The sequence below is a fragment of the Cheilinus undulatus genome, linkage group 5 (genome assembly GCF_018320785.1).
Source record: "Cheilinus undulatus linkage group 5, ASM1832078v1, whole genome shotgun sequence".
NCBI lineage: Eukaryota > Metazoa > Chordata > Actinopteri > Labriformes > Labridae > Cheilinus > Cheilinus undulatus.
This window is the reverse complement of record NC_054869.1, coordinates 49,219,077-49,363,255: the sequence shown is the minus strand read 5'-3', so window position 1 is coordinate 49,363,255 and position 144,179 is coordinate 49,219,077. Positions and strand designations below refer to the sequence as shown.

Genomic DNA, 144,179 nt, shown 5'->3' with positions numbered 1-144,179 from the left:
TGCACAAGTTTGCATACACTGTATAAAAAGATACATCACCTTTTTTTCTCACTGTCTGATATTGTCTTCCAGAGTAATGAGAGAGAGAAGTTTTTATTGTCATCAAAGTCAGAAGTTTCCTTACTAAGATTACCATGAAAGCCCAGACGATGATGTCATGGCTTTGAAAGCTTCTGATAGGTTAATTGACAACATTTGAGTTAATTGGAGGCACACCTCAAACACACTGCTTTCTCGTGTGACATCATGGGGAAATCCAAAGAAATCAGCCGAGATATCTGGAAGAGAACTGTGGACCTCCACAAGACTGGTTCATCCTCAGGTACAAATTCCTGATGGAGGGAGGTTCATCTGTTCAAATACTTATACTCAGGTAAAAACACCATGGGAATGTCCATGAAATCATACCGCTCAGGAAGGAGATGGGTTCAGTGTCCCAAATGAAAATGTCAACCCTAGAACAAAGCTAAAAAGCTTGTGAAGATGTTGGCTGAAGCTGGTCAGAGAGAGTCATTATCCACAGAGAAACCAGTCCTGTATGGACATGGGCAGAGAGGCCACTTAGGAAGGAAGAAGCCATTAATGTAAAAGCAACATTAAAAAGGCAGATTACAGTTTACAAATGCACAGAGAGACAAAGAGCTGAATTCCTGGAGGCATGTCCAGTGGTTTGATGAAACTAAAACTGAACAGTTTGGCTATAATGACCATCATCACATTTGGATGAAAAAGAGAGAAGCTTGGGACCCTGAGAACACCATCCCAACTGTGAAGTATGAGGGCGGCAGCATCATGTTGAGGGGGTGTTTTGCTGCAGGAGGGACTGGTGCACTTCACAAAATAAAAAGCATTATGAGCAAAAAGCATTATGTAGAAATATTGAAGCAGCATCTTAAAACATCAGCCAGGAAGTGAAAGCTTGGGCAAAAAATGGGTCTTCCAAATGGACAATGACGCTAAGCATACCGCCATAAGTTACAAAGAGGCTTAAGGATTAAAAGTCAGTGCTTTGGAGTGGCCATCATAAAATCCTGATCTCAATCCAAGAGGGGTGTCAAACTCAGTCACAGCAGGGGCTGGGTTCTGGATTCAGGACTTTCCAGCTTTTTTCAGGATGTATGTTGTTCTCTCCATTGACATACAATTTACCATACTTTTAATCCAAGCACCTAAAGTAGGTGCAACAGTTTTCTTCCAATTGATAGCAATCATTCATTTTGCCTGAAGTATAGAAAAGTCTCCAAACCTACATTCTTTTTCCTTTAACTTGAGATCTGATGGATATAGAGTATCATTTTAGGTTCTCAGGCTCACCTTTTTAACCAGAAACCATCAACCTCATTTCACCAGAACTAAAATATGAAAAAAAAAAAAAAGAAAAGAAAAAAAATTGCATGGATCATAAATGGTTTTGAGGTTTAAAGAGTAAAAAAGATGAGTTTAAAGGCTCGTAATCTGAGAAAAGTAAATTTATTAATTCAAAAAAAATGAAATTGAAATTAAGAAATTGTGTTTTTTAAAGACAATTATATTAGAAAGAAAATCAAAATTATGAGCTTAAGAGGTCAAACATGAAATAAAATTTGTAATCATGAAATTAAAAGTCAAAATATGATTCAAAATTTTGAATTGCGAGTCTCAAAGGTCAAACTATTGGATTATGAAGTCAAAGTTTGGAGTTGAATATATGAGATAAAATAGGGGCACAGGTGGTGGTTAAGGCGCGCCCTGGCCGGCCCGATTTTAAATCTGGCCTGAGGCTATCACGTGTCTCCCCCGCTCTTGTCCCTGTTTCTGAGTCTATCCACTGTCCTCCTCTATCTAATAAAGGCACAAAATTCCCCAAAAATAAACCTTAAAGAATACAAAATAATTGGTTAAGAAGGTCAAAGCATGACTTAAAATTTTAAATTATGAATTTAAAAGCTCAAAATATTATATTAGAAGTCAAAATTATGAGTTGAAATGCTCAAAGTATGACATAAAAAGTCAAAATCCCAATTTTGAGTCCTTATTGTTAGATGCTAAATTGAAAATGTGAAATTAAAACACATTAATTTTCCCACATTCCTGCCATCTTATCTAACTTTTTTTTACTCCTTAATTTTTCAGATTTTATGACTTAACAAGGATTTCTTAAATCATCAAGGATAAGTTCACATTTTTTTACTTGAGGAAATCTGCAGAACTCAAACTGATGGGCCGGTTACAGAAATAAGAGATCATCTCACTGTTCCACGGGCTGGATTTGGCCCCCAGCCCTTAAGTTGGACACCCCTGCTATAGGACATTTGTGGGTAGAGCTGAAGACGCATGTGTGAGCTAGGCGGCCTACAAACCTGACTGAGTTACACCAGTTCTGTCAGGAGGAATGGGCCAGATTTGTGGAAGGATACCCTAAAAGTTTGACCCAACTCAGACAGTTTAAACTTCTGACTCTGAAGTCAGTAATAAAAAATATCTCTCTCAATGTTCTGGCACTTTGCAAATACAAATAATTTTTGGTCATCCTAAGTGGCCTGAAACAGGGAAAGATGAGTCAGATTTAATGTCAGACAGGGAGAAAAAATAAAGGGTTATGTGTCTTTTTACACAGCGTTTTAAACCTTCAGTTTCAGCTGCTGTAAACATTTGGAAAAGTACAAGAATTCCCTCACTCTTATCCAGTTCCAAGCATTTTTCCAGATATAGTTTGGAAGTTTATGTGCAATTTAGACAATGCCGTCTCTCATTGTAAAAAATATGAGGAAGAGCATTACATTCCTATAGTCTTTAATGCAACTGATTGTTAAAATAATGTAGATTTGATTCTTTCAAAACAATTTTTTTAGAAGTTAAAAAGTATGTGGACAACTTTAATATATGGAAATGCTTTTGAACAATTTAGACTATATTTCCTGTGATTTCTGTCAACTGAAAATGAAAAAATGTCCAATATTGGGTGTCCAGGACTTAAAATGATTTGAATAAAATGAGTTTATAAGTCTGGAACAGGAACACCTGGTGTTCTCTGGTTTGTTAACTTGAAAAGAGATGCTACCAGATGTTTTGTTTACTCTCTGTGGTTACTTTTAACTAAATGGGGTCCACGTTGTGCTCATTAGAAACTAATTTAGCTTTATTTTAGTCCTCCCTTTTACCAATCTGTCCATATTTAACACACCTGTTAGAGCCTTTGTCCACTTTATCATGTGACAGTAAAAGGTCAGTAGGTCATGCTGATGGACTTTGGCCCTTCATCACCAGCCTCTGCCCTATCAGTGTTTTATCATAGTTCCGTTTATAAAGTAGGGCTGGTAGACACAGAGCAGCGTTGTAAAGTAATGCAAACATGCAGAGTGTTGGAGTGACACAGTGACATAGATATGGTGATTCTCTGTCTGTATGATGTGTTTCTGTCCAGGTATGAAAAGCTGAGAGATATGACCTACAGGGGAAACTTATAACTGAAAAGTCTGCCTTACCTCTGTTTATCTGTGTTCAGCTGGCACAGAGCGCCCTCTTGTGGCAGTGAGAGATACAGCTCCATGCAGACATGAAGGCAGCCTGAACTATGTCTTCCTGAAGGCCTTTCTTCATAAAACTCAGCTTTTTATGCAGAGTAAAGAGTTAAAGACAGTGAAAGCAGCAGAGGAAACATTACTAGCAGTTTTAAATTTGTTTTGGCAGGTTTTTAAGAGTTTGAATTCACTGATGGAAAGATCATTGAGTTTCATTGGGACTGTCTGTTAATTTACCAGGTCTGGTCTTGATTTTGGTCTTTTTCTCTGGTGTTTATAAGAGGAATCACTGATCTGACAGAGACTCAGACAACTCCTCAGTGTTCCCTGCAGTCTAACATCTCTGTTATTGTGCATGGTGTTAGCAAAAAGAGAAAAGGTTATTCAAAACTTGAAGCCACAGACTTCACTATGCTTCAGCTGCACTGAAGTGTCAGCATAAGTGGGAAGAAACTTACGGCACCTTTTTGCAAAATTTAATGTCGAAAGTATTTATTTGTGACATTTTTTCAACCATTTTCCCACCGAATTTCGCCACTGTTATTTGCCACTTTTCATTAATTTTGCACAATTTGGACTAATTGTGCCTCTTTGTGCCCATTTTGCCATTTTACACCAAATTCGCCAAACCTTTTCCTACTGTTTTTGCCACTTGAAACCCACTTTTATCAATTTTTTATAGAAAGTCTGTATATATTGTTGATTTTTTTCATGGCTCCAGTTTTTAACTAGTACACCCTAAAAGTCCTCTGAGAGGTTTCAAGGATAATTGGAGTAATGGTGAGGCGTGCAAATCAACACAGACAGACACACCACCAATTATAGTAGTAAGATTAACACGCATGATATCATGTGTATGTTTTGTGTCCCTAACACGAGGTTTCCTTTTCTCTCTCATCTGTACCCCTCCTCACCAGTCATGTGTGTGTGTGTGGGAGTGTGTGACTGCTGTTGTGTGTACCTGGGTTTGTTTATGGGAGATGGTTGGTTATCATGAAGTATGTCAATGATCATAGAATTAAAAAAAAAAACATGAAGTACATAAAGGTCACAATTTCACTACAGCACACTGAAAAGACTGGAGCCTGGGGAGAACTTGTCTAGCCTGTAATGGTTGCTATGAGAGGGGAGAAAAAAGGGTCATTAGTCAAATAAAGTTGGCCATAATACCAGGATTTAATTCATTATATTTTGTCAAATTGAAGTATAACTACAGCAGTGATTTGTATCTAAAAGGAAACCAGTTTTTTGATTTTCCCTCCTGACAGAAACAGAGAGATTTGAGCGGGAAGGTCAAAGTTCAAGGTGTGATGGTATGACTCAGTATAGCTGTGCATACCGCATGTAAAGAAGCTGCTTTGTAAAAGCAGCCGTGCCTGCCTCTAATCACCAAGAATGTGAGGAATCCGACTTGTTATTCCAGCTTCAACGCGCACAAGCAAACGCATACGCTAAAAAAAAAAAAAAAAAAAAAAAAAAGCTTTGACAGTGATGCAAATAATAAGTACACATATCTGAGCCCAATAGTTACAGTTGTTTGTAAAATATTCAAATATTTGTTTAATCTAAAGTATAATTACTGCATGTCTTCTAGACAATTATCTTTGTCTGTACATCTGTCATTAATGCTCATCATTAAATTTTTCCCTTGTGTTTTTCATTGACAGAAACGTTTTAATACCCTGACATGTTTGCACCGCTCACTTCCTGTGTTCTTCTTCAGAGGAGTCACATGATGTTGCTGTGACATGCCTGATCTCATACGTTTGTCCATCCTGTCTGGTTTGACAGGTTGTTATTCCGCAGCTTCCTAAGGATACCATCCCGTGTGTGGGGCGACATGTAAGGCCGGTTTATCCTGGTTCACAGTCCTGTGATCCTGTTTCTGGATCCTGATGGCCTCCCTGTTACACTGGTGGTACTTTTGTTCTCTGTTCTCTCAGTCCATGACGTAGATGTCCCGGTCTGCAGCAGTTGTTCTGTAAGGTAGTGGTTCTCAACCTTTTCAGCCTGCGACCCCCTAAATAAAGGTGCCAGAGAGCGGGGACCCCCACTGTACCTGAAGGTGGTTGAACACAGCCATGCACATTCAGGAATAGTCATGTGCAGACAAGGCCGCTCATAAAGGGGGGCAAATGGGAGAGCTTTCTGACGCCATGCCAAACTGGGGGCCAATGGAGGTCAGCAAACCATGGTCCATTGTAAATTTAAGCTGTGATACCCATATTTCAAAATTAACCTGAAAAATAACCACTCTTATCAAAGAAACAAATATCTTTTTCAAATAATTCATGTAATGCATAGCCTTCTTAAAAATCTTAATCTCTTGTTACAAAAAAAAAATGGTTTAAAAATTGGTACAATTTATCTATTTATTAAGTTTATTCGATAGGGACAATGCAAATTACATAGTGCAACTTCAACCTGCTACAAACGAGCTAAAAGTAACTGATGTTTCACGTATAGAGATTGTAGCTTTTGCTAGTTTCCATCTCCGGTCCCTAGTTAGGCTTTTAGAAAATGAAAGACGGTAAAAGTAGAGAGATCAAGTTTGCATAGAAATTGCATAAAGACAGTTACAATTGATTGAAAAAGCAAAATTAAAAGACAAAATAGTAAAATTTTACATCATAGTTACATAAAATTACAGCAAAACATGGAGTAGTTAAAAGTGCTCACATCTCTGATTTTGTTTGAGCCACATTTTTGTTAAAAGTCTTTGTGTCTTGTGGTAATTTCATATCAGTTGGTAGTGCATTCCACATTTGAGAGCTTCATATAGAAAAAGCTGACTGCCCCAGGGAGGTCTTACAGTGGGTAGTTTTACAATTACAGTGGGTTAATAATGGCAAAAAATGGTGGGAAAGATGGTGACAATGGATTTTAAAAGTAGCAGAAATGGGTTAGAAGTGGTGGAAGTTAGATAAAAATGGCAAAAAGGAAAAAATGGGTTAAAATGGCAAAAATGGACATAAATATAGGTCAAAAGGAGTTAAGATGTGGCTGAAATTGCTTTAAATTGGCAAAAATGGGTAGAAATGGGATGAAAAATTGATATAAACTGGCAAAAACAGTTAACTGAGAAAGAAAAAATAGGCAGATATTGGCAGAAATTGGTTAAACTGGCAATATCTGCCTATTAAATGGTGAAATGTGGTTAAAAAGGGAAAAACTGGATGTAAAAAGTGGTAAAAAGGGGTTAATAGTAGCAATAATAGGTCAACAGAGGCAACATTAAGCTCAAGTGATGAGAATTGGGTCAGAAGTGGCAAAAACAGGGAGGAAAAAAGTGGTGAAGAATTTAAAACTGATAAAAATAGGTGTTAAATGGTAAAAATGTGTTAAAATTGGTAAGAAAAATGATGACAAGGGAAAAAAATGACAAAATTGGTGTAAAGTGGCAACGGTATAATTTAAAAAATATTCTTAGTGTGCCTCTCAGTGCCTCGCGACCCCTGAGGAGGTCCCGACCCCAACGTTGAGAACCAATGCTGTAAGGGATCATGTGATGTCATGTTTTATGTAGCCCAGTTTTTATATTCATGTAAAACAATGTGCGTTTTTTATTCAGAGTAAACATGAATTACATGAATGATATAGGGTGACTAAAGGAAGGAAAGTATGCAGGAATAAAACCATGTTTCTGGCTCTGTAGGAGGGAGGAGATGGAGAGAAACTTTAGGTTTGCTGATGAAAATCTGCTCCTGACTGGGTTAGATTCATAGACTCAGTTAACATCATAGCAAACTCAGAGCTTCAGTAACTCTAAAAACTTAGAGTTTCAGGATTAACAGACTCAAGGTTGCACTAACCCTGCTCTCTGAAATGAGAAAGGCCTCTGGCCTAGAAAGATGTTCAGTGCTATGACATGCTGAGTTTGAGTTATGAAGCTCTTATGAGCAGATGAAGTCATATTTATCTGTCAGATTTGGGTTTGTCCTGTCATTCTCTGGCTTTGTCACCAGTAAAAAAGGGTAACTGGCAGCTGGCCATAATTTGAGTGCACTTAAATTGTGTTTTTACAACAGTGCAGTAACACTCAGAGACCTGTGACAGGCGCCAGAGCACACCAGAGCCAAGTCTAGTTTCTTTAAGGTTGATGAGGCTGATGTGCGATCTGTTTTAAGAACTGGAAATGAAACCTTTTTAATGTTTTTATTGAGGTAAATCTGTCCTGATGGGGCTTTAGAGTAAAGTTCAAAGTCACAGCCCTCTCTGACTAACTTCTCTGCAGGGACAGTGACTCAGGCTACATTTCCCAGAAACCCTGCTGCTTCCTGGCCCCGCCCCTTTTGGCATCCTAACATGATGGAAGGGATTTTATTACCCTCCAGCTGCCTGCAGTGCAGCAATAAAGCCATTAGATTCCTGTTGATATTTTGATCCTGGATGTAAGGTTTATGAACTTAATCATGCAGTAAACGTGGTCATCACTCCTCTCTATGCTAAAGTGCACAGATCCTTTAAAGAGAGCCAGTAAAGAGAGACCTTCCCCTTAACCCATCTGCAGCACCCCGACTATGACAGTTGTGTTTGCGTAAGCAGATATCCTGAGCAGGGTGGGCGGGTTCATCGTGGACATCCCCTGAACCACAGAGACCATGGTGCTGAGTACTCTGTGGGGCTGTGGCTCTGCATAGCCTGCTGTTGACTGTCTGGCTCTATTAGCATCAAATGGACTTCCTGACTCAACCCTCTGGAGAGCTGCCACAGAGCTCTTAAAGACACAGTAAAGGATGGGGAGAAATCAATGAAGGCAGACTTTTAAAAGGCCTCAGATATCTCACTGATGACTCCAGGAAAAGAAATGATTAAATATATCTGCTCCACCCTACATTAGGGGAGAGGAAAATACTGAATCAGCAAATAAAAAGTATTCTTTAACTGTCATGCTTGATCAGTAAGGGCCTACTCTGAAGAAATCTGACATTAAAGTCCTCTAACGTTAGATCCAAAAATTTGTCTTAACACCCTAGATATGTTGGAATAAGGCTGCTACAAAGACATGAGCATACTGAGATCTACATGTGACTGAATTTGACCATTAAAATGTTGTTCACCTCTTTCCTGGCTGGGTTTAAAGGTCACATATTATACAAAATACACTTTTTCAGGCTTTTCTACCAAAATATGTACCTCTGGCCTCTCAATATTTCCCCCAAGTACCAGAAAAATCAATTTCCCCTCCCCCTCCCTTTCTCCACCTTTCATAAAATGTGTGCTAAAACAAGCCATTCTCAGATTTTCCCCTCATGATGTCATGTGTGGAGTTAGCCCCGCCCCCAGGTTTGGCTGCCAGTAAGAAAGCTCCAACCCTCCTCTCCTGATCCTCCTCTCAGCTGCCAGCAGAGTGGAGGATCAGGAGAGCCACATCCATTGAGCCACATCGCTTTCCTGAGAGGGGCGGAGTCACACAGCTCATTAACATTTAAAGCCACAGACACAGAAAGAGCTCGTTCTGAGAGGGGCTGAAACAGAGGGATTTTAGACATGCAACAATCCAAGACTAGAGCGTTTTTTCTGCAACAAACTTCACAGGCATGTTTTTGGGACCTCTGAGACCAATATAAACTTTTCTTAAAGGGGTAAAACATGTGACCTTTAATTTGGGCAGGGGTCCACAACATCACCGATCCGTGTGGGGAAGGAAGCCTGATAACTTTACTAACAGATGTAACAACAAACTAGCATTCAATGTCAAACAAAGGTTGAGATATTGCACGTATCTGTGTTGCAGCTTCCTTTTATAATCAGTACAAACAATAGGCATTCTTCATGGTTTCAGTACTGCAGTGACTGTTTCTGTAGCTCTAATGCAGTGATACTCATGTGGCTCTTTTGTGATGATTTGTGGCTCTTTTATACCTTAATTTGAATAATTATTCCTTTAAACTTTGACCTCAGAAATTTTATCATTGCAAGTTACATTAACCAGTTTGTTTCCCACACTTTTACAGCAGGTTTTAATGGTCAAATTTAATTGTCAACCTTTATCTTTTCCCTTCTTTTTTTTAAACATTTTTTGCCACTTTTAATCCATTTTTGCCACTTTTATCCCATTTTTTGCTCTCTTTCATCAGTTTCAGCCACTTTTATCTTGCTTCTTCACAATTTTACCCCCATTTCAGCGGCTTTTTGCCATTGAATATCACTTTCCCCCATTTTCCCACCTTTTTACAGCTTTTTTGCCCTTTTTTGTCACTTTTCACCATTTGGATTGTGGCTCTTGCGTTGGCATTTTTCAACAATTTGGCTCTTTGGTTGAGCAGGGTGAGTAACACTGCTCCAATGTGTTCAGATTCAAGGTTTCACTATGAAAATCAGATTTTTATATGAAATATGAAGCTACAGCTTTGACACCTGACTGTTAGCCACAGTAGGATAGCACTGAAAGCACTCGTATAAAATACACAGTACACTATTGGCACAGAGCAATGTCTCTGTATAGTAGTCGCTACATTAATACGTGGTTTCAGACCAAGCCCATGTCTTTAGTTTCTGGACAGTTGTTTGACAGAAATGTTCGTATTTCATGTAAACTGTTCAGAGGTTCATGTATCAGTGCCCTAAATCATCCTCATCATCGAGCTTCTTTGAAACAGCTCCATGAAAGTATTGTGTTTCTTTCCCAGCTCTCTCATTGTACTCCTCGTGGTCTTTAACAAAGCCAGCTCAGGATGTGACCCGAGGTCACACAAACATGTCTGACACACTTTGATCACGTCTGATGTGGGTCTGTGTTGGTGTAGTGGTTTACAGCAGAATGCGAGACGGGCTGAATGCTGCTGCAGTGGGGACTCAGTAACCCGATACAGAAGTGAATCAGTGTTTCTCTCTGCAGACATACTGTACATGAGCCCAGCTGTTCCTGTCTAACACCTGCCCAACCCAGTTAACCCACAATATCTACATTACAGGGCCAGTCAGACCATTCCTCCAGCTAGCATGCTACTGTCCTCATTGTATAAGAATTTTATTTTAGCCAGGCTTGTGTAATACTGTCACTAAATCTAGTCTGTGGTGTCTGTAGTCTTCACCTTCAAGGTTCAGAGAAATCAAACAAGCCTGATCAGTTGTTTTTTTAATCTATTAATGGAAACAGTGGAGTTAGATAATAAGAGCAGCTGTAAGAGCTAAAGATGCTCCTGCTGCTTCACTGTGGGTTTCACTTCTTGTAAAATTCCCCTTGACATGGATTTACATGTGGTGATGGCCAGGAGCACTGCAGTGATAACATTTCATAGTTCATACAAGAAGCCTTTCAGAGCACAAAGAGCACCTTTATCTTCTGTTCCCACAGCATGAAAGCACTGGAACATTCCCTGGTTAAGCCAGTTATGAGCCATCAATGTGAGCAGCTAGAATTAACGAATAAACCTCTCTGGATGCACACAGATGTAAGCAAGGCCGCCAATAAAGGGGAGAGCTTTCTGGGGCCCAGCCAAACTGAGGGGCCATGGAGGTCAGCAAAATCATGGACCATAAAGTAAAGCTGTTATGACCATATTTTTATTTAACCTGAATTAGAACCATTCTGATCAAAGCACCAAAAAAATATGTTTTTAAATGTATGCTGTAGTACTAAATAATCACAATTTTTAGTGGTGATGATGACAGTGTGGATCGGCATATTGAACTAAACCATTTAGATAGTAACGTCCAACTTTATAGCTAAGCCATGATGTGCACAAATGTCAGGATCCTGGGAGATAAAGCAGAAAAACAACGACTTTCAGCAACTTTAATAGAGAATAATTACTTAACTGTGAAAAGAGGCTATCATAGGAGTAAAAGGCAATAATGGGTTAAAACTGGCAAAAAGAAAAAAAAGTGGCAAAAATGGGGCGCAGCAATGGGTTAAAACTAGCTAAAAATGGAAAAATAAGCAGCAAAAACAGATTTAAATTGGCGAAACAGAGGCAAGAATGGCCAAAAAGTGGCAAAATTTTAAAAAATGGCAGAAAGAAATTAAATAAATAAGCTTAAGAGGGCAAACCAGTGTTTATTTTGACAGCAATATTTTTGATATTAGTCCCAGTCTGAAGGTCCTTGCACACCAGACCCATTTTTTCGTGCAAATTATTCTCATGAAATATTTATCTTTCAAACCTTTAGGAAGTCAATGCAGGCTTCCCCATCAGCAATGTCATTTGGCCAAGCCGTTTATTGGCATCGCCCTTAATGTGTAAAGGCCTTTAGTTCTTGGATTAAATGTCTTTTAGTTTTAGTCACATTTTAGTCATTTCTGATCTTTAAGGTTTTAGTCTAGTTTTAGTCGACGAAAACTCAAAATAAAAGTCCTCACATCTGAGTCTCAACTTTTATTCCAAACATTTATGCTCTTGCCTAAATCTGGAACCAAGACATGATAGTGTGTTTTATGCACTGTTGCAAAACCTGGAGTCCCTGCTTTCTACAACAGAGAGGTAGAAGAGATACAGATGCATGGTATTTTATTAGATTTGATGGATTTTGAATGTGCAACGAAAACTAAATCTACCTTTGGTCAGTTTTAGTCATCAAAGATCTATTTTTGGTTAGTCTTAGGCCGGCCACACTAGACGATTTTTTTAATCTGAAACAATTTTAAAACCATGGGAGACCACAGACTTCAGGACAGTTTCCAAAGATTTTTCATCTTTAATCCTCTGAACGCACACAATAGACGACTCAGCTGGACTGTCAGATCACTGGAGACCACACACCTGCCGATCTGCCTACCACCTCATGTGGTCAAGTGACTTCAGAAAAAAAAAAAAACACAGATGTCTGTCGATACCGTCATATCAAACATGTTTGACATTCACGATTCAGGGTCTGGGAGGCTACGATCTGATTTGGAGCAGTAAATGAATCATGTTGACACCACGCACATGCAGACTACTCAGACAAATAATCGTTTGCGACGAGGCTTCAGTCGATGTATGCCCCTACCATCGTCGGGGGAGTCAAATCCTGGCTAAAATCGGGCTTAAAATCCTGTAGTGTGTGGCCGGCCTTAGTCTCGTCTTTCTCATGGAAAAAAATGCTGTCAATGAACAGTTTAAGTGGCAAAAAAAGGACAAAAAACAGCAATAAAAGGTTTAATGAATCCAGCACACACGCATTGTATCATCAATGAATCATACAGGAGGAGAGGCCCTTTCCCTGGGTTCTTCAGGGGCCCAGCCATTTCTGTGGGCAGCCCTGGATCTAAGTACTGGTTTAAAAAATGATTATAAAATAGAAAGTAAAATTATTACAGAAAGTCGGATTTATGAGAAAGGTCAGAATTTTGTTGACTTGAAGAAGGATTACCATCATGTACCTTTGGGGGGTCCTGAGGCCTCAGTGGTGGGCCATCAGGTCCCTGAATAACCAAGGTGAGAGTTGTGTCGGATCTGTTCCCAGTGCGTGTTGGCCTCTGCCAGGGCTGCCCCTTATCTCCGATTCTGTTTTCATTTTCTGCAGTCACTTTCACTGAAATTTTCAGAAACCAGTTTAGTCACATATGGGGTGAATTTTCAGTCCCATCAGGTCTTGTGTGGTGTGCTGCAGTGGCAGCTGCATGTGTGGTCATAACAGCTCGTGTCTCGGTATTTTGTACTGGTATAATTGATGCATCCTTATATAGGATGCAGACATTTTTAAGACGTAATAAATAGGCAGTATAATTGTGTCTTGGTTAGCCCAGTTAGCCCATATGCTAATGCTGCAGGTCTCAGCACACTGATCACAGGATCAATTCCCGATCCTGGTGCCGTTTGGTGCATGTCCCCCCCACTCTCCCTACCATTTCTCTTTCTCCTGTCCTATCAAAAGAAAGAGTAAAAGCCCTCTCTAAAATATATTTATAAAATGCCACTATTTTGCTTTCAAGCATACATTTGTGACCTACTAAAAACAGCTTGTTTTGGATCCTGAAACACCATTTGACAACTGAGCCAGTGCACATATGATCATAAAACTCTACAGTGAGTCCACACAAACAAATTAATGATTGTTCTCAAAGTAAAGTCTATTCTAAAGATGTCCCATTCCCTCCCTGGTATCTTGCTGTTAGAAACAGAGCACGTTACAGTCTGTCTATGTGGTTATTCTTCATGATGTAATCTTATTAAAGCATTTCAGCCTGGGAGCAGGATGGAGGCGGGCGTGGCTCCTCCAGCAGCATCTGTTTCCTCTCCGTTATTGATTTGGCTGCTGGAGACTGAGTGCTGAATGCTGCATCGTCCTGAGAGATGCTGAGTCATGGGAAGCAGCATTGCTTTATCATCGACACAGCTGTGTGCTACCGTAAACACAGAGGGAAATGCTTCATAGTGAGGCGTACTGTAAGCATAAAAAACATTAAACAGCCACGTCTCCTCCCAATGTCCTGAAAAGTTTTTTTTAATGACTGGTTCTCCAGCTGAGCTGTTCAGGCTGTCACCACAAACCACTCTAAGCATCCTCCCAAAGACAGAGGGCAATAAATAATTAATCAGTCACGGCACAAAAGACACAAGAGACTCAAGAGGAGCAAAACTGGGATCCAGTAACCAACATAATGGTTGTTAGTGGAAAAAGCTGCTTGTTTCACTCTGTGTATTTGAGTTGTTAGTGGAGCTTTAGAAACTCTGAGTTTTTAGGCCATACTCCCATGGCAGCCATGTCTCTGTATACTCAGGGTGGGATTCTGTGATAGTTGTGCTGCTCTGTTCCAGGAGGGTGTACCATGAAGTGAGCTCACAGCCTGTAGAGGTTAGACTCTTTCCCTGCCCTCCCCCTCCCCTCAGATCCTGGCAGACAAAGCCTATTTTACTTATAATACCTTCAAAACAACTTTCCCTGCTGCAGACCCACTGCACAAATTACAAAACTTGTTTATTGACTTAAGAAACACTTAAAAAATACATTAGAAACAGTTAACTTGCTATCCATTATGTCATTGTTTTCTTTAAATGTATTTTTTGACATGAGGGGGAAAAGCTGTTAAATAGCAGTGCTGCAATCCTTCTCCACTCCTCTAGTAAATTGTGAAATAGTGAAAAGAGGAAAATCAAGGGAGAGATAGTGGAGTTAACAATAGAGCTTAACAGTAAGGTCCTGAAAGTAGAAATCCTTTTAATTAGTAATAATGTCAGGAATAACTAAAGTTGGCTTACCAGGAGCTACCTGAGGGGGAAATTATTGTATATGCTCCAGTAGTAGATAAACGTTTGAAAGATTTCATGTTCTTTAAAAAACTGAAAAAAAAAGGTTATTCTCTGTAGGAACTACTACATTACCCACAATCCTAAAGTGCACCTTTGCAGAGTCTCTCCCACCTCAGCTAACTCCTTCAGAGTAGTCATGGGTGCCTTGGTGGGCTCTGTAACTTCTCTTTCACGGTCACTCTGTTTTGGTGGACATCCTGATCCAGGCAGATTTTCTCTGAGTTGCTTGGAGTGTTCTTATGTCTTCATGGTGTAATGGTAGCCAGGAATACTGATTAACCAGTGAATGGACCTTCCAGATACAGGTGCCTTTATACTACAATCACTTCAGACGCATTCACTGCACTCCAGTAACTCTCATTTCACTAATTGTGAGTCTGCTAGCACAACTGGCTGGATCTTTGCTGAATCGTAGGTCAGTCACTCTGAGGGGGATGAATATTTGCAATCACTTATTTGACCTAAACATTTTTGCCATTACTTTGTAGAAATCTGTTTTCACTTAAATATTAATAAGGTTTTTGTACTTTTTTTTCCACAAAAGCCAAATTATACTGACAAATATTGATTAATAAAATCAATAAAAAGGGTGAAACACCCGAGGGACTAAATGCCTTTTATAGGCATGTGTTTAGCACTAGCATCCACTTAGTAACATATTCCCTTAACTGTCTGGAACAAAAGGTCAGTAAGAACATTTATTTTCCTATTGCAGGATATTTTAGTGAAACAGAAGAGAAAACTGCAGAGTAACAGCTGCAGCCTGGGCAACTTTGCCTCATATTTCATTTTTCATGTGAATTTGCAAAGTTCCTCCTTCAACTTTAGCATCCAAAAACAAAAAGTGCCACTGTTTATAAAGGTGATTATATCCTGACTCATTCTCTGTGTGACATGGAGTGAAAAAAGAGAAGAGGCCTGTGTGTGTGTCAGATTACAATACAGGCACACAAGAGACTGAGACTGTGACCTACATCCTACTTTACAATGTGATAAGCATGGCTATAACGTGCCTGTAAAAACACTCAGGCCTCAGCTAAGTGAATAGAAATTTATTCAGATTTAATGAGACAATGTTTTGGTATTATGCGCCTCCAGAAAGCTCTGCTGCATGTGCTAAAGGACTGATCTACATAAAAATGTACGGTATGCTAAGACACTGTTCTCAAGGCTCCTACAGATATGTAAAGAAATGTTAAGCCCAGTACGAGTAAACATGTCTAATCGTCATGGCGACAGCCACCTGGGGGGGATGCCCCTGCCCCCCTCCAAGAGGCCGTGGACATGGTGGTGGCAACTGTACCATGCAGGAGTGCTGTCGTCACAGCCAAACACTCGCCTGGAATTTAGATTAACTATTAATAAGCTCATCTGCCCTCATTCCACAACACTGCTGTACAGCTCACAACACAGCAGAGCAATTACCACAGCTAACGAGCGTCTTTGCTAACTGTAACTGTAAGTTTCAGTTGGATTTAATCATTGTGTTCAACTACAGCCTACATTTCTCTGTTCCTAAAGGCTGAGTACAACAGGGAATGTCTGATTTTAGATAGCAGGAAAGCACTTTGATCAAGGCTTTGATGGCTGGTGAACATCCTGTGTTGTTTATATTGTGTTGCTGATAACAGCTGGCCTACAGGTGTTAGCATGCCGTTCAGCAGGGTGCAAAGTAACTAAATTTATTTACTCAAATTACTGCAGTCCAGTAGCTTTTTTGTTATCATGTCATTTCCCATTGCATCCAGAGCAATACGGATTTAAGGAACACCATTCCACTCTTAATGCACAAATTAAATCTAGTCTTCATAATGGGGATATTGTTGCTGCTGTTCTCTTTGGTTTCAAAAAAGCCTTTGGTAAATGAGTAGTTCTCAAATGGTGTGGCAAGTCTAAGTGTGCCTTTCTGTAGCATATGTTATTACTACAACTACATGGCCATTTATGACCACATTTAACCCATTTTGCTACCTTTTTGCCACTTTTTGCTAACTTTTGCTATTGTTTGGCCGTTTTTTGTCATTTTTACCTTACATTTAACCCGTTTTATACCACCTGTTTAACACTTAGAACCCATTTTTGCCACCTTTTTGCGAATTTTTGCCCACTTTTGCCTTCGTTTGACCTTCAATTTGCCCCTTTTTTAAATCACTTTTAACCCATTTTACCACCATTTTTGTCACAATTTTACACCTTCAACAAGTTCTTGCCAATTTCAACCCCCAATTTTTCGCCCATTTCAGACTTTGTTTTGTCACTTTTTGCCCAGTTTTGCCATCTTCATGATCCCTTCAGTTGGCAAGGCCCCAGAAAGCTCTCCCCTTTATCCCCCTTATAGGCCACCTTGACTGATTTAGAGAAGGTGTGCATTGAGATTTTGGCTTAACCTGTGGTGTGTCTTGGGGCGAAAAAAGTTTGAAAATCACTGCCGTAAATCATAACGTCAAGGTTTGACTTCACTGGAACGCACTGACATGGATGAAGTCATATACCTCAAGAAAACCAGTGCACAAGAATTCACAACACTTGCTCATCTTTGGTTGATAGTAACGTTGGAATGCTGCAAGCAATCCTGGGACAGATCTTCATTTTATACATTGATTTTCTGCCCCTGATCTGCACAGAAGTACAGATTGAGCCATACGCAGATGACACGGTTATCTACATTCATGCTAAAACAAGAGAACAAGCTGTGTCCAAACTCTGCAGAATTAAATAAAGTCAGATTGCCTTACTCTAAAACCTCTGAAAGGAGAGGTAATACAAATTGTTGAGCACTTTAATATTAATATTAAGTTTAATTGACTCTAACCTATATGTTAAAAAATGCTAGAAAGAGCTAGCTGCGAACTTCAAACATATTCGGCATTAGTTGCCTTTGTCAAACATGCACTCAGTGATTTTTTTCTCAGTTATCTTTCTGGGCCATGAGCTGGTCCCAGGCTGGAGCCACCACTCTAAACCCTGTACCATTATACATCCTCTACAACAGTGATCATCACCTGACGGCCCAGGGGCTGTATCAGGCCCCCCAAAGCTCCCTCTCCAGTCCCCAAAAGTGGATTAAATTCAGAAAATGTGAGGAAGAAAATAGATGTTGTGGTTTTGGAGTGTCCTTCGTCTTTAAGTCCTTACAGATATCAAATCAACCCCAGAATTTCACCTTTTTTATCAGAAATGACTAAATGTTTGATCAATTTTTACAGAAATCCACCTCTCAGCTGTTATAAGTACATGATGCATGATAAACATGTACTTATCAGTCCAGTCCTGATTAAATCCACAGTTTTCTGTCAACTTTTCATGAGAATCAAAACAAAAGACCTGTTTCCTCCATTTTTTTTATCCATTAGGTTGCAGCATATTAGTGTCAAACCTGGTGATAGACAACATGGCAGTCCTAGAAATAAGTAGCTAAAATATTATGATGGCCTATAAGCAACAGGGACTAATCTTGCGGGTTAAAAATGATTAATACTTTAAAAAATGCAAATACTAAAACAACAACATGTTATTTGGACCAAAATATCAATTTCATTTTAGTTCATTTGAAAATCTGGCGCCTGTTAAGATAAAATCTGGCCCTTGTCTAGTAGCCTAGTAGTTGATGACCCCTGGCCTAGTGGTTAGGTCGCACCCCATACGCAGGCGGTCCAGGTTCAAGTCTGACCTGTGGCTCCTTCACTCATTCCCCACTCTCTCGTCCCCGTTTTTGGCTATGCCCACTGCTATCACTACAATAAAGGCAAAAAGACCCAAAATAAATCTTTTCAAAACTGCATGTGAGTACAATAGTCTTCTACTCTTTTTACCTTTACAGGTTCACGTTGCATATGATCCCAGCATGCTTTGCAAATAGCACTGTAAATCTGGAAGGGCACCAATAGTCCTGTACCTTTTTCCCCTCTGCTGTTATGTGTTCACCCCTGAAATAATGTTCCTGAAAATGGATTATGCTTCTTACCTCTGGGTTTTATTTGCCAAAACTCTTTGTAGTATGATGTGACTTAATTTAGCCTGTGTTGTCTTCAGCCTTCATGATTCAACAAAACTAAGCATGCCAAATATTATGACACTTTTCGTCTTCATTGATGCATGAGACATTTAGTAAAGAGGTCAGCTGTGAGTAGGGAGGCCAGTTTTGGATGTATGCCGATATCTGATGTGCTGATATTTACAAAGTAATTTTTAGCAATATTGATACCAATATTTAAATGTTGTTCAGTCCTAAACCTTCTGTGCTAAAATGCACAATTTAAAATTTAAGGAAGGAACAAATGAACACGTTGCAGTCCAAAATCACAATCTGAAGTGTAATGAATGATGATGAATAAAGAAAAAGACTTCAGCTGATGTACGTCTGTTTGTCCACCCTAAAACATTACCAACTCATTTGTTCATACGGCTAATATTTACAGCTGATATGGGCAGATTTCAATACACAAAATATCAGTTGTAGATATCTGCAGATACTGTAAATTCATGCTTTAAGCTGAAATCTCCTGACACTATATCATACTGGTAATACTGTGCATCCCTAGCTGTGAGTGCAAAAAAATCCATCAAAACACAATGTAGGCTATCTGTAGCTGTTGTGCTTTTCATTTGCAGAAACCAGAGATCTCAGATTTTACAGGGTGCACAGAATGCACAAGTATGATTTGACACCAGATACCAGAATAAATTTTTGACAGAAGGTTTTGAAAAATTATGTTTTTATGGACTAAAATTTCACTAAAATGTTTTATAGATAACATAAAAATATGAAGGGTAAAAATGACGATAATGTGACTGAAACTAATGAGTATTTTATCCTACAGAATTAGACCAAAATTCAAAAATAGCTGTCATAATTAACACAGTGTTGTCTTAGTAAAACCCCTTTTTGGTCTTTTTATGATGATATAAATACAGATAATAAACCCACAACAACATTGGGCTGTAGCATCATGTCAAGCTATTTCATAAGAATATTTCACATAATTCATCATGGCTCATTTTGTTATTGACTGAGAGACAAATCTTCAACACTGTGTCTGTGCTGGAAAATCCTGTTGTATTGATTGCCTTTAAAACAGTACAGACCTAAGCTTATTGTTCAATGAGTTCAAATCTGCCATGTTAATGTTCCTGAATGTGGCTTCTGGACTTTGAGGCCTTATGCACTGAGAACCTCTATAGTATGGTATAAAATTTAGCAGTTATTGACTCCTAAGGTAAATAATGTAACTTTTCATTCAAAATATGGCAGATAACTACAAACTTAAGAGGAAAAGGGGGAACCTTCGTGTTAAAATTGCTGTTGTTGCAGCTGGGCTGTAAAAAAAAAAAAAACTGCTTATCCGAGGAGGAACTGAAAATCTCTGTAGCCACATCACAATCATGCCCATGGCTGTTGCGACAGCTTCCCCTGTTCAAGTTTCTGCTAAACTGGTCCATTGTATGTAGTTAGTGAGCCACGTGGACTATTGCTAGCATTTATTTTAAATAGTCAGTCTTTCTTATACTTCGTCAAATCCACATATATTCCTCATAACGGCGTGTTAATAAGTTTCACTTTCTTTATCGTGCGCTTTCGTGCAACTTCGAATGAATTAGATTTGTTGTCAGTGGCGCATTTTTTCTCCGCCATGATGAGAGAAGTAGGCCAACGTCCACAGATTAGACCTTAGTCACACGTTTGACATGAATGTGATTGACAGGCACTACGGACCAATAGAGGAGAAGCTACGCAGCATGTCATTGGTCAGAGTTTATGCCTGCATATCAGGTTTACAGAAAAGAGCCAACGGGCGTTCGAGCTGACGGCTGAAGGGCGGGACTTCAGTGTTCTATAAAGTAGATGGCTGCGCTGCCGAATCATTCACAGAGACACGCAAAGTCACTCTTCTAAGATCTAAGCCTACCTCCACAAATACAAAATGAGGGAAATTGTACATCTCCAGGCCGGCCAGTGCGGAAACCAAATCGGTGCCAAGGTTAGTTCATTTCTGTTTGCCTTCTGTTTATTGGATTAATCGTTTTTTGTCAAGAAACATCGTGTTCCGTGATCCGGTGCTTTGTGTCCGTTAGATGCCACACCCTGGGAATATTAATGCGCCCTACTTATGAGAATTTCCGTTAAACGCGTTATCAAAACCTCAAAAAGAGTTAAAAACTCACCCCACCTTTTCTAATACGTCGAAGTTTTAAAAATATTAATAGTAATGAAGTTTTAGTAACTTAAAAAAATACCTTGAAATGCATTGTGCGGGTATAGGTCCGTCGGGTTTTAGGAGTTAAAACCGTTAGAATTTCATTAACGTGCGGATTGGATTTTCCGTTACATTGGCGAACCGGTTTAAACCAATTTAGTAATCTAATTGAGCATACGTTAGCGTTTCTGCACCATGGAAAGGGGAAGTTGATTTTTTTTTTTTTTTTTTTGGTCACTGTGCCTACCATGTAATGTGAAGTAGGGTAGACTAATTCCTACGTTTGTATGCGAGTATTTTTTTCTATGCATTGGGGTGAAAATTCGGTGGTTTTGTAACCGTCTCCGGCCCAGTGAGGCCCACTGTGCAGTTTTCTGATAGACGCCGGCTCGTGGCTGAAAGGAGGCGGTGTTGGCGGTTAGTGACGTAGCAAGGAATTTTTAAATTCATAGCCCACCACTCACAGCCAATGGATTGAGAGGCCGCGCGCGCGGTCTGTGTAACGGCGGGAAGTTTTAGGTTGACCCGTTATCTAACTATCATTTTTAAAGCAGATTTTAAAGCTAATTCAAACGATACATTATAAAATTCAACATGCATCCACTTCACTGCATTATTAACAATACTACATGTACTTTCCTCTGTCATCTCATTGTATGCCATGAGTTAATGTTTTTTAATATTATGACTAAAATTAATTTAAAATACTAGATATTTATATTCACATATAAATAAACATTTGATTTCCAGTAAATGCAAGGTTCAACAGGCTTAAATTATGACAACTAAAATTTGAATCTGAAGTCATTACTAAGTAATGTTTTTAATTTTCAGTTAAGATGGTTGAGGACAAAATTGGGTGAAAAATAAAACTTTTTTTATTGCATTACACATAGGATGTCTGATTAACTCAAACAAAAGAACCCTTTCTAACTTTAGCTTAGCTATCTTCACTATGTATCTTGTGAATCCAAATAAATCTTGTGTATTTGGTAACTTACCAACCTGAATAACAGCTTGAGTTTCAGATTGTTGTAAAAAACTGTCTTTAATTATCTTACAGTTTTGGGAGGTGATCAGTGATGAGCATGGAATTGACCCAACTGGAACATACCATGGTGACAGTGACCTGCAGCTGGACAGGATCAATGTCTACTACAATGAAGCCACTGGTAAGTTTAAGTTTATTAAGGAAACTAGCGTGTCTGCTGACATTAGTTTTGTGAACCCTTCTCTCACTACTTTTGGCTTTTGTAGGTGGCAAATATGTTCCCCGTGCTGTGCTGGTGGATCTGGAGCCAGGCACCATGGACTCCGTGAGGTCCGGACCCTTCGGCCAGGTCTTCAGACCAGACAACTTTGTTTTTGGTAATTATTTGGCCATATATTCCTAGCTACTGCTAATCTTAAGAGGCACAATTTTAATTTTGCTTTCTGTCTTCTAGGCCAGAGTGGTGCTGGCAACAACTGGGCCAAAGGTCACTACACAGAGGGTGCAGAGCTGGTGGACTCTGTCCTGGATGTAGTGAGGAAGGAGGCGGAGAGCTGTGACTGCCTGCAGGGCTTCCAGCTCACACACTCTCTTGGCGGTGGCACGGGCTCCGGTATGGGCACACTGCTCATCAGCAAAATCCGTGAAGAATACCCCGACCGCATCATGAACACCTTCAGCGTGGTGCCCTCCCCCAAAGTATCAGACACAGTAGTCGAGCCCTACAATGCCACACTATCAGTCCATCAGCTAGTAGAAAACACAGACGAGACCTACTGCATTGACAACGAGGCTCTGTATGACATCTGTTTCCGCACCCTCAAACTCACAACCCCGTCATATGGTGACCTCAACCACCTTGTCTCTGCCACCATGAGCGGCGTCACCACCTGCCTCAGGTTCCCTGGACAGCTCAATGCTGATCTGAGGAAGCTGGCTGTAAACATGGTGCCATTCCCCCGTCTGCACTTCTTCATGCCAGGCTTCGCTCCCCTCACAAGCAGAGGTAGCCAGCAGTACAGATCCCTCACCGTTCCAGAGCTCACCCAGCAGATGTTCGACGCCAAGAACATGATGGCTGCCTGCGACCCACGTCACGGCCGCTACCTGACAGTGGCTGCCATCTTCCGTGGCCGCATGTCCATGAAGGAGGTGGACGAGCAGATGCTGAATGTGCAGAACAAAAACAGCAGCTACTTCGTCGAATGGATCCCCAATAACGTCAAGACCGCCGTCTGCGACATTCCTCCCCGTGGCCTCAAGATGGCCGCCACCTTCATCGGTAACAGCACAGCCATCCAGGAGCTGTTCAAGCGCATCTCTGAGCAGTTCACAGCTATGTTCAGGCGCAAGGCTTTCCTCCACTGGTACACCGGCGAGGGCATGGATGAGATGGAGTTCACCGAGGCAGAGAGCAACATGAACGACCTGGTGTCCGAGTACCAGCAGTACCAGGACGCCACCGCCGAGGAGGAGGGAGAGTTTGAGGAGGAAGGCGAGGAGGAGCTTGCCTAAACCTTAAAAGCTGTGCTGTTCCATGAAAATGTAACGTTCCAAGTCTTTTCCAGTTTTCAGTGTTCTGTCTGCTGTTCATGTTAATAAAATTTCCTTCTGCATTTTTGATGTTTGAGTCCCTCTTTTCTAAGGTTTGAAGACGTCTTAGAAATAATTAATTGCGTGATGTTAATGGGGTAGATTGTCTACACTGTAGATAAAGTGTAGCTGCTTGACTGGTGTTTTCCAGAAAAAGTAAACTACTATCCTTCAAACTCTTGAAATGCAAATGTTTGGGAGGGGTGAAATCCCTGTATTGATCCTGTGTCCATGAAATTTCAACTTACACAGTTGCTTAGGGCACCAAAATTTAGCTTGGTGTGAATGCCAAATTTTAGATCTGACCTAAACACTTGCTGCCTTAAAGGTCTTAAATTACACATAACCTCAATGTTAAATTACTAGTATAGAGGAAAATGATAGAAGACAAATTTGTAAGGGAAAAAGTCAGCTTTATAATTCTTAACCTTTTGATTTTATTCTCATTTTGATTTTTCTCCAGGTGAATAATGAAAAACATTCTTTTTAGAAATGTTTCTTTCTCATGCCTGAGCCTAAAACTTTGATGTTTATATGTCTTGTGGTATGCAGTGAATTATCTATAAATAATTCTTAATGTCAGGGGGAATTAGCTGATTATCCATGTTGTTTCTGATCAAACAGTCTCTTGGCTTCATCACAGTGTGGCTCACTGTCATACAGTTTGTAGTCGTGGCCACTAGGTGGCAGTGTTGGCTAAACCATTCTCTTCCACACGCAGTAAGTGAGGATGCTCACAGCCAAAGCCAGCAGAGTCCAACAGCACACCTTCTTCACCTGGCTCTCCAAACCCTGCTTCTGTCCAAAACGGGACACAAAACCGCTCTGTCAAAAATAAAACAAGTAAATTAGAACCCCTGATAAACTCACATGTCATATGAGAAGTTAACCCTGTGGAATCTCTTTAATTTTCTAACATTAAAGACACAAATGCCCACTTCTGAAAACATTCACTGAATAAATACAAACAATTCATACCAACTTTATGGGTTAAATATTTAATCAACTTGAGTCCTGCTCAGAAGTAACTGATATTTAAAAACTTCCAGGATTTTAACCTTTTAAAGTAGTGGTTCTCAGCAACATATTTAAAAAGCACATCTCTACATGCATTTTACTCCATTTTCCTCAGACAGGATGGAAATTATGTAATCCTGCAAAGAATTTCCTTATTATTTTGGGAAAAACGTTTTGTTTTCCAGGGTAGAGGAGATTGATGAATTGAAATCTTGAGGAAAAAATGTATTCATTATCCCAGGAAAAACAAAAATACTGTATGCTACTGCATGTCCACTTAGGGCTTCCATACATCATAGACTCAACGCACAATTGGGTCCCAGCCAACTAGTTAAGAAGCCCTGCTTTAGATGCTAGTTGGATCACATAAAGTCCCTGTTCTGCTGTTTATTATGAAAACAGGCTTCTTCATATAATAAATGATGGTAGGCAGGAGGATTTCTTTAATCAAAGTCTTTAGTTGTCATCATCATTTGTAGTAAAAATGATGATTTGATAAAGTATTATTTATAAAGTATCTGATTTAAAATTTACAACACGTCAAGGCCTCCAAGGAAAAAAATACTTTCCAAAAATGTCTGTAAAACATTACAGCAGAATATTATTTTCCCAACCTTTTGAGTTTAATCTTTTAATTTCTCTTGGCCCTAAAGAAACCATCCAATATTCTTTTTTTTTTTTTTTCAGAATTTTAACCCTTCAAATGCCGGTTTAAATAGACAATGTCCCTGTTTTACGTTGAAAACACATTAAAAGTGTATTATTTTTCATGTAGGCTGACTTAAAAAAGGAACAGGTAATAAGATATTGTTGATCAGGAGTTCAACGGAACCTCTATAGATATCACTATAACAGAAAAGATAGGACACCGTATCAAATGTGAATAGTTCTTATCAACCCATATTTAAGTGAACACAGCACAAAGACAAGACTATCAGTGTTTAAAGGTCATATATTGTGCAAAATATACTTTTCAGGCTTTTATAGCAAAAATATGGCCCATCCACAATCCCCCCAAAAATCAGAAAAATCAATTCCCTCCCCGCTCTTTCTCCACCTTTCAGGAAATGTGTTCTGAATCAAGCCTTTGTCAGATTTCCCCTCATGATGTCATGTGGGGAGTTAGCACCGCCCCCAGGTTTGGTTGGCTCTACCCGCTTGGAAGGAAGATACTCCCTCCTCTCCTGATCGTCTCAGGAGAGCCACATCCATTTCCTGAGAGGGGCGGAGTCAGGCAGCTCAGTAACATTTAAAGCCACAGACACAGAAACAGCTCATTCTGAGCAGGACTGAAACAGAGGGGTTTTTAGAAATGCAAAATTCAAATACTGTAGTGTTTTTTAGCAACAAACTTCATAGACACTTTTTGGGGACCTCTAAAACCAATATAACCTTGTCTTAAAGGGGTAAAATATGTGACCGGTTTACCTTCTTGTTTGGACTTATGGTGTTAATTTGATGCCTGCAACACCTTTCAAAAACATGGGACAGGAGAATGTTTGCCACTGTGCTCCATCATTTCTCCTGACACTGCTCCGTGAGCATGTAAGGACTGGAGATACTAATTGCTGAAATTTTGCTTTCTTGCTTGATGTTAAACTGCTGATTAGTGCAGGGTTTATGTTGTTGTGGTTTAAGCTTCATAGAGTGCCTGACACTTTCACAGGAGACAGGTCTGGACCGGACCCCCCCTCTTTTACTGTGAAGCCATGCTGTTGTAACTCAGGCCTGGTACTGTTTAACTGAAACAAATGGGACATTCACTTCAAACTGAAGTGGAAAAAGAAGTAGGAAACTGAATGACAAACACAGAATTGAACCCATTTCAAGCAGCTTTCTCAATGCAGTGAACATGACTCTTACTTTTTATTTTGATATATTTCACATGCATTTGGATTTTCTTACAAATGCATTTAATGATGCATATAAAAAAATTAATAGAAATAATTACAGCCAATTATATCTTCTAATTTCTTTAAAATAACAAGATAAACAGGTCATCAAGGATGTGAGAAAAATGATTCTATTTTGTATATTTACGGCAGATTTTGTTGTGTTTTCTTCATGTCTGTAGTTTATTGGTATTTTAACCCTTTGATGCCTGATAACTCAAATAATAGCCAGGAAATTCTAATTTTTTTAAACTGACATGTTTATTCAACCTTCTACCAAAATCCAACAAGGAAAAAAATTGCCATAAAATTTAGCATATATATTTTTTTATATCACATTTGAGCATGCATGGTTGTCTGTCTCTATATGTCAGCCCTTTGATTGACTGGCAATCAGTCCTGGGTGTAGTATTGTGAAGCCTCCAGCCTAAACTTAGAGCCAGTATAAATAACAACACTAATATCGAGTGGTGAAATCGCTAATAACACGAGATAATTTAACCGTAGACGGCAGAAATGATCTCTGCTCATGGAAAACAACAGTGTTACTGATCATAGAGAACGCAGTGCTGAATCCAAATTTCCGGTAAAATCCTCAACTCCTCGCCACCCTCCGGCTTATCATGTCTTTTAGAGCTACCACTATGACAGACGTATTCTACAGAGAGCTTTACACTTAGTAGGGCTTAGGTGTAAGATTTAAGTTAGAACTTACACCTACGATGAAACTATCACAGCTGGTGCCTCACCTTAAATGTTAGGAGAGCATAAACTCTGCCGTAAGTAAGAACTTAGGTTCAAACTACGCTACGTTTGAACTTACGCACAGCTGGTGCAACCCATAGCTGGTCTCTTTGAATCTTTTCAAAAGGATTGTTGGAGTTGGATGCATCAGGTTGTAGGCGTTTACTGACACTGTGCTCTGTGACTTAGGATAGGTTGATCTGTGTTTGTAACTGCAATGTGTCAGGTCTTAAATTCTGTTGACTGTGCTGCTGCCTACTGTAACTTGGCCAGCATTGAGATTCTTGATCTCAACAAGGCTTTCCTGGTTAAATAACTCAGATGAGCTGGGGCCCAGAGATAATGGCAGGGCTTCTTAGATGTTGTTGATCTATGGCTTTGGCTTTGTATGGTAGAGTCTTAACTGACATTTGTAGATGCAGTGACACACTGTGTTAACTGACAACAGTTCTCTGAAGTGTTCCTGTGCACATTTCAATATCCATTGCAGAATGATGAAGATTTTTAATGCAGGGCCACCTAAGGGATCAAAGGTCATGAGCATTCTTGCCCCTTGTGTGCAGAGATTACTCCAGATTTTCTGAACTTTTTGATGATATTATGGAGTGTAGATGGTAAAATCTCAAAAGTCATTGCAGTTGCATGTCCAGGAACATTGCTCATAAACTGTCGGACACAAACACTGTCAGAAAGTGTAGAACCTTCCGCCATTATTGATTATGAATGACCTGAGCCTTTCAGGGATGCTGCAATTATATCCAATCATGGTGCTGTCACCTGTAAACCTACTTTCCTGGGGAATAACTTTCCTGTCTTTTCTTGCTTTTGTTCCAACTTTTTTGGATCGTATTGTGGGATCATATTTAGACCATATATTTTATTAGTTTAAATATTAAATAGAATCTTTGTGCTGTTTTCATTGGATTGAAAAGGATTTGCAAATCACTGCATTCTGTTTAATTCACATTTTACACATCATCCCAACTTTTTTGTAATTGTGGGTTGTATTAAATGGAATATCATTTTTTATATCTCCTCTGTGGATGTGGATATTCACTCATTAACACTCACCCATCCTCCCTTATCTCGTATGTCAGGGCAGATGACCCTCTCCACATACGCCCCCACACTCTCCTTCAGCTGAGGCAGGACTCCCATCATGCCCTTCTCATGGCAGTGCAGAGCCATCTGTCCAGCCAGCACATACACAGACAGCACAGCGCTCCAGGCCAGCTCCCTGCGCCGCCCCCCAGGGACCGGAGGGAAGAAGTGCTCGTCTAGGATGCTGGTGAGCATGGGACAGGCCGAGTTCTCCGTCACGTCCTGGAAGATACGAGGCCAACGCCGGAAGAAGATGGGGAATCGGTTGAGGAGCTCATCTCCAGCGTGGCGTAAGGCAGCGGTGCAAGCTGTGGGGGCAGGACCCATGGTTCCATCTGCCCCCCCTGTGGTTACATAGTCTATGTAGTCATAGGCCATCAGGAAAGCCTCTCTTACCAGAGGGTCAGGGCTGTTCAGGCCCAGTTTGGCCTCTGGCTCCTCCAACTGGCACATGGACGACTCCAACTGCAACTTCACAGAGCTGTAGTCTCAGCCATGAAGCACACGACCATCTCCAAACAGCAAAGCTATTCTCTAAGTCACATCAGGCTGTCATGGAGGTATGAAAAAGCAAAACGAATCAAAGCACAAAAAAGTACAGAAAAGTGGGGATAAATGCTGTAGTAATAACTCACCTTCTGTTCAGATACAAACTCTTGAAAAAAACAGATAAGAATCAAACAGTAGGCAGGTGAAAGGAGTTGGAGTGTGACTTGTTGCTGTCAGACTGGGTCACCCACTCCCCTCCACGGCTAAATATAGAGCCCTTGTTGCAAACTGATCTCCAACCTCACATGCACAGTCCTATCCGCACTGACACAGATCCATTCCAACACAGGAGGAGGCCAGGCTAAATAAATATAACAGAGGACCTGCAGCTCTGCAACAACAGCCAACAAAGACTATATGTGCATGGGTTAAATACTGCAGCTACAACATCAGTACAAAAAGCAAAAGATTGTTGCACTACAGTTTAAGTATATTTATTCTGACTGACATTCACATAATGTACACATAAAGAAAAAACATGTTTTCAGTATCTTGCACGAATACTTTGGGGGTCTCAATCTGGTCCTGCTCTGTGAACAGCCAACGTAGGCCCCCAGAATGCTTCCAAAACTCCTTCAAATCAAACCATTTCTTCCAAACATCAAAAAAAGTTCTACATTGTTGTCATTATCCATTTGTAACCTGATACGTCAGATAGACTGTTTCACTTATCCATGGAAGGGGATATGTCCCACATCCATATGGTCAAATGTGTTTGGGAAGGAAAGAACCTTTGGAAAAAATTTAGGAGGATGATTGGACGAATATCTTGTCTGTCTCGAGCCAATCAGAGCAACAAAACATATGATGCAGGGGACATGTTCTGCTCTACAGTAGATTCAACACATTAGCTGCTAATGTAGCTAACTGTTAGTGGAGCCATTTGGTGAAACAAACTGTAGCTTAGACCGGTAGGGAGAAGAGCAAAATCATCTTTTCCACCAAAAAAACATTCTGTGTGATTCTTTTAGAAAAGAAATTTCCAGTTCTGATTAATACAACTGCCTATAGCTACATCTGAGCTCATCACTACTCCAGTCGCCATTGTTCACCAGCTTGTAGTATGTCTAAACTCCACATAGCTGCTGCCTGTCCTGTTTTCAGACTGGGCACAGTCATTGCATTGGAGCTTTGGGGGATGGATCTGCCTGATGACTAAGGATGATTGACCTGGTGCCTGGTCATCCACTGGCTTTCCAAGGTCAGTTTGATTGACCAGTGTTGTGTGTGAGTGGGATCATATTTTTGGTAGACTATGAACAACAGAGTTTATTTTTAAAAACATGAACAAGGCACTGATTCTGACCACTGTTTTAGATTTAGTCTGGCCTGCAATTTCCATATACAATGTAGGGCTATTAAATAATGAGACTGTGCTTATGAGGATAAAACCACATGGTTCACAGTCAAACAGTGTTGTAAATTAAAGGTCGGGTATTCACGTACAACTGCTGTAGGTTTCCAATAGTGACATCTTTGGTTTACGGCTGGCTGCTGGTTGTAGTGCACATTTTTGCCAATTGTGCCAACTGTGCCACTTGAAAGTTGAGCAACTTTTCATTTAATAAGAAAAAAGCTTGATTTCCTTCTATTTGTTCCAAAAATGTCTTTACAAATTTGTTTGCACTTTTCCTTTTGATCAGGAGTCAGACGTTTTGGAACAACTTTGGCAAGCACTTTTGCCATGTTCAAATTTTCATGAAAAATTTGCCGACCTGTCTCTTTATCAGTGGAGACCATTTCAGCTGTCACTCTTATACTGAGTCATGCAATGATTTGTTCAATTTGTTGAATGTTCTCAGAGGTTTTTGATGCATGTGAGCCAAGAATATTCATGATCTTGGCGCATCTCTGCCTTCACTGAATCTTTTCAAGAGAGTACAAGGTCACAGGAGAACTACGAGTCCAGGCAGGAACATTATGACAGGGTTAGGGTTGATATGCCATTCCTTTTGACATGAGTCCATGACTTTATTGCTTCTGCCATGGTCAAATGCATTATTAAGTTAAAAGGTTAATGTTTTCTACAAAAGATGTGTGTTTTCATGTAAAATTCAGTTGTTTCTACCTCTGAAGATAACTTTTCCTCATCAATGGTGCTGTTGTAGCTCTGTGGCCCACTGACCTCCTGGTGACCTTTTGCTTGTGCTGCAGGATGATACATGATCTTAATATAGGGATGATTTACTATAAGGAGCCTGTGCACTGTGGTGTATTCTCATGTTAATAAGATGGTCTTCTGTCTGTTTGGATCGATCTGCTCTATGTGGATCGATACGGTTTGGCAGTAACCTGGATTTGTTTCACACATCCATTTGGAAAACCACTAATAGATAACTTTTGGGAAAGGGCAGAGCCTTTGAAAAAAAACTCGAAGGGTGATTGGATGAACATTCTGTCTGTCACATCTTTACGGGCCAATCAAAGCAACAAAACACGTGACATAGCCGCCAGCAAGCTGAGCTCCTACCGAAGGAGTAAGCTCCATTATACCTGCATAACGCGAACCACTGTGGCTATAGACATGTCAGTACATGACTTTTGTCATTTTTTGCAAAGAACTCACTGCTGTTCTTTGTTCTTTTTTTATGGAAGAAATGTCATCAAGTTCTGATAAAACTGGTGCATTAGCAGCATCCACGCTAATCTTTTCCGCCATAATTGCACCGGCCTCATGTTGCCGCTCGCTTACATCAAGACTCTGCCGCACCTGAAAGTACTGCCCCTCGTCGCTGATTGGTCCTGTCACTTTCTAACTGGGCCCAAAAGGTTCAGATGGGAGCTTTGCAAGATGGATTCACCAGTGAAAAACACGGAAACGGGCGCATCCATCTGCTTTGCAAAGTTAATCATTTAATATTCCAGAAGAAAGAGAAAAAGCCCAGTTTTATCAGAACTTGACATTTCTTCATTAAAAAAAGAACAAAAACCAGCATTGTGTTGTTTTCTTTTCAGAAACGACAAAAACATTTCAGCGGTTGCCATGGTTTGCCTCATCCATTCCTATATGGACTTTACTCCTCGGTAGCGGCTACGTCACGTGTTCTGTTGCTCTGATTGGCCTGTTAAGATGTTATAGACAGAATGTTCCGATTATCCGAGTTTTTTTCAAACGTTCTGCCTTTTCCCAAACACTTTTTTGAGAGGTTTTCCAGATGGATGTGTGAAACAAATCTGGAAAACCTGGAAAGCCAGGTTAGAAAAAGCCCATTTTGGTAAGAAAATTTCCGGACTGCATTTTTCAAAGAATCAGTTCATTTTTTGGTGGTCTTTAAGAGAACAACTTGGCATTTTCTGATAATTTCCCAATACTTTGCCATCCACAGACAAAATGCCATTTGCTTTAATTGTATTTTAATTGTATCTAAATCTAAACACTTGAATCATAAAGCCATCAGTGTCTGCATATTTAAGGATGTTTTCTTCTTTGTTATCAAGTTGAAGCAAGACTTGCATTTCACCACATGGGAGCAGTAATGTACCTTTAGAGAGACCCTGCCTGTCTCTGTGCTTTTGTATGAGACTATATATACATACATAAATAACTCTCCTTTTGCATTTGAACTCATAACCACTTGTTTAAAATGAACTTGAAAATAAAAGGCCGTTTCACTGCACTCGTCATTTATTCGGGGCCATTAACTCTTCCCACATGTTCATCAGTAATCACACCTCCATAAACTTCAAATGTATGTAAATGCAAACATGAACTGCCATTCTAATTCCTCTCAAGCAAATGTATTTAAATTGTGGATGATGCCCATGAGATCTCTAGTGTGGACTAACACTCAGGCACGCATGGCTAAATCTACATTGTCCTTTAAGCGTTTCCTCTCTTTATGAAGCAGCTTTATGCGTCACATGGGAATCAATCAAATGCTCTCTGTATGGCGTTTATGTACGTTGTTAATATACTGATTTATAGCAGAGGGAAGACATGATCAAGTGGTACCATTAGCAGCTCTGTGTTCTGTGGCCATCTGGTGCAGCATATATTGTGAATGTGCATGGGAGGGGAGATAAGGCTAACCATCCAGAAAGAGCCCTAACCCAAGTCCTGCACAAACACATGCAGCTTCAGACGCACGAATGGTTGTTGTACATTGCTGAGCCAGGGAGCAGGGGAAGTGACATGGTCGATACAGGCTCCTATCAGACCACTCATATGTTCATGTGGCAACATGTGCAAGCGCAGGAAACTTCCTGTCTCCTGTAGAGAGGTTTCTGATGTGCAGACGGTTGCATTAGAGAGGAAGGTGCAAGATTAACAGGAAGCATGCTGTAACCCACGGCTGCCTCTTGACTCAGTTGGCATTTTCTTCAACAAAGGCAGTTTACATAAACTACTTTAAAATACAAATAAATGAGTTAGTTTGACTGTTCTAAATTAATTTCACAATTTTGACTGATTCACTCCTGCTTTATACACCTCACTGTGCTCCAAAATGGACAAGGAATTATGAGCATGCTCTACAGCTGAGACCAAGACCACCCCTTACAGTCTGCCATCCAGCCCAAAAATGATTGCAACGGCATTTCCAAAAAAGTTGGTGCACTCTGTAGATGTTCATAAAGGCAGAATGCAATGTTGACTCTCATAAACCCGTATTTTATTTACAGTTTAACATAAACAAAATATAAAAATGTTGCTCAATTTGAATTTGATGGCAGCAACACATCTCAAAAAGTAGGGATGGAGCAATAAAAGGCTGGAATAGTGAATGGTGCAGTTGAAAAATAGTTGAAGGATCATTTTGCAATTAATTAGCTTAATTGGCAACAGATCAGTAACCAGTAACATGACTGTGTATAAAAGGAGCATTTTAGAGAGGCAGAGTTGCTAGATGGGCAGAGACTTACCAATCAGTGAAAAAATGTGTCTAATAATTGTAGAAAAATTTCAAAATTATTTTCTTCATTGTAAAAGACTTCTTATATCCCACCATCTACAGCAGTGTTTCCCAAACGTTTTTTTCTGGTAACAATCTTTTAACAGGGTAAAAGCTGATACAAACCAGTTAGCTTTTTTTTTTAATAAATTATTGCTGATCATGTCTGTATTCATCCTGCATGACGCAGGACAAGGTGCTGTTGCTTCACAGCAAGAAGGTCCCTGGTTTGCTTTCCAGTCTGGGCCTTTCTGTGCAGAGTTTGCATGTTCTCCCTGTGCATGCATAGTTTCTTCCCGGGTATCCTGGCTTCCTCCCACCACGAAAGACATGCTCATTAGGTTAATTAGGACTCTAAATTGACCGTAGGTGTGAATGTGAGCGTGCATGCTTGGTTGTCTGTCTCTATATGTCAGGCCTGTGATTGACTGGCGACCAGTCCAGGGTGTACCCCGCCTCTTGCTCAATGACAGCTGGGATAGGCTCCGGCCCCCTGCGATCCCAAACTGCATACCGATATAGAAGATGGATGGATGGACGTCTGCATTCTGCACCGTCCTCATCTGGTTGGTTGAGCTGATGTTGGGTGCTAGCTTGGATAACGTTAACTTAATTTCAGACTCTGGTTGTCATCCTGGTCCTGTTCTGCCACTTTCTATTTTAAAGGCCTGGAAGAAGCCACTTCCCTCTGTCACACTGACTGCCTTTTCATCCTCCACCCCTTAAGTTTTCATTGTCTGTCTGGTCTGGTACAATGCATTTCTTTTTAATCATTCTAAAAACTCACTTGGCAACCCCAGAAAAATCTCCCATGACCCAACAGTGGGTCCTGACCCAGGCTTTTGGAATGACAGTCCATAATATCATCAAAAGATTTAAAGAATCTGGAGAAATCTCAGAGCAAGGAACGAGACTGAATGTTAATATTGGATGCTCATGATCATCAGGCCTTCAGGTGGCACTGCATTAAAAACATGATTCTTGATGGCAATCACTGCATGGGCTCAGAAACTCTTCCAGGTATCTTGGTCTGTAACATAGTTGGCCATTCCATCTACAAATGATAGTTAAAGCTGTTCCATGCAAAGAAGAAGCTATATGTAAGCATGATCCAGCAATGTTGTCATCTTCTCTGGGCAAAAGCTAATTTAAAATGGACTGTGGCAGCATGGAAAACTGTTCTGTGGTCAGATGAATCAAAATTTGAAACTTTTTTTTAAAACCATGGGTGCTGTGTCCTGTGGACTAAAGAAGAGAGGGCTCATCCAGCTTGTTTGCAGCACACAGTTCAAAAGCCTGCATCTCTGATGGTGTAGAGTTGCATTAGTTCCTATGGTTTGGGCAGCTTACACATCTGGAAATGCACTATCAATGCTGAAAAGTAGACAGAGGTTCTGGATACGCTCCCATCCAGACAACATCTCTTACAGGGAAGGCCTTGACTCTTTCAGAAAGACAATGCTGAAACCACATACCACATCCACCCCAATAGCATGGCTTCACAGTAGAAGAGTCTGGGTTCTGAACTGGCCTGCCTACAGTCCAGACCTTTCACCGATAGAAAACACTCTGGTTCACGAGTGAGGGTAGAATGGACCATGAGATTGACAGGCAGGTTGGTGAAGCATTGGCAGTGTTGTTGTACTGGACCACTGTGGTGAAGAGGGAGCTGAGCTCAAGTTCAAAACCCTGAATTTACCAGTCCATTTGAGTTCCAGCCCTCTCCTATGGTTGTGAGCCCTAGGTAATGACCAAAATCAAGATCATGGGTTCAGGGGGTTGAAATGATTCCCCAGGAGGGTAGCTGGGCTCAGTCTTATAGACAGGGTGAGGAGCCGGACATCCAGAGGGTCCTCAAAGGAGAGCATCTCCTTCGTCTCAAAAAGGGTCAGGTGAGGCGGTTTCAGGCATCTGATTGGGATGTCTCTTGTCTGTGGAGGTCTTCCAGGTTTTTTTAACTGAGAGGAGATGGGGGGGGGGGTCCAGTACTCGTTGGTGGGATTATATATCTCATGTGGCCTTGGAATCCCTCAGGTGGAGCTGGAGTTGTCTTGGCTGACTTGCCTGGCCTGCAGAAGAAAACTGGATGTATGAATGGATGGATGGATGGATGGATGGATGGATGGAAAATGAACAATCTGGCAAAGAAGACCCAGGAATGTTTAGCAGCTAGAATCCTATATCAGACAAGAATGGGACAACATTCCTCACCCAAAACTCAATTAACTGGTCTCCTCCCTTCCAAGACATTTATGGACTGTTGTTAATTGCTACACAATTGTAAACATGCCTCTTTCCTTACTTTTTTGAGATTTGTTACGGCAATCAAGTTCAAAATGAGCTTATATTTTGTATTTAATGGTAAAATATCTCAGTTTTACCATCTGATATGTTGTTTATGCGTGAATAAATATGGGTTCATGAGATTCACAAATCATTGCATCTGTTGTTATCAACATCTACATAGCGCCCCAGCCTTTTTTGGAATGGCAGTCATGTTTCCCATGCTATGGATATGTGGGACAGTCTATCTGGTGCATCAGCTTAAGGTCAGGTTGTGCTAGCTCCTAAAATATGTTTGTAGAGGTGATCCGGCTTGTATGGAGGGATGCCATTATCATGATGCTCCTCTTCTGATAAACACAATGGATCCATTTGTGTCATTTTCAGGCCTCCTGACATGTTTTGGTCTCCTCCAGGTCACCACACACACAAAGTACCTGCCATAATTTAATCCTAAGCATTACAAACCTGCTAACAGGCGAGCACAATGCAAATGACAAAGAGTTCTAACTGAAGGCGACCGTGATCAGTGAGACGAAGCATGCATCACCACGGAGCAAATTTAACCACTTTGCAAAGCAGAAAGAGTGTGTTGTTTTTCTGCTGAATGGAACATTGTGTGTAAGAGAGTGAGTGTGAGTTAGCCTGTTATCTTTACGCAGCATAAGAGTATCTCTCTCGCTCTCAGGAAGTGCCTTATCAACATCTACACAGAAGTTGAAATGCACTTTGAAGTTCCTACCCTTTGCAAAAAAAAAAGGAAGAAGAAGAAGAAGAAGGAGGAGGAGGAGGAGGAGGAGGAGGTGGAGGCTCGGATAAAAGCTGCAAGGTGACAGAGAAAGGTTGAACAAGGCAGACAGATGAAAACCGACCTCCTCCTGCTCCTCCACACCAACCCGCAGTCAAACAATCGCGATCTCCACGCCTCTTTGTTCAGGACTCCCATCAGCCTCGCAGTGGGAGGTGTGGTCAGAAAGAGGAGGAAATTGCTGTGAATTTGTGGGTAATTGAAAACACCTATATCCCCCCCGTGTGTCTATCTCTACCTGCTTTAAAAACCTCCACACCCCCGTCTTCCTCCTGGCGCCCACCTTCTATACCAATACACTTGTAATGGCACCCCTTCCCCATCCTGTCCTCTGTCTCCCACCGGACTGAATTGATGCAAACGATTGCGCGCCCATTTGCTGTCTGGAGGAGAGGTGACCCACTTGAGCGGTTTGCTCGCTGTCTCCTGCCCCACCTTCTCCCAATTGCTGGTATTGATGCCCCGCCATTGTTTCCCCCCTGCCCAGGGGGTGGAGTGGTTTGTGGGAAAATTGGGGGACCCCTCGGGTGTTTGATGGCTTTTATCGATTCACACCGGTCTCTGCAGCTCCCATTTACCCTCTGCTATGCTGTACAAGCTTTTGAAATAGCAGCGCCTCTATCTGCTGCCATTGTTAAGTGGTATTATTCTGTTCTACCGATGCTTAAGCACACTTTTTTCATGTGTGGCTGATCAATGCAGACAGAAGGAAATGTTGGGGTGTTTGTGCATATCCCGTTAGCATTTCTGTCCTTTATTAATGCTTCTTATTAGCAAGCAGCAGCATCTGTTTCATCAGAAAGCGTCCATTATTTTAACACTTTTTTTTAAGAATATGCAGATACTGAAGCGTTTCCAGGAAACAGAATCCAACAAGCTCACAACAATGCATTTACTTGATATTGATCATTCAAAAAAATCATCACAATAAACATTTTCATCAGACGTTAAAGTTTCAACATTTAAACAAAGCATTCTTTTAGATGACTTTAGCTTTATACAAACCTCGGGGGGGGGGGACTGGAGCCACATCCAGCTGTCATCCTGTGAGAGGCGGGGGTACACCCTAGACCAGTGTTTCCCAAACTTTTTTTCTGTCTGCCCACCTTTTACATAGTACAAGCCATCGTGACCCATCAGCTTTGTTTTTCAAACATTATTGCTCAAGTTGGACCACTGCGTTTTCTTTGGCATGTTGGTTGAGCCGATGGCTGTTGCTAGCTTGGACCACATGATTTTGGACTCAGCCTGGTCCTGACCTAGCGCTTGAACCTGCGAGGAGACACTTCACCTCCATCACATAGGCTTTCTTTGCGTGCTCAACCCATTGGGCCTTCAGTGGCTGTCTGGTCTGGAACAATGCATTTGTTTTTTATCAGCCAGGCATTAATAACTGTGACTTCTTTTGGCTGGTAGAACCTTGTTTGTGTGTTTTGTGTTTCATTTTGGTGGAGAAGATGAGTGGAGAAGGTGGAGCCCCCCCCCCAATGTTTAATGAGTACTGCAGACAACTCATTCTGAAATCCCCTGGGTCCCAACCATGGGTCCCAACCTAGACTTTGGGACTGAGTGTGCTGGACTAATGGTGGCTTGTCAATCACAGGGCTGACACAAACAGGCAGCCACACTCGAAAACACGAGTGTGTTTTTGGACACTGGGGGCAAAAGCAGTCAATGCTAGGGGTGCTTGGCTATCCCATGTAGAGCTTTAGCTGCCCCATCTCCTCCTTGATGCTGACCGTGTACACAGCTACATCCCGACTGCTCAGAGAAAAACAGAGAGTGTAGGAACTGCAGATATTTTTGATTCCAGATCAGGGAGCAGTAAAATTATTATATTGACAGCACACACTTTGGGACAACTTGGACAAATAATGTGACAGCATAAAGGTCACAGCACATTCTGGATTGATGTAAACCAAACAAGGCCAGGTGAGCGAGATAAGCTTCAGCTAACATCTCTTTGAGTGTGACGATGTTAAAGTGGGAAATCAGGAAAGCAATTTAATTCTGGTTCATTTTAGTAATAGCCGTGGTGTTGCAGAAGGTTTCCTCTAATGCATCACTTGCAGGTAACTGACTGACAAAAATAGATTTTTAATCTCATTATCTCTCTAACAGCTCGGCGGCAAGAGAAGGAGTGTGTGAGAAACAGAGGGAAAAGAGAGAGAGGGAAAGAGCAGGAGGGTGTTCAGATATGCACCCTCGCTTCCTCCCACCCCCAGGTGCTCTAATTGAGAGGAGGCTTTTGTTATATAAACAAGAGGTAGACCTCAAGTTGAAAATTAAATATTTGGAGAGAAGGCGGCATGCTTTTGAAAGTGATATATATTCCAGTGGGTGTCAAAGGGGTGCGGATGAAGAGGTGGTTATTGGCATGGAGAGCCTGCTCTCTGCACCGGAGAGTCAATTCTCACCTCTCCTCTCCTTCACAACAATGAACACAACAGCCTCTAAAGCTCTATTTCTGTACGCTCCAATTGGATCATGCTGCCGCTGATTGTTCTACATTTCAATAGGCTGTTAAAGTGGTAATCTGCAAGTTCCTTGTTATTCTCCCTCTTTTACTTTGTCTCCATGTTTGGTGCTAAGCGCTCATTACTGCAGTTTTGCGCTGCACATCCCAGAGATCAATCAGTGTGTCTAGTACTCCAACGCCTTCTTTTCTTTGGATTTTTGAAGTTTGAGTTTCTGTAAGTGGCGCGGCTGTGTGGCTATTGCTGCTGTCGCTAATTTGTGTTTCAGACGGAGCCCAAAGTTGGAGAAGAGGAAAAGTAAAAAAAAAAAAAAAAAAGGGCTGCAAGTCAGAGTTCTGTGCTGTGACAGTGGGCATTATTTAAAGGGATACTTCAATATTTTGGCAAATTCACCCATTGCCATAATTCCTATAGTCTTAGTTGTCGGTGCAAGCTGTTTCTAGATCTGGGGAGACCGATATACCAGCTGCACAGCTAATGCTATGTAAGTAGACGGTATTTTTTGCTTTCCCTCATTAAACTCATCAAATACACAATCCGACAACTCCAAAACGCTCTTGTGGACAAGTTGTGACCTGAACATTCACCACGCTATGAAATAATAACGTATAATTATGTAACATTACGACACATGAAGCAAATACTCAGAACTATTTCTCGAGTAAACCACTGGGCGGAGTGACACAGTGCAGCAGCCATGTCTGGAGTGTAATTCTGGCTTTGCATTTAACTTTAAAACATCTCTGTCTTGTAATGTTCCATGATTATCTCATAGTGTGGTGAATGTACAGGTCACAACTTGTCCACGAGAGCGTTTTGGAGTTGTCGGATTGTGTATTGATGAGTTTGATGAGGGAAAGCAAAAAATACCGTCTGCTTACATAGCATTACCTGTGCAGCTGGTATATCGGTCTCCCCAGATCTAGAAACAGCTTGCACCGACAACTAAAGGAAACGAACCTATTACTAAGACTATAGGAACTAGAATGGCCGTCTGAGGCGGCAGACCCATGCCTAAACAGTGCCATCGAGGAACTTATGCTCCCATTGATTACTATGGTGTTCAAAATTTCGAAGTCCGAGAAAAAACGAACGTGTGCGTGGATCATCAACAAAATCTAATCGATTCTTGTCACTATCACTATCCTGTCACTATCCCAGTATTCCCTGAAAGTTTGGAGAAGATCCGACTTTCCGTTCTCGAGTTATCTTGTACACATACAAACAAAGAAACAAACAAAGATATGGAACCCTTTACATAACCCCCTGCTGATTTTATTGGCAAGAAATATGCTGCTTGTTAGAAGATGTAAAAATCTCTTTGTACCAAAGTGCAACTCTGAGTGGGCCATCTTCAACCCAAGTGTTCAAGATTCACCCCTAAACTAATGGAGCCTTGCAAAAAATATAATATGATGCAGGGAGGTGTAAATCAGTACAAAGGATCAAAACATTTTAAATATCCAACGATTTTCTCGGAAATAAATGCCCAGAATCTGGGATTTTGTTTAGCTTGTAGCTGCTACTACCTTTGTTTTAAAGACATGTATGCTATTAGAAGGATATCATAGGGCCACAAACTTGGCAGATATGTTTCTTTTACTTTAATGTGTAGCTGTTACAGAGATCCATCATGTATTTTTGTGAGTTTGGGGCCCAGGTAAAGACAAAACTCTTGAGCTGAGAAAGTTTGGGACCCCTTGCATTAAACCAGAAGCTTCCAGCACCGGCCACCCAGTCTGCTCACATAATGGACATGAGTAAGTTCACTAAAGCTGCTTCAAATCCAGTCCTGAGCATCACAGAGCGGCAGGTTCACCTATCTGATGATCCAGCTGCTGCGGCCTCACATGATGACAGGTTGTGATAGTTTGTTCTGCTTTGAGGTAATGTATTGTATTAGTCTGAGCGTCGGGCAGCAAGCTGTGCAAACAGAGCGGGCAGGATGTGCTGGGATTGATCTGAGGCTAAAGGTGGGGAAGTGGTGCCAACAGGTCTGGACCCCACAGAGTGGAACCGCTCAAATTTGTCATTATTTGAGTTTAATCTGAGCAAAGGTTAATGGACTTTGTGACTTTGGGAACGCAACTTTATTGTTGTTGTTTGACAATGGAAAGATGCAGAATTGCTACTTCCTGTCTGCGCTGTAAATGCTGTTTTTAACCCTTTAAATACCTTGTTGTTGCATTCAGCCTTGAGTGTTGTGATTGCATGTGACACATAGGTGTATGCTGGTGTGCAAACCTTTTAATTATATGTATTTACATTAGAATAAGTACATACTATATTAAACAGTGGCAGTAATATCTGAAAGTAATCAGGAGATGTTGATGGAAGTTTTCATCTGTGGTTCATGAAAACTTTGGCATGAGTTATTCTTTCAAAGGTCAACAAAATGAGCTTCTTTTTAATCTTTGAATGTGACTCATTTATGCTCCGTGTGAGCACAAAAATAGATTGTTGCATTCTAAACAATTCAGCCATCACAGCCCACACACTTCACCAGGTTTGCAAACTTCATAGTTATGTTTGGTCTGCAGGAAGTTTAAGTTTACTCCACCATTTTTCAAGGCATTGTTAGCTTCACAGTTGTCTATATTGCTCATCTCTGCACCCAAAATTACTGCTGGTATTGCAGTGTTTGAGCTTCAAGAGAACTTGCAGAAATATTGATGAAATGAATGCAGAGTAAGGTCAGAAGTTTCCATCAGTATCAAACATAAATGAGCTGTTAGGCTAGACTCACCTCTTTATTCAACCAGATAGGTGTGTAGCTCTTCACTTCGCCTTGGCAATGGAGCAGAGAGGTTTAAGTTCTAGTCGATGAGAGTGCTTCCACCACCAGCCCCGCTGTGATACATCTCTTCTCTGTCACCTGGAGCCCTTCACAGCAGATTTGCAGAACTTCTATTTCTGCTAGATGCTGGACAGCCTGGTACCAACTGAGCACGGAGCAGATATAGAAGTTTTGCAGAACTAAATTAAAATATCCAGTTAAATTTCAGAATGAAATAGTCTGTGTTGACGCCAGACAAATGCCAGATTGTTATTTCTTTTTACTACATAACATATATAACATATCAGATTACCACAGTTTCTCATGCACTGTTAAAGACTGGATACTTAGCAGTCAGTCGTGTCTGCAATGAGGTTAAATGGGGCCTCTAGTTTTCAGATGTTACCCTCAAAGGTGTGATCTGACATCTACCAGAACTTGTGCTGTTAATCTCATTTAATTATGTAGCTCTGACAGTATAAGCACTTTAAATAAGGTAATGACTGAATGTAACACTGTATCTAACTGAGGATTGTTGTATTTGTTCACTGTATTTTGCTGATTGGTGATTTTTGTATTTATTTACTGTAGTATGCATTTTACAGTGGGTGCCTCCTATCTCTCAAGGTATGCAGTACCTGCATTTAATATATTTTATTTTGTCTATTTGCACTCTGTACATGTTTGTCTTTGATGTGAGGACTACAGTTGGAAATTATCTTTACGCTAAATCTGGTGCAGCCATCCTTTTATTTTTGCTAATTTTCAGTGACACTGCACATGGTCCTGTTAAATAAATTAAACCTTAAACCTTACATCGACAACATCATGGGGTGTAGCTGAGCCTGGAGTCAACAGGTCAGAGCAAGAGTACCTGGATGCACCCGAGGACCTCCACTTCACACCGGAAGTCGGAAAATCGTTGTCATATCTCGTCTTCTAATGCCGAAATTCACTCAAACTGATCGTCTTCTTAGTTATTTTCTTCATGCATCACCGCCATGTTAACAGAGGCAAGTCCGCCAAGTAAGGAAATACAAGTAGATGAAAAATTTGCGAATTTTTGGGTTGACAAGTATAGCATTAACGTCACATTTATTTTAAAGAATCGATTTATGATCCAAATTCACATTTCACTGAGCACAGACATAATATGCGACAGGAGACTGGCTGACCGGACATCTGCGTCGCCGCCATGTTGCCAGCTGCAAGTCGTGCACAGTTCTTGTCTACTGTATTGACTTGCCTCTGGCAACATGGCAGTGACATCAGCGTCTGGCCAGTCAATCCCCCATCGCATATTATGACTGTGCTCAGTGATACTTGAATTTGGATCATAAATCAATTTAGTAAAATTAATGGAATATAACTGCTGTGCTTGTTAGTCTGAAAGGTAACATATTTTCCTTCTACTTATATTTCCTTCTGTGATGAACTTGTTTATATTAATCTGGCAGCGATGCATGAAGAAAATAACGAAGAAGCCGTTCAGTTCAAGTGACTTCCAGTACTAGAAAACGGGATATGGTGGCACTCGTCCGACTTCCAGTTTGAAGTAGAGGTGCTCCGATGCATCCAGGTCCCTCTCGGTCAGAGGGACAAGAGGAAGCACATTTATAAAAAGGTTCCTTACCTGTGTTAGCAGCTCAAAAATTCTCATGAAAAGGCAAAAAAGGAGACAAACCACACAGTCAAAAAAGAAGCACAGTCGTGATGGACCGATACTGATTTATAAAGTGGGACCTGTGGCCCCTAAGGGGCATTGCAAGGCTAAATAAAAACAATGCACACTCTTTTGCCTTGCTTGCAAAACAAGGCAAATTTTGTGATGCAACTTCGACCTGTACATTGGCTGGTACAGAAGAGGATTAGGGACACCTTCGAAGGAGAAAATAATTTTGGGCGAGTCCAAATTAAAGTCAAAATGATGAGAATAAAGTCAGAATTTCGAGAATAAAGTTGAAATAAAATTTCGAGATAAAGTCCAAATGACAAAAAAGTCTAAGCTTGCTATTACAAACAGTGGGTCTTAGACACTGTGTGTTTATGTGCCGAAGAGAAAGAATCTCTTTGTTGTTAAATCCAACAATGAGGAATGGTTACACATATTCATCAATATCAGGCATAAGATTTTTGTAGAGACAGTCAAGATACGATGGAAACTTGAAGTTGTATTCCAACTTTATTCTAGTCATTTCGACTTAAATCTCAATTTGCCCAAAATTATTTTCTCCTTCAAAGGCGTCCCTAATCCTCTTCTGAAGGTGGGTCATGAAGAGAGCCAGACTCCTCCCTTTAGCCACATTCCACATATGTGAGATGTGTTGTTTCGCCTCTTTGGGTATTGTTATATGATTGTGTTGATGTGATGGGTGACTGGCTGGGGAGCTTGAAAATATGTTCATCTGCTAAAGGGGCCCAGCAGATGAAGTTTGGGGAAACTCTGCATAAGGAAATCATTACCGTGCCCAAACACATGTGACCCCCAAGTCCAAGTTCTCCACTCTGGAGCACAGTAACCTTCCTTGACCATGGCCAAGAAGTGGGCTTTGTTTTGGTACCATGGCTTATGCATGCGTACAAGCACTGGTCTACTGATGATGCATAAGATGCAAAAAGACTGTTCTTGAACAATCATTTTGAACAATAGCGGAGTATTACAAGAGCATATGCAACCAAAAAAAGACTCAAAAGCTGCGTTTCCACCAGATGGTCAAGACTGAGTATGTTTCCGTAAGGTTAACCCAAAAATGGCTTGGGTTTCCACTAATACCTGTACCCTCACTTGGAGGGTGGACTGTAAAGGCAATGCATGTGACATCACATACTTTGCGAGTCTCTGTTTTCATGTTACAAGCCCCACAGGGATCTCTCACAGCATCATCAGACAAAGGACACTCCACAGTTTACTGCCCCTTTCACCTGCCTGTTACAGGTACTGAAGAGCATAGAGGCCGAGACCCACCCCTCCCTCAACCCAGAATTCACTGGGAAAAAGTCAGAGATGGAGCCACCTCTTTAACTGTACTGTGCCATAGTCCAACTGGTAACATTATACAGGGTGGTGGGATGCACAAAGCTGGTTTGCAAATCCACCAAAAAGAATAAGACGTAATCATGTTATTGTTTATGCTCCAAGTGGACAAAAGAGTTCATCCCACTGACGCTCAGGGATAGTTTAGTATTTTTAATCACAGTAACAGCCCTGTTCCTACTTCTGTATCCTCTGTGCAGCTCAAAGGATCAAATGTGCCAGTGCTGCAGGGAAACTAAGTTTTTTAAAAGACAGGTGAGTTTAAAAGCTGTGTTTCCATCAGGAAACCAGATAAATGTCAGGAAACTTGATTTGTGGACAGATATCAATATCCACAGACTAGGGAACAGTTTGGATCTCTGTCTAGTTCAAATTTCCTGGTTAATGCTGATATTAGTCAGTTTTTCTCCCGTTTTTGCTGCTCCTCACAGGTCAGACTTCCATGTTTTGCAGCTCAGAGCCAAGCACCCATGTTGCGCGCTGACATAACGTCAGTGCAACCCCCTATTGTTGTGTGTGTAGCTCCACCTTTTTGGGTTGGAGAGGAAAGATTGGTATCCCTACAGAAGAGTGCCGAAAAGTGGGACTTTCCAACTTTTGCTCTATGGAAACGCGAAAAAATGCGTGCCGTTTCGCACCCAACTGAGCTGGACCGCTTGGTGAAAACAACCTAATAGTTACCTGATAACTCTGTTTGCTGACTGCAGCTTGTTGTCATGCCTTAGTTGAGTCATAACAGAATATGTTTTGGCTACATTCTTGGTGAAAGCAGCCAAACTGAGGAATGAGGTTTTGTAGTTATAATGCTGCTGCAACTGTCATCATCTGGGCTCTGTTGATATGCATCCCCCACATGTCAGAGTCCAACGTGAAAGCACTGGACTGATATAAAAACAGACCAGTTGAGAAGGAGAGGTGGAGCAATTGTGCCCATGCATAGTACAAAACAATCACACCTAATGTGAGAATGCTCCTGGTTCCAGTGGATTTCACCCACAGCCGCTCCCTCCCACAGCTTCCAGCCTTCTCTCGGCACCTGGCTGATCATCAACACTGTCATCCTAGCGTGTTAGACTATGACAGACTCCACCTTCACTTTCTGTCACTATTTCATTTTCTCCATCTCAAAACGACTCGTCAAATGAAGGCCTGAGCCCAGGGGGTTTATTTTTAATGCAGCCATTAAGGGAAGGCTTAGCAATAAGCCCTACCTACAGTTTTTTACGTGCTGCTGCAGAGAGGTGTAGTTTAGGTTTCATGTTATGAGTTCAGCTTTGGTGGTCTGTGGTGCTGGAGGGGCCGCGGGGCTGAGCATGCAGCTCGGGGAGCTTAGCTGGGAGGGAGCTGCCCTCCTGCTGCCTCACCGAACAGCAAATCAAACCAGATGGGCTCATTTATGGACAATTAGCAGTGTGCGCTGTGAACGGAGTGCCACACACTCACCTAGCGTTGTTATTATTAGCTTTTATCTGAGCCGCAGAGAAACCTGGAGGCTGCGAAGTTTGGGTTTTGATGCATGTTTGACCCCACATGCAAGAGGAAATTGGAGACCTGGTTGTGAGCTGGATGATTAACTCGAGGAATGCAGCGATGGACAGAGGTGGTAAAAGGACACTCTCTCTTGACTCAAGTCAAAGCACAGAGACAAGGGTTAAAAAAATGCTGCTAGAGAAGAAAGTCTGCAAGTTCAAGATGAAAAAACAGGTGTGAAAATGTGTTAGTAACAAGAACTACCACCTATCAGTGAAAGGCTAACCTCAAAGCTGATTGATTGGCCAGATTTCATGCCTGTCATCAGGTGAGCTGTCTTTCAAATCTTCAAGCTGAAACATTAGTTCCCAGTCTGAAAATGACCGCACCAATCTGTGTCATTGGAGGAGCCAGAGTGTGTAGCTACAGCCGTGGTTTAGTTGAAGGGACTCCAACAATGGCGGCTGGTGAAGGGATGAACATGGGCGCAGCTATAGAGACAGTCTGATCAGAGCTGGACATTCCTGTATTAAAAGAAGAGCAAAGAACCTCCCTGAAAGCCTTTCTTCATGGAAAATTTCTGATCTTCTCCTGACTGGCTTCAGCAAGACTTTCATTGACTAACTTGCTCCACTGACAGTGAAAAAACCATCATGGCTGCCTCTTCAGCTAATTTGTATGATCATTTCTGTTTGCTGCTCTGATTAGCCCATAATGAACGTGACAGAAAGAAATCTTCCTGTTTTATGGTTCTGCCCTTCCTAAACCCCGTGTATGGACTGTTGACCAGATGAATGTGAAATAAATACCATATCATGGCTTTGTGAAACGGTTTATCTTAAGAGATGCACAGATAATAATAATAATAATAATAATAATAATAACAATAACTTTATTTGTAAAGCACCTCTTAAAAACACAGCTTTTCGAAGTGCCCTGAAAATCTGCAGAATCACGAATAAGACAAAGCATCATAAGACAAGCATAAGAACCCAAGAAGAAAGACAAAACCCCAACAACAGAATAACTTACTCAGAATTATAACCCCGACATCGTAATAACCCAGAGGGGACATCATAAAAAACATTAAAGATATCGGGGCGCAGATGGTCGAGTGGTTTAAGGTGCTACCCATGTACGCGGGCGGCCATGTTCGAATCCGTCCTGTGGCTCTCAGCATGTCTCTCCCCACTCTCCTCCCTGTTTCTGAGTCTATCCACTGTCCTTCCTCTATCTAATAAAGGCATGAAAAAGCCCAAAAATGTAAAACAAAAAAAAACAGGAAAGATATAATGAAAACCTAGTAACAAAAAAAACCCAGAATGAAAATATAAAGGAAAACAAAAACCCAGAATAATTTAGTAGAGTCCTGGAAACACAGGAACCATCAACATTAAGAAAATCCAAGGACCAGAGGTGTAAGAGCATCTAAAATTTTAATAAGCGATAAAATAGAAATGAAAAAAAAAATAGAATAGATTAAAACAAATTAAAATGGATGTGATTATTAGATCAGAGTACAAAAATCAAAAGGTAGCGACTGTAAGTTCATAATAATAACAATAAAAATAATAAAAATAATCAGTTAAAACAGGAGTAAAAGCAACGGGAGCAATAGGAATCAGGTCAAGGCATAAAATCCAAAATAAAGTAGACATACAGTGCTTAACAAATTTATTAGACCACCTGTCATATTTGTCTCAGAGACCATCCAGCATCATGAAGTGCTTTAATGTGGACTCTTTCATTTTCAGTGAGCTTCTCCACGTTTTACCATTTTGAAAAGGAATGAGGAATTTCAAACTGAATGCACCAAAATTTGAGCCTGCTCACTGGGCTTCTCTGAGAAGTCAGAAATGAATCAAGCATAACATTCAACCACTAAAACTCATTTTTCTGTTCAGGAATGCAAGTAAATAACTATAATTTGACATATCAATCAAGAAATATTAATGTGCTTTACTATTTTTTCAGTTTTTTGTAACTCTGTAAATTTGAAAATTCAGGGATAACAATAATAATTATATATTAGCATTAAAAATATCATTTGGGTTAAAGAGCTTCTATATATTGGTGTATTAATCATTGCAGAAACATAAAAAATGATTTTGGTAATTACCAGTGCTGTTAATTTAGGGCAGCTGTGGCATAAACCTTACTTTGGTTAGGGTTAGGGTGGTCTAATAAATTTGTTAAGCACTGTACATTTTTAAGATAAAATAAGAAAAGTAAAGAAAGTTTGAGTCAGAAACATAAAGGTGACATAATTGACCAAAAGAGGGAGGAGATAGTGAAAGACAGAGGACGACATCATATTAAAGCCTGTCTACAAAAATGAAAGATGTCAATGATTCTGCCCGCCTTATCTCCTCAGGCAGGTTGTTCCAAAGTCGAGGGACCCTGATAGAGGAGGTCCTGTCAACTTTAGTTTGGGGTCTCAACTTTGGAACAACCAGTAGGCCCCAACCGGAGGATCCAAGGCCCCGTCCATACGGATACGAATCCGGGAGTATATGCAAAAGCTTTTTGTCATATCAGCGTTTCATCCACACGGGAGGCCGTAAATGCTATTTTTTGAAACCGGTTCTCAGAGTGAAGAAATCTGTCGACACTTACCATTTCATCTCTGTGTGGACAGCCAACCGCATCTTTCTTGAAATGATTACGTCACACATAGCGTAGCCCACTTATGCCACGGCATGTCGAACCAAAATAACAATGGCGGATAACAGGGTTGTGTTCGTACTGCAGAAGCTAATGAGCTTATTGTGGCTTTTACTGCTAAATCTGATGCTCTTTTATCACCACCGAGAACAGCAGACACCAGATGTTCTTAAATCCACCACGGAGAACAACCAGAAGGCGCAGCAGGAGAAAGTTTGTGGTCGTTTTCCGTAATCATCTCTCTTTTGGTGCATTTCCGTGGCAGCAATACAGCGCCACATACAGGCTTGGCATTAATACTACAGCGTTTTCAGTTGTTTTCAGTGGTTCTGTGCTTACGCAGATATTTCCTGAAATGATCCTGAATTTACGGAAATCTTTTTCAAAACGAAACGGAAATACAAGTTTTTGTCTTGATGTGGACAAGGCCTAAGGCTGCTGCCTGGCTCATAGGGGGTTGCTCTTTATTGTATGAAGAAATGTGGTCCAGTTGTGATATAAATACCGCTATACTCCATCAAGCAAACGGTGAGTATAGGAATGTGCTGACAGCCCCCAGTACAACTAAACCCCGCCTCGTTCTCCTCAAATGAAGCTGATTGGTCCAAAAAGTGTCTAGTTCACCACAAACATGCAGACAAGAGCTTTGCAAGATGGATTTGCTCGATGGAGTCTTGCTAATTCTTCGGCTTTGCAAGGTTACCAAATCAGACTTTGAAAAGCAGAAAGGGACAAACTTGGCGAGAAGACTGATTCTGTTTTACCAAATCATTGTAGACACCAGGCCCTGAAAACTGTGATGTAGAAGTACTGTATCTCAGATCTGAGACCGGGCTGAGTGCTTCAAACACTTCAAACACTGTGTGAAGAAAACATAAGATCCAAAGTAACAGGGCTGCTACTTCTCTGTCTTCCTAAAGTGACGCCCTCTCAGCAGAGACAAGAGTGTCTCGTTACTGAGAGAAAGGGGGGATCGAGTCCTTTGCAGGAATGTTGCTTACCCCCTTTCACTCTCCCCTAATCGTTCCCTCCATCACTTCCTTGGCCTTTGCTTGACTCCCTCTGTGATGGTCCACTTCACTCCGCTCATAAACAATGCCCCCAGCCCGTCCACACCTTCATATTTCTGCAGCCTGAGAGCTGCAGCTCCTCTCTGCCTGCCTCCCTCCCAGTCATATCAGACCTTTTAACAGTAATTAGTTAAGGGACTGCAGCACAGCCAGATATTTCCCTAATTCAGCCTCATCTCAGGGAGGAGGAGGAAGGTAAGGTAAAGCTGTGTTGGTAGGAGCCTGCTGAGATAATGACAGGCTCATCATACACATCCAAACAAAGCCCAGACTTCATGGAAAAAGAAGCTTTATTGTGTGCAATCACAAGACAAGAAAAGGAACAAAAAGGAGAAAAGCAGCAGCTGCACACAGCCATTGTCTGAGCACACACTGAGGCTGTTCAGATCAATGCAAACACAACTACGAAAAGATTGTCTGCACTTCTTCTGGGGGTTGTTTCTGCACCCAAACACTGGACTTTAACTCTGAGCTGTGGTGTTTCTCTCGCTGACGAGGGAGTCATGTTCGGCGCTATGGTTCGTCCCAGGAGATATCAGCCTCCAATGACAGCTCAGCGTCGTTTGAAAGCCTCTCAATGAAAACTCCTACCTCTAATTGTCCCTGCAATGCTTATCAACGCTGCCAATCCCAACTAGAGCGGAAAGACAGAGCAATTTTCCCATTACAGCGGGAGCAGAAAATGGAGGAGAGACGAGGAGACGAGGGAGCCCGGTGTCTCCAGAGAACAGTGCAGATGGCTTCATCTCTAAGTTCAAAAACACAGACAGGAGGGATGAGGGGGGGATGCGACGCATGCACACTTACAGGCTCTTGTAATGCCTCTGTGCGCAGGATTCATGCACTCTGACAACATGCAATCAATTAGCTTTTAACCTCCTTTCTGCAGCCAGTGTTCTTTCAAGGCCGCAGTCGCACAGAGGAATTATTTCAATGAGCGCCCAGATCATAGCTGCTCTTACTGACCCGCGCCACTCTGTTGGATAATCTCGCTTCAACACGATCCATGCTGCGCTCTGATCTCCAACAGACAGTGAAATTCTGAGGCTTATAGCACTCAAAATGATAACGAAGGGCGTCTTTACATCCATGGCTTGTTTGCCTTGTTCTGATGTAGATGATAAAATGATTTAATGGTGCATTTTCTTTCCTTGCAGGGTTTTGTGTTCACACAGAAAGTGGGTCAAAGCAGTGTTACTTTTGTTGACTGAAACTATGACTAAATATATTTGTGACTACCTTTTATTCATGAAGACGAGACCTAAGCCAGTTTCAGACTGGGCATGAGAGATGTCTATCATGGCTGCAACACAGCTTGATATTTTGTGTCGTTTGCATGTTAACATATCAGGGCTTTAGACCACCTATGTGAGTGATGTGTCCTAGTGCCTGATATGCACATGTGACATAAAGAGAATCTGGAGAATAGAGGGCCTGACTATATTGCCTAATCAGTAGAATACGTTTGCAATCTGTTTCTTGTTTTTCTAGAAGAAGCTCACAAGCTGAAATGAATCTGTCCACTGGAAGTTGTTCTCTAAATTTCTACTGTTGTCACATGAAGGCTGGTTTAGTATTTTCTTGCAGAAACTGTCCTGCAGGCTTTTATTCTGAATTATTCCCAGCTTAGTTCGGCTACATAACAAAAAGAAACACTTGTAGGAAGATTTATTAAGGTGAATCTTATTATGACTTACAATTATGACTTAGTATCTCATAATTATGACTTAAAAGTTTGTTTGTTTGTTTTTTTACTTTTCCTATTTTCCTTTTTTTTCAACTGGCAGGAACAGGCTTCCATAAATACTCCACCTTGCATCTGTGTCACATTAATTTTTGAGGATAGGCTCGGCTAGCATGCCAAACTGATGGAAGGGACATGCGGTAGCCATCATGCACATGAATATAGGTAGTTGACAGTAAGTCTCTGACCTATGAGGAAAAAGTGCCACTTCCTCTTCAGCCTGTGCTGGCTGTCATACTGTTCCTGAGCTCTGACAACAAACAGTATCCTGATAGCATCACAGGACCAGGATCCAACCTGACTCTGCAGTGATGAGAGTAATCTGTTTACCTTCTCTTTTAAAGGAATGTTTATTCAGACACATGTAGCTGTGTATACAGATCCTCATGCAGAGCTAGCTCAGGGATGATAGAGCCAGTGTTTTGTGTTAGGAGGAGAGGTTGCCTATACTCCCTTTATTATCAATGCAGACATCTTTAAGTGTCTGCCGTCTGGCTCCACCAGGCTTATCAGTTTCTCGTTGGCTTACACAATTACAGAAAACACACACAAAAGTGTGCAACCACACATACACACTCAAAGCATGTGTGCACACATGCAAAGAGGCATTTAGCCGGCCACTTAAATCCAAAATAGATGAACCTAACCTCCTCAGGCAGCCGAGTGGCTGCATGGAGAGTTACAGCGGAAGTCTAACGGGCCTCACAGACAGCGACAGCTTCTATACGCCGGTTTTATTACAAATAGTCCATCATGGCCCGGAGTCGGGGCTCTGTTTCAGCTCCCTCCTATTTCTGAGGTCACGACCAGCAGAAAAAGCAAACAGAGCAGAAGATGGGGGCCAGAGATTGGTGGAGGCTGTTGGCCTGATCTCTTATCTAGCAGCACCTTTGCTAGCCTCCACTGAGAAAGGAAAGTTCAGTTCAGCAGCAGATACAGAGAGAGGAACACCGAGTCGACAAACCTCAAACTGTCAGCGCCATTTTTATACCTCCAGACATTCGAGCGGCCTGGTTTCTGCTGGTCCATAGAAAAAAAGCATTCTCCTTTTGAAAGATGCAACACAAAACCATCTAAGCTAAACCTACCCTCTTGCTAAAACTAGAACTCTCAAGGACATTATATCAGCTTCTTAAAATCAATCTAACACATTTAGATACTGTGGATTTAGGTTGATTTACTCTTACACCTCAGTAGTACTGTCCCTAGTTTCACTGCTGCTTGTGGATTAACAGGTCATGGAAATTATTCATGCTTTATTCATGCTTTTAGACCATCAGGGTTAGCTACTCTACCTGCACAGAGAAAGACAGACTGCTGTTGATATTTCTGTGTTTTTGAAGGTTTTGATCAGATGGTTTTTCAGATATTATTTTTTAAAAACATAGGCCCTCCTCAGGTCAGAAATCATTGTCTGTCTACACAGGTTGCAGTGCCATCCACAAATGCAAGTTAAAGCTGTTTGTGCAAGCATTGATAACCTATTCTGTACAAGAGTAACCTTGCAAAGCAGATGGATACGCCTGTTTCCTTGTTTCTCACTGGCGAATCCAGCTTGTTAGGCTCCCACCTGAACACTTTGGGCCTGGTCAAAAAGTGACAGGACCAATCAGTGACGAGGGGCAGTACTTTCAGGCGCAGCAGAGCCGTGAAGTAAACAAGCAGCAGCAAGAGCCAGTGCAATTATGACGGAAGAGCTTATTGTGGTTGCTGCTAAAGCGCCAATTTTATCAGAGGTTGACAACATTTCTTCATTAAAAGAAGAACAAAGAACAGCAGTGAGTTGTTTTCTTTTTAAAAACGACAAAAGTCGAGTACTTACATGTCTATAGTCACCATATTTAGGTTTATTCCTCGGTAGCCGTGCACACGCAGCTTGATAGCGGCTACGTCACGTGTTTTGTTGCTCTGATTGGCCTGCAGGGATGTGACAGACAAAATGTTCATCCAATCACACTCCGAGTTTTTTTCAAAGCCTCTGCCTTTTCTCAAACGTTTCCTATTGAAGCTTTCCCAGATGGATGTGTGAAACACATCCATCTGGGGTGTCAGGTTAGTACAAGAGGAGTTAGTTCAAAAATCTCTGAATAGACCTGAATGCTTTGAGATCATGACTTTCAGCTGTTTAAAGGACATGTTATCCACCCATGTATTTTTTCCAAAATTAAAAAATAAAGTGTAAAATCTCATCTCAACAACACATCAGTAATGCCCAAATACAAATAAACTGTAAAAACAACCACAATACTATTCCATGAGAGTTGTACAGTGGAGATAGTCTTGCTCCAAATGACACTACAAGAGGGAGATTTAATTCTATTTTCAGCACCAGGTGTGGATGTTAAATATATGATAAAAAACACTTTAACTGGATTGAATTATTGGTTCAGACAGTGCTTTCACCTGACATGACTTCATATTAACAAATTTATTATCATTATTATTATTATTTTAATACATACACACACACACACACACACACACACACACACACACACACATATATATATATATATATATATTTTTTTTTTTTCTAATTATTTTTATTATGGTTGATTTGATCCAACAATTTTTACCCAACAATAACATAGGGTACATGCGAGGACTCCTTACTGCAGCACATATTATTTAACACTAAGGCTTTAATCATGTTTTGTCTTTTGCTGTTTTATTTTTTGTGTTCTTGTTCAGTGTTTTTTGCTCTTCTGTGTACGTCTGCTTCGTTCACATTAACACCAATAAAAACCCATTTAAACGTAGCTACTGCTGCACAGATGCCCATGTATGAAGACAGCTTTTTATTGTTATAGATATGTGTCTAATGATTAAATGCCTACATATGTGCTAAATTTATATTCATGATTTAACATTTTGCCCCTAAAATTAAACACTGCATACTGAAATGGATGTCAGTTATGTTTAAGTCCTGTATTTGACTGTATAAAAATGTTAAATTGATTTTTAAAAATGCAGAAAAAGTAGAATTGTAAATTCTATTTTATTGTGTCACTCTAAATTTGGAGCATTTGAATGCTGATCAGGCAAACTAAACTAAGAGTTCTCTGCAGTGTCCTGAGATCTTGTTCTTGGCAGTGCATGTCAGAACCTTTCTAAAAACTACATACGAGCATTTTAAGAGCAATTTTCTTCTCAGAACATTTGGTGAATGAAGCTCTCTGTTATAAAGGTAAAACGGACATTGGCTATGCGTGATATTTTTTGTTGGATGTGCAAAAGCTACCCAGATAGGAGACTCTGATGGTTGTAAACTTCATCATGGCTGTTTTCATTTGTTTTTCTGTAAAGATGTTCTTCCTCACAGATCCAAGAGAGGCCACACTGCTGCATCTGTTTGCAGCTCATCCACAGCTTCCTATTGTGGTGAACGTGCAGGTGTATGGGTGCTGATAAGGCGCACCGCTGCCCTGTGGTTCATGAAGGTGAGGCCACGCTGAGCGAGCGCTGCCCTCGGCCCTGCGCTGGCATTTCAAATGGGGGGAGGTCCAACTGAAGGGGGGCAGAAGGGACACTGCTTATCAAACTGGGGACTAAGGACCAGGGGCCCAGCAGCGCCACGGGGACTTGAACTCATAGCCTGCGTCCCAGCATCTCTCCTAGCAGCACAGGCCCACTTCAGCTAGGAAAACCACAGTCCACCACTCTCAGGGTGAGACTGCCCCCCTTCCCCCCTGTGAATCAGTGCTGCACACCTCTCACCCCGCTCTGCTATGATATCTCTGTCTGAAATGCCAAACCTCATCCACACTCACAGAGTAACCACACACTGACATTTGAGCTGCACTCCTGTGATCGGCCTGCTCACGCTCGGCTCTTCAGGAGCGTATAGATGGTTGGAGTGGTTGTAGGTTGTAGGTGGAGTGTGGAGTTCTCCTCTATCAAATGTGAAATCAAAAGAACAAGGTCGCACTCATCAACAAAAGGACACTTTTAAGTGATATTTATTTTAAAAAGGGCAGAAAGACTGCCAGCATTTATCAGTGTTAGCGGATGAGTGCTGCTTCTGTCTTATATAATGTATGTGATGATTGTAGATAGAGTGAAATAAAGTAGATTAAATTATGTTTATATAACAGAAGCATCATATATTTAGTATTAGTCAGTGGGCATCAGTCAAATGTATATCAAAAGCCCTTTTAAAAACACAACTAGATGCACAAAGACAAAGAAAGTCACAACAGTGAGAGGTTTTCCATTTATGTTGTGGTGCATTTAGTGTAACCTTCCACAGCTGATGGATTATCCAGATTCCATGGTTGTCATCAGGCAGATTCATCCTGCAAAACTTCAGGCTTGAAAAAGCTGATAACATGAAAAACAAATCATAATATAACAATGACGACTGTAGCAATGAAGCTAACTGTAACAACAGTATGTAATGTAACAACGACAAATAAGGTAGTAATGAAGCTAACGGTAACAAAAGTGTAGAATGTAAGACGGCACATATTGTAGCAATGAAGTTAACTGTAACAGTATGTAATGTAACAATGACAAATAATGTAGCAATGAAGCTAACTGTGAAACAACAATGTTACGTATTGACAATGCAACAACAACACAAATTGTAACAACAGCACATTGTGTAACAACCATGTGTTTTGTAACAACAAGGTATCATGTAAGCACTGAAAAAGTTACAGCAACAGCAACATGTTTTGTATCAACTAAAAATGTAACAGCTCATAATATAACTACAATGTAAAATGTAACAACGGCACATATTGTAATAATAAGGCTAACGGTAACAAAAGTGTGGAATGTAACAACGACACATATTGTAGCAGTGAAGCTAACTTTGACAACAGTTTGTACTGTACCAACGACAAATAATGTAGCCATGCAGCTAACTGTAACAACAATGTGGAATGTAACAACGGCACATATTTTAGCAATGAGGCTAACTTTTACACCAATTTAACAATGACATTAAGGACAATGTATAATTTAACAATATATCATATAACAACACATGATGTAACAACCATGCATAATGTAAGAACAGCAGTAACTCTAACAGCAATATATAATCTAAAGACTTATAATGTAACAGTGCATAACATAACAATGATGCTTGAAACAACAATGTTTAATGTAATGACAATGCAACAACACAAATTGTAACAAAAGCACATTGTGTAACAACGATGTGTTATGTAACAACAAGGTATAATGTAAGCACCCAAAATGTTACAGCTTATAATGTAACAGCAACATGTTTTGTAACGACTCAAAATGTAACAGCTCATAATACAACAACAATGCATAATCTAACAATGCCTAATGTAACAACAGTGTAAAATGTAAATGTAAAGAAACCTCACTTTAAACACCTTAGTTTGCCGGTGTATTAGGTGGATGTCAACCACGAAAATATAACAGATAAAGGCAAATGTTTGTGGCCTACTCACAGGTCATATCAGAGACAGAATTAAGTTGCTCGCCATCTTTCTGACTTGGTTAGGTGCTATGATGCGTGAGCTGGTGCTGTATGACGTTCTCCATCAGGATGGATCCAGCAGGATTTTAAAGGAGTGACAGGTTCACGATACAAAACAATTATGAATTTTCGCAGTGAAGGCAAATAAAAACACATTGGACTAGAAATTGTAAGTGAAAAGCAGCACCATAATTTTTATTATGATTTTGTTATGGTTCCATGAATGGTAACTGGAGCAACAGGGAGGTTTGCAAAGCAAGACAGACAGACAGACAGACATCCAGCTCTCCAATTATAGTAGTAGGATTATTTGGGTTTGTCCCTGTTTTGCATCACTGTGTAGAATAGGACTAAGACTTCTCCAATACTGACATGTTTTAAAAGTCTAATGTTAAATTGGACAACTATTATTTTCATGCATGCCCTGAGTTTGTTGGCACACTGGTGTTGTGCACCATAACATTTCTCATGCATGCATCTTTTCCAGTTATTTCCTTACTTTCACACAATGCTTCAGCTAGCTCAGCTCAGAGGGAGTCTGAGGCCCCATGCTGGGCCTAAACCCAACGTGGCAATCCCAACCCCACCTGGCCCCCCACCCCCAGTTCAGAGACCTCAATTAGGGAACAAGGCTGGGATGTTGTGAGTTAACTTTAATGGGCAATAAGGGGATAGTTTCTTTAAAGCCTGGCCCTCTGGTAGACTGCAGTCAGGGTTGGAAAACTCACATGGAGGAGAGTTTGAGACAAAACAAGCTACTAGTTCAGAAAACAGATGTGTTTAGAGATAGTGAGGAGGGTTTTTTGTTCCAGATATGGTTGAATAATTTGGAAATTTAAGGCTTTCACTAAAGAAAACCTAATTAAGTGACTGGTTGAGTGACAGAAGGATTTTTATAACTGCACTGCAAAAAATCCAGCTTTATCAAGTCTATTTGTCTAATTACAAACAGCGTGTTCACAATCCTATACCTTTATCAGAAAAATAAATGGCATTTGACCTACGCCTTTCTTCAGCAGAAGTACTGTTAAACACACCTGAGCTCCAAATAAAGGTTGTAGACCATGAGTTAGAGCAGGACTTCCCAAATTTTCAGCCTGTGACCCCAAAAATATCCCTTATTATTTACATCATAAGGAGTTTTTGCAGCAAAGCTCAATAACTTCGATTTCATATTAAGTGGAATATTTTAGTATCCTTTGTTGACCTACCTTGTGGTGGTTGAAGCTCTAGGATATTTTGTACAGTAACGGATAAAATATGCCTCCTTAATCATTTGAAATTTCAATCAGAACACAACTAACCACATTAAGCAAACTGAACATGCAGGAGCAATCATACTATTGTCTTCAATGTACCAGTGTAAGGAGATTTAAATACTAAGTCCAGCTCTGTGTGCATGCAGCACATGCCCTCCCCTATTGCAGTTATTCTCAGTGTTTGGGTCGGGACACCCTTGGGGGTCATGACATACTGAGAGGGGGTCGCCAGATGCCTTAAAAAAAAGGGATAATATTTTTGGAATGATTTCAAACTTAGCCATTTTAATGAAAACTTCTGCATGAAATTAGTTAAATGTAAAATAAAAAAGTTTCAGTAGTATCCTGAATAACTCTCCCCTCATTTGGGAGCTGAAAAGCGTGTCTAAATGTTATGGGTTTTTAATATTGAAAATATCTATTAGTACCACTGTTTAACCACTTTCCCTACCCAATTTTGCCTCAGTGTCAGTTCTTGCCTGTTGTTGCTTCCGTAGACCCATTATTAGAAATATTAACCCATTTTTACCACTTTTGACACCCATTTTTGCCCATTTTAACCACATTTCTCTGTGATGCCCATTTTTACCAGTTTGACAATTTCTGCCAATTTTTACCGATTTTTCTGCCTCAGTTAATCCATTTTTTGCCAATTCCAACCACTTTTTTTCCCATTTTGAATCCCATTTCACCAAATTTCCCACCTGTTTTTGCCACTTTAACCCATTTTTACCATTCTTTCCTTGTTTTTGCCACTTCTAACCCATTCCTGCTACTTTTAAAATCCCATTTTACCACTTTTTTCACCAATTTTGGCCATTTTTAACCCATTTTAATTCTGTTTTTCCAGAAAAAAGGGTTTACATTTTTAAGAAGGATATATACTCAGGCACAAATGAATAAGAAAATATATTTGTTATATTTGTTGCTTTGATAAGAGTGGTTATTATTCAGGTTAAATGTATGGATATCCTAACTTAAACATGGGCCCAAAGTTTGAATGGGTTGCAGAAAGCTCCCCCTTTATGAGCAGCATTGCCTGCATGTGACTATTTTTGAATGTGCATGGCTGCATTCAACCACCTTCAGGTACGTTGGGGGTCCCCGGTCTCTGGCACCTTTATTTTGGGGGTTGCAGGCTGAAAAGGTTGAGAACCCCTGCCACTCGGTAGAGTGCTGATCTCAGCAGCTGGAGACAAAAGATCCCAAGATCACATGAGAAGTGTGAGTTCACATAGGAATTGCAAAATCAAGTTAAAAGCATGTCTATAAAATGTTACTTTACCTTTCTGAGGCTGATCTGCTGTTCAGTTTGATAATGTTATTGTATTTTATTTTTCAGGCAGCACTGCATTTAAAACAGGATCAATTCTATACTGGACATCAATTCATGGACTTTCAGAAATCACTGTCTGTCAACACAGTTCACAGTGCCATCCACAAATGCAAGTTAAAGTTGACTCATTCAAAGAAGAAGCCCTATGTTAGCACGATGCAGAAATGCTGCCATTTTATCCGGGCCATACCTTATCAAAAATGGCCTGAAGCAAAATGGAAAACTGTTCTGTGGTCGGATGAATCAAAATTTGAAATTATTTTTGAAAACCATGGACATCATGTCTTGTGGACTAAAGAGGAGAGAGACCATCCAACTTTTTATCCCGGCACAGTTCCAAAGCCTGCATCTCTGATGGTATGGAGTTGCTTTGGTGCCTATGGCATGGGCAGCTACACATCTGAAAAATGCACTGTCAATGCTGAGAAGTAGACAGAGGTTTTAAGCACAACATATGCTCCCATCCAGACATTGTGTCCTTCAAGGAAGGCCTTGACTCTTTCAGGAATACAATGCTAAACCACATACCGTATCCATCCCAGCAACATGGCTTCATAGTAGAAGAGTCCAGGTTCTGAACTGGTCTGCCTGCAGTCCAGACCTTTCACCGATAGAAAACACTTGGAGCAGAAGACCCAGGACTGTTGAGCAGGCAGAATCCTACATCAGACAAGAATGGGACAACATGAATCTTCCAAAACTCCATCGTCTGGTCTCCCTATTTCCCACACTTTTAAAGACTGTTGTTAAAAGAAGATGCCCTATATAATGGTGAACATGGCCCTGTCCCCAATTTTTTGAGATGTGTTGCTGCCATCAAAGTCAAAACGAGTTAAGATTTTTCTTTAAATGGTAAAATGTCTCAGTTTCAACATCTGATATGTTGTTTATGTTCCATTATGAATAAAATATGGGTTTATGAGAGATGCCAATCCTTGCAGCCTGTCTTATTTACATTTTACATGGTGTCCCAACTTTTTTGGAATTGTAGTTGTGCATTGGTATCATTGCTACAGTTTGGCAGATAAATTTAGTTTAAAAGAAATAAATGTTTGGACTAAAAGTACAGACAAAAATGTAAGGACTTTCATTGAATAAAACTGTACTAAAATATTTTCACATTATCCTCAATTTGGACTTTAACAGCTAAAAACATCCACAATGTGACTAAAACTAAGACTAAATTTAAAATATCTGCCAAAATAAACTCTTCTGTAGTTTTAGCTGTACTTTAACTTTAACAGGATGTTGGAGGATTTAGACAAGCTGATGTTAGCATTTAGCTTACAGCCTCACAGAGATCCTTTTTCACAGTCTGGATGTTTCAGGAACTTTGAGAAAAACTCCCTCCAGGCTTAAAGATGTTGCTTGAACATAAAGTTGTGACAGTATGTCGATCAGCAGTTTGTGCTTGTTTCCGTCAGTAAATCTCTGAAACCTCCCATCTGTTTTTGCCGTCAGTAACGAGAAGTTCAGCCTGTCACACCAGTAAAAAGCTCGACCCAGCAGATCCACAGATGGGCCGCGTTTCTGACTCCTGCAGCCCGCTTGCATCGACTTCCTCTGAGATAAAAATAGTCTGACATGAGGGGAATGATATATGATCTCAGTCATTCATCTAAATTGGACAAATGAGGCCCACACGTCTGAGCTGTGAAGACCCCCCTCCCCAATGATAGGACTGGATGAATGGGCCAATGTGTGAGAGAAAATGCACACACATATAACATGTATGCTCATGAGAGAAGAGGGACTCTGGATGAATTCCTGGCATTTTGTGTGCATGAATATAAATACACTTTATCTGCTTCATGACCTTCTGCAGCGTTAAAGCAGGAGTGTCTGTGTTTGCACCGTGTGAGTGTTTCTGCACAGCTCTTTGTGTGTGAGAGCGAGAGAGTGAGAGGCAGCATTGTTGCATCTGCTCCTCATTAAAGGGCGCTAATGAACGCACGTGTGTTCCACCTGGTTTGGTGGAGTGGGGGGTTGATGAGGGCCCGGCCTTTCCCAGCTCTGCTATCGTAAAAAATGTCTCAAGACAAACAGGGAGCTCAATCCCCAGACGCTCATCTGACAACAGTTTGGCGGTTCCTCCTCTAATGATGAAGGTGATGCTCAGCGGCGGCCCTGCTGGGCACGACTGTGACTGTACCTGGAAAAAACACACGACATTCCTGATACTGAGGGAGGATTCAAAGGGAAACAACCACAGGAATTACATGTTAGCTTTACATCAGACTTTCAGGGCTCTATGACATTAAGGACACTGCTACTTCTCTGAATAATTTCAGGATCTAAGCTTGTCATGGACAGCTGTGGATCAGAGGTAGAGTTGGTCATCAGTTTAAGAAAATACATGTGGCACAAAAAGTATGAAAATTAGTGTTTGGTAGAATATGTCTGTTGTAACAATGCTTCTTGACAATAAATCTTATACCGTTGGAAAGCCTGTTTATTTCCCTTTTAAATGGTGCCACATTTGTAAAGAACATGCATTTGTGGGATGAGCAGCAGAGCTGAGTATGTGGGTTGTACACATGAAAAATGTGCCAAATCTTCTCTGCCAATGCCAAACAGCTAATTCTACCATTGACTCTTGTTGTTTTGTGGATTGGATGATTGTTGTCTGAAGATACAAGACATTTTGGCAGTTGAACAATTTATCATTTAACAAAAAGGAGCCTCAGTAGCGTGTGGAAGAACCATGCACAGCCACAACAGCCTGGCTCCTCCTCCTCATGCTGGTCCCCAGCCTCGTCACACACTGCTGTGGTATGACATCCCATTCTTCAACCAGCATTTGTAACAAGTCAGCTAATGTGGTTGTGTTGGTCACTCTGGCACCAACAGCACTACCAAGCTGATCCCACAGGTGTTCAACGGGGTTGAGGTCAGGACTGCTGGCAGGCCATTCCATCCTCTCCACTCCCAAATTCTGGAGGTAGTCTCTGATAAACCCCGCTTTACTGGGGGCGAGCGTTGCCATCTTGGAGGATAGAGTTCAGTCCCAGACTGTGGAGATATGGGATTGCCACTGGTTGTAGAGTCTCATCTCAATATCTCTGCATTGAGACTGGCTCGAAAAGATGACGTCAAAGTGTCCTTAAGGTGTCTTTATAGTAACCTTGCAAAACAGATGTATGCGCCCATTTCTGTGTTTCTCACTGGTGAATGATTCTTGCAAAACTCCCGTCTGAACCGTTTGGGCCCAGTCAGACAGTGACAGGACCAATCAGCGACGAGGGGCAGTACTTTCAGGTGCGGTGGAGTCATGATGTAAGCAAGGAGCAACAAGAGGCCGGTGCAATTATGGCAGAAGACATTAGCATGGATGCTGCTAAAGTGCCAGTTTTATCAGAACTTGATGACATTTCTCAGTTAAAAGAAGAACAAAGAACAGCAGTGAGTTGTTTTCTTTTCAAAAATGACAGAAGTCATGTACTGACATGTCTACAGTCGCCATGGTTCGCGTTATGCAGTTCTGAATGGAGTTTACTCCTTCAGTAGGGGCGCAGCCTGGTAGCAACTACGTCACGTGTTTTGTTACTCTGATTGGCTCGTAAAGACATGACAGACAGAATGTTCATCCTATCACCCTTAGAATTTTTTTTTGTCGAAAGGCTCTGCCCCTTCCCAAATGCTGTCTATGAGTGGTTTTCCAGATGGATGTGTGCCATCTGGCATGCCAGGCTACCATTACAGTGGATAACCATGATGTGGTGCTGTTTTAGGTACCATGGAAGTACAGAAAATTTCACACTGCCCTCAAACAGACAAAATCTGACAAGTGCTTTCTAAGTAGACAAACTTTACCCTCTTTGGTTTCCTCTAAAAAGGAAAAATGGTAATAATTTTCCATCTCTAGTGCTCTCTAAATCACCAAAATTTAAGAGACTGCCATCTTTGGTGCCCTGTAAGAAGACAATCTCTAGAAAAGTGCCCCCTACGGTACCTTTAAAATAGATGAAGTTTGAAAAATTGCCTGTTTCAGTGTCCTCAGTGGACAAAATTTCCAAAAGCAAAATATAAACAGTTTTCAATAACATGATATGATAAAATGTGTTTAATCTTAACTAAAGTTTTACATTTATTACCCTCCACCCAAGAAGTAACCCTTTATATAATTTTTGCCCCTGTCCCTTAAATAACCTGAGTCAACCACTGCTGCAAAGATAAACTGATGAGATTACTGAGATTAGCAACAATAAAGTCACATTAAAATGACATTTAGGACGATGGAAGCAGTCACTCAAACATGAGAACAAGACAGACGTTTCTGATGTAGTCTGGAGAATTTTGGCAGCTTCTTGTAGAGCTGCTGTCCTGCTGAGGAGCTGCTCATGTTTCAGCTGTAAACCACATTGTTATAGGATTCCTTCTCTAATTAAGTGGCATCACATTGCGATAAAACCCATGACCATTTTCACAACATAAACCAAACTCTGTCATGGTTTTCTTCAGTCTGGATTCACGGCTGACGGTGTGTTTTTTCTGTCACACTTCAGGGAGAAGGGTGTGAACCAGTGTTTCAATCACTTAAAGAACATGTTGAGTCTCTGCGGTGAGAAACGTTCCCTCAGGTCTCTCCCAAAGCCTGTGCAGGTCTGTAGCCATACACCCACCCAGGACTCTGCTGGGAGCGGGATCAGAGCAGTCACAGAGGTCCAACCTTTCCAGTAAAGAGTAACGATGGACAGACATGAGGACTGATAAAAATATAGGTTTGAATGCTAACAAAGCTAATAAGCCAATAATCTGCTGGGTCGTCTGTCCTTATGGTGGGATTTTGTTTCTTATGGTCTGTACACCAGGGCTGGCCAGGGGTGACGCCATGTTTTTGGGTTGTTCGTCCATCCATAGACATCCATCAGTGTACTCATCATCTTATAAACACTATATCTCATGAACGCTTTTTCTACTCACACATTAACTTCTACTTATCAGATTTTAAAGGTCATAGGTCACGGTCTGTAGGCCTCCTATTCACACCATGCTTGTGGACACATTATCTAAAGAATGCACAAAGGAATTTTTTCAAACTTTGCACAAATCTTCACTTGAACTTGAAGCAGACCTGCTAAGATTTTAAAGGTTAAAGGTCACTGCATTTTTACGCATTGTGAGGTCACAGTGACCTTGTAGCATTACATTTACGTTACTTTTCTCAGTATAAAATCAGTGACTTATAACAGTATCACTACCCAACACTGGTGAGCACATAAATCATGAGTGTTGGTCATGTGTCGTTCATGATTCAGTCACACAATGTGAGCTGACGGTCCACAATGAGTGTGTAGAATCGGTTCAGTTTCACAGAGCATACACCCTGGTTTAATTCCTCTTCAGCATCAACTTTTTATCTAAAAACGTCCGCTTCTGGCTACAGAAAAAAATGGAATGCTGATGACCAAATCCCATTAATAATCCCCAAATGAGTCCAAGTCAAAGTAATTTAAAATTGCATTCATCAATAAGGGTTCAGGAACAACGTCAATGTCTGTGGTCTACTTTCATATTGAGTCCTTGTTTTGTTGAGTTTAAGATACTATCATCACTGCTATAGCTACAAACAGAGCATCCATACATGCATTTGATCCTGACGGCTCATTATTATCTCTGTCTTAGACTACCAGGGTTGCAGAGACGTATTCACTAATAACTCTGCCATTTAAGCCATAACCGGCTGATTGTAGCGAAAAACAACAACAGCCTTATTATCATTAAACTGGTGCACTGTTTGAGCATATTTTAGGACGTTAGAGATGGAAGAGGGGATGCATTTGTTGACTCTATCATATTTATCTGACTCTCTGTGTCTCTCTATCTCTGAAACACACCATCCCTCAACCGTGTCTGACGGTGACAGCCGTGGGTAATGACAGTCGAACGCTCGCTTGCTCCTCATTTACTCGGCGCTGGCAGTGAAACAGTTCGCTCAGAACTCTTAAGTGCTTGTTAATTTAATATGCAAATAAGTCTCTTGTCAATCTGAATGCATTTTAATGAAAAAGCTCTCACCACGACCGGCGGGGGCTTCTGCAGGTTGACAAGGAGAACAGAGAGGAAGATGAAAAAGGTCACTGCAGGTTAAGGAGAGCACAAGGAGAGGGTGTGGTGCAGATTTAGGCCTTATATGGGGATTTAAAGGGACAACTGAATATTTGTCCATGAAATCCTCAGCTAGTGTCAAGATGTTTATTTCATCGCTTCTGATCAGGTCTGAGGCTCCTGATTTCATGTTGGAAATATCATAGATGGGCCACTCTCAAAGGAGTACATGTAATAGACAATATGAGTAAGCAGGGAGGAGTCACTGACTATGGGTTATTTGCATTCATTTACTGGTGACGTGTAAATGTCAGATGGGAGGCAGGAAGTGAGGTTTAGGCGCTACATGAACTAGTATACTGCATTGTCAGAAAGCGTCATACACTATATTGCCAAAAGTATTCACTCACCCATCCAAATAATTGAAATCAGGTGTTTCAACTACTTCCATGTCCACAGGTGTATAAAATCAAGCACCTAAGCATGCAGACTGTTTCTACAAACACTTATGAAAGAATGGGTCGCTCTCAGGAGCTCAGTGAATTCCAGTGTGGTACTGTGATAGGATGCCACCTGTGCAACAAGTCCAGTGGTGAAATTTCCTTGCTCCTAAATATTCCACAGTCAACTGTCAGTGGTATTACAACAAAGTGGAAGCGATTGGAATGACAGAAACTCAGCCAGGAGGTGGTAAGCCACGTAAAATGACAGAGCATGGTCAGTGGATGCTGAGGCGCATAGAGTGCAGAGGTCGACAACTTTCTGCAGAGTCAATCGCTACAGACCTCCAAACTTCATGTGGCCTTCAGATTAGCTCAAGAACAGTGGTAGAGAGCTTCATGGAATGGGTTTCCATGGCTGAGCAGCTGCATCCAAGCCATACATCACCAAGTGCAGATGCAGTGGTGTAAAGCACGCTGCCACTGGACTCTAGAGCAGTGGAGACACGTTCTCTGGAGTGACAAATGGCGCTTCTCCATCTGGCAATCTGATGGACCAGTAGGAGTGACCTGGAATAGTTGGCAATTCGACTATTCGCTTTGGAGGAGTCTGATTCGACTATGAGCCTCATAGTGTGAATGCAAACGAACCACACCCGGGCACCGGGCCCAGGCCCACTTGGGGAGGTGTTCTCGGGTGTGATTCAAGTAGACTCTGGCTTGGTTCAGATGAGATATCAGCTTTTTGACGTCATCGTAAAAGCTAAAATTCTTTCTACAGCCCGTCAGTTCATTCACATTTTTCCTCAATAAAGGGTGGAAATCATCAGAATCCAGTCAACAAACGGTCTGTTGTGACTCACCTTACAGATGAACACAAGTTGGAGTCAGTGAGAGGAGGTGCAAAGGCAATAAAAGTCTCCTGTCACCTCAAAAACCACTGTATCTGTGCAGCGCGAGCCCATTTAATCCTCTGAGCTGCACATAGATGTGCAGATATGAAAAGCGACATTGCTGGCATCTTATAAAGTGATTTTTAATCATCCATGGCTGCAGGATGAACTTTTTGCCAGGTCAAAACAAAAACAATCTTCGGTCAGGTCATAACCTGAGTGGTTGCCATGGTAGCTTCTTCTTTCTACTCCTTTTTTGGGGTTGTAAACCAGCTACATGCATACCGCCACCTGCTTTTTTAGACCGAGTAAATAAGCAAGTGGGCCCGAGCACGGATCGATGTTGCTAGTGTGAAAGCAAGCCAGCGGGGGGAGGGGGAGGAATCGCACCGTGGTGCAGTTCGAAACAACTGTGCTTAATGTGAAAGCACCCTTAGAGCGGAGACTGAGAGCCAGGCCTTCTCGCCCGACATCAATGTGTGACCTCACAAATGCGCTTCTGGATGGTCAAAAATTCCCATAAACACACTCCTAAACCTTGTGGAAAGCCTTCCCAGAAGAGTTGAAGATGTTATTGTTCCAAAGGGTGGATCAACATCATATTAAACCCTATGGATTAAGAATGGGATGTGACTTAATTTCATATGCGAGTCAAGGCGGGTGAGTAAATACTTCTGGCAATATAGTGTAGATTCAGAGCCTGTATCCAGTGGTTTTACTGCAAGTCACAAAGGGGCAATTGAGATTTTTTTACTAAATATTTCTGGGGCTGTCATGTTGTCTATTGCTGGGTTTGAGGCTAATATGTTGTGTGGTGATTAAAGAAAAACCCAAGAATAAAAACTGCGCTCCCAAAATGCCAGAAGCCAAAAGTCAACACAGAAAACAGCCACTCTAATCAAGAATGTTCAAAGTATGTGTTTTAAAAAGCTGTAGGAATTTCATTTAAAAAATAAAACAATACCGAACAATTTTTTTAATTTACTGAATTTAACAGTGTTCTGAGGGCCAGATGGGAAGATATGGGGGTCTGATGTGGCCCCTGGGCCACCAGTTGATCAACCTGAAACACCAGATAGACTGTTCAGTATATCTGCTACATGAATATATGCCACATTCATCTGGGAAAGCTCTCATAGAAAGCGCTTGGAAAGGGCAGGACTTGTAAAAAATCCTCAGAAGGTGATTGGAGGAACGTTCTGTCTGTCACATTTATGATGGTCCAATCAGAGCGACAAGATAAAATGACGTATGCGTCTCCTGGACTGACAGGTTATTGCTGCTGTGGTTTTGAATAGTGGAGCTCTTTGGTGAATAAAATTGGTGCCAAGGCCAGTTCGCGGAGACGTGCAGAAACATTTTCTCTGCAGAGACAAGCTTTCAGTGTGGCTCTTCACTCTCAATTAAAAAAAAAAAAAGTGGTCCAGTTCTAACTCGGTTGGATGCACCGATCTACTTTTTTTCAGTTCCTATCTGCTTCCGATAAATATGTGCCGATACGATACTTATTACTACTAACCACCCAGCTCCTCTTATTAAAAAGCAAAAAAAAAAATTACAAAAATGAATTGAATTTAAATGTATTCCAAATAAATTTATTTGAACTACTACTTAACACTGATTTACTGTTGAAGTGAAAAGAGGCCAAATATCAAAGCACGATATTAATTTGCAAAGAGGAACAAAGGCGCTAGCGGTGCTAGCTTTCAATGCTAGCTCCGCCCGTTATCAGGCTAAAGTCACACCCACCCTTCTTTGTGTTCTCTCATCTTTAGACTAGTTTTGACTATTCTAAATATAGATTTAAGTTTAATCTACTAGGTAATGCCGCTAAGAACATCCTAACTAATACTAGCTCAGTTACACACAGACTGTCTTGTGTTAGACTGCGGTGCGTTCATGGTCTACCACAAACTGGTAGGATGGATTTGGATAGATCACTTGAATCGGTGCCGTCAGTCAGATATCTGATCTATTAATTACAACCGAATCGTATGCATTTTTGCTATTTGAAGATTTTCCCCTTTATGCCAATTTAAGCTACATTTTGCCATTAAATGACACTGTTTTCAGCATTCTTGCCACTCTTTGCTGCTTTTTGACCATTTATCTCACAATTTTGACCATTCAAGTCAGTTCTACACTCATTTTTGCCATGTTTTTGCTGTTTCTTGGCATTTTTTGCCACCTGTAACTCATTTTTTGGCAACTTCTCACCCATTTTTCCCACTTTCTGCCCTATGTTGCCTCTTTTTCTCCCTGTTTTTTCACTTTTCACCCACTTTTGGCCACTTTATGCCTATTTTGCCCCTTTTCACCCCAGCCACAACTTCTTTGGAATTTGTGTAACGCTTTAAACACATATTTGTTGGCTTTTATAGCCTTACAAAACTTCCATTTTTACATTTTCTTGCTTGCAACGTCCAGAAACCAGCTTGACATTTACAGAACTGAATTGCATGAAACACCATCAGAGGCCTAATTTGAGCTGCAACCATCATCAGCGAAGCCACATGGCGAATCTTTGGTCTGAACTGAGCCGAGGAGGACCAGTATTTAAGGTACAGAGAATAGACGCCCAGATGGTTGGTTTTGAACATGCATGGCGGCCGGCTGCAGCCTGAACATGTGTAACACATGGAGGTGACGGCGCCGTCACCCCGGCTCTGGCCCTCCTGTGATCTCTGTCAGCCGTGTTCCCAGCAGATAGAGCTTCAAAACTGGATCCGGGGTTATGAAAGGGAACAAACACGAGCATCTGCCTGCACAAACACGATAGGGGCGAGCACGCACACAATCCTTTCCCACATCATTCTGTTAATGACAGACCTCAGCACAACCTTTGCCTACATATGGGTGTGCTGAAAGTAAGGTGAGCGTGTTATTGGGAAGGTGGGGGGTGGATTGCAGGCGGTGTTAAGTCAAGCAGGAACCCTCAATGTTGCTAATTTATTTACAGATTTAATTAGATGGATAGAGCCCTCACAGATATAAGAAAGAGAGGAGAGATGTTGCCAGCGTTACAGCACTTTAATTATGGTAGCAGGCTCCTGATCCCTGCGCTCTGCTGTCTGGGGAGCCAGTTAATTAAAATCCTCATTATTTTACTTTTAATTAGTTCCCCCCTCTTTTGTTTCCTTTCACCATATGGCCGTGTTCCGTGGTCAAATTAACGTAATTGAGCTAATTAAGCCGATCACTTTAATTATTCAAAGCGTTCCGATTGGCCAGAAGAACTTTTCTCCCTCTCCCCTCCCTCACATTCCTGTATGAGGCTCGGAGTTGTAAAGTCGCTCCCTTTGTCATTACGCTCCTCTGCTCCCATGCTGAAGGCGGTGAGTTATGGCTGCAACATGCCTCACTTCCTACATGTTCCAGCAGTGTCTCGTGTTTCACTCACATACAATGCTGGGTATGCAGCGCAGCCACAGCCAGTTCAAAGAGGATTCAGGAATCACTGGAACATTTAACACTCCACGGTTATAACAAATTAGCTGCGTGTTGGTTGTTGTCATCTGGTGCTCGGGGATTGGAGCTACCATAAATAGCTTAGGCAGCCCGAGCAGCTTTCAGAGGGATTGTCAGCACAGCTAAATGCCATCTTTCTACACACACTACCATTGAATTTACATGCTTAGCTTTTGAAAACGGTGACAACCAGATGGCGGTTTTACCGCAAACACACTTATGTTGAGCTAAAAGCCTCAGGGTGGACAAGACCTGTCTATCAGCATTCATCTACACGCTGCACACAGTCTGAGCCTCTCTGATTTCACTGACAGCTCAACGACCTATTTTCTCAGCTGTGTAGACTCATTCATGTTATCTTACTCAAACTATTATGTTTAAGGTGTTTGACCCATGTAGAAAAACTACAACTACTGCCTGGTGACTGTGACCTTTAGCATATGACACCACTTAGTCTGCCTCATCCACCTAGATGGCAAAAGGGACGTGTTACTGACTGGATGCTAGAGACAATCAATACACTTGTCCACAAATTCCCGGAAGTTATCTTTAAAGTGAACATACTGTGCACTGAAAACTTAGAAATAAGGATTATAAGGATGTTAAAGGAAGAACAAATATACAAACTTTCGTCCTTAAAACACACTACAAAAATATGTAAATTAGGATCAACTAGGATTTGCTACCCTATAGAGCCAATATACTTACTGCCAAGAGACAGATATTTACAGCTGATAAAGGCTGAAAGTAACAGCAGATATTTGGCAGTATTTACAACCAATAAGGTCATTATATACAGCAAAAATAGGCCAATGTTTTCAGCTAATACAGACCAATACCTACAGCCAGCACACCAATATTCACAGTCATTATAAGACAATAACACAGGCGATATTTACCCCAGAAGCAGATATTTACAGCGAATATAAGCCAATAACTACAGCTGATATAACTGCCAACACTTACAGCCAATTCAAGTTAACTACAAATGATATAGGCTGATGTTTACAGCTAATAAAGGGCAGTACCTACACCAGATATGTGCCATATTTACAGCTAATTTAAGCCATAGGGCAATATTTATGGCCAATATTCACAGGCAAATAAGGCCACCATTTACAGCTCAAATTGGCCAGCATTTTCAGCTGATATAGGCATGAAGAGAACAGCAACACTTGCAGTTTAGAAAACTTTTCCTCTAAACTACAATTGTTGCTGGAGATTTCTGTTATCTTAAAGACTTTATTCATCCTCCAGTAGTTAGTGAGGTTGTGCCAGAATTACCTGCTTCAGCTAATATAGACTGGCATTTATAGAAGATAAGGGCTGATATTTGCAGGAAATGTTCGACAATTTTTACACCCAGTATATGGAAATACTAGACAATACTTGCAGCTGATATCCCAATATAAGCAAATATTTACAACCAATTGAGGCCATTATTTACAGCTGATAAAGGCTTAAAGTAATAGCAGGTATTGGGTAATACTTATAACAGATATACAGTGCTTAACAAATTTATTAGACCACCACCCAAAGTAAGGTTTATGCCACAGCTGCCCTAAATTAACAGCACTGGTAATTAACAAAATCATTTTTTATGTTTCTGCAATGGTTAATACACCAATATGTAGAAGCTCTTTAACCCAAATGATATTTTTAATGCTAAAATAGAATTATTATTGTTATCCATGAATTTTCAAATTTACTGATTTACAAAAAAACTGAACAAATAGTAAAGCAAATTATTATTTCTTGATTAATATGTCAAATTATAGTTATTTACTTGCATTCTAACACAAAAATGAGTTTTAGTGGTTGAATGTTACGCTTGATTCATTTCTGATTTCTCAGAGAAGCCCAGTGAGCCGGCTCAAATTTAGGTGAATTCAGATTGAAATCCCTCATTCCTGTTCAAAATGGTAAAAGGTGGAGAGCTTACTGAAAATGAAAGAGTCTGCATTAAAGCACTTCATGATGCTGGATGGTCTCTGAGACAAATATGACAGGTGGTCTAATACATTTGTTAAGCACTGTATGTGATGATATTTACAGTCAATAAGGCCAATATCTATAGCTAAAAAATGCCAGTATTTACAGAAACTATATAATAAGATTTTACAGCCTATACAGGCCAACATTTAGAGCTAATATGAGCCTAAATTTACAGCTGATACAAGACAATACTTACACCAGATATTTGCCAGTATTTATTGCTGATAGCCTCACAGGAGAAGACCCTGAGTGCTGAACTGGCCTGCTTACAGTCCAGACCTTTCACCAATAGAAAACAATTGGAGTATCAAAGAAGGAAAATTCAGCAAAGAAGACCCAGGACTGTTGAGCAGCTAGAATCACATCAGGCAAAAATGGGACAACATTCCTCTCCCCAAACTCCATCAATTGGTCTCCTCACTTCTCAGACGTTTACAGACTGTAGTTACGGTATAGACGACGTAGACAGCATTTGGGAAAGGGCAGAGCCTTTGAAAAAAAAAAAACTTGGAGAGTGACTGGATGGACGTTCTATGTGTCACATCTTTACGGCGAATCAGAGCAACAAAACATGTGACATAGCCACTACCGAGATGTAAACTCCATAGCAGTGTTAATTTTGGCAGCTATTTTTAATTTTAGTCTTAGTCTTTCGATTAAATGTCTTCTAGTTTTAGTCACATTTTAGTCATTTCTACCCTTTTTAGTTTATTCTAGTTTTAGTCGACGAAAACTCAAACCATTTTAGACTAGTTTTAGTCCATAAAAGGTCCTGATATTTTAGTTTTTACTTTTAGTCCAAGCATTTATTTTCTTGTCTAAATCTTGTACCAAGTCATGGTAGTGTGTTCTATACACTGCCAAACCTGTGTCCCTGCTTTCTACAGCTGAGAAGCAGAATAGATACAGATGAATTGTTTTCTTGACGGAGTTAACCACAGTGGAGAAATATCACGGATTTTAAAAGTCCAACCAAAACTACATTACATTTACGTCTAGTTTTAGTCATCTTGACAAAAACTAAACGTTCTTTTTGTCAGTTTTAGTCATCACAGATCTATTTTTGTAAGTTTTAGTCGAGTTTTTGTCATGAAAAAAAAGGCTATCTACAAACATTTTTAGTCATAGTTTTAGTCAATGAAATTAACGCTGCTCCATAGAGAACTGCGTAATGCGATCCATGGTGACTGTAGACCTGTCAGTACATGACTTTTGTCGTTTTTGAAAAGATAAAAACTCACTGCTGTTCTTTGTTCAAGTCGTCAAGTCGTCAAGTTCTGATGAAACTGCCGCTTTAGTTAACCTGACATGCCAGAAGGAATTGTTTCACACATCCACCTGGGAAAGCTTCAATAGGAAATGTTTGAGAAAAGGCGGAGGCTTTGAAAAAAACTTAGAGTGTGATTGGATGAACGTTCTCTCTGTCACATGTCTACGGGCCAATAAGAGCAGCAAAACACGTGACGTCGCAGCTATCGAGCTGTACGTGCACAGCTACCGAGGAATAACGCGAAACATGGTGACTATAGACATGTAAGTACTTGACTTTTGTCGTTTCTGACAAGAAAACTGCTGTTCTTTGTTCTTCTTTAACGAAGAATTGTTGTCAAGTTCTGATAAAACTTATGCTTTAGCAGCATCCACGCTAATCTCTTCCACCAAAATTGTACTGGCCTCTTGCTGCTGCTTGTTTACGTCACGACTCTGCTGTGCCTGAAAGTACTGCCCCTCATCGCTGATTGGTCCTGTCACTTTCTAACTGGGCCCAAATGTTTCAGACAGGAACTTAACAAGATGGATTCACCAGTGAAAACAAGGAAATAGGCGTATCCGTCTGCTTTGCAAGGTTACGCTTTGGTAGCATCCACGCTAATCTTCTCCGCCATTATTGCCCCAGCCTCTTGTTGTTGCTTGCTCACTTTCTAACTGGGCCCAAACTGTTCAGAAGGGAGCTTTGCAAGATGGATTTGCCAGTGAGAAACACGGAAACAGGCGAAGCCATCTGCTTTGCAATGTTACCTCGTCCAGAGACGTGTTAAAATATAAAGATGTACTAAGGTTGAGGTAAGAAGTTCTTCCTCGAGCTGATTAAGTTCTGTTGGCCATTGAGGATTAATATTTCACATTAAGGTATGTTTTTTAGTTCTCCAGCTTTGTTGCCTGAAAAAAAAAACTAGCTGCTTTTATCTAAATGGGAAAGAGCTTCATATTGGTCTGTGCCTGGGGCCTCCAAATTACTAAAACCACCGCTGTAAACAGTGCCAAGTTTGAGTGTTTTCTCAAGTTTAGACAAGTCGACTAAATACAATTAGAATTTGCCTTTAACTTGATGTGAAGAAATTATTCACAGAGGACCATTTGAACCAAAGTAGGTGGTCCAGGGACCTTTCTCATGAAATTCTTTTGGTCTATCAAGCTTTTAGAGCACTGATCATCAACTGGCAGCCTCGGGGCCACATCAGGCCCCCAAAAGCTTCCTGTTTGGCCCCCAAAAGATCATTAAATTAAGAAACGGAGGAAAAGAAGATTTTAAGAGTATCCTTTTGCTTTAAATGTCTGCAGCTGTTAAATCCATCCCAAAAACAATTACTATGAAATCGTTTTAGAATTACTAACCATTTGATCTGTTTTTACAGAAATTTACTGTCAAAATTAGTCGATATTCAAAACACGGTTAAGGTTGGCAAAAGTGTTGCAAAAATTGGCAGAAAAAGTGGTGAAAAAAGGTTAAAATGTGTCAAAAAATGGTAAAGGAGGAAAAAAGGGGCAAAAGGTATCAAAAATTGGTTACAAATGACAAAAAATAGTACAAGAAAGTAAAAAAAATGGGGGTTCAAAAGTGGCAAAAATTGAAGAAAATTGGCAAAAGTTGATAATAGAGTTGCATAAAGGGGATAAAACATGCAGAAAAAGTGATTTAAAGGGGGTTAGAATCTTTCAAAAATTGTTATGAGGCAAAAAGGGGCAAAAAGTATCAACAATGTGTTAAAAGTTGGAAAAAATGATTTTAAAGTTGCATTGTAGATAACAGGTATAGATCTCACTGGTAATGACTAAAAATGTCCTGCAGTTTAAAGGAAAATACAAATACTACTGCAATAGTATTTCAATCAGACCAAAATGTTAATTCAATTTTTTTTTTATTTGAAAGTCCGGCCCCCAGAGTTGCTGTTGAGACTAAATCTGGCCCTTGTGCAGATGTTCTTGATGACCCCTGTCTTAGAGGCTATTTCATGCTTGCTTCACACCTTAACATTTGAAAAAATCATCCCAATATTTGATGTATACGTCACATATACACCTTGCCCTGTGGCCCCTTGGTGCACAAGGTCCGAGGCGATTGCATACATTAGCCCTACTGTAAAACTGCCTATTGTATGAGAGTTCAGTCACTCTATTTTTGAACATAACGGTTGTTAATCAAAGTGTGAAGTTCTGTGAAGTGAGCCCTGAATTCTCCTGCTGTTCACATCTGGTGACACAAAGCTAACTGGACGTTCACAGCGGTGTGTTAGCCAGCACATTGTCCCATTCCAGAGAGCCTCTGGCTAACCGACAAGCAGATCGGCATCAGAAGAGAGCTGTGCTGAAGGAAGGCAGCCATCTTGGATCAGTAACACAGGGTAAGAAAGAAGCCATGCCGGTCGTCTTCCCCTTCATCATAAGCATGTAAAAATATCCTGGCATCATCTTGTGTCTTCACACAGAGTGAGGTGGAGGAGCTGAGGCAATTACACTCATCTGCATGTGTTAATATGATTAATTAGCAGGAATAAACACTTTCCTATGACACAGGCTACATGGTGAGCCACACACCTGCAGAAGCTCTGATAAAAGACAACGCCTCATGGCAAAGAGCCTTTTCATGAGACCTGCTAATTGGCATCTGAAAACGTTCCGGCTAATTAGCAAAAGGCAGATGAGGCTTGATTAGTTTGAATGCAAAGTGTAACTTGTGGTGCTGAGGGATTCGAGAATGTGCCGAGGTTTTATTTCTTCATCATCACGATACAAAGATAATTGTAATTGTGATCATTTGCATACGTTAATGAATTTGCGTGACGCTTCTTGATCAGACGTGGAATAAATAATTGATGCAGTATCAGCACCTACCATGACAAGTGGGACGTTTTGAAATAGCTAAGCGCATTAAGGTGCGAGTTTGATGGCTGCCATGCTCCCAGGCAAGGTGTGAAAGTAGAACAGATCCTATCTCCAGCTCTCTGCACGCTGCGTACTTCACCACCAAGATTAACTCCAAACCTGCGATGGTATGCAGAGACTCTAAGTTTTTACAAAGCATTAAAAAGGCATCGAGTTAGAGCGAATTAGATGCAGCTCAGGAAAATAATTTTCAGAAGCCGTGCAGAGAGTGGCAGAGAACAAAGAGCTGTGATGGGAAACAAATCAGGCTGTGTGGGAGCTTTAATTGGAACATGGTAAACAGTAAATACATCAGATTGTTTCAAATGCCCTGGATGAAGAGGGGGCCACTCCCCTTTAATTAGCCCGCTTTCAGATTAGGCTTTATTAGAGGCAGGCAGCCACCGAGCCAGTCAGCCACGGGATATGCCCCAAGTTCAGCCTCCCAGGAGCTCCTGCAGCACAGATACACGGCTCATGTTTAATTGCTTCTGTAAATGGTCAGAGCTCAAGCCCCCTAATTCCATTCCTCTGGGTAATCAGGCATGTTTTCACCATACAGGGCTGCAGAGAGTGAGGGAGACAGTCACATCAAACATACTAGTTGGGAGGGCTGGGTGAGATGGAAGAAAAAGGCAGAAATATATGGGTTTTCTTTAGCTGAATGGCAACACAAAATATATTTAGGGACATTCTTCTGATGCTGAATCGTCACAATTCCAATATTACAAACTTTGATTCAAATGAATATCATACTTAGACTTCTGAAAGTCCTGAACACCAAAGATTAGGAAAATGTGTGGTTTCAGATGATCAAAGATCCTAAACAATGTCTAAATTGTGCAAAAACATTGGCAACACACTGACATTGTCAAAGTTTTCTACACTCTTAATTACCATGAGTTTTAAAGATAACTAAATCTGTAATACTTTAATGATTGGTGGTACAGAAAGTACAGAGAGGGGTACTATCTAAATTGCAAAAAGATGTTGGCAACAAATGTTGCTTTTCAAAATCAAATGACCAAATTAGGTCCTTTATTTTTGTTGCCATGGTTTAAAAGAGCTTTCAGTTTCGTTTGGCTTAAAGTCATAACTGCTTGGTAAGATTAGATTTTTAAAAAAGTTGGCAACATAGTTGTGCAATTTAGACACTGCTCTTCTCTTTTGGATGGAAAGTCAGAAGGTCATTTTCTTTACCTTTTGATACAAACAATCTTTAATATAATGGAGATTTTTGAAACTTATTTTTTCAGATTACAGAAAACTTTTGGAAATGTTTCCAATGTTTTTGTACAATTTTGTAAGTGTTGGAGGTTCTCAACAGTTTTTTGATAATTAAAACCCCCCAATATTTATAAATAAGACAGAAGTTTTAGAAACCTAGTATTAGGAAACTTCTTATCATCGAAACTTCCAAACTTCCTCACACTTAAAAAATTGCACAAAAGCCTTGTCAACATTTCTGAAAGAGGCAATGTCTAAATTGCACAAACATGGGGCCCACTTTGAAAGAGTCTCTTTCGGTGAGTTTCAAATGATACTGAAGTCTGTTAATAACATGGAAACTAAAATTGAAGTTCTAAACACCCAATATTTTGCTATCTTTTAAAATTCTGGCAAAATCTTTCAAAGTGACTTATTGAACAAAAATATTGGCAACATCAAAGTTCCATACCCTTCTAAACCTAAACATGTTTCTAATGAATAAAATCTCCATTATTCAGTTGATTGGTGGAATCAATAAGTATAAAATCTTCGTGATTATCATATTTTAAAGAAAAGAGCGAGAGCACCGTCTACATTGCAAAACTATGTTGATAACAAATTTTGCTAATCAAAAACAAACGACCAAATTAGGTATTTTATTTTGTCACAATGGTTTTGGAGAGATTTCAGTATTGTTTGGGTTATTCTTACAATTGCTCCTTAAACAAGATAAAATAATAAATTTGGCAACAAATTTGTGCAATTAAAATACAGCTCTCTCTTTTGCATGAAAATACAGAAGATCATTTTGACACAATCTTTAATATAATGGAGATTTGATCACTTTAAAACACATTGTTTAAGAATAAAGAAGACTTCGATATCAATATATGGAGATGTTGCCAATGTTTTTGTAAAATTTATTAATGAGGAGGTCCTCAACTGTTTTTTTTTTTTTTTTTAATAATTTAAAGCCCCCAATATTTATGAAATAAGACAGAAGTTTTAGTAAACCTAATATTGGGCAACTTCTAATCGTCAAACTTCAACAGACATTTTTATACTCAATTCTAAATTGTACAAAAACATTGGCAACATTTCTGAACCTTGAGATTTCTATATTCTTAAATACTGTATATTCCTGTGTGACAAAAGCTCCATTATTCAAACAGTTGGTGACATCAAAATCTTCAGTCAGAGAGAGCAGTAATATCTAAATTGCAAAAACATGTTGCCCACTTTTAAGGAGCCTCTTGAAGTAGATTTCAAAAGATACTTAACTCTGACAAAGTCCTTAACACCCAACAGTCTGCTTTTTTTAATGCTGACAAACTCCTAGAAAGAGCTAATTGTACAAAAATATTGTCAACATATGTGCATGCCATGGCAATGCCATAGTTACATATCTTTAAATACCATCTGTTTCGAATGATTAAAATCTCCATTATTCAATTGATTGGTCGTATCAACAAGTACAAAAACAATGTGTTAACAGCCACATTTCAAAGAAAAGATTGAGCAGTGTCTTAATTGCACATTTATGTTGGCAACAAATTTTGCAGTTCAATAGAAAATTGCAAAAGTAGGTCTTATAATTTGGTTGCCATTGTTTCAAAGAGCTTTCAGTTTTGTTTGGCTTATTCTTACAATTGCTCCTTTAAAATATTAAATTAAAAAAACTGCAACATAGCTGTGCAATTTAGACAAAACACATCATTTTCTTTACCATTTGATAGAAAAAATCTATAATATAATGGAGATTTATACACTTTGAAACACATTGTTTAAGAATAAAAAGAAAAATCTGATGTCAATATATGAGTATGTTGCAAATATTTTTGTACAGTTTATTGAGTGTAGGAGTTTTTCAAGTTTTCTGATTGTTAAAAAATATTGTCCAAAATCTATAGAAGAAATGGAAATCTTAGGCAACTTCCTGATGCCTACACACTGTCTCAACTGAACAAAAACATTGGCAACATTCCTGAAGATTGAGATTTCTATATCATTAAATACTGTCGTTTTTCTGAGTGATAAAAGCTCCATCATTGTAAGGACTGGTGATATCAAAACATACTGAACCCTTAAGATCTTCAGCATATTTTGAGAAAGATGGTAATGTCTAAATTGCACAAATATGTTGCCAACTTTATTTTTTATTTCATTAACCTTTGGGGCACCTTCAGGTCAATATCAAATGATACTGAAGCCCATTTATAACATAGCAACAAAAATTAAAGTCCTATCCACCCAATATTGGGCAATGCTGACAAACTCCTGCACACAGTTTACTGTACATAAACATTGGCAACATTTTTGTATACTGGGGTTGTCAATATGGGCAAAATGTAAAATCTCAAAATTTCAATCGTTTCAGTGATAAAGTCTCCACTTTTTTAATGATCAAAGGGAACTCAAACCTGAACTTCAGTTCTATTTTTGACTAAAAAAGAGAGAGCAATGCCTGCACAACTGCACAAATAAATTGTAATTTTTCAACTTCGATCTTATTTAAGGAGCACTAATAAGTCATTTGCTTTATAATCAAGAATGCTCTCAATGTGTTTGTGAAATTTAGACAGAATTGTCTCTCTTTTGGTTAAACAAGACAAAAAAATATATATATTTTTTCTATACTTTTTAAAAAAAAAATCAATTAAATAATGGAGTTTGTATCATTTGCAGCAATAACAAAAGTCTCAATAATGGGAGTCTTGCACATCAAGACTTGTTGTGTTATCAAACATTTCATTTTTACTATAAAATCATTACTTCTAGTTAAATAAAATTAGTTTTCAACTGGTCTTATGGTAAACAAGGATATACTGTTAGTGGTTGGTACCATAATCAGCCTTTTTACTGAGCATTAAGCCTTTTTTTCTCCAATGAGTTCATTCAACATTTTACTCAAAATTGGTTGCATGAAATCAAAAGAAACATCAAATGTTATTTTAATGCATCATTAACCATGTCAATGAAGACTATATTTTTGATATCATTTGACAGTATATCTTAAAACTTGAGAAATTGCCCAGCCCTACCAGTCGGTACCACGCAATTCAACACCACTCTAATGCCGCTAAGGGGCTTCAAAATGACCTCATCTCAGCTGTAACAGGAAAAACGCTTTAATAGGATGTTTAACTCCACAGTTTTCACACTGAACATCTGATACGCAGTTAAACTCTACAGTAGGAAAAAAATCACTGGATGATTTCAGCTCTTTATGCAGGGCATTACAGAAGACAGGAATTAGTTTCCGCTGGGTTGGCTACACACTAGACAATTACAGACCCCACTTTGGGTCCAATTCCCTGCCCCTGTACATCAGGAGGGTGTGGCCACATTCAAGGTGTTTTGTCAGTGATTGTCAAAATAATGCTCTTTTTGTGGTGTTAACATGATTACTTTACTACTCCTGACTGAGTCAGAGCCTCCCTGGATTCAAACCGTAAATGTCAAACATGTATGATGGGCTGCAGCAAACGAGAGCAGCAGACCAGGAAGAACCAACCTGCTGCATGCTCACAAACATGGCACCTCCACCTTGTGCTGCAAAGTGCAAGGGGTGCATATGCAGTTTTCTAAACCAGGATTATTTTCTCATTGTGTGCACGCCAGGACAGCCAATTGACCTATGGCTAAGCCACACCCCCTCCACCATTTGGACAAACAATGAGCATTCAGTGAAAGACACTATTGCAGTTGTCACAGTAGGAGACATTTCATAGGAGGCCGTTGATTATTTTTGGAGACAGAAAGATCACATATCATCTAGAAGTTACCAAAAGAAGTTAATGTTAGATTAACTAGAGCCCTTTGGACATCAGCTAACAATGATGTACGATCACCAAAGAATAAAAACTAGAACAAACAACGCCAATGAACTCCCAACAAACAACGTGACATAACGAACAACACCGTTAGGAGCTAACATTAGGCTAACTTTAGCTAACGTTAGAGATGTTAAAGATAACTTTATATTTCTTTTCAGCAAAGTGACAATATGCTGCCTAAAATACGATGTTGGCTTACCTTAGAACAGATGTTGTTAATTTTATCCACGTTGAGTTGATATTGTGGTCTACTGTAAAAAATTCATCCAAAGAAGACACTTTCTCGGTTTAGATGTGGCTTAGGAAAGGGTAAAAAATACACTCCGTCGCCCAGCCTATCAGGATACCCTGTGTTGGAGTCGCATGTACCCCATGAACACCGTTTGACCATTTTTAAACTTAAAATCTTAAAAAAAACTCATAAAACCGGATGAAAACTGACTTTCTTCTATTCATTTCAGTGGACGTCCAGGCAGCCGATGTCCGAGTGTATTGGAGTGGCTATACACACTGTGATTGGCTCATCGCGTTTGAGGGCGGGACTTAGCCATAGGTCAGTTGAATAAGTTGATCATCTGCCATATTAGGTTTTCTTCTGAAGTCACGTTTATTCATACGAGTTTCTGTGAGATCTCAAAGTAACCTCTCTGAAATCATTGCACTACTGACGGGAGATCTGAGAATTTTTTAAATAATTCCAAACGTTTTATTCTGCTTCCAGCCTCTCTTACAGTTAAGTCGTTTTTATGTTAGAGTTGGAAAAGGTAGAGCAAGTGTGCACAGCCATTTTCAATCAATGTTTGATTCTAAAGGGCCATATTCATAACCTGACCAGTTTACTAAGAAGGCAGGCATAGACCTTACTCATTGTTATATCATTTATAGAAATAGACCTGACATCAATCCACCAACAGCAAAGCACTAAGAAATTTATCAAAGTTACAGCTGCAAGAAAAACTTCCTCTCACAGGCAGAAACCTCTACAGAAGAAGACTCATGTTGAACAGCTATCTGCCAGGGGGCTGGGGTTAAAAAGGAACAGAGATAGGTGTAGAAAGAGGGAAGAGGGGGATGCAGTGATAGAGAAAAGGGAGAGGAAAAACATGCAGAAAGAAAGAGGAGAATACGGTGATGCCAGAAAAATGGGGACGCAGGGAGAAGAAGATGCTAATGCAGAGGGTGTTAAAGCATGACATGCTTTAACACCAGGTTATTGAGCCATTTGCACTGTAATTTTGGGGGCTGAAAAGTCTGGGAACCCCTTGTCTAGTTTTTTGCATTTGAAATTATGATGCCACGAACTGCCCTTAGTAAAACTTCCAATATTGTCCAGTGTATAGCCAGCCTTCAAAGTTTACACTCATTTCAAGTGAGTTCTGGTTGAAAGTTTTTCTATCACCACACATTTTGACATATTTGTGCCCGACACCCATCACATTTAAATCCTCAGTGTGTTTTTTAGATAAACATTTACAAGAGAGAGAGAGAGAGATCAAAGTTCACTGAAAGCTTTGACAGCCTTTCTACAGCAGTCCATCAAATGTTCACTTAAGCGTCTTTTGTTTCTTCTTCCAGTAGGTGCAGGCTCATTGTTCTCCTCCAGCATTGTCCCAGTCCTGAATGAGCCTTTCACCAGAGCAGTCCACACGATCTGCAAGTCTCTGCATGATGCACAGACAACTCGAACAGAAAACAACATAAACGGGACTTTATACGCTGCATATAAAAATCTCTGACATGGTGGCGGATGGGGCATCGTAGGTGTGAAGCTGCATCCTCTCCAGGGGAAAGAGAGGCAGAGCGGTGATTAGGATCCTCATAATGGCGACAGGAGCAGGAGGGGGAAAAGTTGCACTGAAGAGAAGTGAAGCTGAGGAACACAGGACTCCTGCTGCTCAGCAAACCTGCAAAGAGAAAAGACATGATAAGTAAATCAGATACCAAGACACTTAAAAGCTCTGAATGCTTAGTTTATTTTCTGACCTGTCTAGTTTAAATACAACTTATATTCTAGGGCAGGGGTCATACGATCATATGAGGTCTGCAGATTTCCTCTAGTATAAACGTGTAAACAACCTTGATGATTTAAAATATCCTTGTTGAATTTAAAAAAAAAAAAATCTGAAAAGGTAAAGAGTAAAAGTAATGCGATAAAAAGTTAGGAAAGTGGGAAAAGAAATTAACGTAGTTATTTCATATTTTCAATTATGCATCTCACAATTCTGACATAAACTTGTGATTTTGACTTTTTTCATGGTTTGACCTTTTTGTATCATATTTTTACCTTCAAGATTCACAATTTAAAATTCCAAGTCACATCTTTACCTTTTAAACCTGTGATTTTGACTTTATATCTCATGTATTTGTCTTTTAAAAACATTATTTTGCCTCTAAGTTTCATGTTCTAACCTTTTAAACTACAAAGTTTGACTTTTTATCTCAGACTTTGAGCCTTTAGACTTATCATTTTGACTTTTTTTCATCTCAGAATGATTTATTGTCAGTGTTATTTTAGTTTTTCAGACTTTACTAATGGTGAAATTGAGGTAGACAGTTTATGTTTAAATGTCAAACTTGTTAGCCTCTTAGGTTTGGCCTAAATTCAAAATCCGCACACTCCTGGACTAAATAGTCCAGCTCTCAGGACGTCTCATTGCCCCGGACTCAATACGAGTTTGACACCCCTGTTTTAAGGGGTGTCACTGATTTTTATCGAGACTGATATCTTAATTGTTCCTCTACAATATCATTATTAAAACTTTGCTGTTATTGGTGGAAAGACAACATATCAGCACATTTTAACAAGGTATAAGTCAAAGCTGAGTAAATATTGTGCTAGGTAGTTAAAAATGGTTAAGATTATTACCTTTGTTATTGCTGGAAAAATCAACAAAAACTTTCTCTCTAAAAGCTGAAGTTCTTTAACTGTAAGTTACATTTGAATACATAATGACACTTTATTTACATTTCCCTGAGAATCATTTTTCTGAGCTGATCTTGAACACATTGTCTTAGAACTGTCAGTGAGCTTGTTTACATCTATCCTGCTGATTTCAAGGTGGCATTGCTGTCTGGCCCTGTGGTAAGGGAGATAGCATAAAGAGAAGGTCTCAGTGTTGGCATGGTGCGCAGTGAGCTGGCATGGAGGGGGTGGATCTGGGACGCCGGAGATCACTGTTCAACCTTCTGGATGTGTTGTGGGACTAAATGAATGAAACACTGGTGCAGAAATCAAGTGTAGAGTGCAGTGATATAGGGCACCCAATGGCTGCAAAACAGAAGCAGCAGTTCTCACAAATCTTGGTGTACCGTAGCAACCTGTACAGCCATACATAATTACTGCTACTGTACAACCACTTAAGTTCAGTCAGGACCACTTTTTTCAAGAAAGACACATGATCTGTGGTCATAAATAATTTCTCTTTTTTAGCAGTTGTACATTTGCATTTATTGCTGTTACTCATACGTGGCTGTCCTGGGAAAGAGGATCTGGGGTGGAACAGGGTTTGAAAAATGTCTTGCAAAGGGAGCAGCAAAGCATAGCCAGGTTAGAGCAGCTTAAATATGGCAGTTTAAGTTAAATTCAACACAACACAAAGTATCTATATTGATCTACGTAGTTAATCTGCACTTTTAAAGAATTAATTATTTTTTATGACAGAGATGCAGGAACTCGTGGAAGTCCATGAAAATAATTTAAGTGCAATTTTTTTCCCCCAGTTGATGTACTGAAGGGAGTTATAATTAAATGTCATTCTTATGTTGACTAAGAAAAAGGTACAAAAAAGTAAGATTTTTGTAGACTATTCTAAAAAAATGCCTGTGGATGATTGTATGATCTGTAATGCATAAAATCTCTGCTGCAAAAAAAAGCTTTAAACTTCTATTTTGACAAATTTCAGGTCAAAGAAATATTTCAGCTTCTGTGATTTGAAAATAGCTGCAGACCATATGGCCATTTAATCTAATTTTCGATTAATTTGCCAGCCTTAGCCTCTTCTGAAGCAGAGAGTCCACCTCATGAGGTAATGCTTACTGATGAAGAGTACACACTATGTGTTTAGGAACACCTAAAGTCACAAGCAGGAACTGTAACTCAGTGGATAACTTCACTCATGGAGCAAATGTGTCTCACATCAAAAACAACAACAATCCACTAGAAACATGAAAAAAGGAATCCCAGCAGGATCACTGCACAACAGACATCCATCAACACTCTGCCAAAGATTAATGATGGAGTGATGGGAAACCTGCCCACACATTCCCCACATTTTTAAATCATAGCTTATACCAGTGTTTCCCAACCATTTTGAAACCCCCTCTGCTTAAACTGAGTTGGCACAGCAGGTCTGAACTCGGCAGCGGCGATCTAAAAATAGCTTGCACCAACAACTGAAGGTAACGAACCTATTACTAAGACTATAGGAATTATGGCAACGGGCAAATTTGCCAAAATGTTGAAGTATCCCTTTAAATAAGAACCTCTTTATAAGAAACTGGGAGCGTGTTCTTGAATCAGGATTCAGTCTGAATAAATAACTGTTTCTCATTCAAATTGTGATCGCTGGATACTGAGAGATTCACAGCTGTAACTAAGGGTACTTCCACATTAGGAAAAATTGTTTTTTACTACGCAATTGCTCCCTGTCCGTTTTTCCTGCTGGTTTGGTTTCACATCAGCAATATTGTTCTCAGTCTGATGCAGCAGGTGGCCAAGAAGAATAAAGAAGAGGCAACCTATGGCAACTAGGGGTGTAAATAACCTTTTTCATAACGATACAAAATCGCTATTTTGGACAACACATGTTATTTTCCAATATGTCAAAATCTTTCACAAATTATTTTAATTCGAGTCGATATTTAGGTCAGCAATTGATATTAGAGGATGCACACATTTATAGCAGGTAGAAAAGAACCACTAGTTTAGGCAGTTTAATCTCTAAAAAGTTTTTGTATTTAACAAAAAGAATCTGTTTCACAAATCCAACAAAGACCTATGTTTTCTTACATTGCCAATTTTTTATGTGCAAATGTTTTTACCTTAAAATTAGGATCATAATGAGGACATATTTGTAAAAATGTGTTGGTTTTATAACAGGAAGCATTTTAATAACCAAACATTTTTATTTCCTTTCATGTACTCTGATTACTTCTAAGCAATATGTACAATATGTACTTAAGTACTTTTTCTGCAACCTTTCATAATCATGATCAAGCCTTTTGGCCTCGTTTACACACATGTGGACTTGAACAGTTATTTCTGCTATGTTATAGCCCTGCATACTTTACATAGGGGCCTTTCAATGTGCAGTGTAGTTCATTAGCTAATTTGTAATACATTATGAAAATTTAGGTTAAATCTTTTCTATATGTTAGTGTTGAATTGACATTATTTTTGATTTACTGCAATTCCGTATTTTTTTTTTATTGAGAAGTAAGGATTAAGTTTTATTTCAAAGGTCGATCACTCATTATGAGCAGACTCATAACAAGAGAGAAAGAGAACCATATCGAGGTCAGAGAGCTTTTATCTTTATTTATTAATCTAACGTGAGACATCAGGCTTCAATCAGTGTATCATAGGAGACATGAAACAGCAGACTTCTCCTTCTCTGTTTGCTGCTTGTAGCAGAAAGCCCTCACGCTACTTCAGCTATAACAAGTGAAGGGTGTTTTATCATACATAAACAGTTGCATACAGCGATTGTGTATGGATAAAAAATGCAGACAAAGTCAGTAAAATAAGGCGAGAGGCCCTCCCTGCTGTATTCTGTTTCTGAGATATGTCCACAAAGCCATGAGAAGAGTGGATATCCTCTGCATTTGGGCTGCTTACTGTCAGAAAGTGCCGATTACCACTAGCTTGCTGAGGTCTTGCAATGGGGTAGAAACTATCAATAGGTGTGTGGGAGGAATTTCAGAATAAAAGCACTGCATAAAGGCAACAATGTAGGTTAATGTTTTGACTTTATATCAATCTGATTAATCAACCAACTGACTTGTCGATATGCATCGATGGATCGTTACACTCCTCCAGGCAACCACTGAGGTCATGACCTGAGCAACAATTGTGTATAATGCAAGGAAAGAGTCCACCTTGCTGACATGGATAGTTTTAAAAATCCTTCTTAAGATGCAAGAATGACCGTTTGGATTTGCATACACATCCACATGCAGCTCAGAGGATAAAACTGGCCCATTCAACACAGATACAATGATTTTTGTAGGAACAGGAGAGGCTAAGAGTTGCCTTTGCAACTCTACTCGTTGACTACAACCAGTCAACCATGATGACAACCAGTCATCAATAAGGTTAGTCATACCACACAGACCATTGGTTGTCTAGATCCTGATGGTTTCCATCATGCATTTTGGAAATTGGGGACAAACAGGTGAAACAGGGAAGAATTTTTGTTTCTTATGATGACGACATACAGCTGATGCAACTCTCTCCATATCGAGACACAGTTGTGTTCACTTCATTTGCATTGCGTGCTTGAGTCCACCAGAATGGTGCCCCAGACCATTTCTCCAAGCAGATTCACATCATGTGCATGAGAGTAGCAAATTTGCGAAAATGCAGACCAAATCTAACAAACTTTGGGCTCTGGTTTGCTCAAATTTGGGCCCAGGCCTTGGACTGGGCAATATGGCCTAAAAATGATATCACTGTATTTTTCTTGCCTTTGATGGTAATGATATTATATCACGGTATTACAAATTAAGAAGATATAATGCTTTAAAATCCAAATTCAAGTGTTATAACCCCCTTTATCCCATTAAAACAAGCCTTTTTTTTCTTTTTCTTTTTTTTTACTTGTCAATGTTTATTAATAATTTCTATCACTACAACCTGCATTAGGAGAAAATCTGTTCATGTATTTGCCCTCTCAATGTAACGTTCTACTTCGTCACTTAAAACAAGCCCTTGATTGCATACTCAATTTATGTCCAAGCATAGAAGCACAGAAACCGGTGCTCTACCTGTGCTCCAAGTTGTACATTTCTTTTTTTCCCACTGATGTGTGTTAAGCTGCTAATGACTTGACATTTCCTGACGAGGGCGTTCACAATAAAAGCATTTCAGAAAAATAATAGCCGCGCCGTGTTAATTTTGGCAGCTATTGTTCATTTTATTCTTAGTCTTTAGACAAAATGTCAGTTAGTTTTAGTCAAATTTTAGTCATTTTTACCCATTCTAGTTTTAGTCTAGTTTTAGTCAATGAAAACTCAAGATATTTTAGTCTAGTTTTAGTCCATACAAAGTCCATTTATTCTCTTGCCTAAATCTGGTACCAAATCATGGTCATGTGTTCTCTGCCCTCTGCTAAACCTGGGGTCCCTGCGTTCTACAGCTAGCTACAGATTCATTGTTTTTTGACACATTTGCCACCAGTAGAGAAATATCACTGATTTTGAATGTGAAACGAAAACTAAATTACATTTTCGTCTAGTTTTAGTCATCTTGACAAAAACTAAACTTACTTTTAGTCAGTTTTAGTCATCAAAGATCTATTTTTGTGAGTCTTAGTCTAGTTTTTGTCATGGAATAAAGGAAGTCGATGAACATTTTTAGTCATAGTTTTAGCCGAGGACTTTATTGTAATTTAGCTTAGCTTTGACTGCTGTGCCAATGAGTTTATGCAGCTAGTTTAAAGCAGTTTCTCTGACTTCATTTAACGGCGCAGGCTGGATCTTTGACTTGTGGACTTAGAAAAGAAAGTGATACGTTAAAACACACCTTTAAACAGTTATTTAAGCTGTTGTAAGATGAATAACTGTAGTTCTGGGCTCTAAACAAACAAAATGCAGCCTGTGTTAAAGCCCCAGGCAGGCTGGCAGAGACAGGATCTTGGCTTTGTTGGGTACAACAATCAAACTTGGAGAGGAAAGAGCATGTGTTTTGCCTGCTAGTCATGCTTAGTTACAGCGGCAAGAGTGGGTGGCATTCGTTTAGTTACCTGGCTAAACATAGTGCTAGCGCTTAATGTGCTAATGACTGGATTCAGCCTGAGTTACATGTCACAAATCTGTCACTCTACCAGCTGTAGGAGCGGATATGCCAACGTAGGCATTTAAACCGGTGATGATGGTGTTACAAAAATCCATTCTGTGACAGAAATTTTACAGGTGATGGTATCAGTACCAGTTTTGCACCCACCCATATCCGGGCCCCTGTTTTAAATGTACTGCATAAAAAGCTTTACTTCCATTTATTACAATGATGGTAAGGATTTAATGACTAACAAAAATACAGAGAAAAACATAAAGAAATACTTTTCTGCTCCTTTTATTGGGTTACTCTTCTACTTGTAGGAGGTCTCAGTTCACTACGAAGCTAGACTGTCAAACTACTGAACCAGCAGATATATCTTAAAAACCCTAAATATCATATCAGTGATCTGCTGCAGGAACCTTAATCAGGGCATCCCTGAAATGTATGCATTATCACGGCAAATCAGAGTGAAATAAAATATGAATCCATAAGCCCACTTTGGGCTTCTGCACATCGTAGACTTTTTGCTCCATGACTCAATTTTTGGGTGCTAACACCCCAGTTTAGAAACACTGTTCTACAGCTTTGTATTAGGATTTGATTTACCTTCTGGTCCGTCAGCACAGAGCTGCTTTGAAGTGGAGGCAAGTGGCTGCTGAGCAAGGCAGCGCCGGGTCTGTCGTGCTCACAGAAGATTGTACCATTGATGTAATGGAAGCGATCGCCAGGCATCAGTCTGTTTCTACAGGTGGCACAGCTGAAACACTGCAGAAGACCAGGATGTAAGCATGTGGTCAGAAATTGATCAAAGCTCTCCTGTCTTGTTTTGGCATAACATTTATCAAGCAAAGCCCCACAAAAGTACAAGTAGATTGATTAATGCACACTAAAACATGAAAAACCTGAAACCTCTTATGTTTGATCGCATGCATCAGTGAAAAACGGCAGAAAAAGAAGAAAGGCATATTTCTTTTCCCTCCTGACACAAAGAGGGGACACATATTCCCATTTCACTGTCTCCCCCCACCTAATCCCAGATGTTCCCGTCAAACAAGCAGCAGGAGACAAAGTGTGCTGATGTGAGATCTGGGGATTTACCTTGAGGTGGTAAACATTTCCCTGTGCCCTCATCACCATTTCGTTGGCTGGGATCGACTGGCCACAGGCGCTGCACGCCCCGCTGTGCCCGAACAGTCTGCAAACACAGAAAACACAGATTGCTCAGTGCGCACAGCCTCCGATTCTAAAAACCAGCAGCTTCCTCTCCGTCTCTTCCTTCCTGCCGCTCACCTGATGTAGTCGCTCCGGCACAGAATCATGCCCCCTTTGCTGTAGCAGGTGGTGCCAATGTCCCCCAGCTGGGCTTGGCAGCAAGAGCACTTGAGGCAGCGAGTGTGCCAGTAACGCTCCATGGAGAAGAGCAGGAAGCGGTCGGCGATCTTCCCCCCACATCCTGCACAGGACCTGGGGGCCGGTGGTACGCCTGACGCCTGGCTGTTCACCATGATGCCCTCAGAGGCTCCTGGACACAAAAGAAATCACGTTTAACAAATGAAACAGGTTTAGAGCCTCAACCAAACAGTGTTTAATTTAAAACCTTTGTAAGACAACATTTTATAACACTGATGATATGGACAAAAAAACACATCTCCATGTTTTAAACCTAAAATGCCATACAAAGCATAAAAATATGGGTATTTTTAAAAAATCCTAACACCAGAATTAGAAACTTTGATATAACTCTAGCAAGAATCCAACCATAATGAGACCTTCTACATACAACAGCAACAAAAACAGATGTCCTACACACCCTTTATCAGGCATTTTTTCCATTTTTAACAATCAAATATTGCAGACAAACTCCTGCACGTTGTCTTCATTTTAGAGAATATTGAGGTCTTTAAAATTTCCTATACTCCTGAATGTTGTTTGATCAAAAATGATCAAATCCACATTATCATAACGATCCATGGGATCAAAAAGTAGGTATTTCTAACCAAAAGTGAGATAAAGAACTGTCCAAATTGCTAAAATACATTGCAAACATCTTAGAAACACTTGCTTCTTGCCATTTTCACTGCTTTTTCCAAATGTTGCCAATGTATTTGGGCAATTTAGAAAATGTGCAAGAGTTTTAGTGCAATCTTTGATGTATAAATACAACAAATTGCCCTATATTGGGAATCAAAGTCCCTATTTTTGATGCCATTTTATCAAACAGGTATTGACATCATTTGATTTTTATTAAAACTATAATGCTCCTTACGAAAATGAAATAAAGGACATGGTAATTTCCCTATTCAGCCTAAACATGTCTGACAGCATGTTAATTTTAATGGCTCTTAATGTAAACAATCCCTATAATAAAGCCCGCCATCTATTTATTTTTCCTAATTAACATCAGTTGACAATATCAACTATGCCTCACCTTAATTCTCATTTAAAAAGGTATCATATATCTTAAAAAACATACACATTACCCAGCCACAACACTCACAGGCTGATTCTTTTATTTTATACATATCTAAAATAAGCCTTTTATGAGCCGTTTTGCATACAATAGGCTTAGTTCACCTATCTTTTTATCTAATCTCTTACAAGTACAATAAACAACCATCATTTCCTCATAACCAACATAAAGCCACCACATAAAGCTGAGCGACGAAGCCAGTTTTAAAGATAAGTCGTCACGCCATCAAAAACACCAGGGCTGTTGTGTTAAAATAAGTTTCTTCCAAATGTAATGGCCCATTGAAAATAAAAATATCAGGCCTTATGCTCAGTAAAAGGCCTCTTTACAGTAAGACCTAGGGCTGTACAGTTTCAGTCAAATGACGATTTTGATCAACATTGAGATCACAATTATCAGTCACTATTATCTCTTCATTTTAAAGACTGTATGGTATTGTGGAAGGTTTATTTAAAAAAAAAAACCTGCATATCCTGCAACTCATCTGTTGCCAGAGCTGGGCCAGGACAAAAATCTGACCCCTGTGGACGGGCCAAACATGACTCAAGAATGATGCCTAATATCCACAATCAAGAAAAAATACATAAGTAGAGCTGTAAGCATTAATGCATTAATCTTGATGCGATTAAGGTCCATAATTCGTGCACTGATATTCAGCATGTTTTGTTTTCTCTTTAGCACACTTTAGTTAAGCCCATCAGCATCTCCCTGCAGCCACAGAGATGTAAGACACTTCTCCTTAATGTCTCATTTCACTTTAAAAGCTAATGGACAGCTCAGTGGACAAGTCTGAAGTCATCTGAATCTTTTGATAACAAATATTTACCTCATCACTGTTCACTTATTACCCTTTCAATCCATAACAAATTCCTTTTGCCATAGTTAAATTCATGTCATAACTTTCAAGCAATCAAAGTTCCTTACTAACTTCAAAATAAAAGCACATCTGTATCCAATCAGCTACTTAAGTATCCTCAGTTTGAGACAGGAGAAAAATCCCTGACAAAAATCTGAAGTTTTAAATGCAAAAAAGTGACAATTCAAAGTGCAATTACGAAGGAGATTAATTGCAATTAAGTGCACAAATTCAAAGATTAATTGCCATTAAAAAAATCCTTCAACTACCCTAATTTTAGCAAATGAAACCTAGTATTTAAGCTTAATATTGCATTTCTAAACATAATAGACCAGCTTCAATCATATGTCTTTTATTGTGGGCAAAAAGTGAAAAAGCTTTAAATTCAATTAAATGTGCAGCCCTAGGAGGAACCACTGACAGTCATATTCTCTTTACCACAAGATAATCTATTTGAAATGCTCTGACTAAATGGGGAATTATAATTGCATTTAATTTCATTTTGGGAGCATTTTTATTCAATGATAAACTTTTTACTTCATGTCTAATGTAGACATGCTCCAGAGAGTGAGAATAGGAAGGGTCAGCTGCAGGTACCTGGCCTGTCTTCCAGGGCCTGATCCAGCTCACTGCATACTGGGTGCTCAGGACCCAGTGGGCTGGACCAGGCCTTGGGGACAGCCACAAATGTGGAGAGGTCAGCTGGGAGGAAATGGGGAGGTTGATGCTGCAAAGTGCCAAAAAAGCATTTGCTCCCATACATGACCTGACTATTTTAATGTACATTTAGACATTGTGCATCCAACTGTTGATATAAGCACCTTTTTGTTTTGGTCCATTCAGTCTATGTGGTCTAAAAAATACCAAGATATAAACCATGTAGCTTTTATTTTAAGTAACAACCACTGCTCTTATTTGACATGTTTGCATGCACGTCAAGTATTGTTTAGTTTATAAAACCCTGTTAACAATATTCTGTCAATAGTTGGGTCTCTTACCACAAACTTTTCAACAAGTCTGACCCACTCCCTCCATATATAGTGAGCCGTCTATAGTCGTGTATAAAGTGCACTCATTGGTATACTATAGAAAAAAGATTTTGGACACTAGCGTTTCACTGAAAACTCACACTTTAGTCAACTTAAAATAACTAAAATGATAAATAGAAATTCAGTGAATTTTTAGAAAACTAATGATAGATATTATTGTGCCATATCTCATTTATTTGTGCAGACTGATGATGGTGTCACACCTGCAGTCATCACCACTGCTCCACTGAGAATCCTTGCTTTAAAATCTAAACTCTTGTGTGTTCGCAGGTTTTATATTCATGTTTTCTGTGCTCCCCTCCATCTGTGATCTATGAGAGCAGAAAAACACCACTTCCTGCTCATTAAAGCTTTAAACCATGATACATGATGGTAAATATGGCTGCAACCACTGGTTGTTCACTGCTTTTCACAATGCATTGTGGGTAATGCTGCACGATTTGGTTATAATGTGCGATTATACTAGGCAATATTGAGATTTGCAATTATGTAATCCAGAAATGGTTGATTGAGTCTCTATGCTTGGTTATAAAGAAGAATGCAGCAAATAATTACTTTTTAAGCTTGTATTTATCAACTCAAAACATGCAAATATTAAGTAGCATAAAAAATAAAAAAGTTTTTACAGTACTGTGTTCAGAGTAAGTTCATATTTTCAAAAAATGTAAGGTTTTTCTTCTTCTTCTTTTCTTCTAAAAAGATACTTCCTCAAAGTGATACTATTATAAATTCAAAGGCCTTTCTGCAGGCATTTTGTACACCCTTCAAATATTACCTTGTACAAGAATAACTGCAGACTTTTATATAGTTATGTAATTGCACACCCAGACATGGCCATTGTGATCAGATTAATTGTGCAGCATTAATTGTGGAATCCAATGAATGCACTATAAAGGAGATGACGATGCTTATGTAGAATTCAGACACTGCCATAGAGAAGCACATTCTTAGTAGAGTAATATTTTACCAAGGACATATTTAACTTTGTTTATATAAAGTACTAGGGATGCACACTATTGGATTTTTGGTGCCATCTAATACACAAATTTTACAAATTCATTTGAGCTAACACTGATATTATAGCGATATGAAAATATAGTTCAGCCTTAAGATTTCAGTCTTTAAAACACACTTTAAAGTGTAGCAATGATGATAAATAAAGAAAAGACTTCAGCTGATGCCTTCATCGTCACAGGTTATGGTTAAAGACAAGACAAAAATTCCTTGGCATTTTCCTTCAATTAGAGCCATAACTGCTCAAAAATAGCTGGCAACTAGTTGACCACCAAAATAATCAACCATTGCATCCCTTCGTTAAAATGAGGCATTAAGCATGGGATTTTAGATTCAGGTGATTTGCGTGATTTCCAGAGGGAGTGAATCTGTTCTATGCTTCTCATAAACCCCCTTTAGCTGTTGCCAAGGACTATTTCTGAAGTATTTCACCATTTCTGTCATTCACCCTATGAAATCTATTTCATGTACTCCAAAAATGCTGCTTCACAATGCTGTCACTGCTGCTGGCCATGTTTGTTCTTTTTTCTACCACTTTTTACTCATGCCCAGATGTGTTAGAATAAAAGAAAGCAGATTAAACAGTATGCATGCTGTTAATAAAGCAGATTATTGAGTCTGATTGTTTGTGGTGAGTTAATCCAATTGTTTGTGATCTGATCTGAACAGTAGCTATCTAACCAAATTGATCACTTTAGGCAGTTTTCATGACCACAAGAATATCCGGGTAAATTCTAGAAGTCATGTAAGGCTCCCTTCGTTACTCAATAATAAGGTGTGATTTCGGTCCATATTGCCCAGCCATACCGCAGCAGATGGGACACAGGTAACAAATGAGAACATTTCCACCCAAAACCCTAGCACACATGTATTTTGATCCTTCATCTTATTAAGTTCAGCACATTTGAACAGATCCTATTAAGTGTTATCAAACAAGCAGAAATGGGTTAAAAGTTGCATTACAGCAGCATTTTGATTTTAGCACTTCAGGGGAAATTCAGAAGACTGAATATTCAACAAACAGCAGCATAAAAGTACGCTTGTTTTACTTGCACATCCAAGCTTTACATGTGAGCGTTATTTCTGGGTGTTCTCTCATCTCAGCAGTTAAGTTTTAAATCCGGAGATGCTGGTTTAAATTCTGAAATGCGCGCGCAGGGAAGAACACGAAAAAGGAGAGACGTTACCTTCACGAGCCAAACGTTTCCCTCCTGCGTTGAAGTTTAAGAAAGATGGGTGAAATATTCACAAGATTTTCGACACAGTCAGAGTTAGATACCCGCACTTAGACTTGACATGTGTTGGGCTCCATAGTTCTCCAGAAAGAGGCTGAGCGACACAACATTAACCCGGGTTAGGACGACACGCTGACGGGTAACAGTTGAGGAAACTCTCCCCGGACTGACATCCAGCTCTCCGCGGATTAATAACAACTAGATGTGACCGTGAGGAGGAGACATCACGCTCCGCCACAGCTGTCTGTCCAATAACCGGTCTTCGTCTGTTTCTAATGCTTTGACAGCGACACTCTTCATCAAACAGCGCTGAGGGGCGATTTAAATGACTGGAGGGGGGGACGCAGCGAATGAAGCGCAAAGCAGCCAATAGGAGTGAAGGGGGCGTGTCCGAAGTCAGGATGATTTATGAGTTTATACTGGTTCATTAAATATGCACGTTCACGCTCCCCATTGGTTAAAACTTTACACGTGTGAGATATTCAAATGGCAAATAATTACATTAAACTGAAATTTTGAAGAGTAAATTGATTAAAAAAAAAAAACTAACATAAACAGTACGGTAGCCCTGAAGGTCAACTACAGAAAACATTTGATATAGCAAAAATATGAATTAAATGAAACACTTAAAAAAATTCTGAATTATGAAACAAACCCTCACATATAAATGAATTAGTATACAAACAAATAAATAAATAAATAAACTTTCCTGAAATGCAAAATATTTTAAAGAAAACAAATATTTTATGAAACTCAAAACATGAAATTAAAAACAGATAAACATTAAATACAAAGCAAATTAAACACTGAATGCAAAATAATTACATTATGAAAAGAAGAAGCCTTTATACTAAACAAATACAAATTTTCTGAAATGCAAAAATAATTAATGAAATCAAATTTATAAAATTCACCAAAAACATCATGAAACGCACATAAACATTTTATTGTATTATATTATTACATAAAACGCAGACGCAAAAACATTGTACACAACTTATTTTTTAAATGCAAAAACATTTCATAAGTTAAATCGAAAACACAGAAAAAACATTTTATTAAACACCAAAATAATTAATGAAATGCAGAGTTTAAAAATTCAATAATAATAATAATAAAAATAATAAGATTAAACAGTAAATATATCATGAAGCCAAAAACATTTTGCAAATTGTAAAAGAAAGTTGTGAATTGTTAAAACATTTTTTGACATACAAAAATATTTCTTGTAGTACAAAAAAAACTTTTCATGAATTTCCAAAGTGTTTCATGAAATGCAAAAACATTTCCTTGAACAGAAAATGATTTTGTTGAATGCCAAATAATTTAACAAAACATGAAATAATGTCAGGCTTTTTCCTTCCTTCTTTTTCCTCTCTAATTTTTGATGTTTATTATCAGAATCAGCTTAATTGGCCGAGTATGCGTACACAACAAGGAGTCTGACCATGGTTAGCTTTGCTTTCAGTGTGCAGGAATTAAACATAGAATAAATAAATAAATAAATAAATAAACTGGAAAATATATATTTTGTGAAAAGGTTTAAATATGAACAAATCTTTTAAGTTTTACTTCTACATAAGTCTGTGTGCATTGATAGTAAGGTTGCAAGATGTGCAATGGGTGCAAGGATGCTAGACATGAGTATAAAACATGCAAGGCAGTGAGCTGATTACCATGAGGTAGATAAGATAATTTAAGTTAGTTAATTAGTGTCATGTTCATATGAGGAAAGGCATTTTGCCACAGAGAGCCTTCTTACAGCATTTGAGTATGGTAAGTAGAATAAATTAGTAATAATTATGGTAAATACACAGAATATGCATGTGAGGTGAAGCATTTAACCACAGAGAGCCTTCTTACTACATTATTTAACTTATTATATCAGGTTATTCCCACTGAGATGACAGATCTCTATTTGGGAGACATGACCAGATGGCAGCAGTACAAAGTTTCAGAAATCAAACATGCTCAGACTGGAAGAGTTCACAATAAATGATAAGAACAATAATAAAGAATCAGCTGACATATACATTTGTCTTTAGGAAAGACTCTTTTAGTCAACTCAATCTAAACTAAAACTACACTTAGCACAAAAGTGAGGAAATTAGTGTTTGGTAGTGTTCTTTGTTGTACCAATACTTCTTGACAATAAATTATATACCGTTAGAAAGCCTCTTTATTTCTCTTTTAAATAGTGCCACATTTGCAAGGAACATGAGTTTTTGGGATGAGCAGCAGAGCTGAGTATGTGGGTTACACCCATGAAAAAATTGCCAAATCCTCTCTGCCAATGCCAAACAGCTTATTCTGCTTGCAACTGACTCTTGTTTTGACCTTCAGGTTCTGACAATCAGGTGCCTGATTGGTACCTGTTATGGTCAGGAATAAGTCCAGATTCTGCTTACGGCAGTTAGGTCGTAGGGTCAAAGTGTGGAGAAGACGAGGAGAACACCTTTCTGATTGCTGCACCGCTAGAGTAGCATTTTTTGGTGGAGGCAGCAGTATGATGGTGTGATGGATCGCCCTCACTAGAAAAAAAGTCATGTTATCACTGGAGGCAATCTCAATGCAGAGATACTGAGATGAGATTCTGCGACCAGTGGCGATCCCATATCTCCACAGTCTGTGACTGAACTCTATCCTCCAAGATGACAATGCTCGCCCCCACAGAGCAGGGCTTGTCAGAGACTACCTCCAGGATTTGGGAGTAGAGAGGATGGAATGGCCTGCCAGCAGTCCTGACCTCAACCCTTTGAACACTTGTGGGATCAGTTTAGGTGTGCGGTTTGTGCCAGAGTGACCGACACAACCACATTGGCTGACTTGTGACCGGTGACCAGCATGAGGAGGAGGAGCCGGTCCGTTGTGGTTATATATGGTTCTGCAGCTCTACTGAGGCTCCTGTTTGTTGAATTACCAATTTGTCTTGTTTCTTCAGACTTTAATCCTCCAGTCCACCAAAAAAGAGTCAAATAAGCTGTTTGGAATTAGCAGAGAAGATTTGGCTAATTGTTCATGGGTGCAACCGCCATACTCAGCTCTGCTGCTCATCCCACAAATGCATGATCCTTACAAATGTGGCACTATTTACAAGGGAAATTAACAGGCTTTCCAGAAGTATAAGATTTATTGTCAAGAAGTATTTTTACGACAAAGAAATGATCTACCAAACACTTACGTCCTCACTTTTTGTGCTAAGTTGATAAAGATTAAAATGACTAAAAAGAAACTAAAAGAACTATCTATTGTTCAGACTTAAACACTACCATTTACTCACTCTGTTCTGCTCATAGTAATAAAATGTGTTCACTAGCCTGTTTGACTTTAAAATGATTTTTTATTAAGAATTACAAGATTCTGAAAAATAGGGGAACACTACAGTAATGTCATTTTTAAGCAAATTTAACAAACACAATTTCATTGTCTGGTTTTACAGCTTAATTTAACTTCATTTCAAAAGCACACTTTACAAGATAGAAAATGTTCATTAAGGCTTTGTGTGCGTAATAGAGGTTTAGAAGTTTTATACATGAATTTTTACACATACTGCAAAGATGTGAGTAAAAATACAGAATTTATTCTTATCCAGCACAACAAACATTAATACTGCAGGCATAAAACTGTTTTAACATAACCTCACTGACATTAAAATAGAAATACAAGCATTGAATCTTCATATCTGTCTTTTTCTTGTAATCCACTTGTGCAGTGGGCCAAAGTCTGGATGCTGGAGTGGAGAAGTCTGAGCATTTTACTGTTACTGTGCTGCACTTTCAACTGATGTCCAGTAGAGGGCAGCATCGTCTAATACTACAGGCAGCAGACAGTGAAGGCACATTTCTTTATCTCATGGTTTTGTTGTTACTGTTGCTGCTGAAAGGACAAAAATAAAAGAAAAAACCTCCTATTCTCTTTGTTATTTCCTGTTTATTCAGTCTGATGGGCACTGATTGACCAACAGAAGCCAATATACAAAAAATATTTGTACCTGGCCAAGCAGTGTTGTCTTTAAGATTTTATAATTTCCTCAGAACACGCTCTGATTCAGGAACAAAAATGTAGATTTGTTATGAACTGTGTTATGAGGAATCTTACAAAGTTTAAGAAGAAAACATCAGCATTTTTTCTGACCTTGTTTTATTTTGGTAAACCACATGACCAAGCTGACTTGTCACCAAGTGTTAAAACTCTTACTTATTCAAGTTTAAGTCCCCTGTCCATGTCCTGAGCTGAACTCTTCAGATGTTTTCACAGCTGATCAGCTTGGTTCAGTTGAGTTTAAGTTGTTGTGGTTTGGTGTGGACCAAACAACTGGAATGAGATGACTTCAAAAGATGGGTCTCTGTCTGCTTTCACTGGGACTCTGGTGTGGTTTGTTTGCAGAGGCCAAGCGAACATGAGCAGACTTCAATCTGACCAAGCTGCAGAAAATATACTTTTTACATAAAACTAGTTACCATAGTCAAATGTGGGAAAATCCTGAGGCTTAAGGATCCTCAGAGACAATCACTTTAGATTTCTTCTTCCTGTCACCGGACTGATGTCTGTGTAAAAAATATTTAAAAGTAAAGAGCAACTTCTGATGAGGCATCAATTCCACTAGTAGCATTATCTATGCCTGTTTTTGCCACTTTAACCAATTTTTGCCACTTTTTGCTTATTTTTTGCCAATTTTAACTCATTTTTAAGAAGGCTTTCTACCACACAACAATGTGTCTTCAACATGACTAGTCTAGATTGTGCGTGGCTGTGTTCAACCACCTTCAGGTACAGTGGGGGTCCCAAGTCTCTTGCGCCTTCATTTTTGGGGTCCTGGGCTGAAAAGGTTCAGAACCACTACCCTAAAGAGATGTGGTTGAGGCCTGACTGAGCAGCCACTTATCTACTGCTGCATCCAAGCTAATTGCTACAATGGTGGTAGCCATTGCATGCACCAGATAACAGTACAACTCAAACCCACCTGGAATGATCTCACCTTAAAGCAGGTCAGCAGAAGAGCAAACACATTGCTTCTGTCATGAAAAGCTTTCAGTGCTGTTTTCTGTGCTGAACTGTGGTCTAGTTCTTATAAAACTGCTGCTATAAAGCTATATCCAAGCTTACTGCTACACTGAAGGCAGCTATTGCTATATCAGTAGAACTTAACCCCACCCATGGCTACCACCTTGTTCTCCTCAAATGAAACTTGGTCAGAACCCCTTTTGGTTTGCACAAGATTTCCAGGTGGATCTGCCCGATGGCGATCCGGCAAGTCCACTTACTTTGCAAGCTTAGTTGTTTAGTAAGTGCAGCCTGAAAAGGCATGTGACTCTTAGAAGCACAAACAGAGTGAGTTCTGTCAGATGGGGCCCTCTGAGGGAGGTTTCATACTGTTGTTGCAAACTTTGCATATTTTGAGCTGCTGGCCTGGTTCAAAGTTTATCATCCCTTGGGGGGCCCTGACTGGCCCGGGGTTCCATTACCTGCTGAATATCTCTTATTGTGTTGATTCTTGCATAATGACTGCAGAAGAAGCTGTGGACAGAAAGGCTGACGTAGTTGTCCTTTGAATCGGCATTGACCTACCAGTGTTTACTTTGCTCTGAGTTGTCAGTCTAAACAGGATCCTTTGTGGAATGTGGACCTCCTCCTATAAAGGTGTGAGCTGTGACACTCTTAAAGAAGATGAGTCACCATTTGTTTTCAGCCTGTAACTGTTTCCATTCATCTGTTATCATCCCACATTGTGTTAAAAAGGATCCTCTTTAACACATCCTTTTTCAGATTTCCTCTGCTGTCGCCAACTTCCACCACTCTCCGAGGCCTTGTTGATTTCCGACATACTTCCTGTTCCTCTGTCAAGGCCATGCTGAAAGTCACGGCTCTCTGTGAGGCTGGACGACACCTGTAACTTCCAGTCTGGGTTCCCGGCCAAATCAAACCTCTGTGGAGCTTCACAGCGGCCCCGGCTGCCCTGATATCAGATTTATGAGGCCTCTTCACTGTGATGTGGAGAGATCCTTCCACCTCAGGCTCTATTTTCTCTCTCTTGAGGGAAAACACCTCAGTGTCAGATGAGTTATGTGGGATTGTTTTGGTAAAGTGTTTGGTTTCTCCACCGTCATTGAGTCGTCATGGAGTAAGAGAGGAGCGTCAGCAGCTTCTAAAATAAAAAGGACATTGTCTTAACATTTTATTTATGCATGCAGGCCCGAAAGTTTGAAATTACATTTATGATGAAGAAAGTGGATGGGCTCAGGGACTTTTTAAAACGTGTACACCAACATTAGGAGAAATCAAAGCCACGCTTTATGGTTTGGATAAAAATGACAAACAGGCCTGGAATCCAATATATACTGAGTATTAACAGGACACTGACCCTTAAATATTTTCCAAACATCCATTCAACTTAAATGCTGTGGTGACCATCAAACAAATAAGCGGTCAAAAGTTGTCATGGGACACCCGCTTTGGTGTAAAACAACTCTGCTGTTGGGATCATTTCCCTGAATTTACACTGACCAAACAGCCCAGGAGGACAAACATCGTCATCAGAGGAGATGTTGAACAGTCTGGGTCTAATGAGGGCGAGTGGCGCCATCAGTGACGACAGCACATGGTGAAGAATCTCCATGGTGAGCTGGTATGTCCTGATGTTGTTTCCTGCTTGTTGGTCTGATGGTGAAAGACTCAGCCTGGTTTGAGGTAGGTCAGCTTGCTTCCTGATTGGCCATCGTTTCTGTCCCATGTAATAGTCCACAAGTGCTTGGCTGCCCTTCGTTTCCCACCACAAAAAAGGATATAATGAACATCTTTAACATTTATTCCCTTTAAGTCAGATCAGCTCTGATCGTCTTCTAAGAGAAGTTTCGAGGCTAAAATCACCCCTAATGCCCCTCAGACCACATGAAAAACCTGTCAAAATAATCTAAAGAGCCATTTGCCGATCATACCTTTGGAAAATAAGACCTGTGTCCAATAAAAATCTATGAAACTTACACATTTTGTTCATAAAATTAATCTTCATAAATTGATAATATAAGCATCATACCTGGTTCATTAATCGAACTGACGAAAGTCTAAAGCTAACTTCATGCTATATTGAACTACAACACAACTGAATTTAGCGTCATCATCCACAGGTGCAGGTGAACAGCGGGCTCAGTTGCCACGCTTTGGATGATGACGTAGAGTCTTCCCGACACATGCTTTACTCCTTGTTAGCTGTCTTTTAGCAACCGCCTTTATTAAGACGTGAAAAGGTACACAATTCAAAGGTGGGGCACGTTACAGATGTATTTTATATAGTAGGATAAAACGTTAAACTCTCTTGAGCCTGTGTTCACCACAGACATTATTTCAGGCATTTAACTGAAAACATTCAAAATTCCCATAGACTTTCAGACGAGGGAACAGGAAGTGCTAAATGCTAACTCACTTTCATGTTTTAGGACTCAAAGTTTCCCTCTTTCTGCTACTTTCATCTAATTTTTCAGGTTTTTGCCCTATTTTTTCCACTTTTAACCCATGTTTGTAATTTTTTACCATTTCCTTGCCATTTTAATGAATTTTTGCCAATTTCCACTCATTTTTTGTTGCACTTTACAATTTTTAAATTATTTGGGCCCGAGCACCAAGTGGTGCGAGGACCTAATTGTATTTGCTACGACTATTTTACCTACGCATTTGCTGTCATTGCATGGACTTTTGAGATCCTTAACATTTCTGAATTCGTGGGAAACTTTATACATACATCCAGTCTCATGAAAATTTTGATATTTGTTGGGTCTCCAACACGAAAATTCAGAATTGCAAAAATAGCACCCCCTAACAGTTTTCAAAGTTAAAGCCCCCTCCTTTGACTTTGTCGTAGATTCATCAAATTTTGTGTGCGGGTGTGGCTTGGGGAGGTCTACAAAAAAGCCTCTTGGGCCTTCACTCTATCTCCAACAGGAAATCTGCCATTTTGAATAAATATGCAAAAAAGGAGCTGTTTTTGGCCTTTTCCAGGGGTCCTATCTGGATTAACTCCTCTGAGGGATTTTATCTGATTGACTTGTACTTCAGCACAGAGCTACATGAGACATGGATGATGAAAAGTTATTCGGGGTTTTCTCATTAGTGGAAAGGTGTGGCCATGGTGAGCCCTCAAATTTACATATTTCTTTGGTAAACAGGAAGTAGTTTACAACTCAGCTGTCCATTGTCCAACTGGACTCATATTGCTCAGGAATATTGACGGTCATGGTCTACACCCATTTATATGGTCAGATTTTTTACAGATCAAAGCGCCACCCAGTAGTGACAGGAAATGTCAAGGTTTAAAGTGCAAGCTACAGTTTAAAAACTATCCAAGATATCCACTTCAAATTTGTGTCAGGAAGGACTAAAGAAGCGGATTTAGCTTTGTGAAAAATAAAATGGACTTTTCCTCAGAGGGCATGGACTCGGCGGCACGACAAAGTCAAGAGTCGCCATTTTGTCTCGCCAAAAATGTTTAAACGGTCATAACTCTAGCATGCATTGTCATATCTGAGACAGATTTCATATGCTTAACAGTCCAGGTCAGAACACATCCATACTTGAAATTTTGAAGGATTGTACAGCGCCAGCCTCTGCAACAGAAAGTCACTATTCCTGAATTTCACACCGCAGTACCTACATGGTTGGACAAATCATTCTAAATTCACTCAGGCAGTTCTCAAGGAGTTGGCCTTACACATATATAATGGTCAAATGGCTACGTTAAAAGGCGTGGCCATGGCGATTTTTTGTTTGCCATGAAACAGGAAGTAGACTTTTCAAATGGTTATAAAACATGTAGAGCAATGAAACTTGACAAGAAGAAAATCTCATTGGCATTCTGAGATGATTGATATTCATTTTGTAGGTGGGCGTGGCCTATTGGCTCAATGGCGCCCCCTAGAACTTTTAAAAAATTCAGCCCCCCCAGCAGGTTTGACCTAGGATTTTGAACATGTGTGGGCAGATGTTTAATATCAGGATGCAAAAAAAAAAAATCCTCTTGGACCCATATCGTAAGTCAAACAGGAAGTTGGCCATTTTTAATTTTTTGGTAAAACAAGCCATATTTTAGGGGTTGTATTTGAACGAACTTGTCCTAGGGTGTTCATCCAAACTATTTGATCTTTGGTGTAGGGCAAGAAGAGATGTCTTAGGCCCAAAGTTATTCAGGATTTTCTTATTAGTCGAAAGGCGTGCCCATGGCAGCCCCTTAAATTGAAAAGCTTCATCATGTGATAAAAGTTGCTGGTGCTCACTAAAAAATTTCCATTTATTACAAGATTGGCCAAATCCTGCTGAAATTAGCCCAGGCACATCCCTCAAGGTTGATACTACTCAAATTTGAAGGTCAAGAGTCCTTACCTAAAATAGTGGGGCGGTGACAATTTTTCATTCGCCATGTAACAGGAAGTAGAATTACCTAGTACTTACAAAACTTGTAAAGCCATGAAATTTGGAAGAAAAACACCCAGTAGCAAAATGAGATGATTGAAAGGATGATTGTCAGTGGGCATGGCTTTTTAGCTCAGTAACACCCCCTACAGTAATTTGAAAATTCAGCCCCTGAAGCAGGATTATCTGAGGATTTTGAAAATTCTTGAGCTTATACATCATTTTAAGTTCTACAAAAAAGCCTTGTGGACCCATGCTGTAAAACAAACAGGAAGTCTGCCCATTTTTATTTTTGTGGTCAAAAAGCAGCACATTTGGCATATTTATCACTACAGCCATTTTTACACAAAAACTATCCTCTGAGAACAGAATCCCTTCTTTGTTTTTTTTTTTAGGTTTGGTGTTTAAATGTCAGTCAGATCCACTAATGTGCCTGAAACTGCTGTAGTATGCATGCCAGGCCAGTAGTTGGCAGTGTGACTGACAATGAAACACATGCATGCACACCTTTCCCTCCTCCTGGTGGTGTCAACAGACAAACATGGCTGACACACAAATGTCTGTGTGGACAGATATAGTCGGGTTGCTTTCTAGTGACAGTCAGCCACAAAATAAATAGATATTTCAAAAACAGGAACATATAAACGTTGGCAGGAAGTGAGCAGCACAAACAAACAGCACATTTTTGTGTGGTCTGTGCAGCACCAGGCCAAGATCAAGTCTCTGACGGACTACATGCAGAACATGGAGCAGAAGAAGAGACAGCTGGAGGAGAGACAGGACCCTCTGACCGAGGAGCTCGCTAAGCTGCAGGCTCATGGTTCACACATTTATATTAACCATTAAAACATCTTAGCTCAAGAAAAAACAGGCTAACTTGATGGAATTTTCCTCTTTGTTTTTCATCAGAGAAAAGACACGAGATGTCAGGAGAGGAGAAGGAGGACATCGGAAGACACTATGGGGACGGGGACATAAAGGTGATGAGGAAACACGTCACTGAGACTCTCTGTTACAGAAATGTGAAATAGCTGAATGTTTTTGTGTCTGTGTGGCACAGAAAACTCTGGAGGAGCAGCTGGAGAACCACAGAGAGGCTCACCACAAACAGCTGAGCCCACTGAGAGACCAGATCGAAGACGAGCAGAGGATGCTGGACGAGCTCACAGAGTAAGTCTGACTATTTAAAATCAAACTACATTTTTAAAGATGTTAGAGAGCACAGACATAAGAAGAAACACATGGCATGAGATATTTGAATCAAAGTCTGCAGTAAAATAAGTACACTAATTATTTAGACCAGTGTTACTGAAAACTGCTCAACAAAAGAGCCAAATTGTTGAAAAATATCTTTACAATAGCCACATTTAAAGTGGTGAAAAGTGGCAGAAATGGATTAAAAGAGGCATATATGGTCAAAAAGAAGAAAAAATGGTAAAAAGGCTCAAAACTGGAATAAAATGGCAAAACTGGGTGAAAAGTGTCAACAAAGGAGTTACAGATAACAAAAAATGGTCAGAAAGCAGCAAAAAAATGTGTTTAAAATAGTGAAAAGGGACTAAAATAGCCAAAAAGCAGGAACAGAATTGGTGAAAAGGTGAAAAATAGGCATTAAATAGCAAAAACTAGGTGACAAGTAGCAAAAATGGGGGAAAAGTGATATAAAAAAAGGAGTTATGGATGATAAAAATAGTCAGAAGCTGCAAAAAATGTGGTAAAAAAAAATAGGAACAGGTGACTAAAATAGCTAAAAGCTGAAAAAAATGTTAAAAATAGTGGATGGTGACTAAAATGGGCAGAAAGATGCAGAAATATGGTAAAAATGAATGAATAGTGATTAAAGATAACCAAAAGCAGCAAAAAAAATGGTGAAAAGGTGCAAAATTGGAATAAAATGGCAAAAAAATGAGTGTAAAGTGGCAAAAGTGGTGAGAAGTGACATTGAAAAAGGAGTTACAGATGATAAAAGTGGTCAGAAAGTGGCAAAAATGTAGTAAAAATTAATGAAAAGTGACTTAAAAGGTCAAAAAGCAGCAAAAAAAAGTGGTGAGAAGGTGCAAAATTGGAATTAAATGGCAGAAAATGGGTGAGAGCGACATTAAAAGGAGTTACAGATGACAAAAATGGTCAGAAAGCAGCAAAAACTGTAGTAAAAAATAGATAAAAGTAATTGAAATGGTCGAGAAGCTGCAAAAGTGTGGTAAAAATAGTGACACGTGACTAAAATGGGCAAAAAGATGCAAAAATGAATGAAAAGTGACTAAAACTGCTAAAAGCAGCAAAAAAAAAAAAAAAAATGGTGAACAGGCAAAAAATAGGCATTAAATGGCAAAAACTATGTGAACAGTAGCAACAATGGGTGAGAAGCGCATAAAAAAGGAGTTACAGATGATAAAAACGGTCGGAAAGTGGCAAAAATGTGATAAAAATAAATGTATAAAGTGACTGAAAGGGGCAAAAAGTGGCAAAATGGGCTAAAAAAATGATGTGAAAAGTGACTTAAATTGTAAAAAGCAACAAAAATGTGGTAAAAAAAATGGTGAAAATTGAGTTAAATAGTCAAAAAGCTTCAAAAATGTGGTAAATTATTGGTGAAAAGTGACTAAATGGGCAAAATGCTCAGAGAGCGACAAAAACATAAGTAGTGTCATTTAATGGCTAAAAGCAGCTTAAATTGGGTGAAAAGTGGCCAAAAAAATGCCAAAAAGGAGAATGAATTGCAAATAGCAAAAAGCAGGATGGAAGTGGCAAAAACTACAAAACTGGCAAGAAGAAGTGGCACAAATGGGCTAAAAGCAGCAAAAATGGATTAAAAGTGTCAAAAAAAGGAAAAAAGGGAGAAGAATTATAAATAAGGGTAATGAAAAAAACTAAGAGAAAAAATAAAGGTTGACAATTAAAGCCTCCTGTATAAAAGTGGAAACAAACTGATTAATGTGACGTGATATGGATCATTCCTGAGGTGAAAGTTTTTTAAGGTTTTCTGGGGAAAAATATTTGAAATGAAGACATAAAAGAGCCACAAACCATCCCAATGAAGCCACACGCCGAGTTTTACTCATTTAGACTAATAACTGCTTGTGACAAGACTTGAACTGGATCAGGAATTTAGTCTAAAACTGTCTAAACCGGGCCTAGAATTTAGACTTCAAGTCCACAGAGACGAATGAAGCAGTAGAAAAATCAACAAACCTATTCATGTTTGATGTTTTTTAGATCTAGGATATTTCCACAGATTTGATTGGTTCTCATTGAACCACTTTATGCTGGTTTAAATGATCCTAAAGTTTGTTTTTATTGTTTTTTCAAACCAAAGTAGTGACAGTCATTACGACCGTCTACTGTGTATGATTCTCATGAGGAAGGATGTAAAATCCTCGTACCACTCCTCTTTACTGAGCCAGGAACTCTTAGCTGCATACGACTGTAGTCTGGCTTTACACTGGCTCTAAAAGTCTACACACACCTGTTATATTGTTGTCACGTGAAGGTTCCCTACCTGGGGTCTGGGCACCCCTGGGGGGGGGGGGGCGTATATAATGTACTTTAATTTATAGAGTCATGATTAAAAATATGATGTGAGAGAAAGTATTAGAGTCCGCTAAAAGGTCCAACAAAATAAAGAGGATCTGTACATTTCTTGGAAAAAGGTGACATTTAAAAGTACACCGTTGAGATAATGAAGTCGTATTTTTTCAAGAACCTGAACTCAGAATTTTCAGGTTCAAAAGTCCTAAATTATTTCATCATGCACTTTAAAATTTCAAGTTTGTAATGTCAGAATTGAACATCCTAAACTTGTGAATTTACAAGGATCCAAACTGAAAACAGTGAATAGAAATGTCTCTTCAGAGTCTGGGGAATAATGATAATGTGATCATTCTTGGATCATTTCCTCACTGATCAATCCTACTAAGAAAAATCTCCTGATTAAGCCGTCAACTGTAGGACTTATGGAAGGAAAGCAACTTCATCTGTTGTAATTTTCTTTTTCCACAGGTCTTTTGGATTTTATAATGTCAAAAAAATCTACCTTTTAGTTGACATAAATTTCCAGTTTTCTTTTTCTGGTAAATTTATGACTTGTTAAATTAGAAATGTTTGAGATTTTACTTAAAAATTGACTGAACCTTCTCATTTTGGTATTCTTATGGTGGCTCTAAATGCCGTTATAATAATAATAATGGATAGTTTATATGCAGATATTTATGAAGAACTCGTTTATGCAGGCCTGTTATGCTGGGATTTAGTCAACAAAACAGTAACAATTATGTTTACTTTTTCAGAGATTGTCCTGGGGGCTTTAGAGTGTTTAGAGTAGAGGGACCCCAAAGAAAAAAGGTTGGGACCCACTGATGTAAAGGTCTATCATTTCAGAAATGTTCTGCCTTCTACCATTTTTGAAGCCAAATAACTGTTTGGAGAAATTTCCAGAAACCAGATGAACAAAATAAATATATGTTGATGTGGTTTGTTGACATTTCTCCAGACAGTTACTCTGCCGTTAAAAAGCAGCCAATCAGAGCTTAGCGAGTGTCTCCTCTCAGTCTGAACCAGGGTCTGCTGCTGGAGCTGGAGAGGCTGATGTCAGAACAGGACAAACTGAAGACTGAAGAGCAGGAGAAGGACGCCAAGCTGCAGAAACTCATGTGAGTAAAGGACTCATCCGTACGTTTATTTATGTGGAATGTGAGTTCATGTGGTTTTTGTTTGCAGGCTGCTGAATGAGCAGAGGGAGCAGACCAGCAAGGACCTGGAGGGCCTGGAGGGTCAGGGTACCAAAGTATCATTTATTTTGAAAGGGCATTTGAACGTACGGAAATCGAAATAACGGACAACTTCACTCAATTTTCGATTCTGGAAACAAATCGAAAAATGAGTGAAGTTGTCCGTTTTCTTGATTTCCGTACGTTCAAATGCCCTTTCAAAATAAATGATACTTTGGTACCCTGACCCTGAAGGAGGCCGTGGTAAGTATTTCCTGTTTGTACAGTGGAGGAGATGAAGTCCCCATGAGGGGTTCAGTGATCATCCATGCATGCAAATAAAGACCCCATCCTGTAAAACTCCAGCTGTGTCTGCGTTTTTGCTGCATAACCCCCTACTTACATCTCTGACGGATCCCCAGGGGGGCGCCACGCCGCGTCCCCCCTTCTCCATCAGGCATGCCTTGATCCAGGTACCGGCCACAGTGGGGTTTGAACCCCAGCATCCCCTGCAGAACTGGTCTAGTCCAGTCCTCTGTGCCACCGCCGCCATACCTTTCACACTACCATCTCTTCTCCTGGCGCATTTATCCTCTTTGTTCAGGATGTGGCTTTAAAATTCACTGAGACCAAGATGGGAATTGAACCTGGAACCTCCAGACTCTGAGTCAGTCCACTATCTCTTTAGACTACAGAGCCAGACATGCAGCAGAGCCTCAGAGGGGCTTTTCCTTCTTTATTTGGACTCAGATCTTGAAAACATTGGTTAGATTTGAAAGGCCAACTCCTGTCCAGGTCTCGTGAAGTCTAGATTTGGACTCAGACTTTTAAACTGGATGAACCCATGGTAAGATTTGAACCTGTGAACTCCTGATTCACAGTCAGTTGGCTCTTCCACTGAGCCACACACCTGTTCGTGTTTCTCAGAGGATCTGATCTCTGCTTTCGGGGACTGGACTTAAAAATGCACCAAGAATCAAACCCACAACCTTCCAACTCTATGGAAGTTCTCTTTACTCCTGAGTCAGTGATTTACACCAGCAGCTTCAAAAATCCACAGAAGATTTGAACCAACAACCTCATGATTTCAGAGCAGTTATCTATCCGACTGAGCTAACACACAGGCTGAAGCAAGATGCAGTTTCTCTTAGAATTCACATCTGGAGTAGAACATCTCTATGATCCATAATCTTTGCTGCTGGAGACCATTTTCATACATGAGTTGCACATCTTCATGAGTGATAATCTTTGCTGCTGAAGACCATTTTCACATCTTGAGTGTCACATCTCCATGGGTGATAATCTTTGCTGCTGAAGACCGTTTTCACATCTTGAGTGTCACATCTCCATGAGTGATAATCTTTGCTGCTGAAGACCGTTTTCACATCTTGAGTGTCACATCTCCATGAGTGATAATCTTTGCTGCTGAAGACCATTTTCATACATGAGTTGTGCACCTTGTTGCTGGCATGCAATGGTTGCTACGTATCCACTTTGGTGTAACACAAGCAACGGGTTGCGAGGTCCCATTATCACTGCTTGCAGCTTTAATTTACAGTTATTTTCTTTTATAGTTGTCCCATTATCTTACTTTTGAGCATCCTGATGTTTGTACACATCATGGCTTAGCCCTAAACTCTGACATAATTTTCCTAATTGTTTATACCAGTGTGCCCATCCACTTTGTTAATTTTATAAATAATAATGTTATTCTAAAAAATGAGATTTACATTTTTATAAAGGATATACTGTGATACAGAATAAAAATATAAAATTCATTTTTTGATGCTTTGATAAGAGAGGTAATTATTCAGGTTAAATATATTACATGGCAATCACAGATTAACTTTACAACAGACCATGATTTTCCTGACCTCCATGGGCCCCAGAAAGCTCTCCCCTTTATCCCCCCTATGGACCGCTTTGGTTGTGACTGCAGCAGCTGGGGGGTTAGAGCGTTCCTCCCTCCTCTAAGAGGCTACAGTGAGGAATGTAGTAGTCCAGCGTAATGTTTGTGTTCCATAGCCAGCCGGGGCATTGTGCAAGTCCACAAGGCAGCACAATCGCAGAGCTCTGCTTGAAAACGCCTGTGTAACTCTAATAACGGGGTGTGGGGTAAAGATGTCACTGTTATGCAAAGATGATGTTTTTCCCATCCTGACAGTGATGCCGTCTGAGAGTGGCAGTCTGCACTCAGACTCCTTTATGCTAATAATCCTGCAAATAGAAATGCCTGTGCCTTCAGTCAGTCTTCTTAAATTAAACAGTCTTCTTTAATTTACCATTTGGTTTGTTTACATTTGTGACTTTGACATGTGCAGGATGCTCTGTTTTTAAATTAGTTAAATCATAGAAATCAGTCTAGACTTTCTCTCAGGAGGTCATTAAGTGTCCTATAAAACCATCTATTTGTAGGGCTTTATAACCCCGTTTATAGCCAGCTAAATCAGGCTATAAATGTGTTTTCAACAGGTTGTCTGATCTTTATGTGTAAAATAAGATGGATTGTGAACACAGAAAGGAAACCTCCTATAATGACATGGGATTTTGATATGAAGTATTTGTAGAACAATTGGCACTCATTATAATCCAACGTAAACTTAAAAATCAGAAATTAAAGGTTTAAATGTTTTTATTTAATGTACAGGAGTTTACAGTTCAAACATCCATTGTACACATGCAATATCTCTTTTATATAAAGCATTATTTCATCCCTAAAAATAAAGAACCATATGTACACTTTGAGGGACACAAACACATGAAAAAAAATATAAATCACACCCCGAAAAATGAGGTGGTCTAAGAATTTACCACTCCACAACTAAGAGTGAAGTCTATTTACACATGATACTTGAATCCATGTACGTCAGGAGATTACTGAACTCTCTCTGAGGAAAGTCTCTCTTCAAACAGGCATACACACATTTTCAACAGTCAGTACAGGAAGGAAACATTTCATCACAAGACTGGTGCTAAAGAGCACACAATTATCAGTAAATCATTTGTCTTGCTCATCATTGATTTACGGTCTCCATTGTTCCATCACTTCTTATAAATGTTGTCATTTACTCGTCGAAAAAAACATCTCTGACCATGTTTGCACTTTGCATTCGTATCCATGCTTGGTTTTCAGATACCAGGTGGTGGTAATGCTGGGTGTGGATGCATCACATCCTGAAAATGATTTCAACCCCGTTAGCTCAGACTGCATTCAGAGAAGGTCTGAGATGTTGCCACTTGGACTTAGCCTCGCACACCAGATGGATTTGTTTCACACATCCATCTGGTAAACCACTCATAGACAGTGTTTGGCAAAGGGAAGAGCTATTGAAATAAACTGTGAGGGGGATTGGATGAACGTTCTGTCACATCTTTAGGGGCCAATCAGAGCAACAAAACACGTGACATAGCCGCTATCGAGGAGTAAACTCCATAGAGAACAACATAAGGCAAACCATGGCGATTTACATGACTTTTGTCATTTTTGAAAAGAAAACAACTTAGTGCTGTTCCTTGTTCTTCTTTTAATGAAGAAACGTCGTCAAGTTCTGATAAATATGGTGCTTTAGCAGCATCAACACTAATATCTTCCGCCATAATTGCACCGGCTTCTTGTTGCTGCTTGCTTCAAAACAACTTCGCCACGCCTGGAAGTACTGCCCCTCGTCGCTGATTGATCCTGTGACTTTCTAACCGGGCCCAAACGGTTCAGAAGCTTTGCAAGATGGATTCACCAGTGAGAAACATGGAAACGGGCAAATCCGTCTGCTTTGTAAGGTTAACCTGGACTGGTTTGGTAGTGAGGATGCTCATGCATACTGGTGTGCATGGAAGACCACACACTCCACTGACTTAATCGGCAGGGTCTGTCAGTAAGCAGAAAAGGTGTCTGCACGCCACACTGTTGCTCTAGTTGTCCCTGATACCTCTCAGAAGGCTTCTTGGGTGTACTGCTTCAAAACTGGTGCCATAGGAAAACCTTAATATGTACAGATTTTCAATAAAGTCCAAAATTGTTTCTACTTTTGCTTCAGTTTCCCCTATTACATCACTTCCCCTGTCTAACACATCTCACTCCAAATGCAGAAGAGGAGGCGGCGTTCACTCTCAAACATAGGTGGGCTTTACCATCAGGTAGAAGTAGACGATTGCCTGGGGCCCTGGACTTTTAGGGGCCCAGGGAAGACATAATTAACTTAAACCTCTTTCCAATACTGCTGTACTCTGGTCATTTGGAATGTAAGCGAATAACATGCTCCTTAAAAGCATGTAATACTGAGTAAACTTTGTCATGTTACAGACTCTCAGAAAGAAGAGAATCTCAAGATTCTTACTCAGTCCAGCACTAACAGCTCATACATACACTGAAACAGAAACTAGCATTTTAGTGTGGGGAAAACACAGGAACAAAATCAAACTCATGGTGTGTGCCTGCCTTCTCTGTCATATAGTAGTCTGAAAATTGGGGAAAAAAATCCTGGTATCAGATGAAGGTAAGGGTCCAACAAAAAAACTAGTGACTCTTGGCCTCGTTGAGTCCTTAAAGAATTCTAACATTTTGTTTTTCTTGCGTCTGACAGTGGCAGTCTATGCAAGAAAGTCCAACCCTCTCTGTCTGGTAGACCCTAAGAAGCAAAACAAGCGCACCCATAAGATCCTTCAATCTGCTTTGACTGAGTGTTGTTTCAGTAAAGCAGTCAAGGACTTTATTGTCTATCTGTAGGTTTACTTTGCATTATTGTTGCACACTTTTGGCTGGAATCAAGTGTATCTCTATCTCTTTTTCATCTTGGATTGAGGTGTCAGCATGTCTGAGAGGTGGAAGTGCCACTGCCACCAAAACAACTCCACTGACAGGTGAGTCTGTGAGACTGTACCTGAAACAGAAGCAGGGTTGCATCAATGCTTCACTCAATCTTAACAACCTGCTAAGAGGCATCAAAGTTGGTGCAAAGTGTGTGTAATTTTACCAAAATATTTTATCACATTTGCATAAGCGGTGGGCTTGTGATCTGTGATTTCGAGTCATTACTGGAGATATATTGTTAATGGAAAGATTCACTGAATGTACTTAAGTGCAGTCAAGGTGGTGTATGATTTCCTGGCATGGATGTTAATGCAAAATGTAAACACGGTCTCCATAATTGTTCTCTGTGGAGAGGATAAGAAGACATAAAAATAAATAAAAAAGATTCAGCGCTTTCTGCTAACAGCATGCGTTCCTCAGTGCTCCATGGTTCTGCAGAGGTAACGCACCTTGTGCTGGCAAACTGTGACATCGTCGTGGCAGGAAGCTTAAAGTGCAAGCGAACATATTGCCTGGTCGTGGAGCTCACCTGGCTGACAGACAGGTCAGGGGTGAGTTTAGGTGAGGGGGAAGGTGCAGAGTCTTAAAGAAAAGGCACAATAAGTCCTCCTCAGTCCCTGAAGATGTGGATGTCGTTGTGGAGGTTGACAGGCGGCACAGACCACAAGACGTGTGCATGGCAGCTCGTACTGCAGCTGCAGCGCTGGATCCACATAACATTTCTGTAGAAACTCTCTCTGTCTGAGCAGTAGAAGCGGAGCCTCACGGTGCGGCTGACAGAGGGTGTGCAGCAGCGTCCATCGGCGCAGACCCCACAGGTGCGAGGGCGGTAGCGTTGCGCAGTCCAGCAGTTGTCAAAGGTGATGCTGACCGGTTTCTCGGGGCGGATTGTTCTCTGGCACTTCTTCCCCCACTGCGTGACAAAAACAGAATCAACACCTTAAAATTAAATTGGAAACCTGATAAATTTTCATTAGAGAGCAATGACAAATGTATTTATAACTGAATACACCATGTCATGCAGAATGTACTCTATGTTGGTGATATAACAAATACAAAATGTTTGGACCAAGATGGGGACTCTGAATAGACAAGCCAAGTTCATGACAGCTTGGCACCTGTGTTTGACTAACAGTAACTTCCTATTTCATGGCGAGCCAGCAAATTTTCATTTGTATTTCTGTCAGTCATTGGGTGAGATTTATGCTGAAATTGTAGAAATGTAGGAAAAACCTTACCAATGTAAGGTATTCCCTACATTACTAAAATTTCAGCATAAAAACGACCAAATGACTGAGATAATTCGTATGAATATCCGATGGCTTGCCCCGTAATAGGAAGTTACTGTTATTAACTATCTTGAAAGAGCAGCAACCGACATTGATGCTGTCATACATTTGAAAACTAACTAATTTAAGGTCTTTCCTACATTACTACAATTTCAGCATAAGTCTAACCAAATGACTGAGACAGAGTCTAATGAAAATTTGATTGCTCGCCATGAAATAGGAAGTTACTGTATGAACGAGCAGCAGAGCCCTACATTGATGCTGTCATACATGTGAAAAACTAAGGTTTTCCTACATAACTACAATTTCAGCATAAAAATGACCTAATGACTGAGATAATTCTTGTGAAAATTTGATGGCTCGCCACGTAATAGGAAGTTGTCATTATTAACTGTCTTGAAAGAGCAGCACAACCCACACTGATGCTGTCATACATTCAAAAACTAACAAATGTAAGGTTTTTCCTACTACGATTCAGCAGGAATATAGCCAAATTTGAGATAAATTCTTTAATAAATTTGATGGCTCACCATGTAATGAGAAGTTACTGTAACTGTTAATAGGAACAAACAGGTACTTTCTCTCTTGATTGAGTGAAAACTAAGTTTTCACATGTATGACAGCATCAATGTAGGGTTCTGCTGCTCTGTCATGACAGTAAATACCTGTTAGTTCCTATTAACAGTTACAGTAACTTCTCATTACACGGCGAGCCATCAAATTTGAATACAAATTTATCTCAAATTTGGTTAGATTAATGCTGAATTGTAGTAATGTAGGAAAGACTTTAAATATTTTTAGTTTATCAAGTCTATGACTGCTGGGTTCTGCTGCTCTTTCAAGACAGTTAATAACAGTAACATCCTATTATGTGGCAAGCCATCAAATTTTCGCAAGAATTATCTCAGTCATTTGGTCGTTTTTATGCTGAAATTCTAGTAATGTAGAGAAAACCTTACATTAGTTAGTTTTAGCTAGTTTTCACATGTATAACAGCATCAATGTAGGGCTCTGCTGCTCTCTAAAGACAGTAGGTAACCTGTTACTTCCTATTAACAGTAACTTCCCATTTTATGGCGAGCCATCAAATTTTAACAAAAATTTATCTCAAATTTAGTTAGATTTATGCTGAAATTGTAATTTGTAGAAAAAAAACTTGCATTGGTTAGTTTTTACATGTATGACAGCATTAATGTGGGGCTCTGCTGCTCTTCAAAGATGCACGCAGACATCAGTGGTGTGTTACTAGATTCAGTGAATCCACTCAGCGCCAAAGTTTGCAGATGGAGATGTTTTACCTGTAGTCTTTCTGATAAATGAATTAGTATATACCTGAGTTAGTATATTATAGAGCTATTATGATTTAGAGGTTGTTTGTGATTGTGTTGTTCTTATGCTGATATGAAGAAAGGCCTATTAGTGAGTGTGCACGGCTGCTTTAACCACGTCTTTCTCTGGCTGTAGTATTTTAGAAGTTGTGGGCTGAAAATTTCAAGAACACCTGATTGAACATGCGGTTAATTTTTAGCATACCTTAGCTAGAAGAAACATCGGCTCGCATTGCCGGATCTGGCACAGTCGTGTCTCTCTGACCAGCTGACAGTCCGGGTTGTCGTTGGTCATCCGACTGGAGATTCCCATCCCACATGTGGTGGAGCACTGAGTCCACTCGGTGGTCTTAGGGGAACAGCTGGACTCCAGAAACACCTTTGACATCGGGAACATCTCCGTCTCTGTAAGAGGGATGAAGAAGATGGTTTGAATTTACACCCACCATCAGGTGTTATAAGGAATGTGTAAAATGATTATTCAGGGGTACTCTTTGTTGTACACTGTGGATTTAAAGAAGCTTGTGGGATTGTACATTTGTACATTTAAATAAATATGGTCAGTTGAATCTTCCTTAGTTTTATCACCGTGGAAACTGGAGGACAGCAGTGATAGTGCTTCTAAATTGGCTTTATTTACAACACTATAGGTTGCTTCTTGCTTACAGCTAGCAGATTTGCCCCCTGCTGGTCAAAAAGAAAATACAATTTTTGGCACCTTGTTGTTTGTATGTTTCAGACAACCAAGGCTGCATCCACTTTTATTTACAGCCTCTGGTTTGGCTCTTCTCCTAGATGAAAAACCTTCTTCAGATCGTCTTTGGTGTTGTCTGTGGTCATCCTGAAAAACACAGCTCTGATGTTTACCTCGGAACGTGGCCCCTCCAGTGGCAGCTGGGTGTCGGGGATGTGGCTGGGCCTCCAGCAGGGTACTAATGTGGTTGGGGAGGGGCCGTCCGTCTGGCTGGGAGGTGTCTGTCAGCTCGTCTGGTTCCTCACTGATGTGGTTGTTGTCGTCACACACCCACTCCTCACAGCAGCCGCCCTCGGGCCTCGCCAGCCTAGGCCGAGAGCAGCGCCAGTCTGGGAGGGGGACTTGTTCAGGGCAGAGGGACATGCAACCCACTACTTGGTTCATGCAGGTGCAATGGTATTGGCAGTCAGGCTGGAAGTCTTCACCGTGCTGGTACATCCGTCCATCAAGCATGCAGGGCAGTCCCTGAGCCTCGGCTGTCAACACACAAGACGGGAAATGGACAGTGAGGAACGACCTTTGAACTTTAAACATGGACGAACCCGGTTTGTACACAGGGGCATCAGACTAGAACAGAAATTATTTCCTTTTTCTGAATAGCTTTATGAATGATTTCAAACAACACCACTGGTTTTTGTGAAAGATCTGAAGATCTGCCATTACTGTGGTGACATCTCACTGTCACATTAGTCAACTTGAATCAAAGCCAACCAAAGAGGAAGTGAAAATTGTGCTTCTTTTTACTTTCTGTGCTACTTATTTCTATGTTGATATAAAGATCATCAGGAACTTTGAAAAAAAAAAAAAAGAAAATCAACTACACAAGCCTTTACTTCAGGGAGAGTCCTCCTGTACATGAGCTTTACACAGACCTACTGACCAGACCACACAGACAACTGAGATATTCTTCATAAGACGATCAAGAAAAGTATCACTATTACGAGTGGATAAGAGCGATCCATTAAGGTAGGCTACTTCGCCTGAATGTGGCCAGCTCTGCCTCTTTCACAGTCACCTGCTTTAGGAAACACTGCACTAGAATCCCTTAAACAGAACCAGTGTGAAGATCTCAAAAAGCAACACATCATGGCGCCATCGAAAGAAATTCAAGAACAGATGGGAAACAAGGTCACTGACATCAGACCTAAAAGTTTTTCATGATGAGGAAGATGTTTTTGCTCTTCTGCCAGCCTGCTTTAGCATGAGTTTGTGAGTTACAGAGGAAAGGGTTAGCTATTGTGTGAGTGATTGTATACAATTGCTGCTAGTAGAGTGATTAGCTCAGACTTAGCCACAGCAGCAGTTTGTCAGAATTGGACAACATTTCTTTATCAAAACAAGTACAGGGGGCAACACTGAAAGCTTTCCATGACAGAAAAGGTATTCTCGCTCTAATCTCTGTCTGCTTCAGCATGGGTTTGCGATCGTTACAGGTGGGGTCTGCTGGTGTATCCCACGGCTGTTGCCGCTGTAGCCGTTAGCTTGGATGTAGCTGTAGGAAAGCGGCAGTTAAATCGAAATTTGACCACAATAATTTTTTAAAACAAGAGCAAAGAGAAAATGTTTTTGCACTATCCCTACCCAGCCTTGGCATTAATTTTATTCACCGGGAAGCTCCGCCATCAACAAACTAAGGCAGCAGCAGCCTGTCAGCAAAATTCATGCAATGAATATATGAAAAAGTTGATCTGGCGTGGCTGGTTAGTTTTTTACTGCTGCTAGGGCACTGATCATCAACTGGCGGCCCGGGGGCCATATCAGGCCCCTCAAAGCTTCCTGTCCGGCCCCCGAAAGATCATCAAATAAAAAAAGGAGGAAAAGAAAATTCTCAGGTTTTAGTAGTATGCTTTGGCTTTAAATGTCTGCTACTGTTAAATATTTAAATAGTGTGAGAATGACTTAACATTTGATCTGTTTTACAGAAATTTATAATTAGTAGATATTTAAAATAGGGTTAAGGTTGGCAGAAGTGCTGCAAAAATGACCAGATAAAGTTGTGAAAAGAGGTTAAAATGTGGGAAAAATTGGTTAAAGAGGGAAAAGGGGCAAAAAGCATCATAAATTGGTTACAAATGACAAAAAATAGTTTTAAAAAATAAAGAAATGGGTTAAAGAATGGCCAAAATTGGTTAAGAAAGCAAAAAGGGGTAAAAAGTATCAAAAATTGGTTAAAGTGGCAAAAAAAAAAAAAAACAGCAAAAATAGCCAGGAAAATTAGTAAAAACGTATGCAAGATTGGCACATAAGGGAAATTATAGGCAGGAAAGTTGCAAAAAGGATTGAAAAGTGGAAAAAAAATGGTTAAAAGTTGCAACTATTGTTGAAAAAATGTAATGGAAAGAGGTTAAAAACTAACAAAAATAGAAGAAAAGTGGAAAAAATGGATAAGAGTGGCACAAAGGGGATAAAAAAATGCAGGAAAAGTAGTTCAAAGGGGTTAAAAATGGCAAAAATTGGGTTAAAGATGCACAATAGGGGTTAAAATGAGTAAATAGTAGTACTAAATCACAATTATGGAGGTCCCATTCCCTGGGATTTTCAGGGGCCCAGCCAGTTCTGTTGTCAGGCCTGTCTCTTTGTAGCCTGCTAAATTATAGATAATAGGGATAGATCTCACTGGTAATGTCTAAAAACGTCCTGCATTTTGAAAGAAAATACAAGTACTACTACAGTAATATGTCAACCAGACCAAAATTTTTATTTAATTTTTGTGTATTTGAAAGTCCAGCCCCCGGAGTTTCTGTCGAGACTAAATCTGGCCCTCGTGCACATGTACTTGATGAACCCTGCACTAGGGCTTTATGTTTAAAACTTTAAGGATCCTCCAATTCTCAACCCACAGACATAAGGGACAGCCCATTTACACACCCCAACAAAAAAGTCAATCTTCCAGAACACACAATTCAGTCAGGCATTTCAATAGGCATTCCAGATAGTTGCAGACACCCATATGCTAGGCTTTAGCCTAGTCTTGTTTAATTACGATATCGATTCATATAATCCACGGTTTCCTGATGGCTCCTTGCACAACCAGTCAGCTTAGGTCACTCAGTTTGACCCTTGAATTGCACTCGTCTCCAAAAGCCTTTAGACTCAGATTCCAGGTTTGACTCTTATGCTTTTTTTTTTTTTTTTTTTTTTTTTTGATATCTGGTGTGCTAGCCTGACATGCCAGATGGATTTTGTGTCACACATCCATCTGGAAAACCTTCCATAGACAGCATTTGGGAAAGTGCAGAGCCTTTGAAAAAAACTCGGAGGCTGAGTGGATGAATAGTCTGTCCATCTCATCTTTACGGGCCAATCAGAGCAACAACACACATGACATCGTAGCCTCTAACCGAGGTGCACAGCTACCAAAGAGTAAACTCCATAGAGAACTGCATAACATAAACCATGGCGACTGTAGACATGTTAGTACACGACTTTTGTCGTTTTTTAAAAGAAAACAACTCAATGCTGTTATTTGTTTTTCTTTTAACCAAGAAATGTCATCAGGTTCTGATGAAACTGGCGCTTTAGCAGCATCCACACTAATGTCTTCCACCATTATTGCACCGGTTTCTTGTTGTTGCTTGCTTATGTCACGACTCTGCTGCGCCTGAAAGTACTGCCCCCCGTTGCTGATTGGTCCTGTGGCTTTCTGACTGGGCCCAAACGGTTCAGACAGGAGCTTTGCAAGATGGATTTGCCAGAGAGAAACACAGAAACAGGTGAATCCATCTGCTTTGCAAGGTTACTGGTGTGCATTATTAATACAAACTGGATATGCATTTGCAAGATGTGCCACATGGATGTAAACATAATGTCAATACTAGTTTGGGGGGTGCAGATGGCCTCGTGGTTAGGTTGCACTCCATGTATGCAGATGGCACGGGTTCAAGTCTGACCTATGGCCCCTTTCCCATATGTGTCTTGCTCACTTTTTCATCCCTGTTTCCAGTTCTATCCACTATCATCCTCTATCAATGAAGGCATAAAAAGCCAAAACATAGACTTAAAAATCTACTGGTCTGAGGTCATCTTTTAAAGAGCATATCTTGATTTTTATTATTGATTAATGTGTCTAGTTAGAACGCTCATTGTACTATTTCCAACTTTTGTTCTCAAAGAATCTATTTACCGTTGAAGCACAAGAGGTTTGTAACTGAAGCATCCCTACATGAATCAATATTGAATCAAATCAGACTGGGACCTTCGGAATCCAATCAATGCAGGCAATCAACCCTGTATTTTTGTGGTAAAACTGAAATGCAGGTTTGTCCTGTACTTACTGGCTTTTTACATGGCTAAAAAGACGATCCAAGATGATACCCAGACATAGGTGACATAGGAGTATTTGAAGAACATTCAAATACTCAAATTAAACCCAGGAGCTTTTTGTTAAATATCTCCAGACAAAATAAAACATCATTTTTTGTCTGTTATAGAAGAAAGTATAAACATATCACTAAGGATAGACATAATGAACCTTTTTGGACTAAAATAAAACATCATCTGCTCAGTGACATACCACCGTTCTCACAGCCTCACCTCGACACAGTCCCCTCTCTGGGTCTCCTCCAGCCCCCAGGTGGCAGCGTAGCCCCTTGATGTGGTCGCAGGGTTCGGTGGCGCTGCAGTCCTCATTGAACTGCCTCGCACAAACTTTACAGCAGCCGCAGTGGTCCGTCACCCAGCTGACGCCCGGCGGGCACATCTGGGGAGAGGGGGCGCAGGAGCACTCAGCGGGGCACTGTCCCTCCACCTGAGGAGTGGGGCCAACAGTCATACAGTGGGTGTCAATTTATTCGGTAACAATAATGCTTTGCCATTGCTTCAGATTCAGTATCAATTATGACTCTAGCTTCCCATTTCCAGTAATATGCACTTGTATTTTTCACTTATTCATTTTCATTTATTGCTTGTTCAAAGTGTTTAAAATGGTAAAGTGATAAAAAAAAAGTTTTAGTCTGATAAATGCATATGATGCTGCTGTTGTAAAATCAGTGTTTATATCAATATCTATTTCAGTCAAAGCAGATGTCATTATGATTTTTGCCATGATCAAGCAGCCCTTATGAAATTGCACAAAGGAAACTGAGAAGAAAAAGAACTCACCATGACTGCAGCGCTGCAGAGCACAAACAGAGAGGAAATGATCTGCTGCAGAGTAACAGGGCTAAGCATCCTGATCACAGCAGAATATCTTCTTAACGATTTCCACTTTTTGTTAAAGGAATATAAATTAGGAATCCAGGGTCCAGAGAGGAGGTGTCTTGTTTTTCCAGCTCCAGGATAAAAACGTATCCACAGTCAGTGTGCGTGCACCGTGCAGAGGTACACCCGTCTGCTCTCATACAGTCCTGGTGTCAGCACAGGTCACTAACAGCTCAGCTCCACTTCACAGAGAGGTTTCCCCCTGTAGAGGCTCTTACTTATAGACACACGTTGCCCCGCCTCAGCTGTGGAATCATCCACTCTCCTCTCAAGGCAGCTGGAGGGTGTCCAGAGGAGGGAGGAAGGGGGGCTGTTTGTTGGTGTCAAATGGGACAAAGACGTGATTGAAAGCAGGGTCCAACTGGCTGGGAGTTTGACTCCGTCCGAGGCCACCCTGTCTATATGAACCACTCAGGGCGTTTTCACATCAGGCATGATTGTTTTCTACCAAGACCGGCACAGTTGCTCCCTCCTTCTTTCTCCCATGCTGGTCTGCTTTCACATTAGTAGCATCGCTCCATTCCTGAGCACATTTGAGTCTGTTTCAAAGCCTGATACAGTAGGTGGTTTTCATGTAGTTGGGTTTAAAATCTGCCAAAAGAAGAAAGCAGATGAAAACACTATGGCAATCACAAGATAGACATTTGCTCACGCTTTGTGTGGACAACAAAGTCCATCCTGATGGCTACTTAAGATGATTTTAAGATTTTTGAGTCAACACCAACTCTTTTCCTACTTCAGTGCCTACTGTTCTGCTCAGAGGATCACATACATATGTGCTGCATGAATGCTTTGGTTTTGGAAGGTATGCACAACACTATTGACATATCTGTTTTGACAAATAGGGGCTTTGAAAGGGTCTATCCCAGCTACAGGGGTACACCCTCGACTTGTTGCCAGTCAATCACAGGGCTGACAGGTAGACACAGACGAGCAGGCACGCTCACACTCACACCTACCGCCAATTTAGAGTCACCAGTTAATGTAATGAGCATGTCTTTGGAGGTGGGAGGAAGCCGGGGAGAGCCCACACATGCACAGGGAGAACATGCAAACTCTGCAGAGAAAGGCTCTGACTGGGAAGCGAACCAGGAACCCTCTTACTGTGAGGCAACAGTGCTAACCCCTGCACTGCTGTGTTGCCCCAGATATGAACATTTTCTGCTGACATTAACAACCCATATATTTGCTTAAATATTAGCCTATATTAACTATTACTAGTGTTGGCAGTAGCACTAAATTTGCCCTCGCACCTTTGCACAACTCCCGGTTTTCACTGCTTCAAAAACAGCTATCAAATACAAAAAAAGTCAAAACTTTCCGACCTGTCATGTCCATTACAGCAGAGGTTCCAAACAATTTTCCTTGGAGCCCCCCTAATCATTTCAAAGACAAACTGAGTCCCAACAGACCTATGCTTAAGTCTTTTTGTTTTTGTTCATTTTTAACCTTTAACCCTTTACCTAATGACCCAGTGCAGGCGCTGTGTTTTATATGTCTGGAGTATTATTACTGTAACTCTGTCAAAGTTTGTCCGATCAGAAAAATTCCAACGGTGTTGGGAAGCTGAGAATTGTGGGCATGCGCACATATATGGCTCATTACAGTACTTGCAAACATATGATGTGGGCATTCATAGCAAAACGCCATAGCAAAACACCAAAAGTATTGCAAGACCGCTACATGGATTCTCAACACTGTAACTCCTTGAAAATTTGCTCAAACTAAAAAATTCCAACGCTGACAGAGAGCTGAGAATCTGTGCTTTCCGGAAATATATGATGTGTGATATATATATTACAGTAATGTCGACTGCACTGCGAAAATGGCAGCTTTTGCAGAAGACGAGTGAGAAAAGGAGAGTCAAGGAAGAGAGTAAAAGGAGAGCGAGCGAAAGTGGTGTTTTGTTTTCAAAAAATAGCGTTAGACAGTGGTATTTGTGCCTGTCTGTCACGTGCAATAACAATATATTACTTGAGAATGTTGAGAATACATTTTTCCACCTTTATTTGCACTAATTGTCGCCTATGTATATAGTTATCTTTTGCACTGTGTTTTGCACACCCTGAGTCCTAGACTCAAAAAATAGTATAGGTTCACATTCAAATGTCAAATCAAAACTTCATGAGCAATAACAATATTTCATCTCATAAAAGCCATGAAAAACAAATCTGTTTTTATGTTGTTCTTCTTTTAAACTGCTGACAATTCCATATAATGTGCAATAATTATTAACCAGATGTTGAAAAGTCAAGTTCAAGTACTCCTGGGAAAAGGGACCAAAGCTCTCAGACTTAGGGCATTTCCTGACTATTTTACAGCCATAATAACAAAATATGTCCAAATCACTATTTATACTCAGTAGGTAAAGGGTTATAATACTTTTAAGGCCTGAGGATTTAGTTCTGAAATAAATTATCTACCTGCATCAATATCAATATTTGATCAAATTATTTGCAAATATTAACATATCAGCAAAAATCCAGTGTTGTCCATCCCAACCCCTCACTGTAAGTACCCAGTACTCAGGCCTGGCTGTGCACACCCTTCCACATGGTGAATGTCCACATAAATCCAACCTGAGACCACATCATCAAGCAGACTCGTCCCTGGCCTGAGTACTGTATACTTGCATTACCGGTGACCAAATGGAATCAAACTTTTGGGTCAGTGGTACTCAGATCTGGGCCCAGACCCCTAATGTGATACAACCTTAAATCTTTAGGCCAAAGGTCACTGCATACTGAATGTCTCCCTCTCTCTTTTTTTAAAGCATATTTCAGATCTGTAATCCAATCATTAAAATAAGAAAACATTTTATGAACAGAAACTCTGCACACCAGGTCAATGCATTTATTTTTCTCTTACTGCCCAAAAAAAAAATCTTACTGCCATAATTGGCAGTGTGTCTGTCCATCTGTGTCGATTTGCATGCCACACCATAGCTACAACTATCCTTGACACCTTTAAGAAGACTGCTTGGGCTTACTGATTCAAAACTGGGGCCATAAAAACATTATTAATATGTACAAATATTCTATAAAATCCTAAAATGCTGCACCGAATCATCACTCGGGGACTTCTGCTGCATTCCATTTGCCCTGGGAATGACAGCACACCCGAGGTGAATGCATCCCTTTCTGAAAGCCCTGTCAGAGTTGACAAAAAACTCCATATGAAAGCAAAGTGGCCTTTCATATCTTTTACACTGAGGAGGAGTCTTCAGTTTAGCCACAGTGATGGTGGTCCTTCTGGAACTTTGTCCCATCTTCACACAGGATCTCTAGAGCTCAGTTAGAGTGACCACTGGGTTCTTGGTCACCTTTCTTACTGAGGCCCTTCTCCTATCACTCAGTTTGGCAAGGCAACCAGCTCTTGAAGGAGTCCTGGTTGTGCCAAATGTCTTCCATTTAAGAACCATGGAGGTCACTGTGCTCTTGGGAAGTTTTAGCAGCAGAATTTTGTTTGTAACCCTCTCCAGATTAGTGCCTGTCAACGTCTCTGAGCTCTGCATGCAGTTCCTTTGACTTCATGGCTTGGTTTTTGCTCTGATATGCATTGTCACCTGTGAGGCCTTCTATAGAGAGGTGTGTGCCTTTCAAAATCATGACCAATCAGTTTAATTCACCACCAATCAAGGTGTAGAAACATCTCAGCAATGATCCAGAGAAATGGGAGGAACCTGAGCTAAATTTCCCTCTTTTCACTTTGTCATGACAGAGTGTAGATTAATGAGAATAAAAATGTTTATTTCGACCGTAGCACAAAGCTGCAACATAAGAAGACTGAAAATAGTTGAGGGGGAGTGAAGACTTTCTGAATGCACTGTATGTGTAAAGTTAGAAGAAAATCACTCTAAGTGCAGACAATACAAAAAAATACCTCCTTAAATCAAAGTCAAACCTTTGATTTAAAAACAAAACACCCAGGCAACTAAACTGTGATTTATGAATCACACTGAAGGAGTTATTGAAGCCAGGAAATCTGTGAGAAACATCAGACAATGGTGGGACAGGTGTAATGGAAACTCAGAGAAGGGAATCCCACTCTGTGGGAGGGAAATGGTGATGTGGAGAAAACCCCTGTGAACGACTCCTCCACCGGCTCGGGTCTGCGCCACTGTGTGCTCCGCTGTGCTCAGGACATCCTGTGTTCCCTCCATCTTTTTCCTAACAGGCCTCTTTCCAGGAAGCACAGGCCCGTCCTCAGGTTCCCATGATTGGTAGGAAAAACTCTGCATTCCCATTGTCATCCAAGGGCAGACAGAAAGTGTTTTGTTGGAGAGCAGGAAAGTCCTCGCATTAAGCTTTGGCACAGCTGTTACAAAACAAGGGAAATGTAATTTAGTGGGTTTGATAACACTTTTTAGAAGGGCTCTCTGTTCTATGAAATCAACATGATGAATATAAAACACTGTGGACACAACAAACAAAAGTATCACATAATAGAATTATGTAAGATTAAAGCTGTGCTAATAACAGCAGATGTGAGCAGCCCTAGATTTACAGGATTTTAGTTAGACCTAATGCCTGACATAAAGCATCTCAGTGTGAAGCACTCAGTGTCTTTCCTGTCTTCCTACCTGTAGCAGCTATCATTCTTACACCTAGTGGTTACATTGTTAAATGCACAGAGTGAAAATTCTACCACCAGGGGGGCTCTTAATAGAAACAGTTCAAGATAGGCTAGAAATGCCCTGCTCAGCTGTGGCAACTTAGCTGGTTATTTCTTGTTTGTATTCAGTCCTATAAAACAGTGGTTCTCAACCTTTTCAGCCCGCGACCCCAAAAATAAAGGCGACAGAAACCGGGGACCCCCACTGTACCTGGAGGTGGCTGAACACAGCCATGCACATGCAAGAATAGTTCAGAAAAAGCTGTCCATAAGGGGGGGTCTCTGGGACCCAGCCAAACTGGGGGCCCATGGAGGTTAGCGACAGTCCATTGTGAAATTAAGCTGTGAAAACCATATTTTATATGACCTGTATAATAACCACTCTTATCAAAGAAACAAATATCTTTATTTAATCATTTGGGTAGCAAATAGCTGTCTTTAAATGAAAAAAACATAATTAAAATGGCTCAAATTGGTTAAAGTGGCAAAAATGGGCTCAAAAGTGGTAAGAGGGGATTAAAAAGTGGCCGAAATGGCTTTTATGTGCAAAAAGGGTTGTAAAAAGTGATTGATAGAAGCAATATTAATTTAATAGAGGCAACAATAGGCAGAGAGTGGCAAGAATTGGTTTAGAGGTGGCAAAAACAGCAAAGAAAAAAGTGATGGAAAGGGTTTAAAATGGACAAAAAAGGGGTTTCTGTGGCAAAAATGTTATAAAATTATTAAAAATGGTGTTAGAAGAGTATGAAAAAGTGTTTGCATTTGGTGAAATTTGGTAAAGTGGCAACAGTGTAATTTTTTTTTTAATTCTTTTTTTTTTTAAGGCATCAGAGTGTCTCACAACCCTCATAGGGGTCCAGAGCCCAAGGTTGAGAACCACTGCTCTAAAATCTGTCCCCCATGTGATGTATTTACAAAACAGTTAACAATCATTTGGTTGTTTTGGTAAATTTCAAATAATGAGAGAGAATAAGCAACAATGGCCTTCCTGTTAAATGCTTTGAGCTTGTCACAAAGCATTCTGGGATAGCTCACAGCCATAACCAGGAAGGGAACTTTAAAAAAAAAAAATGTAACAGACGCCAATGACTTTAAAAACCATCATTGTTGATATTGACCTGACAGGCCAGTTTCATATGTCTACTGCATGGATATATTCCATATCTATCTGGGAAAGCTCCCATAGAAAACGTTTGGGAAGGACGTTTGTCCGTCACGTTGAAGAAGGGCCAATCAGAGCAACATGACAAAATAAGGTTGTGCCAATGTGCTTCTCCTGAGCAGACAGGCAACTGCAGCCACAGTTATGAATGGTGGAGCTCTTTCATGAATAAGTTTGTGCCAAGACCTGTCGAAAGATGTGCAAAAACATCTTCTCTGCCAAGACCAGCTTTCAGTGTGACTCTTAGTTCTTGCTTCAAAGGAAAATGTGGTGCAGTTCGGATTAAACTGGGGCTTTCCAATAGTTACAGTGCTTAACAAATTTATTAGACCACCTGTCATATTTGTCTCAGAGACCATCCAGCATCATGAAGTGCTTTAATGCGGACTCTTTCATTTTCAGTGAGCTCTCCACATTTTACCATTATGAGCAGGACTGAGAAATTTCAAACTGACTTCACCTTTTCATACCCAAATTTGAGCCAGCTCACTGGGCTTCTCTGAGAAGTCAGAAATGAATCAAGCATAACATTCAACCACTAAAACTCATTTTTCTGTTCAGGAATGCAAGTAAATAACTATAATTTGACATAATAATCAGGAAAAAATAATGTGCTTTACTATTTTTTCAGTTTTTTTGTAAATCAGTAAATTTGAAAATTCATGGATAACAGTAATAATTATAATTTAGCATTAAAAATATCATTTTGGTTAAAGAGCTTCTATATATTGGTGTATTAACCATTGCAGAAACATAAAAAATGATTTTAGTTTTACCACTTTTTACCAATGCTGTAAATTTAGGGCAGCTGTGGCATAAACCTTACTTTGGGTGGTGGTCTAATAAATTTGTTAAGCACTGTACATCTAAGCTAATAACTACTGCCACGGCAGCAATTGGACACACCAGCAGACCCCGCCCGCAAACCCAAGCTGAACCTATGAGAAGACCAAAAACATCTTTTCCATCCTGGAAAGCTTTCAGTCTGGCTCTTTTCTCTTAAAATGTTGTCCAGTGGTAAAATTGCTCATCTGAGCTAATCACTCCACTAGCAGCCATTGTATACAACCACTCACAGTACAACCTACCACCACTCTGTCACTCTCACAAACTACAAAGCAAAAACCTCCCACATTCATTAAGACCCAACATGCAAGAAACTGGTCAGAGGTGCAGACTGGATTGGGCCCCAGGATGAGAGAGCAGAGTAAGCTTAAGGATAAGGATAATCTTTATTGTCCCCACTTTTTTGTCATGGGCAAAAGTGCATCTTAGCTTAGCTTCTCACAGTCAATACATTCATCTCAAAGTAACACAGACAATACTCAGAGAGAGACAGCGGTCCACAGTGTCAAGAGATAAAGAGAGAGTTACAGGTAGAAGTTAATTTTGCACCTGCTCTGTAATATTGCACTGAAATAAGCAGATTGAAGTATATTTGACATACCCCTAGTGCAAGATGGCAATATTCCTGAAGAAAGCACATAATGACTAGTTCAAGACAACCCAGTAAGAACCAAAACAAGCTAAGAAGTGTAAATTAGACAGGAATATAAGGCAGCTGTGGATGATGCTTAAGTTCTTCATCTTTGATCAAATCTTTGTAACTTGTTGGAACAAAATTAGACAAAATAAATATTCTCTCTCTTTTTGGACAGTATGATTGCTGTGCTGAGGTGAATCTGCAGCAGCACTGGTGTGTGCTCTGTTGCGCGTCTTTTTATGATGTTCCTCTCTTGCCATTTTTAACTCTTCTTTTGCATTGTATTAATCCCCTCCTTTGCTTTAATTATAGGTGGTTCATAATAAACGGGTGAAAATTTGTATTTGTTGTATTAATAAATATTGAAAATTAATATTTTTCAGAAATGTATCTCTTTTTGTCTGAACAGGCCAAATGACACAGCAGCGTGAGTCTCTGCTGTTCTGGCTGCTGAGTTGCAGAAAGTTCAGCCTGGTGATAGAAATCAGCTGTGAGTAAGCAAGAAACAGCTTTATTTTAGCTGAAAAGTGCTGTCTTTTTAATAACTACATCTTACTGATGTTCCCTGTGGTCAGTATAGATCCTCAGTTGATAGATCATGTTTAAAGAATGTTTGGAGTTGTAGCGTACACGAGACACAAGATGAAGCTGGGCTACTATAGCAGATACAACAAACATTCAGTTAGTGATAAATATAATCTGCTGCAGATGTTGCAGAATAACTCTTAACTCTGATGTCGACCACGCTGCACCCGCAATTTACACATACAAAATCTATGCAGCACTACACTGTGCAACAGTTTTGCTCCGACCAAACGCCAGAGATCTCTCACCTGCAATTTCCACATAGGACGGCTGTGCTGCACTCTGAAGTGCCACGGGTTTGCTCCGAGCAACCTTGCCCACTGGAAGCGAGTCCAGAGAGAGACTCACGGAGATCACGGGAGAACTGTGAGTTCACGCAGGAATAGTATGTAGGAACAGTGAACTATTTTACCTTTTGTGGTTAATTTTTCATCCTTTCCGGTATAAGTCCATCATATTATTGCTTCTGCCATTGGGTGAGTACATTAGAAAGTTAAAAGGTTAATGTTTGCCTAAAGAATCTGTGGTTGTCTTTTAAGATTCTTTGGCTGAATGTCCTCAAAAGTTAACTTTTCCTCGTCAATGGCACCATTGTAGCTCTGTGACCCACTGACCTCTCATGACCTTTGCTCTCGCTGCAGGATGAGACGTAATGTTGATATAGTGATGATTTAGGATCAGGAGTTTGTGCATTGTGTTGTATTTCGAAAGAACCGGATATTCTACGCTTGTGACTTCCTTTTTTGGAGCTTTCTGATCGACAGGTATTGACGCGTTTTGGCAGCGGCCAGCGCTGAAAATAGACCTGCAGCATATCTTGAATGAAGCGGAGCGAAGTGGCACTACAGAGACGCGCTGCTGCCGGTCTGGAGTGCCGGCTGTGGAATTACTCTGATAGACTAGAGAGGGAGCGATGTGCTCCGCGGTATGATTCTTCAGCAGATTCCGGCGAGGTCACTCTGTGTGGAAATTAGAGGTCACACTGGAAGTGTGTCTGGAGCTCCGTGCTCTGCAGGGCAGCTTGAGATGAAAGGGGACAAGATAAACTTGGATGAGACCTTATCTTGAGATAGTCATGATTTACTGTCAGGAGTCAGAGCATTGTGTTGTATCTTTAAGTTTGCCGGATATTCTGCACCTTTTCCCGGCTGTTTGGATCGATCTGCTGTACCTGAATTGGCGTGTTTGGCAACATATGTGCACGATGCATGTGACTGGAAACAACTTGGTGCACATTAAAAAATGGGGCTCCCCTGAAAGCCACTGTATAATTCAAACACTGGTCTCTTCATTGTCTCTATTATGCTTATTTGCATCTCTCTTCAGTCTTTCTCTGACTTTGGTCGTCTTGTGTTGTTTAAGAATGTACAATATAAATTTGACTTAGACAAAAGTTTTCAATGACAGAAATTAAACATTTATCCAGTTTCACATCCATGATTGTTGAACCAGGCTTGTACTTGAAACATCAGGAAACCAGATTTGTGGCCACAAATTAATGTCCACAGTCCAGGAAACAGGATCTCTTCTAAGTCCAAATATCCCTAATTACAGCAGACATGAGCTTGTTTTTCTCATTTTCACAGACATGCTTCAGCCGCAGCAGTCAAAGTGACGTCAGTGCCAGCCTCTATTGTGTTTGTAGCTCCAACCTTTTGGAATGGATAGGTAAGACCGACACCCTTACAGAAGGGTACCAAAAAAGTAGGATGGTATGGGTCAGTTATTTGGGACCCTTTCTAACAGTGGAAACAACCCAATAGAGACCAGCCCATTATCCATTCATTTGCATCACTCCTGCTGTAGCTATGACTGACACTCTTTGACCTGCCTCCCCTATGACCTATGAACTTGTGCACAGGTGCAAAGCAAGGCATGATGACAGCATATGATATCTGGATAAGACTTGTTGTGACAGGATAAGACTTTTGTTGCCGAGTAAAAGCTAAAAGCTCTTTAGTGATTGATTTACAGCTTTTAGAAAACTATTATTCCTGTCATTATCCAGGGATGTTTTTGTGGATTTTATAAAGGACTTATTTGCCATAGTGGTTAAAAGTCTTTGAACCATTTCTGGCCATAAAGAAGTTTCATTTAAAGATGTAAAACCCCTCATCAAACATGTTTCAGTGACCAAACCTGTTGGGTCATCTTCACACAGCCCAAATCCAGAGAGCAGGTGTTTTAGCTCCAGACTGTAAAAAATACAACATCAAACCAAACATGCAGCCACCCAGACATCTTAGTGTAAAACCACCGGGGTGCTGCTGCGGGGTGGTGGATGGGGTGAGGGTGAGAGCACCTTGTTGGGCAGCAGTGGTGGGGAGGAGGGCAGCAGTCTGGATTCTTGACATTCCTGGCCCACAAAGGCAGGATGTGTGTACTGGCCACGCTGCGTCGGACACTGATGGAGGAGTGGGAGGAGAGGGGAGGTGAGCCGGGGGATGGAGGGGTTGCCAGTTTGACAGCCTCCTGCCTGGCTGTGTGCCAACCATTGTTTGTCAGCCAGGCAAACATTTCCAAATCACATGGAGGTCAGGAGATGTCGGGCGATTCATTACGCTGTGGTAACATGTTTATTTTCTCAGTTTGATATCTGACACCAAAAAACAGCCTGAAATGTCCAGATATTAACAATCGGATCATCTGATATGATCATATTTTTACAGTGATATGTCCTCTGGTTTACCAGTTGGTTGGTCTACTTAACTTTGTAGTGTACTGGAACCTCCTGTAGGGGGCAGTGTATTCTGCTGAAAGAAGCCCAAACGTCATCCTTATTCAGTCACACCATGCTTTTACTTCCTTTTATTCAACAGAGCAGAACAAAAACCTTCAAAGGAGCAAAAGTCAGTCCATTTATTACATTTAGTCATTTTAGAGAATTAATGAACGAAATTACCAACAAACTGAAACAATGATTAAGGCTGTTCAACCAGCTAAACGGTTCAATCAGTCTAATACAAGGGTCACAACCCTGTCAGATCATGATCTGGTAGATCTTAGAGACATTCCAGATCATTCTAGATCAGTTATACTTAATGCATGGCTCTTGAGTCACATGTGGCTCTTTTGTGATGATCTGTGGCTCTTTAGGTCTTTATTTGAAATATTTTCCCCCCAGAAAACCTTAAAAAATGTCAGGATTAACCTCAGAAATTATACATTGTAAGTAACATTAATCAGTTTGTTTCCCACTCTTGCACAGTTGGCTTAAACTGTCAACCTTTGTTTGTGTTTGTATATTTCCATTGCCTTTATTTGTATTTTTTCCCTTTTTTGGCACTTTTAATCTATTTTTACAGCTTTTAAGCCCAAGATTGCCACTTCTTTTGTCCCTTTTCACCATTTTTTCTTTCTTCTCCTGCTTTTTACTATTGCAATGTGTCCACTTTTTTGCCATATTTTGCCTATTCTCATTCATTTAAGCCACCCCTTTTCACTGAATGCGACTTATTTCCCCATTTTTGTTTCTTTTCACTCATCTTTTGCCACAGTTTTACAGATTTTTTTTTTTTACCATTTTGCCTTAAGCAACTCATTTTTTAATCAATTTTGCCACCTTTTCTTCCCATTTTTGCCAATTTTCACCCATTTTTTGCCCCTTCTTTACCAGTTTTGACCATTTTCCCATTTTTGTCCATTTTAGTCTCTTTCACTCATTTTTTGCTATACTTTTTTCCCAGTTTTGCCACTTGTAACTCTTTTTGTTATCAATTTTTGCCATTTATCTTGCTTTTTGCTATTTTCAATTTTCTTCCCCCTTTTTGCTATTTGCTGCCACTTCTTGCAAATTTAAACTACCTTTTGCCATTGAATGCCACTTTTCTAATTTTTGCCAGTTGTGCCCATTTTAATTACTCATTTTTTTTTTTACCATTTTTGCCACCTTTAACTTATTTTTTCATCAATTTTTGCCACTTTTTACTCCCATTTTTGCCAACTTTCACATATTTTTTGCCACTTCTTTGCTTCTTTTTGACCATTTCAGCTCTTTAACTTATTTTTATTTCCACTTTAACCCATTTTCACCACTTTCCAACACTTAGATTGTGGCTCTTGCAAAGGTATTTTTTAACAGTTTGGCTCTTTGGTTCAAGACAGCCAAATGCAGACAAGATGGAGACATACATTCAATCCATACCGGAAGTCTCAACCAGAAGTCTGTACGTCCAAGGTTAGGCTTAGGCATTAAAACCCGAGTGGTTAGGTTCAGGGTGACGCAGTGGGGAAGGTGATATATTTGAGATCCAGCACCAAGGGTTAGGCTTAGGCGCGAAAATGACTGACAAACACTGGCAGCTGAGTCCAGCACGAAGAAGAAACTTCCCCTTGGGATTTCCGGCATGGATTGGATGTATAGCGACGCCCATGTCGGCCATCTTGACTGTGGTTGGGTCCCTCTCCTTTGGCTGAGCAGGGTTGAGTAACACTGATGTAGATCTTTAAAACTAGAAGAGCATACAGTAAATCCAATTCTAACTGTTTGACCTTGACCTTTTAATTTTCAGAATCAGGAAGTACTCAGGCTTCTGCAATACACCGTTCCAGTCTTATAGGTTGTTTCCACGAAGTGGTCTGGCTCAGTTCGGTGTGGAACGGCATGCTTTTTTTTGCATTTCCATAGAGCAAAAGTTGGAAAGGGTCCTGAAAAACCGACCCGTACCATCCTACTTTTCTGCACCCTATCTGTACCAAAAAGGTGGAGCTACACACACAACAATTCGGCCACACTGATGTCACGTCAGCGCGCGACTCAGCTGCTCGCCTCCGGGCTTCAAAACATGGAAGTGTGAGGAGCAGGCGAAAAGGGAGAAAAACTGACTAATCTCTGCCTAAATCAGAAATATATGGACTCAACAGAGATACAAACTGTTTCCTAGTCTGTGGATATTGGTATCTGGCCACAAATCAAGTTTCCTGATGTTTATCTGGACCTGATTTTAAGAACACAAAGCAGAGCCTGAAGGCTCACATCAGTCTGGTCTATCCACAATGGGTGAGAAACTAAATCAATGTTTAAGTTTTGTGAATATGAAGCCTTTGAATGGTTCATCCTCTTCTGTAACTGGTTATTAATCTACTTCTTACATTAGGTAACCTGTGAAAACATCGCTCTTTGGTTGTTGAACGTGTTTGTAAAACTTCAGGCTGCAGACTATTTTACAACGAGATCAGCACACCCCGGATTTCTGACTTCATCTAGTTTGATTTTAACACTGGCTGAACTTTTACTTTATTTTTAATATGGCGAATTCTCACAGTACAGCTTTAAACTTTCATATTTTGTCATATAAACTGTTCTAGACTAGATATATACAAACTATTTTGGGGTTTAGCGTACCAAACCTAACTGAATCAAACCGGATCCTCTGATGGAAACACAGCTTAAGAGTGGTATGTCATTAAAAATGTCAGAATGTTTCAAATTTAAATCAATCAATAATCTCTGTGTGTACAGCGCCAGGTCCAGACTCTCTGTCTGTCATAATAGACCAGCATCCATCCATTTTCTACACCTCTCATCTTGCTGGGGGTCATGCAGGGGTTGGAGCCTATCCCAGCTGTCACTGGGCGAGAGGCGAGGTACACCCTGGACCGGTAGGCAGTCAAGCGCAGGGCTGACATATAGAGACAGACAACCAGGCACGTTCACATTGGTTGAGTTGTACTGTAAGCCGGTAGACTTTAGGTTGGATGTAGCCGGAGAAAAGCTGGGGTTTATTAAGACCTAGGCTGAGAAATGAATCTTGGTTGTATTTGTGGTCATATATATAATGTATCTGGATGTATGCAAACATTAGCTGCCCTGCAAACCGACCTTTCTTCAATTCGCACTTTTGCGGTCACAGACTTGATTTCATTCAAATTCGGCACCACAATCCTGATGAACAACTCTGAATCACACTTTCATAGCACTCCAGAAGATAAACAGGAAGTGTGTGCAGCATGCAGGAAGAGTGCAGTAACGCCTGAGTCGACCACAGAGAAGACACAACAGGAACCAGACAGGACCAACAGCGATGAATGGATTAGACGGAGTTTACACTGGACTCAAATAAGAGCTCATGAAAGGCAGAGTATGAGTTTGTACATATTAAAAGATGATCAGAGAGAGCTCAAGGTTTGGGGAAGGAACAGTCCACACAGTGTCCTCACTGTAGCTTTGAGATAGACAAAAACCAATAAACACCAGGATTAAAGCCTATTTATGCCATTAAAGTCTGAGCCATTAAAACATTGTCTGTCATCAGCTGGCATGAGGGTTGTAGTGATTTGTTGAATGCATGCATGGTTTTTCTCCAGATACTCCAGCTTCTTCCCAATCCAAAGACATACTGTCAGGTTAATGGTGACTCTAAATTGCCCGTTGGTGTGAATGTGCCTAGTTGTTCGTCTCAGGATATCAGCTTGATTGTCTACCGATCAGTAAGGATGAGTATCCAAATCCAGTATTGTGTTTTTTTTTGTTTGTTTTTTTTTTACTTTTTTTGATACCTCATTTCAATACCCTGACAAATAAAATGCAAGAAGAACATTATCGAATTTGTGTGATCTATTCTCTTTAAACTGCACATGTACATATGACCTGTCTAAGTATCCAATGAAGTTTATGCAGTTTAAGTACTGGGAAAAGTTGCTTTGAAATTTTCAAGAATTTTCATAAATACTTTGGGAGATCTGCTTGGAAATTTCAAGTATTTTCATGGAAATTTTGGTGATATTTTTGTATATTTTGGAGAGTTTCAATGGAAGTTTTGGGGGAAATGTGCTTCAGATCTACTTGGCAGTTTCATGGGAATTTGGGAAATTTGTTTTGATGAGGAGGATATGAGTTTGGAATTTTTCAGGCATTTTCATGCTATTTTGGAAATATATTTGTCATTTTGGGGAATTCGATTTGAATATTTGGGGAATATGCTTTAAAATTTGTAGGCATTTTCATGGAATTTTGGTCAAAATTTATTTGATTTTTTTGATTGGGAATTTGTGTGGGTAATTTGATTTGAAATTAACAGGAATTTACTTGGAATTTTTGGGAAAAACATTAATTAGAATTCTTGAGCCTTTCAATTAAGATTCACTGAAACATTTTGGGAAAATTTGAATACATTGTTTCGGGTGTTTTTTGTGTTTCATCCAAGGTTATCTCTTTTCAGTTTTAGGGTATTTGTTTGGATTTGGAGAGAAACCTTTCCATGAAATTCAGAACTTTATGTGCAAATTTTGTCCGTTTGGCCTTAACAATAGCTCAGGCCTCAGGAGGATATATCTTATGTTACACAGGTTTCCTTTTCTTATCCCATGTTCGACTTGCATCTTTATTCCTGGGCAGCTTTCATTCTCCCCTTGACTTTCAACACATCTTTTTCTCTCAAAAGTATCTGATCAGGTACCGTTTATGCACCAGAAAGGTATAAAAAGCATGGATTTAACAGCAGTATTTAAAAAACCCAGATGATACCCAACCCTACCGATCAGTCCAGGATGTACCCTGCCTCTTGTCCACCAACAGGTGGGATTGGCTCCTGCCCCCTGCAACCTCAAGTGGGATAAGCGGTACAGATAATGGATGGATAGATTTTTAATTAGTTAAGTATTCTGGCATCTGCGTCTCCCTTCACCTGCACATCAGCCCATGACCATTCTGTATATGCACGTCTTTAAAAGTAGGCTGGACAAACATTCCCATTGGCAGCCAGCATGGTGTTATGTAAGCACACATTTACGTTTAGAGTGGAATCAGCTGTGTGAGAGTGTTTGTGGGTTTCTAAACGTATGTGAAGCCTCCAGTCATGACACCGCCTCCACAGGTTACGTCTCCGCCACATTCCTCATGCTGGTGTCCTGAAAAAGCTGCTGGTACACTGCAGTCATCACTCATCCCCCCCCCGTTACCCTGAATGGGTTCCATTTTCCCTCCATACACAAACTGTCTGTACTGTACACACTCATCGGAGCTGAACACCGGCCCAGTATGAGATTTTATAGACCAGTGTGAGCAGATTATGTCATGAGCCGTGGTGTGTTTGGATGCCCATGACTGGCAGTGGGAATCTGCCCACTAGCTGCCTGCTGCCCATCAGTATACAGCCTCATCTGTGAATCAGTGTTTACTGACTTAGATAATCTCTACACAACTGATCCAAGTCAGTACTTCTTATCATGCTCTAGCGCTAAGTGTTTTACTAATGTATGATTTGAAGTCATTTGATATTATAAACATTTCATTGAATTGTATAAAAATTGGGATCTATGTGTGACTGAATTTTGGAATTAAATCGTTAGAAAGTAGTTCACCTCTTTACTCACTTAGTTTAATTTGGGCGGGGCAAATAAGGGTATCTACAGTGTAGCCAGCCTCTGTGGGGAATCACTCCCCCAGCCGGTGACGGTGCTATCTCTAGTTTGTGTTCTCATATGCCTTCTTCTTTGCATTATGCAGCTTTAACTTGCATTTGAGGATGACACGGTCAATGGTGAAGGTGTTTCCAGTACAGAATCATGCCTGTTTTTAATGCAGTGACAAATGAGGGTCTAAAGATCATACGCATCTTATATGGACCTTCAGCTTCGTCCCTTGCTCACAGAGAATTCTCCAGATTCTCTGAATCTTTAGGTATTTTGAAAAAGGTTTATTTTTGACTCACTTCAAATTCTGATCATAGACTGTGATCTAGTAATGTATACTTGTCTAAAAAAATGTGACCTGCAGATGTCTACATAATAAGTGACTTGCAGATGTGTATATATTTCTTGGTGTGTCTTATCTTTTCACCAACATTATCTTGTCACATGACTTGTCAGGTGATTCAGACTATACATATATGGAGGTGCATCCCCTGTGTCTATTTGTCTGATGAAGGGCTTGGGCCCCAAACGTCACATGTGGTGATAATCTTCATTAAATAAGCCTTTGGAGCAGCTTCTGGTGTGCAGGCTTATTTACCTGTTTAGCTCTTTAGGTATTTTGGACCGTAAATGGTGGGATATTCCAAGAATGGGACATTACTCTCCATAAACACCAGCAGCTGGTCTCCTCACTCCCCAGACATTTACAGACTGTTGTTAAAAGAAGAGGGGATGCTACACAATGTTCAACATGGCCCTGTCCCTACTTTTTTGAGATGTAGTGCTTCCATCAAATTCAAAATGAGGTAATATTTCTCATGAAGTGGTAACATGCCCCATTTTTAACATCTGAGACATTGCTTATGTCCTATTGTTTATAAAATATGGATTTATGAGATTTGATTGAGAGGTTGTTTTTTTTTTTTTTTTTTTTACATTTTACACATCGACTCAACCTTTTTGAGATTCTGGGTTGCCCCTTATATTGGACACTTGAAGCTGTCCTCCATAAATGTATGTTTATACTGATGTCAGCCATGTTTGAAAGTGGAAACGAGGGGTTTATGTAAAATCTTGTTACTGCAGCTTTAATTGACCAGTTGGAGGGTAAGAAGTAACTGAACCAAAATGAGAGGAATTTTATCTTTGTATATTTGTGGATTAACAACTATAAAATGATCAGTGATAGGTTAATGTGGTAGAAAATCTGTGCATAGTCTCAAACAAGCTCTAAAAAAAAGGCTTTAGATTAAAAAAGTATAGAGGAGATGCTCATGTGTCAAATATGAAATGGAACCATTAACAACAGAGAATCAGTATTTTTAGAACCATCTTTGTTAATCAGATTCTGGTTTGATGGGTTTTCGTGAAGCAGATCCACAATCTCTCCTTATGAATCAGAGTTAATGAAAAAGTCGTCCTGTCCTGTATTTGGTGTCTGCAGGTGTGGCGATCCTGCAGCTGTGTATGAAAGAGTCTTGATTGGAGCTGGCAGCGGCCCAGGCGGAGGGGCAGAGGGAAGCTGTGGCCTGCACATTCCTCCACAGCGTCTAATAGGAGTGATGACAGCAGGGAGCATAGAACAGCAATAACTAGCCACAGCGCTGGCAATCCCAGCAATAACCTGGCCATTGTGTGTCTGGCAGGAGCAGGTGTGCTGCAGGTACTGACGGACACGTCCCTTCCACATGGAGCAGAAGTATGCAAGAATATTGAAGGGTTCCCTCTGGTCTTTTTTACTAAAAATACAACAGTTATTGTTACATGTTAACTGGTATATTCTCACTTTTTAACTGATGACATTTTGAAGAGTCGCAATCATCAGCAAAATGTGTTAATAGAGCTGCTGCCTGGTGGTTCAATTCCTCTGTGAGTTGTTCGATAAACAGCAAAAAGTAAATTGGAGGATTGGGAAGAAGAGCTTTTTTTGTTCAAACAGAATGACCTTTTTATCTGGGATGTTAACAGTGTGGATCAGCACACTGAACTAAACCATCAATAAGGCCATGTTAGACTTCATAGCTAAGCCATGATGTGTACAAATGTCAGGACACCAGAGATTAAACCAGAATTGAAATAACTTTACGGGACAAATAAGGTCATAATTGCAGAATAAAGATGAAGACTAACAAACAGTTAACAGTGGCAAAATAAGTGGTGAAAGAGTGTCAAGAACAGGTGAAAAATGGAAGAAAGTTGCTTAAAATTGTAAAAAAAAAATAAGCTCAAACTGGAAAACTGGGCAGTAAAAATGGTTAAAGCAGTTAAAAAGTGGCAAAAATGGGCAGAAAAAAAGTGTTGGAAAGAGGTTAGAGTGGCAAAATTGGCTTGAAGTGGCAAAAAGAGGTTTAAAAGATGCAAATAAGGAATAAGCAGAAAATATGAGTTAAGCAACGAAAAAAGTTGCAGTGAAAGGAAAAAACCATTTAAAAGTGGCAACAATTGGCAGAATTAAGTGGTTAAAGAAAGACAGAAAGAGGCAAGTAAGGGGTAAGCATTATATCTGGGACGAGAAAGGGGAAAATGCCAAAAAAAAAAGGCTGTAAAAAAGGTTGAAAAGCAGTTAAAAAATGGAAAAAATGGGTTAAAGTGGCAAAGTGGGTTTGAATTTGGAAACAAATTTGGCAAAATGGGCAAAAACAGTATGAAAGAGGTTAAAAAGTGGCACAAATTAATAATTTAAATATCAGAACCCAATAATAGCTAGGGATGAGTATTCCAGTACTGACATTGTACTGTTACTAACACATCTGATACTGAAACACAGGTATCTATACCTCATTTTGATACCCTGCCACCCAATGAAAGGAAATATACGTATATAAATATATATAATGTATGTGGTTGATGTGTTAAGTTACACTGGTTTCCTTGTCTTATCCCATGTTTGACTAGCATCTAAAGATATTTCTGCAAAATATTTATGATAACCAGACAGTTTTTATCCTCCCCCTGACTTTCAGTGCACTTTTTCCTCACAATAGTATTGATTCAGGCACTGTTTAGGCACAGGCACCAAAGAAAAAGCATTGATTTAGCACCGGTATCAGAAAGCACCCAAACAACACCCATCCTGATGCACTTTTCTAATCATTAGCCAGCCCCATTGCTAGCAGAAGTGCTACTGATCCAACACACATGCACTGACATCATCCATAAATCACATCTGGAGAGGGACCATTCACTGGGTTTGTCATGGGGCCTGAAAATTCTGTGCAAGTTTAAGGAAAATCCCTCAAAGAGTTTTTTAGATATCACGTCCTACACGAGGTCCAGTGATGTAGATTTCTGACCAAAGACCAGGGCTGGACTGGTAATCTGGTATGCTGGGTATTTTCCTAATGGGTTACAGTGCTTTGGGGCCAGCATGATTTTTTGGCTGGCTCAAACATATTCCATTTACACCCTTCCCCTTCCTGCTCTGCTTCTGCTCAGACAGTGAAAGTATCTGGAGGAAGTGAAACACTGGTATGAAATTAACCAACGGATGTGTAAATAATAATCAAATAATAACAAAACATCAATCAGGATGCTGCTGAAGCTGCAAAGACTCTGCCCTGCAAAATCTACTTGGTCCATCCTTAAGTCTGAGTTAACAGTTCTTGAGATATTGCATTCAGAAGAATGGACAGAAAACCCCAAAACATAACACCTCCTGGCATTGTGGATTCCACAGATGCAGAGATGTACAAAAAAAAATGAAAAAGATTTTTTGGAAAATATTATTTTTAATGTGGTAACAAGCAGTAAACCTCAATCAATTATTTTACAATGCATTTATTTCAGATCATTTATCTACTGCATGGATATATTTCACATTCAT

At 40.1% G+C, this 144,179-nt stretch overlaps 4 protein-coding genes across 4 annotated transcripts; 1 reads left to right on the top strand and 3 right to left on the bottom strand.

Annotated features, from left to right (window-relative positions):
- Positions 1–20,497: 20,497 nt before the first annotated feature.
- Positions 20,498–23,478, top strand: tubb2b (tubulin, beta 2b). Its single transcript, XM_041787073.1, has 4 exons — positions 20,498–20,655; positions 21,935–22,043; positions 22,129–22,239; positions 22,317–23,478. Exons 1-4 carry the CDS (start codon positions 20,599–20,601, stop codon positions 23,375–23,377), a joined length of 1,338 nt encoding a protein of 445 aa, XP_041643007.1. The 5' UTR covers positions 20,498–20,598; the 3' UTR covers positions 23,378–23,478.
- A 140-nt stretch (positions 23,479–23,618) lies between these two features.
- Positions 23,619–28,957, bottom strand: bcl2l16 (BCL2 like 16). The gene is made up of 3 exons (XM_041787074.1): positions 28,845–28,957; positions 28,180–28,758; positions 23,619–24,280 (listed from the first exon to the last, which is right to left on the bottom strand). Exons 2-3 carry the CDS (start codon positions 28,660–28,662, stop codon positions 24,152–24,154), a joined length of 612 nt encoding a protein of 203 aa, XP_041643008.1. The 5' UTR covers positions 28,663–28,758; positions 28,845–28,957; the 3' UTR covers positions 23,619–24,151.
- Positions 28,958–79,543: 50,586 nt separating this feature from the next.
- LOC121509312 (LIM domain transcription factor LMO4.1-like) lies at positions 79,544–96,982 on the bottom strand. The gene is made up of 5 exons (XM_041786578.1): positions 96,631–96,982; positions 91,345–91,576; positions 91,153–91,249; positions 90,661–90,819; positions 79,544–83,962 (listed from the first exon to the last, which is right to left on the bottom strand). The coding sequence occupies exons 2-5, from the start codon at positions 91,557–91,559 to the stop codon at positions 83,954–83,956; spliced, it is 480 nt and encodes a 159-aa protein (XP_041642512.1). The 5' UTR covers positions 91,560–91,576; positions 96,631–96,982; the 3' UTR covers positions 79,544–83,953.
- A 16,415-nt stretch (positions 96,983–113,397) lies between these two features.
- ccn1l2 (cellular communication network factor 1, like 2) lies at positions 113,398–124,337 on the bottom strand. Its single transcript, XM_041788023.1, has 5 exons — positions 124,062–124,337; positions 123,495–123,708; positions 119,075–119,437; positions 118,413–118,612; positions 113,398–116,503 (listed from the first exon to the last, which is right to left on the bottom strand). The coding sequence occupies exons 1-5, from the start codon at positions 124,128–124,130 to the stop codon at positions 116,201–116,203; spliced, it is 1,149 nt and encodes a 382-aa protein (XP_041643957.1). The 5' UTR covers positions 124,131–124,337; the 3' UTR covers positions 113,398–116,200.
- Between the last annotated feature and the right edge of the window lie 19,842 nt (positions 124,338–144,179).

Bases quoted from the DNA above. Each gene is read 5' to 3' on its own strand.
- tubb2b (XM_041787073.1), top strand. From the start codon at position 20,599: ATGAGGGAAATTGTACATCTCCAGGCCGGCCAGTGCGGAAACCAAATC. The intron at 20,656-21,934 runs GTTAGTTCATTT...ATTATCTTACAG, and splicing joins GAAACCAAATCGGTGCCAAG to TTTTGGGAGGTGATCAGTGA. The intron at 22,044-22,128 runs GTAAGTTTAAGT...TGGCTTTTGTAG, and splicing joins CTACTACAATGAAGCCACTG to GTGGCAAATATGTTCCCCGT.
- bcl2l16 (XM_041787074.1), bottom strand. From the start codon at position 28,662: ATGTGCCAGTTGGAGGAGCCAGAGGCCAAACTGGGCCTGAACAGCCCT. The intron at 24,281-28,179 runs GTGAGTGTTAAT...TATTTTTGACAG, and splicing joins TACGAGATAAGGGAGGATGG to AGCGGTTTTGTGTCCCGTTT.
- LOC121509312 (XM_041786578.1), bottom strand. From the start codon at position 91,559: ATGGTGAACAGCCAGGCGTCAGGCGTACCACCGGCCCCCAGGTCCTGT. The intron at 91,250-91,344 runs GTGAGCGGCAGG...CTGTGTTTGCAG, and splicing joins TGCCGGAGCGACTACATCAG to ACTGTTCGGGCACAGCGGGG. The intron at 90,820-91,152 runs GTAAATCCCCAG...GGTCTTCTGCAG, and splicing joins GAAATGTTTACCACCTCAAG to TGTTTCAGCTGTGCCACCTG.
- ccn1l2 (XM_041788023.1), bottom strand. From the start codon at position 124,130: ATGCTTAGCCCTGTTACTCTGCAGCAGATCATTTCCTCTCTGTTTGTG. The intron at 118,613-119,074 runs GTAAACATCAGA...TCCCTCTTACAG, and splicing joins TGGAGGGGCCACGTTCCGAG to AGACGGAGATGTTCCCGATG. The intron at 116,504-118,412 runs GTATGCTAAAAA...TTTGTCACGCAG, and splicing joins CGATGTTTCTTCTAGCTAAG to TGGGGGAAGAAGTGCCAGAG.